The 114964-nt window shown below is 42.4% G+C and overlaps 4 protein-coding genes and 2 pseudogenes across 11 annotated transcripts; 4 read left to right on the top strand and 2 right to left on the bottom strand.

The window, feature by feature from the left end:
- Positions 1 to 15741: 15741 nt before the first annotated feature.
- Positions 15742 to 29106, bottom strand: PYROXD1 (pyridine nucleotide-disulphide oxidoreductase domain 1). Its single transcript, XM_071422069.1, has 12 exons — positions 28921 to 29106; positions 27422 to 27502; positions 25948 to 26067; positions 24695 to 24823; positions 23824 to 23897; positions 23046 to 23206; positions 22324 to 22424; positions 21373 to 21502; positions 20460 to 20572; positions 19247 to 19369; positions 18443 to 18580; positions 15742 to 18044 (listed from the first exon to the last, which is right to left on the bottom strand). The coding sequence occupies exons 1-12, from the start codon at positions 28999 to 29001 to the stop codon at positions 17796 to 17798; spliced, it is 1500 nt and encodes a 499-aa protein (XP_071278170.1). The 5' UTR covers positions 29002 to 29106; the 3' UTR covers positions 15742 to 17795.
- Positions 29107 to 38192: 9086 nt separating this feature from the next.
- On the top strand, positions 38193 to 39164 carry LOC139588642 (E3 ubiquitin-protein ligase RNF113A-like). The gene has a single exon (XM_071424261.1). It carries the CDS (start codon positions 38193 to 38195, stop codon positions 39162 to 39164), a length of 972 nt encoding a protein of 323 aa, XP_071280362.1.
- Positions 39165 to 46200: 7036 nt separating this feature from the next.
- On the top strand, positions 46201 to 47632 carry LOC139588643 (peptidyl-prolyl cis-trans isomerase-like 4 pseudogene; annotated as a pseudogene).
- A 5786-nt stretch (positions 47633 to 53418) lies between these two features.
- On the top strand, positions 53419 to 54649 carry LOC139588644 (DNA/RNA-binding protein KIN17 pseudogene; annotated as a pseudogene).
- Positions 54650 to 70922: 16273 nt separating this feature from the next.
- On the top strand, positions 70923 to 113600 carry LOC139587666 (solute carrier organic anion transporter family member 1A2-like). 7 transcript variants are annotated; one of them, XM_071422062.1, is made up of 19 exons: positions 70924 to 70943; positions 81637 to 81781; positions 83761 to 83824; positions 86510 to 86555; positions 89330 to 89416; positions 98653 to 98751; positions 99880 to 100021; positions 101377 to 101509; positions 102421 to 102527; positions 103415 to 103561; positions 103867 to 103965; positions 104396 to 104629; positions 107022 to 107186; positions 108190 to 108385; positions 109194 to 109359; positions 109977 to 110161; positions 110716 to 110780; positions 111880 to 111997; positions 112864 to 113600. In XM_071422062.1, exons 6-19 carry the CDS (start codon positions 98692 to 98694, stop codon positions 113021 to 113023), a joined length of 1977 nt encoding a protein of 658 aa, XP_071278163.1. In that variant the 5' UTR covers positions 70924 to 70943; positions 81637 to 81781; positions 83761 to 83824; positions 86510 to 86555; positions 89330 to 89416; positions 98653 to 98691; the 3' UTR covers positions 113024 to 113600. The 7 variants fall into 7 exon arrangements, with proteins under 7 accessions (XP_071278159.1, XP_071278163.1, XP_071278160.1 ...); XM_071422058.1 differs by lacking the exon at positions 89330 to 89416 and having other exon boundaries at positions 70923 to 70943; XM_071422059.1 differs by lacking the exons at positions 70924 to 70943; positions 89330 to 89416 and having other exon boundaries at positions 80212 to 81781.
- IAPP (islet amyloid polypeptide) lies at positions 80027 to 85362 on the bottom strand. Of its 2 annotated transcripts, XM_071422065.1 has the most exons (5): positions 84999 to 85362; positions 84823 to 84908; positions 84501 to 84597; positions 84230 to 84364; positions 80027 to 80216 (listed from the first exon to the last, which is right to left on the bottom strand). In XM_071422065.1, the coding sequence occupies exons 2-5, from the start codon at positions 84833 to 84835 to the stop codon at positions 80027 to 80029; spliced, it is 435 nt and encodes a 144-aa protein (XP_071278166.1). In that variant the 5' UTR covers positions 84836 to 84908; positions 84999 to 85362. The 2 variants fall into 2 exon arrangements, with proteins under 2 accessions (XP_071278166.1, XP_071278167.1); XM_071422066.1 differs by lacking the exon at positions 84823 to 84908 and having other exon boundaries at positions 84999 to 85361.
- Positions 113601 to 114964: the final 1364 nt, after the last annotated feature.

The following is a 114964-nucleotide window of genomic DNA, read 5'->3' on the forward strand; positions in this document are numbered from 1 at the left end:
TTCCACTCTTCAGCTGGAAGACGCTGCCGCTCTTGCCTCGTCGTCCCGCGGCTTCTGCCAATGCACGACGACACACTCAGGCCTGAGAAGCTCCAGACCCTGTGCCTGCAGGCAACCGCCACCCACGGGCCCCACAGGGACGTCCCCAACCAGCCACCCACAGATCCTTTCAAAGGCTGCCCAAAAGCCTCGCGCTTCAGCTCCGAGCTGCGGCTCTTACCTTGCTGCTGCACTCTTGAGCCCGAAGAGGCCGCTCCTGCGGCTCGCTCTTGCCTCGCCGTTCCACTCTTGAGCCCGAAGAGGCCGCTCCTGCGGCTCGCTCTCGCTTCGCTGTCCCACGGCTTCTGCAAACGTCGACGAGGACGCAGTCAGGCCTGAGGAGCTCCGGCTGCCAAAGGGAAACGCCACCCAACAGCCCCACAGCCAGATCCTCGTGGCACCAGCCACGCAGCCCCCCAGCTGCCCAAAAGCCTCCAACTTCAGCTTGACTCACCGTCGCGACGTCCGGCGCAGTCCCACGCCGTGCTGGGAGCCGGGCCCTCTGGGCAAATGAAGCTGGGCACGCAAGGCAGCGGCCAAGAGGCTGCAGCCCTGCTTACAGGGGGCTCAAGCCGCTGCCTGGACTAAAAAGTGCCCGGGACTCCAGAGCACCGGCCCCCACTTACAGGGCTGCTCTGGTCCCCAAGGCCTATGGAGGCTCCTTCTCTCCAGTTGCGGGGCGCTCCCCACTAACGGGACGGGCGCCCCACGCAGGCTGCCAGCTGAAGGGAGCACAAAGGCTCCCAGACCCGCAGCCTGCTTACAGGCCGGTCCACACCCAGGGAGCCACAGAGCTCGGCCTTCCCCCAAGGCAACAGGAACCTGACTCTAGAGTCAGGCAGTCCAGCTCACGGCCTAAAGCCGAGGGGCCTGACGGGCCGCCAGCCCAGCCCCGAGGACAGGGAGGGCACGCGCCCGGCCCCATGACGCCTGGCCCCACGCCTCTGAAAGACCGGGGCCAGGGACACCCGCCTGATTACAGGGGGTCCCTCCAACCGCCCGCCGAGGCCAGGGGACGCACAGAACCCCACTTACGGGGCCGCCCCCTGCTGCCCGGCACCCCCCAACTAGCACTGCGGAGCACAGGCTCCGACCTGCGCCCCACTTAGGGACAGGCCGGAGCCCGGCCGCAGCGCGGCAACACGGCCGCCTGCAGAGCCCCGGGTGCCTCCTGTGGGAAGCAGGCCCAAAGGCGGGAGCGTGCCCTGCGGCACAGCACTTCTGCAAGCTGCCCCCTGGCAAGGGCCCGGGAGCGCTCGTTCCTGTTGCCTGGCTAAAGGAGCCTCCCCAGCCCTGCTTACAGGGACCTGGGTGGGGCTGCTCCTGGGGACAAAGGGTGCCGCCAAGGTCCTGACGCGTGCCCCGAGTACAGGGCCCGCACGCTGGCAGCTCGCCAGCGCCACCGGCAGCGTGGGCGCAGGCCCTGGCCCTGGCTACAGGCGGGTCACGCTGCCCACGCTGCCGCTAAGCGGCTTCGCGCCGTCCTCAGTAAGCAGGGGCGAGGCCGGAGGCTTTCTCCCCCCGCGCATTTTGGGCACCCGCCTGTGGCTGCACAGAGCTCCTCTTTCCCTCCTGGGAAGTCTAAGCTACGCTGCTCTGTGTTGAGAGCACAAACACACTTCCTCACGCACACCGACTAAGACAGGGGAGGGGGAGACAGGGGAGGGGGGAGACAGTCCCAGAAGGGGGAGCAAGTTCTGTGCAGCCAACCTACTCCAGGGAGCCATTGCTAACGCTGAGCGGGAGGGGAAAGCGTCAGACCTGCCCGTGCACTGAGAGGAGGCCACAGGGGCCTCGACGTGCTGAAGCGCTTCAGGACTGGCACCGGGGACGCGGGCTGTGACACGCCCCGAGTACAGGGGGTCACGCTGGCCAGGGGCCAGCAGCAGGCAGAAAGCTGCCGGGGCTGGGGAAAAAGCCCTGCCCTGCTTACAGGGTAGCTGGGCTGGGGGCCGGGAGAGCTCCGTTTCCCCCCTGCGGTGCGGAGACAGGGGCTCTCACCCTCCTTTACAGGGTCGCCCCTCTCTCCGGGCAGCCAAAGGAGCACAACGGCAAAAGGCCGAGCACAGCAAAGACCAGCCCTGCACGCAGGGAGGTCGCCCAGCGCAAAGCCGGCCGCGGCAGCCTGAAGGCGCCCTGGCCTGGAATAGCCCTTTGCCCAGAGGGCCCCTCGTGTCCCTCTTCGGCTCCACGCTGGCTCTTGCCTCGCCGTTCCACTCTTCAGCTGGAAGACGCTGCCGCTCTTGCCTCGTCGTCCCGCGGCTTCTGCCAATGCACGACGACACACTCAGGCCTGAGAAGCTCCAGACCCTGTGCCTGCAGGCAACCGCCACCCAACACCCGCCACCCAAGTTCAAGCAAGGCAGCCTGAATCACTAGCAGTTTTTATTTCAATATAGCAATTTTTGCAGGGCTTTGTATAATCATCCATCAGTGATTGTAGACACTCCTCACTTCCCTTTCGTGTATTAGTATTTGATATTTTTCCTCCCTTTTCGGTTTGGTTATGTTAGATTTAGTTTCATTGATTAGGGTTTTTTTGTAGGTTTAATATAATCAGCCTTCTTTGCAGATAGGATAATATACTACACTAGTTTTTATTGTGTCTTTATGGTGTAGTAAATATTTCTGATTAAGATACTTTTGAGTAGGTTTTATCTTAATAAATTGAGTTTTCGTGAATAGATGTTGTTTGCAATACTTTATTCTGAGGAAGAATATTCAGAAAGCTTCACTTACATGTATTCAATCTTTTAGGCATAAACCTGTGATGAAGTCAGATGGTAGGATTGTATTACCATCACCTAGGTCCTCTCTGAGGAGTTTAGAAATTAATAGGGCAATATTTTGTACCTCTGGACTCATCAGGAAGGCTCTTCTAGGAGACTTTGTCTGCAGGTCCCACTATGCCCAGGACAATACCTTCCCTTTCTAAAGACTCCGAGGCTTTCAGCTAAAAATATCACCTCTTTTCCCTTTAAATTATCCCAGATCATCTATCAGAGATGCTGCCTCCTACTCCTGTATTACAACAGACTCTCCCTCAAGTGCGCTCATTTGTTCTCTCTAAATTACTCCAAATTCACCCGTCCGGAAAGCGCTAATTTTTTAGCTAGCTGTTTTATCTAGGTTACCTCAGGTTTTCTGACAAGAAAGTCACTTTAGCACCCCCCCAAAAGAGGGCCTTTGATTTTCCCTCCAAATCATCCCCTAGCTGTGTCCTATACGTCACCTAAGATTTTATCCCAAAAATGTTTGTTCTCTCCCCCATACACTTCTCCAGATTTCCCCTCCAAAATATCTCCTACAGATTAACACAGATTTTGCTCCTCAAAAATGCTGTACCATAGAAATTCCTTTTTTACTTTGATTCATTCCAATGCAGAATTAACCTGAGATTTCAAAACAAAAATGTTCCTTCTGGCCCTTTAAATTACCTCAGGTTTTATCACAAAATTTTCTCTGCCCCACCTCTCCAAAATACTTCAGAGTTTTCCCCAAAAACCATTTTCTTCCCCAGAGAGCCCCTGTAATTTTCTTGCCGAAAAAAATGTCTGCTCTATGACCTCCATAGATTACCGCAGCTTTTGTTCCCACACTACTCAGTTTTACACAAGAACGTTCACTCCTTGCCCCACACACAGGTGAAGCCAGGAAATTCCAGCATTGGTCCCCTCTGCAGTTCTTGCTGCCCCTCCTTCTCTACGCCTGGCAAACTGAAACACTGCGCAGACCGGCCCTGCATCGCTCTTCTGCCCCGCCCGAGGGCGGCTCGAGGGCGCCTCCCGGCCCGCGCATGGAACCAGGCCCGGCCAAACGCCGAGAGCGGCGGACCCAGCGGCTTCGAGTTCCCGCCCTCGGGGATGAGGGGCCCGGCCTGCGAGGCGGCCGCTGCCGGCGGACACACCGGGTTCGAGTTCCCGCCTCTGAGGCAGACAGAACCGGCGGGACAGGGCCACCCCGCATGTGCAGGAATCGCGCCCCGCGGTGCCTTTCAGGAGGCGGCGGCCGCACCACGGAAACACGCTCACCCTCCCGACCCTCGGGGAGGGATGTTCCTTACGGCGCAACCGGATCCCCATCAGGGACTCTCCGTGCCCGCAGCAGCGCCCGGAAAACCCGCATCCCCCGCTCAGAGACCCTCACAGCCCCTCAGGGGCACGCTCGGCATCTGCCACCACCTCAGTTACGTGCTGGCCACATCGCATGCCTCTCTCACGGTGCTCAGCCACACCCGAGGCACCTGCCTCTCCCTCAAATCACCTTTGTGTCCCCTCAGCAACATGCAGGGCAGACACCATTCCTTCGGTAACCCACACGTCCTCTCAGCAACACACAGGGCATTTGCCATCCTTCAGTGACCCTCATGTCCTCTCAGAGGAACACCGGGCACCTGCCTGCCCTCAAACGACGCGCATATTCCCCCTCAGAGGAACACAAGCACCATCTGAATCCTAAACCCTATATAACAAAAGACTACATGTTATATTGAGTCAAGAAATGGTAACAAGTAATATTGTACCAAGATGTGCAGGTGAAACAAGCAAGACAGCAAAGCCAGTGACATAGCAAGCACCATCAAGACCAAACCAGCAAATTGCAATAAATCTTGCAAACTGCAAAATTAGCTAAAAACATAATAGACTGAAAAAACCCAAGACGCACCAGACTTGTCCTGAAGACAGAGCTAAAAACTTTAAACATAAGGAAGACTACAGTAGTCTTCATCAAAGACCACCAGTAGAATGAGGATCACACATAAGAAACTAACGTGGGACTGAAAACAACAAACTCTCATAGATATATGACACAGCTTTACACAAATATGAGTATGCTATTGATACCTTGTAACTGGGAATTGACAATTTAGAATGAAATTGAAGGCAAAACAGCATTGAGTGACGTTTGTTAGGGAGATTCACCTCACTCCCAGCTCTGAATATACAAACACCGGCTCTGTAGCCCTCTGAATAAAGAGCTTTGTTTTCTTACCCAGCTTTGGGCTTTTCATCTACATCCCCTCAGGAACACTCATGGCCCCTCAGTGACCCTCACATCCCCTCAGCATCACCTGGAGAGCCATCTCTCCCTCAGTGCTCACTGTGGTCATCATAGTTTACCTCAAGACTTCTTTCCAAAGTATTCCCTCAGTCCTTTGCAAATTACCTTACATTTTACCCCCACAAAGGGCCCTTCTGGCCATTAAAAATTACCTCAGACGTTACCACAGAATTTTCTCTGCCCAAATTCCCCAAATTACCTCAGACTTTTCCCCAAAACCAATTTTCTCCCCTAGAGAAATGTTTTGCTTCCAAAAAAGGGCCGCTACGGTATTGCCACAGATTACTGCAGCTTTTGTTCCCACACTCGTCAATTTTACCCCAAATTTATTCATTCTGGGCTCTCCAGGTGATGCCAGGGAATTCCAGCACTCCTCCCCATGAAATTCTTTTTCTCCCCTCCGACGTACCTCATCTCTTCCTCCTGCAAACCGAATCACCGAGCAGACGTGTGAGGGACGTCCATTCCTCCTGTGCCCCACACCAGGGGCAGTCTGAGGGCACCGAGCTCCAACCCTCAGCGTGAGGGGAGCTGAGGGGCGAGGGCGCTGAGGGGCGGCCACGGAGGCTTCGAAAAACCGCCCTCAGCTCTGAAGGGAGCTGATGGGCGAGAGTGGCCATGGTAGTTTCGAGTTCCCACGCCCAGCACGAGGGGTGCTGAGGGGGGAAGAGAGCCCCCTGGCGGCCATGACGGCTTTGAAATACCGCCCTCAGCATGAGGGGCGCTGAGGGGTGAGGGCGCTGAGGGGCGACCACGGCGGTTTCGAGCTCCCCCCCCCCTCAGCTCTGAGGGGCGCTGAGGGGCAAAGGCGCCCCCTGGCGCCCACGGCGGTTTCAAGTTTCCCCCCCCCCCCCCCCCCCCCCCCCCAGCTCTGAGGGCAGCTGAGGGGCGCGCGCGCACGGCCCTGGGCGGGAACTGCGCCCTGCGGTGCCCCTCAGCAACACAGCCCTCATGCCCCTCAGAGACCCTCACAGCCCCTCAGGGGCACGCTCGGCATCTGCCACCACCTCAGTTACGTGCTGGCCACACCGCATGCCTCCCTCACGGTGCTCAGCCACACCCGAGGCACCTGCCTAACCCTCAAATCACCTTTGTGTCCCCTCAACAACACGCAGGGCATTTGCCATCCTTCAGTGACCCTCATGTCCCCTCAGAGGAACACAAGCACCTACACATCATATTGAATTAAGTAATGATAACAAGTAATATTGTACCAAGATGTGCAGGTGAAACAAGCAAGACAGCAAAGCCAGTGACATAGCGAGCACCAAGACCAAACCAGCAAATTGCAATAAATCTTGCAAGCTGCAAAATTAGCTAAAAACATAATAGACTGAAAAAACCCAAGACGCACCAGACTTGTCCTGAAGACAGAGCTAAAAACTTTAAACATAAGGAAGACTACAGTAGTCTTCATCAAAGATCACCAGTAGAATGAGGATCACACATAAGAAACTGACACGGGACTGAAAACAACAAACTCTCATAGATATATGACACAGCTTTACACAAATATGAGTATGCTATTGATACCTTGTAACTGGGAATTGACAGTTTTGAATGAAATTGAAGGCAAAGCAACATTGAGTGAGGTATGTTAGAGAGATTCACCTCACTCCCAGCTCTGAATATACAAACACTTGCTCTGTAGCCCTCTGAATATAGAGCTTTGCTTTCTTACCCAGCTTTGGACTTTACCACTACCTCCCCTCAGGAACACTCATATTCCCTCAGTGACCCTCACATCCCGTCAGCATCACCTGGAGAGCCATCTCTTCCTCAGTGCTCACTGTGGTCATCATAGTTTACCTCAAGACTTCTTTCCAAAGTATTCCTTCTGTCCCTTGCAGATTACCTTACATTTTACCCCCACAAATGGTCCTTCTGGCCATTAAAAATTACCTCAGACGTTACCACAGAATTTTCTCTGCCCAACCTCCCTAAATTACCTCAGACTTTTCCCCAAAACCAATTTTCTCCCCTAGAGAAAGGTTTTGCTTCCAAAAAAGGTCCGCTAGGGTATCGCTGCAGATTACTGCAGCTTTTGTTCCCACACTCGTCAATTTTACCCCAAAGTATTCATTCTGGGCTCTCCAGGTGATGCCAGGGAATTCCAGCACTCCTCCCCATGAAATTCTTTTTCTACCCTCTGACTTACCTCATTTCTTCCTCCCGCAAACCGAATCACCGAGTAGACGTGTGAGGGACATCCATTCCTCCTGTGCCCCATGCCAGGGGCAGCCTGAGGGCACCGAGCTCCAACCCTCAGCGTGAGGGGAGCTGAGGGGCGGCCAGGGCGGCTTCGAAAAACCACCCTCAATTCTGAAGGGAGCTGATGGGCGAGAGCGGCCATGGTAGTTTCGAGTTCCCACGCCCAGCACGAGGGGTGCTGAGGGGGGAAGAGAGCCCCCTGGCGGCCATGACGGCTTTGAAAAACCGCCCTCAGCTCTGAGGGGCGCTGAGGGGCAAGGGCGCTGAGGGGCGACCACGGCGGTTTCGAGTTCCCCCCCCCCCCCCGCCCTCAGCTCTGAGGGGAACTGAGGCGCGCGCGCGCACGGCCCTGGGCGGGAACTGCGCCCTGCGGTGCCCCTCAGCAACACAGCCCTCATGCCCCTCAGAGACCCTCACAGCCCCTCAGGGGCACGCTCGGCACCTGCCACCACCTCAGTTACGTGCTGGCCACACCGCGTGCCTCCCTCACGGTGCTTAGCCACACCCGAGGCACCTGCCTAACCCTCAAATCACCTTTGTGTCCCCTCAGCAACATGCAGGGCAGACACCACTCCTTCAGTAACCCGCACACCCTCTCAGCAACACGCAGGGCATTTGCCATCCTTCAGTGACCCTCATGTCCCCTCAGAAGAACACAAGCACCTACACGTTATATTGAATCAAGTAATGGTAACAAGTAATAGTGTACTAAGATGTGCAGGTGAAACAAGCAAGACAGCAAAGCCAGTGACATAGCAAGCACCATCAAGACCAAACCAGCAAATTGCAATAAATCTTGCAAACTGCAAAATTAGCTAAAAACATAATAGACTGAAAAAACCCAAGACGCAACAGACTTGTCGTGAAGACAGAGGTAAAAACATTAAACATAAGGAAGACTACAGAAATCTTCATCAAAGACCACCAGTAGAATGAGGATCACACATAAGAAACTGACACGGGACTGAAAACAACAAACTCCCAAAGATATATGACACAGCTTTACACAAATATGAGTATGCTATTGATACCTTGTAACTGGGAATTGACAATTTAGAATGAAATTGAAGGCAAAACAGCATTGAGTGACGTTTGTTAGGGAGATCCACCTCACTCCCAGCTCTGAATATACAAACACTTGCTCTGTAGCCCTCTGAATAAAGAGCATTGTTTTCTTACCCAGCTTTGGACTTTACCACTACCTCCCCTCAGGAACACTCATATTCCCTCAGTGACCCTCACATCACCTGGAGAGCCATCTCTTCCTCAGTGCTCACTGTGGTCATCATAGTTTACCTCAAGACTTCTTTCCAAAGTATTCCTTCTGTCCCTTGCAGATTACCTTACATTTTACCCCCACAAAAGGCCCTTCTGGCCATTAAAAATTACCTCAGACATTACCACAGAATTTTCTCTGCCCAACCTCCCCAAATTACCTCAGACTTTTCCCCAAAACCAATTTTCTCCCCTAGAGAAAGGTTTTGCTTCCAAAAAAGGTCCGCTAGGGTATCGCTGCAGATTACTGCAGCTTTTGTTCCCACACTCGTCAATTTTACCCCAAAGTATTCATTCTGGGCTCTCCAGGTGATGCCAGGGAATTCCAGCACTCCTCCCCATGAAGTTCTTTTTCTCCCCTCTGACTTACCTTATTTCTTCCTCCGCAAACCGAATCACTGTGCAGACGTGTGAGGGACGTCCATTCCTCCGGTGCCCCACACCAGGGGCAGTCTGAGGGCCCCGAGCTCCAACCCTCAGCGTGAGGGGAGCTGAGGGGCGGCCAGGGCGGCTTCGAAAAACCGCCCTCAGCTCTGAAGGGAGCTGATGGGCGAGAGTGGCCATGGTAGTTTCGAGTTCCCACGCCCAGCACGAGGGGTGCTGAGGGGGGAAGAGAGCCCCCTGGCGGCCATGACGGCTTTGAAATACCGCCCTCAGCATGAGGGGCGCTGAGGGGTGAGGGCGCTGAGGGGCGACCACGGCGGTTTCGAGCTCCCCCCCCCTCAGCTCTGAGGGGCGCAGGCGCCCCCTGGCGACCACGGCGGTTTCAAGTTCCCCCCCCCCCCCCCCCCCCCAGCTCTGAGGGCAGCTGAGGGGCGCGCGCGCACGGCCCTGGGCGGGAACTGCGCCCTGCGGTGCCCCTCAGCAACACAGCCCTCATGCCCCTCAGAGACCCTCACAGCCCCTCAGGGGCACGCTCGGCATCTGCCACCACCTCAGTTACGTGCTGGCCACACCGCATGCCTCCCTCACGGTGCTCAGCCACACCCGAGGCACCTGCCTAACCCTCAAATCACCTTTGTGTCCCCTCAACAACACGCAGGGCATTTGCCATCCTTCAGTGACCCTCATGTCCCCTCAGAGGAACACAAGCACCTACACATCATATTGAATTAAGTAATGATAACAAGTAATATTGTACCAAGATGTGCAGGTGAAACAAGCAAGACAGCAAAGCCAGTGACATAGCAAGCACCAAGACCAAACCAGCAAATTGCAATAAATCTTGCAAACTGCAAAATTAGCTAAAAACATAATAGACTGAAAAAACCCAAGACGCACCAGACTTGTCCTGAAGACAGAGCTAAAAACTTTAAACATAAGGAAGACTACAGTAGTCTTCATCAAAGACCACCAGTAGAATGAGGATCACACATAAGAAACTGACACGGGACTGAAAACAACAAACTCCCAAAGATATATGACACAGCTTTACACAAATATGAGTATGCTATTGATACCTTGTAACTGGGAATTGACAATTTAGAATGAAATTGAAGGCAAAACAGCATTGAGTGAGGTATGTTAGGGAGATCCACCTCACTCCCAGCTCTGAATATACAAACACCTGCTCTGTAGCCCTCTGAATATAGAGCTTTGTTTTCTTACCCAGCTTTGGGGTTTTCATCTACATCCCCTCAGGAACACTCATGGCCCCTCAGCTGATAAAGATGTTTCTGCAAACACTGAACTCTTTGCCAATCCTTTCATCCAGTAAAACCCAGTAGTAGATTGTTACCTTGTTGTTGTGTATGCACATCAGCTACTATAAATTACAATATATACCCAATGTTTTCCTTTACTCTCTCAAACGTGAGTGATGAAAAACCAATGATCACTGCACACACAAGTAGATCAGCTGTCTAATGGAAATTGCAGGAAATTTATGACTTCACTTTTTCCTGTGTTTTTGGTTTTTTTATTCCCATTAGCAAATTCTCTGTTTTCAATAGTTACCACTCACCTCATATTTGCCATTGCAGATGAAACTACAATTCCACCATCATCCATTAACCAAACTGCCTTTCTCCCTTGCAATGATTCTTAACACAATGTTCAAAAAAAATTATTCCCAAAGATCTTCTCTAAAGCACAGTTCAACGTTCACAAAATACCACTTTATAAAATATTAACATTATTATATCATGGCTTAGCAAGGTCTGGTTTCCCAGGCATACTGCAATTTTGCACCACCTCATTTAAATCCACACAGGCCAAGAGATGCCAGTGGGAAAGAGACCAAGCACAAGAGTGGGACTTTATGAATTCTGATCTGTGATTGAAGCTGTTATTTCACTTAAGTTTTCAAAATACTTGATTACAACGCATAAAACAAATCTGGCATTTAAAGTGCAGGGCCTTCCATGTTGGGCAGATCTCCTGAGGCTGATATAAGAATACATTATTTCAAATCCAGCCTCTGTTTCAAACTTCTTTTCCTTTCCTGATTCAATTCATTTTAATGCAGTATTTAATTTTTAATTGTGGAGACTCTACTGGTTACTGCAATATGATTTCCATTGTCAGTGCTGAATTAATTCCATAAAATGTGAGGAAAAACATACTGGGAAAAAAAAAAAAAAAACACTGGTAAAATGGATGAGGCAAGATAAATATCCATAGAAGACAGATCTCACTTTTATCTCCATGGCTGTGATAGCAATACTGACCATAAATCTCACTTATGAGATTATTAATAAAGGGATGTAATTTGTTGATGGCTTGAGCAAATTAATTAGGAGCAAGTAAACTGATGAGGTGAATGAGGCACCTCTAAAACTAAGCTATGGATCAGTGATAGAATAACCATTTGAATTGCTACTCCTCCCTGTGTGATGAAAAGCAGCTGGCCGTGCCAAGGATCACAAAAACAGATTAGTATAATTTTAAATACTGCAAAATGCTGCAACTCAGAGCAAGATAGACAGAAGGTACTCCAATTGTAAAGAAGAATATTGTTGTCTTACATATCCAGAGTTCTCTTATCATTGTAGTGCAAGGATTCCGCAAGGATTCCATATTGCCAGAGCCTAATGTCTCCTACAGGCAGCTCCTCTAAGCACTGACTCTTCTTGGTCCTTGCAGTAGCCATCTGACTCCAGATTCTACCAATCCACTCTTTTATACCACTTGTTCTTATTGGCTACAGGTGTGGCCTGTTAAGATCAAGCCTGCTCCTAATCTTTAGTAATTGGTTCAGCTGTAACTCTTTAGGGGATAAGATGACATTCCATAACACCTTCATTTACCCATAGTGTATCCCCCTACAGGAAGTTACAGAGCATTCTTTGCTCAAGGATACAACACAGAATTCTATGAGAAGAAGATTTCCCATAAAGAATTACAGGAGAATTATATATGGGGAAGAAGAACAGAGCAATTCTGGGCCTCTCTACCAGGAGGATCTGGGTCTGTCACTTAGGCACTAATTCAGACTCTCCAGAGGTTCTGAGAGCTATGGAATCACAGGTGGCAATGGTCAGTGTCCTCTATCCCCCCATCAACTTGCATCATTTGTACACTTTGTATTTTCACCTGTACAGGTCAGTGGTTTCAGGAAACAAGTAATAGTCAGTAGGAACCTGTCTATAAAAACATCACTATTACTCCTTTAGATCAATCTAATATATGATTTCTTTGTAACTGCTCAGGAGAAAATGAAAAAAAGTAAGACTTTGATTTAGATAAAGAGGAGATAATTTAGATATGAAGTACATAGGGATGGCGCCCATCTCCTCAGTTTTGATGTTTGAACAGAAATATTCTTATATACATTGACATCTTTATGATCCTGGGATATGTAAGTCTTAAGGGTGACACTCCCTGAGATAGGAAATCACGTCTCTATTGTATCTTCCAGGCTAAACATTTTTCAAAACTACTGGAGGCAAATTATATAAAACTCTGGAGGCAAATGCTATAAAAATGTTAGGATTAACATTAACAGCCATTGAAATGAAGAAGGAAATTAGTAAAGAGATATTAGAATAAGTAAATAAGTATTTTTAGGGGTATAGGCCTCTGCTATACCAAAGCAGGTGAAGAATGCCCCCCCCCTCCCCCCAGTAATCAAGCTTAAAAAGGGAACAGAACCAATGAGAATTACGCAGTACCCCCCAAAAAGAAAATAAAGAAGAAATCAGCCCAATAATTGATAGTACCAGATTGAGGGCTGTTAATAAGATAACAAAGAATTTATACCCTGTGGTCGCAAATCCATATACTTTACTAACTTATTTAACACCTGAGCTAACCTGGTTTACTGTTTTAAACCTGAAAGATGCCTTCTTTTGCCTCCCTATCCACAAAGCCAGCCAGAAAATTTTTGCATTAAATGAGCTGGCAGATGGAGAGGCAAAGAAAGCAGCAAAAGGTGAGGTAATTATGGACAGATTTCCCTTGAAAGTGAGCCAGAATATAATAATACTAATCAAAAGAGACATGCAACCACAAGGTGTGGGCTACCATTGAAAGGGAGCTGGTAATCCCTTCCCATTTTTGTGGTCACTAGTGAAGGAGGAGCACTAGAAAACACACTAGGGCCTAACTAGTTAAAAGCTTTTATAAAGTGTGGCTCCTTTCCCAGAATGACCAAGGCTGCCAGTGATACAGAGTGCATTGAAATGAAGTGTTGACTTTTAAGTAGTAGTTTCCACAGGCTTTCTAGGACACGTATCTGATTGAAAGAATCGTTGCCAGGAATTTATATGCCACTGTTATTCAGGTAAACCGACAGCGTGATCCTCGCCTCCAGACTAACCCCAAAAATACCCCCAGGCCGAAACTCCCGGGAGAGACCATGGGCCTGGACAGCAGCAGCAAATTGACTTTTCAGAACTCCCAAGGAAAGGGGGTTATCAGTATTTATTGGTATTGACAAATACATTTTCAAGGTGGCCAGAGGCATTCCCCACCAGAACTGTCAAAGCTCAAGAAGTGACCAGAGTATAATTACAAGAAATAATACCATGCTTCAGAGTTCCAGCCACTATATCCTCGATGAGAGGATCACACTTCATTTCCAAAATAGCGCAACAGATTAGTAGCCACCTGGGCATTCATGACCAGGCCTCTAGTGCATGTGACAAAGAATAACTGCCTATCTAGACCTCCACTCAGCATTTTTTTAAATACTTGATTTTCTATCAAATCTGTGGCTTACCAGAATAACATGATACAGATTTGATATACAATTTTAATTTTTTTATTTTGTACAGCACCTGGGATGTGTGATTTGCTCAGATTGTCTCTAGATGATGTTTAATCATTGTATGAATTTCAGAAATACAAGTAGGATTGTCTGGAACAGGAAATTTTAAGGATTGATCAATGCTTAGCAGCATTAAATACCTGTTATGTCCAAACTCCACCCCCAAAAACGTTTTGCAGTGTTTTGGTTTTTTTGTTCTTACTAATCTCATTTACTGCTGCAGCAGTATCTGAAGTATGTAAGATAACTATTTTGTTTTCTTTGTTTTGGTTTTTTAATATTTAGTAGTCATCTTACCTTGCTCTCTTGTTACTTTGGTATAACATTAATGGATACATTCTGTAGTCTTGTTTTCATTTCAGATGCATTTAATGTATTCTTTAAAACCCTTCAAGTATTGCTATATTTCCTTTTCAAAAGTGTGAGGAACAGTTGAAATGCTGCATCTCGTGCAATTTAAAAAACCTGGGGTCTTCTGTATTCAGGTATAATGTTTGAATCTGCAGCAGGATTAATTTTGGAGAAGTCTGCAGCTCATACAGCTCTCATTCACATTCCATGGATAAGGAGAGCAAACAGGGTTGTGCACACGATGTCTAAGTCAGGAAAGACTGGCTAATGTGGAAGGTGGTACTCAGAAATTTTAAGAAAGCATAGTGGAACTAACACCAGTGCTGCCTCTGTGAGCTATCCATGTGCTATTTGTCTTCTCAAATAATTTCTAAATTTAAGAATATCTACAAATATCTAATTCCTTTTTTTGACTTAATTTTTCTTTGCATCTCTCTGTACAGCTTTTTAAATATTATTAAGAGGGTGAGCAGATGACTTATTAAATCTTTTTTTCCTCATTTTCCTCCAAGTGTGCATCTGAGTGTTTTTGCATGTGTCAAGGTCCACAAACTGAATTATGTTAAGTAACTGTTAATTTGTATGGAATAGCTCTAAGTCAACCTGACTGTCTACTTGAATAGATTAAGCAGAATGAAGCTGCTCTCTGGAACATCCATCAGAAGGGTTAATGTGTCTCTGTCCTTATGGAAAGAGCTGTTGAGAAGGGAAGTGGTGGAGTCACCATTCCTGGGTCTGTTCACACAACATGCAGATGTGGCACCTGAGGACATGGTTTGGTGACAGTGCTGGGTTGTTGGTTGGACTTGATGATCTTGGGAGTCTTTTCTAACCTAATGATGCTATGATTTTTTTTTTCTCCCTGCATATTCTGGCCTCCATCTCCAACCTTCCCCTGTAACAGTGATTTCATTCATGCAGGGAGGATTTCAGCTTCACAGCCTTTGCTACAATATCACACCTGAAAGTGGGACCCAAAGCCCGGCTGCTGAAAAACAAGGGACACGTCATCACCATGGAGGGGATAACAAACAGCAAAAGTGTTCCCAAAGTATTTACATCTGTTCTGATTTGCCATATAGGTCTCTTCTCCATTAGAGCTTAATTTAATCATTTGGTATCTGCTCAAAACGTTTTGTAGTAATTCTATCCTCCTCAAACTGCATTTCAGTTACTAGTAGTGCAAACAACACACTTTCCAAACAATGTCAGAAGCAAAAATGCAGAAAAAAACCTAGTCTAGTCTCTATGCTTAACCTAACATACCCTTTTCATTTTGAGAAGTTTCTGGCAATATTTTGACATGAAATAATATTTCATTTTTAAAGACGTTGAAAATATTGATCTTAGCTTTTATGGTCAGTGAAACGTGAGAATATCAACAATATTCTAATTGTAGGCACTTGCCAGTCTCCTACCACAGAATTTCAAGATTCAACATCCTGAAGTGTTTGGAATGTGATAGAGCACATGTATATTTGCATATATATATGTGTGTATGTGTGTATATGTGTATGCATGTACATCATAAATATCATAACCTCATAAATATTTTCTCTCTTGTGTGGGAACATGGAAAAAAGAGAAAAACAATGTTAGACTTTTAATTGAGCTCTTTAATCATTCAGGTCTAAACCATCTCAATCTTCAGTTTCAAAAGGAAGCAGAGAAAATGCCCAGGCTGGATCAAAGACTGTTCAAGATTCAGGGGTGAAGAAATCACAGGAACATAAAGGGCCCAGCTGTGGTCCTAACTTAAAAGCAAAGAAGCCTAAGCTTCAGGCAGGTGCACATGACCAACCAGTAGTCATTGACTGAGTGTCACAGACTACATTTAGGATCTAATCATGGTTGCTGCTCCATGGACAGTGCAGTGTGTAAGTTCAGTTTGTGCTTTAGTAATGGTATTTTTATTTTTATTTAATAAACACTGAACAGGGAACAAGTATCTTTAAAAACTGTCAAATCTAGAAGGCTGATAGAAGAGGAAAACGTATTTCTTATCAAAATAATTGGTGCATATCTTAGGATACAGCAATGATTACAAAACCTCTATGATGACCATGTTGCCTTTTTAACTCTTTTGGAAGTGTAGACACTGTGGCAGGTTCATGGAGTCTGGAAAGGACTGCCAGAGGTGCAGAGGTTTCCAGGCTTCCTTCCTGTGGGACTCTCCACCCACTGCTCCCCTGAGAATCCTCTTGAGGTTTCTCTCCTTTGCAGCACAGGACTTGGTGGTCATTAGCTCAGCATGAAGACCCTGTCAGCTCCTGTTCTTCTGCCTGCTGTGTAGGTGACTCTCCTCTTCCCCAGTGACCCCACTGCAGACAGGGCAGCTGCTGTCACCAGCCCCAGGAGTGACATCAGACAGCTGGAGACTGGGATGCTCCAGCATCCTTCCTCTGGAGCCCTGGCTGGCTCAGAGCTGCTGCTGTGCCAGGGCTGCTTGTTGCAGCCCACATGGGCACTGCCACCTCTGCAGTTCTGAGTAGGGACATGTGTCCCCACTCCCACTGTGGCATGTGGGAGTGAAATACTGTATGTATTTATGAGTGATTATGTGTACTTATCCCTTTGAAATATATCTGTTGTTCTTCAAATCTGACTACTCTAGGTTGTTATTCAAATAGAAATTTATGACTTCTGTGCTTGGCAGAAGTACCTCAATTGAAGTTTACAAACAAGACAACCTGCCAGCCTAGGAAACACTCAACAGCTACTGCAAGCATTCTCAAGCACATATGCTGACTGCTAGATTCAATTCTGTTTTCTTACTTTTAACATCTTAGCAGCCAAAGATCAGAAAGACATGTTCAGTTTCATTAATAAATGCAAGTTCTGGGTGGTTGCATTTTAGTTCTTTTCCCTTACACTTAAAACAAATATAAAAATAATATCATGAAGAACATGCTCTTCATCTTTATTTTTCTGGTAAAATTGTGACAGTGAATAAAGCCTATAGTCTTTCACCCCTCCTTTAGCTGAGACCTTTGCCAAAAATTGAAAATTTAGTTAAAAACAGTAATTCTCCTGAAAAACATTAAGTGACTTGTCTGGGACAAGTCTCAATAAGTACTGCCAGCTTTGTATTGAGCACAACACATTGTTCCGAATTTGATCCAAAATAAATAGGAACTCTCAGGCAGCTACTGTAGAACAAAATCAAAAGCCAGGATGAAACAACTGTTGTCCAGGGCTGGCACTATCCAGTACAGTGCAGCTCCACCCCAACACCTGGACAGCTGAAGGGACAAGGAGTTCAAAAGCTGCTCTCAACTGACATCTCATCCTGGCTTTCATTGTGCAAAGCTTGTATTCTGTACTTAACTGAGCAGAAAATACTTTTATTTCAGAAGTAAACTTATGGGGGGGGAAAAAATGGAGTAAGGCCATGTATTTGCAACCTACATTCCAGGTAGCAAGAGCTCTGAGCACCCTGTGCCCTGAAACTGTTCTCTGTTCATCTGAGCCAGCTCAACAGAGATTGCACCATTAGCTGGTACCTGTGGCAGTAACCAGTCAGTATTTTGGCAAGATCAACCCAAAATCTCAATAGAGGATTGCATTTATCCCCAGTCCTGAGAAAACGGTTTTCTAAGATGTATGACTTGCTCTCAAAGCTTCATAGAAAATGGGAATGGGGTATTGTTCAATCAAAATAATCTTCTATGTCAATATCTGGATTTAGGAGATCTTCACCATAGGCTGAAAGATCCATTTGATTTAAAATTAAGTTTTCAAAGGTTTCTTCCAAGTCCGTTTCACCGATGAGCACAGCTCCCATCATTCGGCCGTTCTGCATCACCACTTTGATGTACTCGTGGCCCTTGGTACACCTCAGCATCAGCTCGTGCTCTGAGCCCAGGCCCTGAGCGTTGTACTTCCCCAAAACCACCACCTAGCAGAAGGAGAAGGGAAAAGCTCTCATAACAACACTGCAGTGGCTTTTAGCATTTCTGCTGCTAACAGTTCTCGGCCTCAAAAGTGATGCAAACAGGGAAGTATTCATCCCTAGGGTCCCTCCCCCCATCACTGGCTTGCAAACACACAATGGACTGAAAAATCTTCCCCTTGAAATATCATACACATTAGCACAAATACACACAATGGACTGAAAAATCTTCCCCATGAAATATCACACACATTAGCACAAACTGAGAAAATCTAAGCTAGGATTAATTACTATATAAAGAAACCAGTTTTCTCAATATTAATGCACCTGCTCACTGTCAGCAAGTGAATACAAGCAAGCAGTATGTGTTACTCAGTGGTTTACAACTATCAGACTGTACTGACCTTGTAATTGAAAAATTTTGTAATGTGAGCAAAGAGTTCAAAGCTGAAATCCATATCAATAGACTCCCCTAAAGCTTCTGCTGCCATGCACTTTGCTGCATACCATCCCATCTGCCGAGCCTGGGTCCACAGCCTCATCTGCAAGAGAAAATTGGGAAGATTGAAGTCAGGAGGCCATCCCTGTGCCATGAGCACACTCTCTGCAGTGAGTACTCAGAGCACACTTTGTGCTGTTAATACTCAGAGGGGCCGGCCAGCTCATTTCCAGCCACCTCCACAGAACTCAGCCACCAAACCCCCAGGATTATCCACTGTCGGGTGTCACTCACTCAGGGTCACCAAATGTGGGGGTGTTTGAGGGTCCCCAGGATGAGGGAAGAGATGAGAATCCTGACTCCACGTTTCAGAAAGCTGATTTATTATTTTATGATATCTATTATATTAAAAGAAAACGATATACTAAAACTATACTAAAGAATAGAAGAAAGGAGACATCAGAAAGTTAGAAAGGAATGAATAATAAAATCTCGTGACAGACTCGGTGTCTGACACAGATGGCTGCCATTGGCCATTAATTAAAAACAATTCACATGCAACCAATCAAAGATGCACCTGTTGGTAAACCATCTCCAGACCACATTCCACAGCCATCAGATAGTTATTGCTTATATTTCTTTTCTGAGGCTTCTCAGGAGAAAAATCCTAGCAAAGGGGTTCTTCAGAAAATCTGTCAGTGACAATCCTCTGTTAAGCTGTCCCTCCTTGGTGTGAGCACTGGTGTGTAACTGCTGTGCCAGGACATACCTGGTGCCACACAGGGCTCGGCTCCCAGGCTGCTGTGCAGATATCTCCAGCTGCAAACACATCTGGCAGTGATGTGTGCATGTGCTTGTCCACCTTCAGTCCTCCATCCTCTCCCACAGCAAACTGAAGGGGTTTACACATCAGCAATGAAACCAGGCATCCAACTCCCTCCCCCTTAACATTCAGCTGTTCCTTCATTATTTACCAATGAGACTGTACTGAGTGGCAAGAGCTCCATGGAAGGTACAAAGCATTACTGTTGCTATTATTATTTCTAGAGCACAGCACAGGTTTTTAAAGGACTATTACTGATACCTAGGCAGAGAAGTCACAGGGCTTGCCAAATTCCAAATCACACTGTGTGTTACAGGGACACCCAGTCTTAAGAGATCACTTTGTATTTTTGCCAAGGCAAGAAAATATCATTGCAAAAACTTAATTCCGGATCTAAGCTTATAGCATAGGCCTGAAAATATCTCATGGCTCAACATCAGATCTATGTTTTCAGCATTTCCTTCTTTAACCAGAGCACAGCCTTTTACCTCATAATCAGATGGCACCACTTAACCCAAATACCACAACATCCTGGTTTTGTCTGGGATCATTTTTTGGTAGTAGCTTGTATGGGACTATTTGTTGGATTTGTGATCAGGGTTAACAACCCAGGGATGTTTTAGTTGTTGCTGAGCAGGCACTGAACACAGAAACAAAATGATCCTGAGGTTGGAAATGCCCATGGCAGTTATGAGCTCCAGAATCACCATCCACATTTGGGTGCTGACTTCCCTCAATGAACACGAGCACTGTGACAGCTCAGTGTCTCAGAGAGAAAGTACTGGAAATAGTTGCTTCCTTTCCAGGAGCAAATGTCAAGATTAATAAGGTAAGATTATGGTACAGAACTAACATGGAAATTATTCTATATTTTTGCCACATTAGCCAATTATACAGATGATTTTTTCTCTTTGGTTAGGCTTAATACTGCATATGTACTGTATATAAACACCTGGGGAACAACATAATAAACCAAGACCACAAATCAAATACACTTGTATCATGTTGGATATCTCAGTATCAACATACCCTGCCTTATTTTGAGATGGTGCACAGTATTTAAATCTTTAGCAATCCATGTCAGAACAGAAGCATAAAACAGCTCAAAAGGTTTCTTTAACCTTACTTGAAAAGCTCCAGAAGAAATTGGTATACTTACATTATTGCCATCAAGAAATGGTTCAACATTTGGCACAACTCCAGTTGCACTGACAATGAAATTGCATCCATAAATTTTTCCATTAGTTAATTCCACATATACAGGCCACAGCACTGAAAAAGGAGAAAATTTTGCCCTGAGAATGTAACCAACAGAAGTTATTTTATTAATTATGTCTTATGATAAGATATGAAAGAAAAAAAAAAAACATAAAACCTTTGAGGTAAGTGAATAGGTAAAGAAAGGTTAAAAATAAAAAGGAAAAAACTATCAGATATTACCTGTAACTTTTCTTACCATTGCTCAGAACTAGAGAAAAAAACTATTTTGGATCTCAGCTCCAACTCCTACTAATAACTTCCTTCAGAATTTTCCTAAATTAAAGCCTCTGTGTCCTGTGGGATGTTCTCTCAACTATGCAACTGCCAAATATTCTTTTATGTAGAAATTTACAGATGCACAGAAGTGCCTCAAAAGCAAAAAGAACAGCACAGATTTGACTTGTGCTGAAAGAAACTGATTACTAAAATAGTATTAAAAATATTCATTTTAATTAGGTGGAAATTATAGGCATAATTATTCATTTTTTAAAAAGGGATATTTTCCTCTACTTGGAAGGTTTACTTCAGTTTTGATACAAAATGTTGGTGGTTTTTTTCCTCCTGTTTCAACTTAACTATTAAAATACTTAATGGATTGTGTTAGGATAGAATATTCTGCACACATGATTTTGGTTACTTTGTGGAAAAAAGTGTCTGACCCATAAGATTTTATAATTTAATTGTAGCCCATCAATTTGATTACTGTAAACTGCCAGACCTCAAATTATAGAAAAAAATAGATTTATTTTTCAAACAGCAAACATGCTCCAGCACAGATTTATCTTCAAGGTCTTACCAGCACTGACACTCACCCTCATCTGCTTCTACATTTTTCTCTCCTTTAGGAAAAGTCAAGGAAGTCTGCTGCAGTTGGATAAATTCTTGCTGTAAGTGTATTTTCTTTACTTCACACAGGATTTCAATATGTACTTTGTGAGAAAACTAAAAAAAATAGACAGAATTATAAACATAATGATTAGTGATCACAAGAATGATAATAGCAAGGATATCTTCACCTACATTGATATTACTGAAGTGGAAAACCCTCCACCATATATCCCAGCCCATTACCTGGATTCCCACACTTTCCTCATTTTGGCACAGCTCTAACCATAGCCAATGGCAATTTAGCTGCTTTTTCAGCAGGTAACTCACGTTTCTTGAAAGTTCATAACAATTAGATTCTTCTGGCATGCCAGAAAACATACTCAGGTTCCCCTAAGCTTACAGAAAGAGAGTTCAAACCTTATCAAAACAGAATAAAGTAAACTCATTTTTTTGTCTTTCAGGATTGCAAATCCTTTGTTTTTCTATCATTAATTAAATTTTGGTAACAATAATAAGTTCATGTTCTAAACACTGTAAAAAGAAAAAATACTCTGTACCATCAACCCACATTTCAACCATATTCTGAGCTCAAGCCAGAACAGGAAAGTTACCTGTTTCTCTAAATTGTTTTGTGAATTTGGGCCTTTTTTTATTCTCCACTACACAAATACAGTTCCACAACCTTCAACAGCCAAACGCCCACTGATTAAGCTGCTGAATATCCTAAACATCCTTTAGCTGGTCTTTGACTGATCACTCTTGACAGGTCATTTTATAAATGCAAAACAGATGCAAACACCTAACAGCTCAGGAATTCATAAATGAAAAAAAAAAATTAAATGTGAGGATTTTTGCTTTATTGCAAACATGGAACTCTTCCCGGTGCTCATGCCCACAACACCCAAATAAACCTTGCAGCAAGGTTTTGCCCATACCTCCTTAGTTCCTTTAAGGTGTAAGCCCTCATGCCAGTCAGGGCCCAAGGCACTGCCCAGCTTGTCAGATGTTCCTGGAGGTCTTACTTTCTCCTCACTTCCTGAAGCAAAGACATGGAGTATATCAGATTTAGTGTGCATCCTTCCTCGTCCTCAGAATTCAGAACAAGGATTCTCAATTAACAGAAAAATGCCATCTGGGGTAATATCCTTATTCTTCCTGCCTGATGTCTAGAACCATGCTCTTCTTTTTGTCCTGACTTTGGTCCTCCATATGTTTGTGTGATGTTTTTTCATGCAGTGCTAGTTAATTGCTGTTTCTGAGACTGCACTTTCACTCCACCTGTAATAATGTTCTGTGTGGTTTCACCTGCCCCTCCAATATCTCATTATGTGACAGCTCCTCCCTATGGAATGGTGAGTTCACATCAAAACATTACAAAAAATAGAACAAGTTCTTCAGCAGAAAGAAAGCAGGGAACGAGCATAGATTTGGCACAAAGGTCAGCACTTTTTTGCAGCTCACAAGAAGCTGTATTACATTCTGTCTACATAAATGTGGGATGGGTTTTTATGTTGCATTTTTACTCTCAGTTTTTGAAGGAGGAAATCTCATTAATGACAGCAGTAAGCCTTATTCCAAGCTGCTAAATTGACTGATTTTAAGACTACCTTTAATATGAAATGCTGCTGCTGCAGTGTCAGCAAGCTGAACCCCATACCTTCCACTGTGTACTTGGTTCTTTTACACTCGATGGGAGTCTCTTGGCTTTGAACAGTGAGCTTGGGAAGGAGGAATTCAGCTGCTCCTGCATCAAAGAAAGTGTTCCCAATGGCTTTGTCTTTGATAGCCCAGATTACTTCACAGCCTTGAATTTCATACCTGTGGGCATTTCAACAAGGGATAAAGCGACAGACTGCCTGAAAAGGATCTGTAAGCAGCACGAGCAGAAGTGTGTCAAGTTTCCTTCCAGAAGCCAGAACCAGGGGATCCAAGACTTTCCAACCTATCAAATCCACTTCTAAATATTTACATAAGGAACCCATTAAAAAAGATCTCTTCAACCTGACAAGTCATAATTTTTCACCAACACAACCCTGACTGAATTGGGGTAGGGGGCAGATCTAATTTATAATACTAATAATTAGTATTTCCTGCTCCCCATAATGAAAAAGAAGTGCATTTCTGCCAGATTCCCACTGTTAAAAACAAGCATTTGGATCTTGCTTGCACTGTGTGGAACATGAACTGAATATTCCTGATATCTATGTGTCAAAGCTTCTTCTGGAACTTTCCTAATTTTATGCGTCAGTAAAAACCACTATGTTGCAAAAAAACCAAAAAACCTGTAATCAGTTTTGCTACTAAGTGCTCTTTAAGAGCATATCTCTTTAAGAGATAAAATTTTATAAGTCAACCTTCTCTCAAACTCATGTACACTGGATTTAGCATTGCATTGTTAAAGATTTTCTTTGATTATGTCTTTTTGGTTCACTTACACTAATTCAAGGGCAATCCCACCATTTCCTACCACCATTATTCTCTCAGCTTGAGCCAAATTCTTCTGAAAAGCCTGCATTAAGAAAGGAAAAATGTCAATTAGAGCATGTTCCCTGCCACTGATCAACTATATCCTTTTCAGTATTTTCTTGCTCTTAGTCTTGATTTTCTCAGACTATTGATACACATCTAGCTAGGCCGAGACCTGTGAGAGAAGCTGTTGTAACAAACAACAATTTCAGTTTCACTTCAGCTTCTTTGAAAATGTAACTCCTTTTTTTATCTTCGAGGTCCAGCTTCATTTGATGAATGGCAGCTCCATGTTAGCAGTGCTCACCCTGCCTCCTGTAATTCTGAAGACCTGTAGCAGTGAAACTTCACCTTTGCCTTCCAAGCTTAATTTTTAGTCTATTGTCATTTCTCAGATGAAAACTTTGACTATTTCTAACTCTTTTCTGTTCAAAGAGGAGAAGCTACAGTAGAACTGCAAGAGAATAAAAAAGTCATTCCTTCAGTAGCTTTCCACTGCATGAAGCAGGCCTTGTACCAGGAACCACACACACCTTCCCAAGGAAATTTCTTTATCTTTTCCAATTGGATTCTGCCTGGAGGGTGAAAAAAGTATCGTTTATTCCACATTATCATGTTAGAAATAATGTGTATGAGCTATCTATAAACTTAACAAATATAATGGCTAATTAATTCAGTGGCCTTATAAGGCTGTTTTTCTGCTAGTGAAAATGTTCTTAATTAAGAATATATAATAGCAAACATTATTTTCTGTTTCTCCATTTCACTCCACAAGAATTCTGGTATTTTGCACCAGATGCAGGAATATATTGCACATTTCGAAGTCCCAAACACATTTACCTGTGCACTGTCAGTGTCCCGGATTCCTAACACATACGGGTTCCCCTCAACAATTAATTTTGGTTTGGCTCCAGCACACAGACAAAGCTTTTCATATATGTATTCTTTCCCATCTTCAGTGTAAATTTTCTGTTAACAATGAAGATAAAAGAAAAATCAATTCATCTTAGAGAATTCATGTAAATGAAGACATCTAAGAGACATCTTTCCTTAATGTCACAGTAATTAGCAGATATGAAAAGCTCTAAGGGGCTTCTGAAGGAACAAGGCTTCATACTGTTCCTGACTGTGTGTCATTTATTGCCACCGCACCCACCACAAATAAGTGACCAATAAAATGGGAAGTGCAGACAGTGCACTCAAAGCAAAATCAACCACTTGGTGGCACTTGGTACTCACTGGCTGTGCCAAAAGAGTTCTGTGTTTTCTATCTGACAAATGTCCCTCAGGCCCCAGGAACAGAACTATGCACTGCTGGACATCAGCGATCAAGAATCTCATTCAAACATTTCAACAGCAGTAGCTCTAAGTTAACCAGGCACAGGATAGGACACAGTTTAGAAATACTGCAAATCTGTTCTTTGCTGGAGAAAAAGTGGAGGCACTCAATAAACTACATCATTTTGAGAAAGAAGACCTTAAATTTTATCATTTTATGACATTATTTGTTGTTCTACAAACTAGAAGCTGCATAGTTTAAAGCGATTTTGGGCAAAAGAGCCTCCAAATCCACATAGGTTAATTATCTGTTTCCACCAAGACCTATATTAAAACACTATTCTAGTAATGATGTAAGAAAACCACTGGATTCAGAATGTTAACAGAATCCACCTGGAATTACATCTCCAAACCTTAAAAGTGAGCAAAACCAGTCTGGGATGTGACTGAGTTCTCATACATGCTGAAGTGAAAATAACATGTTGACACAGAGCTAACAAGGCTGTGTACATGCTGTCCATTGCTTGTATTTGCAACGTATTTCCTGTTAAACAGGAGAAAGAAAAGGTGGAAATGTTGGTTCTTTCAAGATTTATTTTGTCCTCTGTATATATTTCTACTAGAAAAAGTGTTAAGCAGCAAGTGAAAACAGAATTAGGAAATATTTTCTTGTAATTTTGGTAACTTATGAATTCAATAACCAAAATGTTCTTGAACAAAATTTCTCATCCAAAACATTCAGCTACTTGTTAAATTACTTTTTATATACATAATTTGAAAAAAAAAACCAAATAAAAAAGAAAACCTTAGCTTACATGTTCATCACTTTTCAACTGTTTCACTCCAGACTGTATAACTCTAATATTGGGATATCGTTTTTCTAATAGGGAACTTGGTTGCTCTTCAACATCAAATTCCTCAAGTGTTTTGGAGACCTGTAGGAGAAAGAGAGGTTTTTAAAAATACAGATCATTTATCCATCTCTTCTTCTAAAACTTTTGACAGAAGGTGCTGTGTTCATTTATAGTAAAAAAGTCACAACATAAAGCCCATATTATCTGAAAATGGGTTACCACGTAACTGCCAGAAGTTTCTTTTTCCATACAGAATCTTTTCACGCCTGTTCCTGGTTGAAGAGTCAAAGTACTACGTGTTAATCCTAAAGACAGAGATTAAGCAAAAATGGAAAACTCTGGTAGTTGCTCTAACTGCTACAATGTTTTATTCCATAAAGAAATCTATTATCAGAGTTGTTAAAACTGCTTTTTCATTTATGTGATGTAGTGTTAAAATCCTGTTTTTTCTTTTTGTAACTTTGCTAAAATAACTCATCCAGAGCCACTACCTGATATTTCAGAGACCTCGGGGGAAATGGACAACATCAAATAGAAGACATACACAAACAAAATAAAAATCCCAAAGAGGCAAGCCAGAGTTTGAAAAACATTCAAATGATGATGACAATTTGGTGTTTTTTTCCAAAAGAGAGTGGCTGCATGGAAACCTCCGGGCCTGCTACTTTATTGAATATTCAGAGTTTGGAACACAGCTAGGAACCAGAAGCCACACCATGCTTTCAATTCAAAGAGAGAAATTAAGATGCTCATGTCCAAAACTCAGATTCTGCTGCCTTCCAATAGTGCTTAGCTATTCCCTTATTCTTCAGCTATGTAAATTTCCACTGATGTGAATTACAGACTTTACATCTCTGCACTGTGCAGATGTCTTTGCTGGACACTCAGCACTTTCAGAAAGCCTTCTGTAGTTGGGTGTTACTCCAACAATCTCACAGAGAGTTCTCAGACTTGGCTTCATCACCCCACTAGCCACAAATCTGAATTCATGCATGCATTTGATTTTCTTTTTCAAACCAGCAGGAAAGATGTTACTGAATCAGCAGCTGCTGGAGTAGACAAAGCTCAAAGCAATTCCCCAGAAGGTTATCCCTTTTTTTTCTGTTTCTGCCCCAAATTCTAACATGATCAAGACTATGGTACCATTCCAGTGCTTCAAAGAGGTCACTCACTAATAAAGCGGTGAAATAAAGCTTCAGTAACTCTAAACACACTTCAGTCCTGTAAGTACTTGGTTTAACTTTTGCCTGAGTGGTGTGAATATATTCACAATTACTGATCATTTTAAAATAGTCAGTCTTACTAACACCACTGCAATCACACTAATATGAAAACAAGCTCAAAGTCATGAGCATCTTCACCACTGGGTTCTAAATTACCTGCACAAATAAACTTTGAACACGTCTCACTATAAGAAAAATTAAGTCTCTCTTACCTGCTTGAAATTAGTTACAGCTTTGATAACTGGGGAAGCTGTCACTAAGAAAATGTCTTCTGATGGGAATTCTGCAGCCAGCTTGTAGAGAAACAGAAACCATGATGAGAGTTGTCATCAGACTTGAACACAATAAAGCTACTGGTGACAAGCAGTATGTCTTAATACATGACTTTGGTTTTGTAGAAACACTACTTGAGGATAACAGAAGGATAAGGGCTGAAGAGAATTTGGAGACACAACATTTCTTTCAATCCCATATAAATATACCTTCAAGAACTGCAGCCACAGGGTAAAGGACTATTGTCACAATATTCCAAAGGCCATCTGATGGATCAGACTGTGATCATGGGATCTCTGGACACACCCACTTGGTGGATACACATTTTTTTACTGCTCAGCAGTGACTAATTGCTTAGAGGTTTCATTTGCACTGAGGAAATGCTGATTTCTCCTGGATATTTTATACCCTATTTAGTAAACTGATCATTTTCAGGGTGCTATTAAGCAATGCAAGACTTATAAAGCCCCAAGCCAAAGGGAAGAACTCCCATTTTAAATGTGCCTTGCTCAGCAAGGTGACACAGACCAAGACAAGCGGTGCTGTGTGGGGGAAGGGATGCCAAGCAGAGGGACCCTGACATTACCAGAGAACACTGTCTCCAAAACACAGTCTGTATGCTGCTCTGCAGCCCTAAGAGATAAAATATTCCTCATCCAGCTAATACCCACATAATTTCATTCCACAGGTGCAAAATTATCTCCAGTTACTGTTATTTTAAAACCAGTAATCCTTGAGACCAAGTGACAGATTAATTTCTTTTTAGAGCTTGGGCTCACAGAGAGCTGGATGAGGTACACAGCTCTAAAACACGGAGCCTATAAAAACGGAGCAGTGTTAATTAAAAGGAGCACATCACAGCAGCCTCCAGCTGGGTTACAGCACAGTGCCTTAGAATATTTCCTGCAGGGATCCCGAATCCCTGAGCTCTGGACCAGGGCACAGAGAGCCAGCTCTCTGCAGTTACGAGTAACTCACTCTCTTTACCAAGCGTTTCATAAATTGCTTCAAGATAACCTTATCAGCTCTGAACCTCTGGAGCGGTACTTGTACACAGATAAACATCCTTATATTACAGCACTGCTGCCCTGGGGCTGCACTTGGCTCGTGTTTTCTCCAGGGACACACAAAAAAATTATTAAAATTTTTAAGAAACGGGGATTAGGGGGATGTAGGACAGAGCACGGAACTACTGAACACATGCGAACATTTGTGCAGTTACAGCGCAGATCTGTTTCCATGGCCGTGTCCTTCGGGGGTTTATCTAAGTCAGCGCCAGCCGCTCTCACCGGGCAGGCGGCAGCTCCGGGCCGCCGAGGGCCGGGCACACCGGGGCTCCCAGGGCTGGGGCAGCTTCCCGCACCCCTGCGGACAATTCCCGGCTGGCGGGGAGCGGGAAGGGGAGCGGGAAGGGGAGGGAGAGCCCGACCCCCGTTACCTTCTCGGCGCAGGTGACCCCCGCGATGCCGCCGCCCACCACAGCGAAGCGGCCCCGCACCGCGCCGCACGGCCCCGCCATCGCCCCGCCCGGCACGGCCCGGCCCCACTGCACAGCGCCCGGCCTACGGAGCGCGGGAGCGCCACAACTTCCTCTGCTCCGCGGGCTGGAGCGGTCCTGTGTGCAGCCGCCCCGAAGCGGCTTTTCCCCGCCCGTTCGGTATCTCTGTACCGTGTGGATGCTGTCTGTGTACGGGGATCAGAGCCCGTCTTAGGCACGCATTCCGGGATCGAACCGTAATCCAGTCCAGGTTTCCCCCCTCACCCATTCCGTGCTCCGGTGAAATCCGGTCCGGGTTTTATCACATTCCCTGTTCTGGTGAAATCCAGTCCAGGTTTCTCCCCATTCCCTGTTCCAAGCAATCCAGTCCGGATTTTCCCCCACGCCATACCCCAGGTCCGATCCCGGCACTCTCTGTACCGGGAATCCCTACAAATTCTATATAAACCCCTATCAATTCCATATAAACAAATCCCTATCAATTCCACTTTTCCTCATCCCCACATTTTTCCTTATTAGCTTCACATGTAATATGAACAGCAGCAAGGTGTGCTCAGTTTATTAAGAATTAGAGTGGGATTGAGTCAAATTCCTGTGAGAATCAGTGTCCAGGGTGGTCAGTGAGGATGAGAAGGGTCAGTACAATGCCTGTGCCCCAGGAGAGCACAGCACAAGGAGCAGCACACCTGAGCAGGTGGGGCAGCATGTGGGGGTGCAGGGAAGCTCTCCTTTCTCTTTTCAGTTTCATCTTTCCAATCCTATCCAAGTGCCTTCAGTCCCTTTCCAGTCCCTCCCTAGAGCACCCCAGTAACCCCAGAGAAAACAGGTGTTGAGGGAAAAACCTCCTTTCCCATTTTTGTCTGTGTTTAAATCCCCTTCACCATGATTTTAAGAGTACCAGTTGAAGGAAAATCTGTCTTTTCCCTGATTTAGGGGTATCAGCTGATGGGGAATTGTTATTTTCTAGTTTAAAGGAAAGAGGAAAACCTTTATAATGCCATTTTATGGGCTTGAGTTGAGGGCAAACTCCCCATTCTTATCACCAGAACCCAGGATATTCCTCTGACTGCCCTGGAGGACTCCATATCCTGGCAGGGGGCTCAGACACCTTGGCACAGAGTCACAAGCACCTGTGCCTTTGATTTTAACCCATGGAAACAATTACCAACTTCGTGTGAAGATTTACAAGCCACAAGGGTTTGAATAGAATGATAGTGAATTTATCCCTGGGTGAAAAAGTAGAGTTTTGGGGATTTAGAATGGGGGTTCAGGAGGCAAGATGGAGGAATCTGGGCACGTCCTGTCCTTCTTCTTCTTGTCCTCTATCTTCTGCTGTGATGGTGACACTTCTGGATTGGTTTAGAGTAGAGACAGACTGTCTGACATAGGTGATAGGTATTGGAAAATTATTGTAAATAAAGTACAGGTAGTTCTTAGTATAAAAAGCCAACACCACCCCAAGGTCAGGGACTGTGCCTCAACCCGACCTGCTGGACAGATCTCAGCAGGTCAGAGAAAGAACAGAATGGATAGGAGAAAATAAACAACCTTGAAAAGCAGAACCAAGGACTCTCTACTTCTTCTTCTGTCACTGCGCTGGGAGAAAAAAGATTTTTAATACCTCAGGAGCCATTTCAATCACAGAAACCAGAGAGGCAAGAAAAGGTGTGGTACCAGAATAAGAGCAGGAGCAGAGGAGTCAAGAGGAAGACCTGCATGGTGCTTGTGAGAGTATAAAAGCCCACAGACCTTTGTTTGGCGTCCCTCCTCAGAGGCAGGTGTGATCCCCTAATCCAGGCACCCTGACACCTCCTTTGTCCTTTAACAGCTCTGGCTGGGTGTGAGGCTTGCTTCAAAAAGCTTCAGCTGTTTCTGCTTTACTGTGCTGTGAAGAAATGGCTTCATGGAATGAGAGACAGCTGAGACTCTGCTGAGGGAAACCTCAGCTTGAACTGTCACCAGATCCACTCCAAACTAGTTGAGTAAGACTCCTTAAGACCAATTTAGAGCTAAGAAGGACATCATTTATTCAGGTTACAGGGGTGATAACTGCTCACTTTGTGTGCACACACAATTTTACAGCTGTGTTGCTTGCATATTACAATTTGGATGTGTTACATGCATGCTGCAATTTAGCCATTACCATAAAACCTCCCCAGGTTCCCAAACTCAGTCCTTGCTTTGGCTATTGCTGCATTCCTGAGCCAGATGTCTTCTCCTTCTCTTCCAACTGTCCTTGCTGGCAGAGCAGATTTTTCATGCTTTATTTCTCAGCTGAAAGTTCACAGGCACAGGAGAAATTGAGGGAAGCCTCATGGCACAACTTCCTCCCTTTGAACCTTCTCTACTTTGGTAAGATGATTTGGTAAGTTTCGATTCAATTTCTTTCTGCACTCCTAGACGTTCTCACTAGACCACAATTGATTGTTTTGTAAACATGATCAATAACAAGACCAATAATTACTACAATTACAACTAGAATTACAAGGGTTTCCAGTATTTTATCCAGCCTTCCCCCTATTCCTTGGGAAGTTTTATTGAACCAATTAGTTTCAGAGTCCTTGTGGATAGCATTGCTGTCTTAGCAACTTGCCACATTTTGTTTAGTTGTTTTTGGAGATCTTTTTTGTTTGGGATGTGTACACATCAGTGTTCTCTGTCCAGTTTTAAATATCCACAAAGCCCCTTGTTCTTTGGCCAGCAATACATCTAAGACCAATGTTTTTTCAATATTTGCTTATTTATAATTTGAAATCCCCTTTTAGGAGCTTCAGATTGTTAGATAATCTAGCTTGGCAAGTAAAGAAACTAAGTTCTATTTTTCAGATAGAAAAATGGCTCCTGGTAAGAGAAAACTCAGTAGGGCCCATTCAAACATTGTGGAAGCTGAAGGTCCTGTCCATTCATGGGTCCTGCTTTACCCTACCCCAATACTGGGCTTTTATGGGGCTTCTTTTCCAAGCTGGGCATAAGGTCAGTAATCCTAAAGTAACTTGTCAGGTGTGGGGCCAAACAGTGGTCAGGTGGATCAATATCCTCTGGGGTACCCAAACAGTGTACCCTGGGGAAGGAAATGCCAGGGACTTGACAATTTAAGGGTTGATTATTGCAGTTTAGAACTAATTTGGCCATCCAGCCTGTGCTGCTGGACTGACCTTCATTGTCTTGTTTTTCTCCATACCTCTATTGACCCTTACTGGGGTGATTCATAGGTGTGATTTCCCAATTTAGGCACCATCATGCCTCCCCTAAGTGCTCCCATTGTCCTTTTAAGGGCTTTGTCCAGGTGTGAGGATTGCTTCAGAGAGCTTGACACTCTGGCAAGTCTGAGACATTTTGGGATGTTTCGTAATCTAGCATAAATCTATCAGCCTGGCTGCTTGGTCTCCAGAGGCTGCTGCAGCAAATCCTAAAAAATGTTGGGTGAGACTGTAGGACCCTGTTGGACACTCCTTACCCCTTTGTCCTATTTCCCTCCAAGCTACCAGATCTTTAAGAATACCAATTCTTTGTCACCTGCATCTCTGCTTCTCATCCAGCTAGTGGGTGACATTTGCCCTTGCTATCAGCTTAGTCTGATTATTATATTGAATCACCATTGACTGATCTATAAGGACAATTCCCCAAGGAATGTGTTCCCCTGCTGAATGGGGCAGAGGGAGGCAGGCTCTAATGCTGGACAGGTTGCACATCTTACCAAACCCCTGGGTAAATTCAATTTTCTTCAACACCCCCACCTAAAGATAATGTGATTCCCATAAGTTTTAGATTTCACTGTACATTTCACTGCTCATTTACAGATGTCTTCAGGATTTTCAGCTGCAGGGGTCTGGTGTTTTCCACTGGCCGCTCTGAGTCAGGAGCCCTCTTAATTCAGGTATAATATATCCAAGGAGTTAATCCCTTTCACTTTCACAGCTGTTCTTGTAGTCCACAGAACCAGATAAGGTCCTTTCCATGCTCCTGAAGTGGCTCCAATTTCCAGGTCTTGAACTGTATGTGATCCCCAGGCTGGAATGAATGAACTGGGGTGTCCAGGGCAACAGGTTCTGAGGGAATGATAAACTTTTTTAGCCCATTCAAGGATTTCCCTAATGAAATTAATTATTGTTCCATTTTCTGACTTCCAGCCTGTTTCTTGGACCCAGGGAAGGTTGCAACAGAATACAGACCCCCAAATATCAACTCATATGGGCTCACCTTCAGGTTAGTTTGGGGCTGTACTCTAACTTGTTACAAGGCTAGTGATAACACCCGTGGCCATTTCAAGAAAGTTTCCTGACATATTTTGCTAATTTGTCTTTTTAGGGTTTGATTCATGTGCTCAGCCCTTCCACTGGACTGCAATCTCCATGGAGTGTGTAAATCTCAGTTTATACCCAACTCTTACTAAGCTGCTGAAACACTTCAGATACAAAATGAGGTTCCCTATCAGGTGACATCCCTGTAGGCACTCCAAACTGGGTATGACCTCTTTGTGGAGCACCTTGGTGACTTCCCTGGCCTTGTTGGTGCAGCAGGAGAAACTTCTATTGGGTGTCCAGAGGCTATCTACCAACACTAGGAGATATCTGTCTCCTTGTTGGTGTGGTAGCTCAGAAAAATCAATTTTCCAGTAATCCTCTGGATTGTTTCCTCTTTTAGTGATCCCTGGAGGAGGTCCTTTGGAATTCAAACAATTATTTTTAAGACATTAAATAAAAACAAGTGGGCATTTTTCTGTAATAGATCTGACAATTTTTGTCATATGAGCACTCAGTATCTGAGTCTGCAGACTGTCCACCATAGCATGGATTCCTTTGTGGGTCTGCTGGTGTTTGTCCTTTACAACTTGTAACATCAGTTGTGATGGAACTATGACCTTCTTATAGGGAATTACCAGCCACCCACCCTCTTTATTCTGGGCTTTTAGGTAAGCAGCTAATTTTAAATCTGCCTGACTATACCCAGCTACCTTCTGGAGGTGAAATGGCTTTCTCAGGTATTAATTTCTCAGCTATTAATGCTTGGATGCTTTGTTGTGCAACCTCTCAAGCAGCTTTACCTGCAAGTGTATTTCCCACACAAATTTGGGAATCCCCACACTGGTGTGCCCTGCAGTGTAGCATGGCCACTTTGGGCAGTTGGATAGCATCAAGGAGAAACAGTATTTCTTGTTTTTATTTAATTGGAGAGCCTTGTGCTGTTAATAGACCTCTTTCCCTCCATATACCCTCATGGGCATGGCCAGTGCTAAAAGCATATTTTGAATTGGTCCATATGTTTGGTCTTTTTCCTGCTGCCACTTCCAAGGCTCTCTGTATTGCTATGGGTTCTGCCCTTTGTGCTGAGCTGTCCATGGGCAGCAGGTGCAGCTTCTCTTATTTGGTTGATGAATTTTCTGCATAGCTGGCTTTTCACCTTCTTGCACAAGGCTGCTTCTGTCTGTGAAGGATTCTGCTGGATCTCCAGTGGGTGCATTTTGTAGGTCTGGCCAACCAGCGCAAACCTTCTCAATTTTCTGTAAGCAGTCATGGGTCAGTGGCTCTTCTCCTTGCATTGGGCTGTTCAGGAATTGGACTGGGCTTACTGCTGTGGTTACTTTAATTTCCACATTTTCTGCTCCATTAGAACAGTTTGATGCTTCAGCATTTGGCTCAGGGAAAGCCAATGCCTCCCCTTTCGTCCTGATGCAGCGTGCAAACTGTACACTACTGTCTTTTTTGTCCCAAATTCCTGGCCTCTTGCATGAGAATAGACTCAGCTATGGCTAACAGGCATCAGGGCCACCCATGGCTGACTTGTTCTAGTTGTTTCCAAAAGTGCCCCACAGGCCTCTTGGAGTCTCCTACCTTCTGAGCCTGAGCTCCAAGGGTGAGGGGCTGTTCTTCATGCACAGAAAGTTCAAAAGGTTTGTTAAGTCTGGAAATCCTAAGACAGGTGCAGATATCAGGGCCAGCTTTGGGTTACAGAATGCAAGTTCACCCCCAGGAATCCAAATCAAAAGTCCTTCCAAGGCCTCCTTTAAAAGCTCATATGATGGTTTGACCAAAATTCTGCAATTTGAGACCCACAATCTGCATCATGCAGCTACACCTGAGGATGCTGATAAATCTTGGGCAGTCACAGGTTGGAGTACATGGCAGATGGCTTCTTCTCTGTCCATTCCAAACCTCCACTGTTCTGGTACTGATTCAAATCCTAGGCAGGTAACTTGCTGCTTCATGATTTAAGTTTTTTTCCTGAGACACTTGGTAACCTCCTTGGGCTAGGAAATTTAGAGCACTCGCAGTCAATTCCATACATGTTTCATTAGTTTCAGTTGCTAGTAAGATATCATCAGCATACTGCAGGACCAACCCTTCTGGGTTCTCTTTTTTCCAGACCTCTAATTCTTTTGCCAGTTGGTTCCCAAAAATCATTGGACTGTTTTAAATCCTTGCAGTAACATAGTCCAGGTAAACTGAGTCTTCTGACCAGTTTGGGGGTTTTCCCATTTAAAGGCAAAAATGCCCTGGCTTTGCTTATCAAGAGGTATGCAAAAGAAGGCATCCTTCAAATCTATCACTTTAAACCACCAGTGATTTTCCCTGAAATTTTCTATTAGGCTCTTGATTTTCCTAATTTTAAGGGATGTAATTTCTGCCTTACTTGTCTTGATCCAGTTTTTAGGGTAACACTTACAGGCTGAGCTTGTTGGGAATAGCCTGGAGCTCCACTGGCTCAAACCAGGGATGTTACTGCACTTTCTCCTGCTTCTGGGTATTCCTCCAGAACTGTCTGGTTCTGGTGTTCCCTGCAACATAAAAGTCCTTCCCTTGATGGCTTTAGTCACAGGTACCAATAATTGTATTTTCCCATCTTTAAATACAATCTGAGCCTCTAATTTACTTAACAGGTTTCTTCCTAAAAGAGGAACCAGACATTCAGGCATATATAAAAATCAGTGTATTATCCACTGTTTTCTGAATTTAATGGGGTTAAAGAATGTTCAATTTTCCACTTTTCCTGTTGCACCAACAACATTTACAGTCTCTTGGCTTATTTTTCCCTGGTTTGTATTTAACACCAAGTAAGTGGACAGTGTCTATTAAAAAGTCAATTTTACACTTCCCCAGCTCTATTGTAACCAGGGATTCAGCTGTGGATCCTGTCCCTGGTCCCCTTTATCCCTGGAGCAGGGATAGGTCAGTTCCCTCTGCCCCCATTTGCCTCTGGGAACATTCCTGTTACCAGTGCCCAAACCATCTACAATCTGCACATTTATTCACTCCTGGGGACTCAAACCCCTGTATTGACAAATGGAGGGAGTGCCCACGTGGCACAGAAAAAAAGGGTGAGTAAATGCTAGATATTTAACTGTCCCCCCCCCACCAACAGAACAAAACACCCAAAATTCTATAGAATGGAAAAAACCCACAACAGCTGGTAACATGGTAGGAAAAGGTTTTTAGGGGTTTTTTCCTGTCTCAAGGAAAAAAAAACTAAAAAACAAGGGGTTCATGGAGAAGCTTGACCAAAAGCAGATGGGAACCTGGTGAGTCCCTGGTGTTGGTCTCCTCTTCACAGCAGCTGAAGCAGGTGGATTTGGTGTCCTTTATCTTGCTGGCTCAGCTGTTCTGAGGTCAGGGGCTGAGATGGAGCAGCCTTCTCTGGCCAGTTCTTCTCCCACTGGTCGTTCTCTCTGATCTTAGACCAAAACCAAACTGTACAATTCACTTTGAGGAAAGCTACCAAGTGATCACAGCCTCTCCAAGGTCAGGGAAAGGGAAAAAACTTCTTGGCTGAGCTAACAGAAACCAAGCTAGCCAAGCAAAAAAGAAAAAAAGAATGCAGTCTGCTCAGCACCACGGATGCCTGGGGAGTGATGCTTTGGAAAAACCCAAGGAAGAGGGGCTCACCTTTCCACCCCCCACCAGAGCCTTAAAAGTACGGCAACCATTTTGGGCACAAAACAGATGATCAGGGAATAGATTATAATCATCAAATTGCCCAAGACACTGGTTTACTTTCAAACCAGCACAGCACCAAAAAATTAAGTTACTTGAGTGTAACCAAGGAATAACAATATGGGGTTTTTGCAAGTGTTGCTCATATTTGGATGTAAGAGAAATAGGCATTTTAAATATGCATTGGTGGCCTATTCCAGAAAATAGGGGATACCACTGGCTTAGCAGAAATCAAGCTAGAAAAGCTTAACCCTGTAAATGGAAAGGAATATGCACCTGTAGTTGGGGAATATTTGGACTGTAGTTCCAGGAAAGTTCTCAAAAGGATAGCTGGCTACTCCAGCTTGTTGCCTACATGGTGCTGATTACCATTGTTAGTAGTAGTTGGGTACTAGGTAACTTCAGTTTCACTAGTGATTGCTGCATTTTTGATGTCTATAAGTTTCTTTTCACAGACTGCTATAAGTTTGTTGCTGGCAAATTTTACTGAAAGTTGTTCCCCACTGACCTTTGCCTCTTTCCCCGGGTATAGTTTCTGGGGATCTCCCTGAAACCTGGTTAGTGGGAGGGATAAGGGTGGTAATCTGGGATACGTAAGTTTAGTTGGGTTGTGGTGTACCTGGACCTGTAAGGGTATGGCTTTGAAAAGCAAGGCAGCCTTAGTTGAACTCACAAACCTTCTGAGCCAAACAAGTATGAAAAAATAGATTTGTAAAATTGTCTAACATTCAAGAATGCTGAACCTCACCAAAGAAGACTGTTATATTGAGTGCCTCAGGTTACAATATAAGATGTAATCAAAAGTATGTATTATATCACCATCTTCACAAGCTGTTAAAAGTAGGTGGGGCAGTGTTCTTTATCTCTTCCAGGACTCATCCCTGATAACTCCCTCCAGGGCGTTATCTTCTGTTAATGGGCCATTAAGTGTCCCTTATCAGCACAGCTGATAAAATTCCATCATCCCATTGTGAGATGCTCCGCCCAGGGGGAGGAGCCCAGCATTTCAATCTGGATATAATCTGAGCTGTGGCGCACCACAGGCAGCTTTACCTACTGGACTCCCAGAGGACAAGAGCTACATAAGCACCACTGGACCTTCAGAGGAAGACCAGATCCTTCTCCAAGGATCTCTGCTCCCACAGAACCACAGCTGTCACTGCAGGAGGACTGCAGCCACCATTTAATTGGACTGCTGCCACCACCCTGACCCACAGGGTGTCGTGTTGTATCCTGACTCAGTTCAATCCTTTTCTGCCTTTGTTTTCTAACCAGCAGCACCTGATGGCAGAGGAGAGCAGTGTGTGCAGCTTTGTGTTCAAGAAGCGGGTCCGAGCCGCGGGCGGCAGCCGGCGAAAACGTCCCAGCAGTGAGCAGGACAGCAGTGGGGAGGAGGGCAGCACCGTGGTGAGGAAGAAGCTGCCCAGGGACATCCCCAACCCCATGATCCAGAGGACCAGGCGCTGCATGAGGGAGAGGCCAGAGTATGCACAGAGCAGCAGCGAGGATGAGGATCCTGCCCAGCAGATTGGGGTCACCTACAAATCGACCAGGTCAGCAAAACCTGCTGGCCCAGAAGACATGGGGGCCACAGCAGGGTATGAACTGGACACGGAGAAGGAGAAGGATGCCCAGGCCATCTTTGAGCGCAGCCAAAAAATCCAGGAAGAGCTGAGAGGAAAGGAAGACGATAAAATTTACCGTGGCATTAACAACTATGTGAAGTATGTGAAGCCCAAGGACACATCGATGGGAAATGCCTCCTCAGGAATGGTCAGGAAAGGCCCCATCCGTGCTCCAGAGCACCTGCGGGCCACAGTGCGCTGGGACTACCAGCCTGACATCTGCAAGGACTACAAAGAGACCGGGTTCTGTGGCTTTGGGGACAGCTGCAAGTTCCTGCACGACCGCTCGGACTACAAGCACGGCTGGCAGATGGAACAGGAGCTGGACGAGCGCCGCTACGGCACCAGCGACGATGAGAACTACGAGGTGAGCAGTGGTGAAGAGGAAGTGCCCTTCAAATGCTTCATCTGCAGAGGTTCCTTCAAGAACCCCGTGGTCACCAAGTGTGGGCACTATTTCTGTGAGAGCTGTGCCCTGCAGCACTACCACAAATCCCAGCGCTGCTACATCTGTGGGAAGCAAACCAGCGGCATCTTCAACCCTGCAAGAGAGCTCATGGCAAAATTGGAAAAACACAAAGGGGAGGAAGAAGAGGAGCAACAGTCAGATCATGAAGAGGATCCACAGTAGCAGAACATGTTCTGTACATAATTGAATAACGTTTTTGTAGGAGGAAAAAAACCCCAAAAAACAGAGTGCTGGATGGGTGTATACCCCCCATGTAAGTTTTGGGTGTCCTCATGTTTTTCCATTGCATTCAACCTGACCTAGCATGCTGACAGTTTGTCAGATGCAGAATGTTGTCAACAATGGCAGGACAATCTACCCATCACCCTACTTGGACCCCAAGACTCAAACATTTGAGAAACACCAATAGGAGAAGGAAGTGTGTTTTTAATTGAGATGGTTTTGAGTTGAATAGTTTCTTGTTTGTAGTGTTGAGTTGTAATTTGTAGATATATTTGGGATATGAGGGACTTAAAGATTTTATCTATTTAAGGACATGGGTCACAAACTGAAACTAAGACAAACTGTTTATTCTGTTGTTTTTTCTGACAGTTCTAAAGTTGAATTGTTTCTTGTTTGTAGTGTTAAGTTTTAATTTGTAATTCCCAAGTAGTGAGCTGTAGCATGCTATCCTGGAAGATTGTATTGCTGGTGATCTTGTTTGACAGCTCCTGGATGACACATGGGATACATCCCTGCCTAGGCAGGCTGGGCTTGTCCACTTGGGTGGAAAGCCTTATTTGAACTGAGCTTATCATCAGTGACATCATGCTGGCTTTGTCATCTTGTCACATTGCAGCTGGTCTGAAACCCAGCCATCCTAGAAGAAAAGAAGTCCCTGGGTGAACAAGGATAAGGCTGGATTCAAATCTACACAGGGACCCTCAGCCAAAGTCATTCAGCCCTAAATGCTGATGTGTGATTAGCCAGAGAGCTGGATGGTGCTAAGACCTCAATGAATCACATGTGTAAGCTTGGGAAATTTGCAGCTCCTATAAAAGGAGCTGTGAGAATAAACTTGAGGCTGTTTGTCACAAGGACCTTTGAGAGTTGTGTCGTTTGTATGTCTCTGATGAATGACCCCACCATAATACTGTCTGCAAAGGGCCCTGCAGAGGATGGCAAAGAACACTTTGCCCTTTTTAAACAGAGAAAGGGGGAACTGTCACAGCCACAGCTGGCCTGTGGGCTGTACAGATAGATTGGCCATAACAGACCTTAACTTGACCAGCCTAGCTGTTACAAAGTAGAAGTAAATGACTGTCCAGGATAAGACAATCATAGGATGGATTTAACTCAAGCAGGGACCCCAACCAATCTCATTCAAGCCTCAATACAGACTGCTAAGTCTGCAGTGAGGCCAGTGAGCTGGGTGGTGTTAAGACCTTGACCAATCAGATGTGTAAGCACAGAAATTTTGAAACCCCTATAAAATAATTATTGAGAATTTATTGATATTATTTGTAAGTTTAACAAATTGGCATAATTGACAAGAATCCCCAGTTAGAAGTACAGTTACTGAAGAAATTCCCCCTCTTGGTTTGGCCCCCTACTGAAACCTCCCCTTTGCTTCTAGCTCCACATTGTTTACATCTAAATACATGGGAAAGGAAAGTGGAATGGCTTTTGTTCACAGAAGAAGCAAGATTAGAATAGGATTCCAGGAATGTGTTTATCTAACAAAATACTAGAATTAGCTGAAGGAACTATATAACTATACAGTAATAGTCTACAGAGCTACACATATATGAAAAACATGTAAAAAGCAAAAATCTTTTGGCATCAATGGTAAAATTGGATAATGAAAAAATATATTAGTGATGGTATAATTTACTACCCTCTATTAAATATATGTCTGGAGTTACATAAGTGAATATCAAAAGTGGTTTTGAGTCTCGGTGCCAGGTTAAAAGCATAAAGTTGTTGTCATTGAGTAAGAAATGACACAGACTCACCAGAGGGTTGGTTTGCATGAAGGGTGTGTCTTTACTTCAGATCCTGTTTTATACATTGTTCCGATACAGATAGACCTGTCTGGTCAATTAATCACTACATTCCACCTGATTGGCTAATTTATAAGACACCTTTCTAATAAACAATCTTTGAGAAAAACAAGAAAACAGAGTCAGAAAAAAACACCTGCAGGTTGTTTATGATAAGCTATCATCATTTATCTTCAACACTCTAAAGTCTCACAAGCCAATTCTGGGAAAACTTATCTAGTTTTCTTGCTCTCTGACCAGCCTGTGACATCCACAGGTCCCCCTTTTTGTTTAAATCGTCTGTGGGGTTCTTTGCAGAAAGGAGAACAAACAGAGCTGCAGAGGTTCCTGTTGCAGTTGCTAGTTATCAATCAGAACCTCAATTGGACGCCAATTTAAAATGGTCAGAGAGATTGGATCTTGTGATTCCCTCTTACTTCCCTCTTAAGAAATACACTATTAATCCTAAAATCAGTTACTTATTCTAATACAATATCAATACTAAGTCTAATATATTAACAACTTATCATTAATTTGTTGAAAGAGCTGACAGTCTTAGTCTGTCAACAGTCCTTTTCAGAAAGAAAGGATGGAATGTTCACTCCCCACTTGTGGAGGGGCCATCTGATTGATGGTTGACATCTTGATCATCACTCGGAGGTTGCCTGTTGGCCACATTCTGTCTTTGGTGTCACAAATCAGGGTGGACACACCTCACAGGTACCCATCATACTCCAGTACCTGTGGAAACACATGCATACCCACGGCCCCAAGTGTCATACAACAGGGACACTTCTTTGTCAGTTAGTCCCAAGTAAGGACACAACCAGCTGATGACACCCATCAATTTCTGGGCATCATTCAAGCTCTTAATAGAATCTGAGAATTGCACCTCCTGATGCTGAATAGTTTGGTCAAGAATTTTGACTGCCAGATATTTCAAAGGAGGGTGCTGCTGAACCTTCTCTGGGGCCACCTGCAGCCCATAAGAATGCAGAGCAGTGAACAGCTGAGGCTGTACCCTCAGCAACTCATCCTGGGGGTGCTGCCACCAGGATGCTGTCCATGTAATGATAACAAATGCATGAGGAAACTGCTTGTGGACTCCAGACAAGGCCTGAGCCACATACCACTGACAGATAGTCAGGCTATTGTGACAGCAAAACCTGTGGCAAAGCCTTCCATTTGAGACAGAGTAGAAATTCTCCAGAGTAGAAGTCCATTTTGATTTAGGTGAAATGTACATCTTTGAGTTAAGTCTGTAGTTTGAAGCCTGTAGTCTGTAGCCTGACTTCAAGGCCTAGGCTCAGGGATTCAATGAAGGACAGAGATAAGGGGGGGAGATCGAGAGACTGCTGTGAAAGCAGGTCAGCCTGACCTAGGAATTCTTTCTGATAAAGAAGAACTAGTGGCAAATGTCATGGGAAATTTGTAAAAATGAAGATGTATGAACCTATTGTGAAGCTGTATGCATATGTATTTGAGAGGGGGATAAAAAGAGACCTAAGTTCCCAGAGGTATGCATGTCTTTTAAGGAGAGTAATCTCCGCATGCGTCCGGCACTGTAATAATAAACATACTGGCTTTACAACTTTCACAAAGTTGTGGAGTTTTTTGCTATTTCTGCAAAACACATTGATATCTCTGCACAGGTTCAGCATTGTTGACTGAAGGCACTGTGAAGGCAAACTTTGGTTTGTCATCAGGATGCAAAGGAATTGTGAAAAAAAAATTCTTCAAATCAATGATCAAGACTTCCCATCCAGCAGGGAGCATGGTGGGTGAGGGCATACCAGGCTGCAGTGCCCCCCTGCTTTCTATCACTGCATTAATTTTTCAGAGTTCCTGTAACAGCCTCCATTTCCCAGATTTTTTTCTTTATCACAAAGACAGGAGTATTCCAGGGAGTCGTAGAAGGCTCAGTGTATCCTTGTTGCAGTTGCTTCTGAACCAGCTCACGAAGGGTGACTAATTTTTTCTTTTGTCTGGGGCCACTGGTGAACACAAATGGGTTTGTCCACCAGACACCATAAAAGCAGCATAGGATATCTTCTGCCCTTCAGTGCAGGGGCCCCAATTAAAAATCCATCCCACTTCTGGCTGCCAGTACATCCCACTCCCAAAGATTGATTGGAGCTGGAGTGACATAGGGCTGAACTGCAGCTGTCTGCCCCTTTGTGTTGCTGATCAGCACAGACCGTTGGCTCACCAAGGTATGTGCCACATCCCCCAGCCCTTTGATGCCAAACCTATGGGAGCCAAAGGCCATGAAGGAGGCCATCCAGAGAGGGAGACCGCTGTCACATCAGTCCCTGTATTGAGCAAACCTTGGAGCTTGATCTGAGGTGGGCTGGCACCCAGTAGAATAACAGTACATGTCATCTGTGGTAGCTGAGGAGAAACATCTGCAGAGCAGAAGTCCTGTGGATTCAAAGCCATCATTCCCATAAGTCTGCTGGACAGTCCTGGGGATGCATGACTGAAAAGGCACAAGTTGAGCAATCCGAGTCCCTGCTGGAATAGTGATCGGGGGGTATGCATGAAAGCTGTAGCACAAATTTGACCTGAAAAGCCAGAGTCAATGACTCCTGGGTGCACAAAGATTCCTTAGTGGGTGACACTAGATCTTCCCACTAGCAGTGCGCCCAGTCCTTGTCCCAAAGGTCTGAACATCCAAAGAAAAATTGTATTCACTACAGGATTCTAAAATAACTATGTTGGTGGTAAGTGCATCCACACCAGCGGAGCCTGGGTGATGCCTCTGAGCTGACTGGGCAGGCCTGAGCCAGCACCATGCCCTGAGGAATCACTTGTGTCAGGGCACAATTCCCCTGTGCTCATTGTCCCGTTCCCGGGTCTGCCAAAGGCTGGCCATTGGCATGAAATTTAGCCTTGCATTGCTCAGCAAAATGACCTGGCCTTAGGCATCTAGTGCACAAGAGGGAGGCACCCAGCCATGTTGGATTGCATGTTCCTTGCCTTCCCTTGCCCTTATTTTTGCTCTTCTGTTGTCCACCCTCTAAGGGTATCTGGTCTGGCTGTAAGGGAGCCATCAGAGCAGGCACTGTGTGGCCTTCAGAACCTACCCAGGCACATGCATTGACCATGTCTACTAGTGATGGGTCGCCTGGAAGAGCAGCTATGATCCTCTTGCACTGACTGTTCGCATTGCACTGGGCTAACTGCTTGCATAACTTCTGCCTTAAGGCATCATCCTCAATCTGCTTCTCAAGGGCATCAGCAAGCTTCCTGACAAATGGCAGAAAACGTTCATCTTCTCCCTGAGTTATTGCCGCAAATGCTGGCCCAGGGGAGGCCAATTCAATAGTTCTTAACAATGCACGAAATCCTGCCCTTTGACTCTGCTCAAGAACGGCAGAGTCCCAGGTAGCCTCAAAATTAGAACTGTAAGAGGCCTGTTCTCCGAGGAGAACGTCCACCCCCACCTGAAACCTAGGATCTCTCTGAGGCAAAAGCTTGTTGCCTGCTGCAGCCCTTTCAGCAGCCTCCCTCCAGTACTTCAAAAAAATATCAAATAGCACAGGCTCGAACAGTACCTTAGCTATATGTCTAATATCAGATGGAAAAAGCAGGCCTGAGTTTAGCACTCTGAGAGTCTGCAAAACTTGCGCAGAGCCAAGGCCATATTCTTCAACATCATGTAGCAAATCTCGGGCCACCTCCCAGTCAATCCCATTATGCCTGACAGTGTGTACTGAATTTGAGACAGCTTTAGAGGAACAGGAGGGGGAAGCTGGCAGGGAGTGTGACGTTGGCTGGACCAAAGACCTGACGGCAGGTGCTGATGATGGGCGTGGCTGGGACATCTCTGCAGACTCCGTGGCTGATGACAAGGGAGCTGATGGAGCAGCCAGTGTGGTTGTGACAACTGCTGATGGTGGGGATGGCTCCGTCCTCACCGCGATGTTGGTGGCAGATCTTGAGTCAGGAACTGCAGCTCCTGCCACTCGTGAGAGAGTCAGTCCCTGGCATGCAGGGGAGATGAAGGTGAGGCTTGGCAGGGCCAAGTGGCTTTTGGGGCAGTGCCAGGCTGTCCCCCTGCTCCTGACAAAAAAAGACGGGCATCACCAGCAGGAAAACTTATCTAGTTTTCTCACTCTCTGACCAGGCTGTCACATCCACATAAAATGCAATTGTATGGTGAATTCTAAAGTATTTGGTGCACAAAACCATTTGGTTTTAGTTGCAAAAGCTAAATCAAGGGGTTTGGTTTGGGGATTAGGGTTCCTTCTAAATTTAATTTGTTATAAGGGCTATACCAAATCTTATAATTGCCTGGGTGAATTGTGAATTTTGCAGCTATGGTTTTGTGGGGTTGAAGTCCCCCCTTTTTGTGTGGTTTGTATGGACCTGCCAGAATTGGCAGGTCTGAGTCCTGAAGCCAGTTCTGCAGCTCTTGCCTCGTGGGATTTAGTCCCCTCTGTGCTGTTTAAGTAAAAGAGAGGGAAAAAAAAGGAATTGCATTATTGAGTTCTGCAGATTATACTGTGATTTTGTTTCTTATGAGCATATGTGTCTGCATGTGAATAGGAATAGGTTGTGTGTGTTTAGTCTCAGCATTATATAAAAATTGGAAGAGGAACGCCTGTTACATAAAAGAACATTTGTTGAAAAATTGTCTTAGGTTGCAATGCAAGATGTAACCAAATGCATGTATCCTGTTACCATCTGTTAAAACCAGGTGGGGCAGGGTTCTTTATCTCTTCCAGGACTCATCCCTGATAACTCCCTCCAGGGGGTTATCTTCTGTTAATGGGCCATTAAGTGTCCCTTATCAGCACAGCTGATAAAATTCCATCATCCCATTGTGAGATGCTCCACCCAGGGGGAGGAGCCCAGCATTTCAATCTGGATATAATGTGAGCTGTGGAACAGCACAGGCAGCCTTTTCCACTGGATTCCCAGAGGAAGACTGGGCCCATCTACAGCACCACTGGACCTCCTGAGGAAAACTTCCCCCTTCTCCAGGATCCCTGCTCCACCAGAACCACTGCAGGAGAGCTGAGCCACCATTGAATGGGACTGTGCCACCACCCTGACCCACAGGGTGTCAGCTTGTATTCTGACTCTGTCAGTGCTTTTTGTACTGCTGCATTTTATTTTAATCTTCCTAGTAAAGACCTGTTATTCCTATTCTCAAATCTCTTCCTGAGAGCATGGCAGTGCTGCTGGAGACCACAGTGGGTGACCTGGTCATCGACCTGTACACAGAGGAGCGGCCTCGAGCATGTCTGAATTTCCTGAAGCTCTGCAAGATCAAGTACTACAACTATTGTCTTATTTATAATGTCCAACGGGATTTTATTATACAAACTGGTGACCCCACGGGAACTGGCCGTGGAGGGGAATCCATATTTTGTCAACTGTATGGTGATCAAGCCAGATTTTTTGAGGCAGAAAAGGTGCCCAGAATCAGGCACAAGAAGAAGGGAACAGTGTCAATGGTGAGCAATGGAAGTGATCAGCATGGATCACAGTTCCTCATTACCACAGGGGAAAACCTGGATTACCTTGATGGTGTACATACAGTATTTGGAGAAGTGACAGAAGGCATGGATGTATTGAAGACAATTAATGAAACCTTTGTAGATAAGGATTTTATCCCATATCAGGATATCAGGATAAATCATACAGTAATTTTAGAAGATCCCTTTGATGATCCACCTGGCTTGTGTGTTCCTGATCACTCACCAGAACCTACAAAGGAACAGCTCAACAGTGGCAGAATAGGAGCAGATGAAGAAATTGATGACATGAAAGGACGGCCTGCAGATGAAATAGAAGAAGTTCAGGCAGAAAAAGAAGCAAAAACTCATGCTATTCTTCTGGAAATGGTGGGAGACTTACCAGATGCAGACATCAAGCCACCAGAAAATGTGCTGTTTGTTTGTAAACTGAATCCTGTGACCAGAGGTGAAGACCTGGAGATAATATTTTCACGATTTGGTCCCATTAAAAGTTGTGAAGTGATCCGAGACTGGAAGACTGGTGAATCTCTCTGTTATGCTTTCATTGAGTTTGAAAAGGAGGAAGACTGTGAGAAAGCCTACTTCAAAATGGACAATGTGCTGATTGATGACAGACGGATACATGTGGATTTTAGCCAGTCTGTTGCAAAGGTTAAATGGAAAGGAAAAGGTGGGCGATATACCAAGGAAGATTTCAAGGACTATGAGAAGGAATGTGACAAACCTTCGAAATTTGCTCTGAAAGAAAAAGTAAAACCAAAGCGAGATGCCAAGTATGACCTCGTGCTGGATGAGGTTATAGAGGAGTCTCACACAAGTCAGTCACACTTGGCTAAAAAACAGAAGAAGAAGCACCACCACTTTGAAGAAGATGACAAGAGGACCAAAAAATCTAAGGAGTCTGACCAAAAGCATGAAGAATGCTGTAGGGAGAGGACCAAAGTTGAGAAGAGAGACAGGCATTGGAGTCGCAGCCGTTATAAGGAGAGAGATTACACTTACAGTAGACAAAAAAACACGTACAGATGAAGGAAAAAGCAAAGGGGAACTAAAATAATAAATTTACCTTTTTTCTTTAAAAAACCCAAAAAACAAAAACAAACAAACAACAAACCAGAGCTTCAGCAGCCAAGCCTCAGTCTGTAGGCAGAAACATTCTCTTGTAATTTTAAGTTGTTTCCTAAGGTTCTGTCTGTTAAATCACTGTCTCCATTCATAGGAAGGAGACCTGTTGTTACCAGTTACTGTGTGTTTTGATCTGTCCCCTGTTCATGGGGAAGATTACCTCTTGTGAAGTCATGTTCCTCACTGATATTAATAAAGGTTTGCTTGTACGTATTTAGGGAAAGCCTCCCAGTCAAGGCTTAGGCCTGGGCTAAGCCCTGGCCCTGGCTGGTTGAGAATTATGCCATCAGACCCAGAGGATTGTACTAAAAATGTAATCAAGTCACTTTGACTTGCTGATTTCATCTTATAAATGCTGGATCCCCTTTTGAGGTAAACTTGGAAACCTTTCCTGGGAAAGGTTCTCCAGGTCCTCCCTGTGAAATGGGGAGGATCCTCTCCCCTGTGGAGAGGGTCCTGCTGGAAGTTGCCAGACACCTGAACAATGTGTGATCACCCTGTATAGGGGCATTAAGAAAGCATGTAGCTGACGTGGCAACGTGTGATAGGTCCCTTAGAGTAAAACACCATATAAGGAAATACTGTGTCTTGAAGAAGTGTATAAAAATGTCTTGTTTCTCTCAATAAACATCTCAGTATCACTGTGGGTCTGAGTCCATTCCTTGGTCAATACACACACTGGAATAACAGAAGAACTGTTATTCCTTTTCTCATATCTTTGCCTAAAAGCCCCTTATTTTCAAAATTATAACAATTCAGAGGGAAGGGTGTGTAGTGGTTTTGGTTTGCCAATGGGATTTGACAGCCCCTGGGCAAGATGACTTGCAGCTTATGGCAGGAGTTGCTCCCAGGGCCTGGTGGTTGAGCAAGGCCCAGCCCTGTCAGGCTGCTAAGGCAGCTAAGCCTTCATGGTTAGAGCAAGAACACAAGCTCCCAAAAAAGACATTGAGTGATGTCAAGGTCAACATCTCCAGCTAATGAACTTGATCCTACCTAAACAACATGATTCCTGAGTCTCAGCTATTTGGACTTTAGAACAATGGTCAATTATTTCTATTTCTCCAAGAGACATTGGACATTATCTTTTGTCTTCCCATGCTGCGAGATCCTGTATCAGTGACATGATTTGATTTATTAAATTTTATGGATTTTAACTGGTCTTTTTTGTATCTTATCCCATATCTAATAGATAGCCAGTAACAGCCTTAATAAGATACAAGCTGCTTGAAAACCAGAACAAAAGAGAGATAGAGAAATTATAAAAGAGAGACCTCATAAAATCAGGCCTTGCTTTGCTAAATTAGCTGGCCTGTCACTTCTAAGAGGAGCTAAGTAGCTTGCAAGTTCCCATGTGAAAACATTTGAGAATGAGTGTTTGTTAACACAACCATCTATTCCTAGGGTGAAAAACAAGTGGTTGTCAGAGACTGGAAAGATTGATGTCCAGGCTGATGGCCTTATGAAAATTGAAATGTTGTATCTGATTCTCAATATGTAAGCAATTGAGCTTGTAGTTTAGATTGTGCTGTTCTGAAAGAGGTAAATAAAAAGGAATTGTTTTATTTGCTGAGAACATTATCGCATACTTTATGCCAACAAACTGCACCATTTTATATTCTTCATTTTTATAGTCATACCAGCTTGCCTGGGTTCATTGTAGAAGGAAATGACTGTGCAGATAACAGTCCCAGTGTGGGCTGCCTTGGTACCAGATACATTACACCAGGCAATTCAGTCACATCAGTTTTTCCATCAATGGGCTCATGCCCTACGACCTCAATTCCATCTTACATCTGCAGCAGCACATGATACCATTGCCTCGTGCTCTGATTCTCAGCAACATGCCACCATAACCCAGGATGGGTCAAACCCCAGAGGGCTACAAGCTCTTCAGCTGTGGCAATCTGACATTACTCATGTTTCAGAATTTGGTCCCTTAAATATGTTCCTGTTTCTGTGGACGCCTACTCTGAGGCCTGTTGGGCCTCTGTGGTGTGGACATGCAGATTTAGATACAAGGAAGAAATTTTTTTAGACTGAGGGTGGTGAAACCCTGGAACAGATTACCCAGCGAGGCTGTAGATGGTCAATCTGTCCTTCTTCCAGCCAGGATTGGTAATTTTTGCAGTAGCATGATAGCCATGTGGCCAGGACCCAGAGGTTATTCTCTCCCACCTTACATCATTGGCAGGGGGAAGGAGGACAAGGGGTCATTTCTGCTCGAATAAGCATAGCAGAGAGAGTGTGGTGGCTTGGTTCCAAGCCAAGGGGAGCACGTTCAATGTGAATTATTTTCCCCCCCAAAGGCCAGAATGAACAGGGGATGGGCAAGAGGTTGGTAGGAAACACATCCAGGACAGCTGACCCTAACAGACCAAAGGGATATTCCCTTTGGAGTCACAGAATGGCTGAGGTTGGAAGGGACCTCCAGAGATTAAGTGAGGACTTAAAGAGCACAGTTGCCTGTCCTAAACACTGTCAAGATCACAGTGGAAGGAACTTGCCATAAGATGAACCACAGTAGGAACTTGAGATAAGCACAGAAGAGAGAAATTGTGACAGAAAGGTGCTCATGCCAGGCCTGGCAGAGGTGACATCTGGTTAGCACAGGCAAACAACATTGAATATATATTCCAAATTAAATTCATTGCCTCTGATGTTAGCATGCAATAAACATAGCATATTAACAAAGAAATTTTGATTCCTCTCTGTGGCCTTAAAAAGGCCATCATGATGAACAAATAGTTCCCCAAGTGTGGAAATAGATACAGGGTAAAGTACAACATCCATGTGAATACATCAGGCATCATGTGTATTTGTGTACCCCAATACACAAATGCTTTAGAAAAAAATTGCAATTCCAACTTCTCTCTCTCGCCTCACACTGAGTGCCAAAAGATATGCTGGTTTCTAAGTAAACTGGTGGGAGAATAAGCCCCACTCAATGACATTGAGAGAGATTTCAGGCTGGAGTTACCTGTATCAGAGACTGGGAAAGGTGATCTCTTCAGAGACATCTTGGGAGCTTGGAATGTGTGTAGGGGATGGGTCAGACCTTGCTCTGGTGAGGTGCTGCCCTGTCCCCATACACAGCAGCTCCACAGACAGGCTGAGAGAGTTGGGGGTGCTCTGGGGAGACCTTGCAGCTGCCTTCCAGTGCATTAAAGAAACCAACAAGAAGCCTGGAGAGGGATTTTTTGCCAGGGCATGTACTGACAGGACAAGGGTAAATGACCTTAAGCAGAAGTTCTACAACAGCGGGCTGGAACTAGATGATCTTTAAGGTCCATTCCAACCCTAATCATTCCATGATTCTCTTAAAAAATTTGTAAATATAAAGTGTATCTGGGCATAAATAAAATACATGTACAATGTAAAGTTGTGCCCAGGTGCACTGACCAACCACAGAAGGGAACAGAGGCCACACAGGTGCAATGCACAAATATGAGGGGTATAAAAGGTTGGGCTAAAGAACAAGAAGGGCAGATGCTTGAAGCCTTCTGAAGTGATATGATGTTACTGTGTGTGGGTTGAAGCCTTCTGAAGTGGAATGATGTTACTCTGTATGGGTTGAAGCTTTCTGATATTGTATGGTGACACTGTGTGTTGTGGCTGTCTCAACTGCGACATATACACACATATATGCCCACTGTCTTGTTACCCTATAAGCAGTGGTCCAAAATGGGACCTTGTGAGCCCTTCTGGACTGCAGAGGCTGTGACCAGCAACCTCCCTCTGAGTGGGGCCTCTCAGTGAGTGAACTCTCAAGTTTACTGCTCTCAGAGAATCCCTGATGAATCCGTGGCTGCGACTCTCACTCCTCAAGGCTCGAGGAGATAAAAAGATAAGGCATTTGTCACAGACATCCTTTCACTAAAAATCCTTTCTTTAGGATTTTTCCTTCTGAGAAGCTGAGAGGCCTCAGAGACAGAATGTAAACTGGTTATCTGCTGCTGTGGAATGCAACAGGCCCACCTGTGATTTGCCCATCTTGGATGTGTATAATTAATGGCCAATCAAGGATCAAGCTATCTCGGACAGAGTCCAAGAGAGCTGCCTTTGTTATCCTTATTCTATTCTTAGCTTAGCTACCATCTGAGAAAACCCTATCCTTCTTTTTCGTATAGTTATAATGTAATATATATATATAATAAAATAATAAATCAAGCCTTCTGATCATAGAGTCAACATTCTTGTCTCTTCCCTCATCCAAGAACCCCTGTGAACACAGTCACAGGCATCTGAAGTGAATATTTCACTGCCTTTGAGGGGAATTTTTTGCAGTTACCTTGTACAGACTCTTTATGTCTGTGTGCATGCAAGTGTGCCTATGCTATAGTAAATGTGGGAGAAATGCTTTCCACAGCTACAGCTGCTCTGAAGTTGCACAGGTAAATTTGGCCATAACAGAATCCCAATTTGGCTAGCCTGGTTTGTAAACCAGTCCCCAGGTGAGGCAATGATAGGTTCTCCTGCTGGAAAATATATAAGTTTAAAAAATTTTTATGTAACTTCAACCAGGGTTATTCACCTTTGCCCTGGGGGAAGGGAACTGAAGCTTCTTTCCAGGGCACTGTTTATCTGTGTGAGGCCTGATGAACTCAGCATATCAACAGACTGGGAATAGCCCCAAAGAAATAAAGGCCCTCAACAGAACATCAGCAGCCATTTAGGAACATCTACCCCAGACTCTGCCTCTGGCACAGTTGGAGATACCTCCTGAAAAGCCTGATAAGAAAATCAAGGAATGAAAATCTAATTAACATCAGAAAGAAAGAAATCCAGATCCAATAGGCCACCAAATATAAGAACTTTGCAACCTGGGACTAATGAATGCCGTCTGAATTCATTTCTATGAGTTTTGACTGTATAAACATCTGAAAAATCTTGTAAAAGCAGTGTGTGGTGGAATAATTCATTCTCTGTGGACAACTGGGCTATGTGTGTGGATGAGATGCTTTCTGTGGTACATGCTGGCCAGAACAACATCCTGGCCAGATAATAAAATAATGCCTTGACTCTCTAACTTTAAAAATGTTGGAGGGTGCCTTGGGTTGCAATGCAAGATGTAACCAAAAGCATGTATACTATTACCATCTGTTAAAAGTAGGTGGGGCAGTTTTCCTTATCTCTTCCAGGACCCATCCTCCCTCCAGAGGGTTATCTTCTGTTAATGGGCCATTAAGTGTCCCTGCATGGCTGATAAAATTCCATCATCCCATTGTGAGATGCTCCACCCAGGGGGAGGAGCCAGGCATTCCAAACTGGATATAATGTCAAGTTTGAAACACCACAGCAGCCTTTTCCACTGGACTCTCAGAGGAGCAGCTTTCTTCTCCACTGCATTCCCAGAGGAAGGCCCATCTACAGCACCACGGGATCTCCAGAGTAAAACTCCACCCTTCTACAGGATCCCTGTTCCTCCAGAACCACATCTGTCACTGCAGGAGGGCTACAGCCACCATTTAATGGGACTGCTGCCAGCACCCTACCCACAGGAGGTCAGGTCTATTCTGACTCTGGCAGTGGTTTTGTACTACTTCATTTTACTTTAAATTGTAGTTGTGACTTGGGATCTCCCACTGGTTTGCTTTTGAACCAGCACAGAGGGTTTTTGTTTTTTCCAGAGTTGTGGTTCCAAAATTCTTAAGCACTTGAATTTTTCAAGTAAGATAGGGCTGTAGGTAAATTACTATTAAGTAATTGGCCGCTGCCGTTTCCAGAGGGGCAGGATCTGCACAGTCACAGGGTTGGGAGCAGGATCAGGACAGGGTTGGTGTCATGGGGAAGTCAGATTTCCTCAGCCCCAAGGCCATCTCCAACCGTATCAAATCCAAGGGGCTGCAGAAGCTGCGCTGGTACTGCCAGATGTGCCAGAAGCAGTGCCGTGACGAGAATGGCTTCAAGTGTCACTGCATGTCCCAGTCCCACCAGAGACAGCTGCTGCTGGCTGCTGAGAACCCCCAGCAGTTCATGGATTACTTCTCCGAGGAATTCCAAAGGGATTTCCTGGAGTTGCTCAGGAGGCAGTTTGGAGCAAGGAGAGTGCACAACAATGTTGTGTACAACGAGTACATCAGCCATCGGGAGCACATCCACATGAATGCCACACAGTGGGAGACCCTGACTGACTTCACCAAGTGGCTGGGGAGAGAAGGGCTTTGCAGGGTTGATGAGACCCCTAAAGGCTGGTACATCCAGTACATCGACAGGGACCCAGAGACCATTCACAGGCAGCAGGAACAAGAGAGGAAGAAGAAGCAGGACCTTGACGATGAAGAAAAAACTGCTAAATTAATTGAACAACAAGTTAGAAGAGGTTTGGAGGGGAAAGAACTGGAAATGCCAGTCTATACTGAATTGAACAGAGAAAACAAAGAAAAAGTTACATTTAAATTAAACAAAGGATCAAGTACTTCAGTTGCAGCATCTTCTCAAACAAGTGTCCTTGCACTGAAGATGGTGGAGGGTGCAGTTAAAAGAGCAGGAGCAGCTTATTGCTCTGGTCAACCCAAAAAGAAAAAGAAGAAATCTGCACTGGATGAGATCATGGAGCTTGAAGAGGAGAAGAAAAGAACATCTCGAACAGACTACTGGCTACAGACTGACATCATTGTAAGAATTGTGACAAAAAAGCTCGAAGGCAAGTACCACAGGAAGAAGGCAGTTGTTAAGGAAGTGATTGACAAATACACAGCAATCGTGAAGGTGATTGACTCTGGGGACAAACTGAAGCTCGATCAGACACATCTAGAAACTGTAATACCAGCACCAGGCAAGAAAGTACTGGTGTTAAACGGTGGGTACAGGGGAAATGAAGGCATTTTGGAGTCCATCAATGAGAAGAGGTTTTCAGTGACAATAACCATCGACTCAGGACCTTTAAAAGGTCGCAGAGTTGAAGATATTCAGTATGAAGATGTTTCCAAACTTGCCTGAGGTGCTAAATCATGCATCAGAGAAGATTTGAATTCTCAAAGCCTTCTTCCTGACATCTTTCAGGCAGACACAATGCTCTGTAGAATAGTCAATCCTAAATGAGTCCTTTGCTAAATTGTTACATTTAAGTTTTAAGTTAAGCTAAATGCTGTTCAGTTTAAATGTTGTAAAGTGCTGTTGAACCTTTAGTTCATACTCCTTTTTATCCTTACCCCTTTATCCTTTGTCACACCCCCCTCCTACACCCCCTACCTCCATGTAAATAGTTTTCAGTTTATTTTGGTTTGGATTGATTGACTCTGGATTTTTCTTTCTTGCTTTTCCTTGGTGTGCCTTCACCATCTAAAAAATAGTAGGGCGAACCTTGCAAACAATGTTATAAATGTCAATATAAGTATTGGCTTTCACATTTATGTATTTGTTTTTGCAAGTTTTTATTGATCAAAATTATTTTAAGATAGTACTATTTGTAACCCATTTTAACTGCTTTAACATAGTATAAAAAGCAGTTTTTGACAGTTTTTTTCTGTCAGCTTTGCAGCCAATGTTCTGGCCATGGGTAGTTTATAAATAGTACTGTGATAAATATATTATAGCTTAGACCTTTGCATAATATTAAAATGGAAACTGTGTACTGTTAAATATTTTTATTTTCACTAACTCAAAGTTGTGAAATAGCTACGTTGATTCCATTTATTTGTGGATTATCTTATCTGAATGATGAGATGACAGTGACAATAATGAGGACACCAAGAGAAGGATTTACTACTGACTCTCCAGTTTTCAGGAACTGTCAGAACAACAGAATGGAACCTCGAGAAGAAATAGAATACATTGATTTGATCCACAGGATGACCTGCAGACAAGTCAAAGGTAAAACAAAGCAACAGAATTCCCAGAATATGTAAAACCACAGGAATGTTTGAATACCTATAACATCATTCATATGAATTTAACCAATGTAATTAAAAGTATATAAGAAAATTTTTTTAAGCTAACAGTGTGCTTTTGGCAGCACCCAAGCACCCCAGCACTAGATATTGTCCTTTTTATCCATTATTAAACTTCTACAAATTTTAAAGAGTGAGCGTTATTTCTCACAACTAATAGGAATTAATTGCACATGATAAAATGTGCACTGATGAAACAGACATGAAAAAGGACACCTGTTAGAAGGAAGCAGCAGTCACACACAGCTCAGGACACATGCACATTCCTGCATTAGCCATCACAGGGAGGGTTGTACACGTCCCCAACACCAGGTGCTGCTCATCTGCAGCCTGGGCACAGCCTGGCAAGGTGCCAGATTTTTTTTTTTTAACCTTTAGAAAGTTTTACTTCAGCTGCCAGCCCCTGTCCTGCTGCAGGTTCACTCCCAAATTTTACTCTCTTGCATGCCACAGCTCATCCCGTTTCTCACAGGCCTAGCAGGGCTGTGCCATAGAATAGAGATGACATTGTTGAGAGAGAGATTGAGCTAGAAACAAGTTTCAAAAGACAGCCTTGCAAAAAAACCAGATATTTTGGAGAACCAGAACTTATAAAGATGCATTGCAGCAAGACCACATGGGATAAAAAAATAGATGTTTTGGGTTAGAAGTGTTAGCAAAAGCTAATAGGCTGAAAAACATTTCTAAGGTATTCACAGAATTTCTAGGTTGGAAGAGACCTTTAAGATCATCAAGTCCAACCCATGTTCTAACACCTCAGCTAGATCATGGCACCAAGTGCCACATCCAGTCTTTTTTTAAACACACTGAGGGATGGTGACTCCACCACCTCCCTGGGTAGATTATTCCAGTACTTGACCACTCTTTCTGTGAAAAACTTCCTCCTTCATTCTAGCCTGTATCTCCCTTGGTGCAGCTCGAGACTGTGTCCTCTTGTTCTGTCTGTTGTTGTGTGGAGAAAGAGACCAACCCCCTTGTTGTTGCTCTGTTTCTAGAGTCCCATACTGTTGTTATCAGATTTCTAAAGTCCCATACCTCCTCAGTGTGTTCTTGTGGCTGCAGATCTTCACAGCACAGACTCCTTCTGCATGTCATTCTTTCTCAGTTCAGAGCCCCTTCAAGGCTCTCCCTAACTGGCTAACCCACCCCCTTTTATCCCAGTTATCTTCATTAGTCACAGCTGCAGCCCAATTAAGCACATCACAGCTGCAGCCCATCAAGGACAACCGGGACCTCCCGGGGCAAAGCCTATATACAGATATTTAAGTACAATACATTTCCTCTACTATACCCCCTGCTCACCACAGTCACCCTTCAGGAAGTTGAAAAGAGTGATAAGGTCACCTCTGAGTCTCCTTTTCTCCAGGCTGAACAACCCCAGCTCCCTCAGTCGTTCTTCATACGGCTTGTGTTCCAAGCCCCTCACCAGCCTCGTTGCTCTCCTTTGGACACGCTCAAGTATCTTAGCGTCCCTCCTAAACTGAGGGGCCCAGAACTGGACGCAATATTCAAGGTGTGACCTCACCAGTGCTGAGTACAGGGGAAGAATGACCTCCCTGCTGCTGCTGGCCACACTAATCCTGGTACTTGCCAGGATGCCATTGGCCTTCTTGGCCACCTGGGCACACTGCTGGCTCATGTTCAGCTGACTGTCACCAGCACCCCCAGGTCCCTTTCCTCCTGAGCACTGTCCAGCCACACCGTCCCCAGCCTATAACGCTGCAGGGGGTTATTGTGGCCGAAGTGCAGGACTCGGCACTTGGACTTATTGAACTTCATCCCATTAGATTCTGCCCATCCATCCAACCATTCCAAGTCCCTCTGCAAAGCCCTCCGTCCCTCTAACAGATCGACACACGCTCCCAGCTTAGTGTCATCTGCAAATTTGCTAATGAAAGACTCTAAACCCTCATCCATGTCATCAATAAAAGTATTAAACAGAACTGGCCCCAGCACAGACCCCTGAGGGACACCACTGGTGACTGGCCGCCAGCTGGATGCGGCACCATTCACCACCACTCTCTGGGCCCGGCCATCCAGCCAGTTCCTAACCCAGCAAAGAGTGCTCCTGTCCAAGCCACGGGCTGCCAGCTTGTCTAGGAGTGTGCTGTGGGAGACAGTGTCAAAGGCCTTGCTGAAATCCAAATAAACAACATCTACTGCCTTCCCTGCATCGACTAGGCGGGTTACCTGGTCATAAAAGGTGACCAGGTTGGTCAAACATGACCTACCCCTCCTAAACCCATGCTGACTGGGTCTGATACCCTGGCCATCCTGTAAATTCTGTGTGATGGCACTTAATATAAACTGTTCCATTATCTTGCCAGGTACTGAGGTCAGCCTGACTGGTCTATAATTACCAGGATCCTCCTTTGCACCCTTTTTGTGAATGGGTGTCACATTGGGCAGCTTCCAGTCATCCGGAACCTCAGCAGTGAGCCAGGACTGTTGGTAAATGATGGAGAGTGGCTTTGCAAGCTCATTTGCTAGCTGTCTTATTACCCTGGGGTGGATCCCATCTGGTCCCATAGATTTATGAACATCCAAGCATTTCAGTAGTTCTTTGACTGCCTCCTCTTGGATAATGGAGGGACCATTCTGCTCCCTGACACCATCAACCATTCCAGGTGGGCAGGTGTCCTGAGGGCAAGTCATCTTCCCACTAAAAACTGATGCAAAGTAGGCATTAAGCACTTCTGCCTTCTCCTCATCTGCAGATACTAAGTTCCCTCCCTTGTCCAATAAAGAACAAAGGCTGGTCTTACCCTTCATTCTAGCATTGATGTATTAGTAAAAACATTTTTTATTATCCTTTACAGAAGTTGCCATTCTAAGTTCAAAATGAGCTTTGGCCTCCCTAATTTTTTTTCTGCATGTTCCAGCAGTCTTCTTGAATACTTCCTTAGAGACCTGACCCTCCTTCCAACACTGATACATCCTCTTTTTATTCCTAAGTTCCTCCAAAACCTCCTTGCCCAGCCAGGCTGGACATTTACCCCGTTGACTGATCTTTCTGCACACAGGGACAGTCTGTTCCTGTGCCCCCAAGATCTCAGTTTTGAGGCATGCCCACCTTTCCTGAACTCCTTTGTTTTCAAGGGCTCTTTCCCAAGGGACACTCTGAATAAGTCTCCTAAACAGGCCAAAGTCTGCCATCCAGAAGTTCAATGTAAGAGTCTTACTGGTGCCAAATATTCACCAAATATTGAGAACTCTATTATTTCATGATCACTCGCCCCAAGGAAATAGGGTGGCTTCTGATAGAATGGTGATGTGTTATGTCTCACCCTTCTACGAGACTGATAATGGAATAAAGTCTTTTAAAATGCCTCTCAGTCTCTGTAGAGCTGGGATTTTCCAACACAGCACCCTCATGTCTCCCACAGCCAGCACCCGGGTTTGAGAGGGTGATGCCCTTGAGAGGAGAGCTAATGTCTTTACAAACAATTCCACGGGTGAAGCTATGGGTATTAATGGCTTTGAAATGGGTCTGAGTGTCTCTAGTGCAGCAGGTTTGTTGCAGAGCTTGGCTCCTGAAGCAGATAAGGGTGTGCAAAAGCTTGAATTTCCGAACTTCGGGGTGAAATGACAGGTTGAAGGCGGGATATGTGGTAGGTGGTTCGGGTGGGCTGTACCTTCCTTACACCTCAGCCAATGGGGAAAGGAAGAGGGCAACATGCTGCCGGGACTTTAGGATTAAAGGAGGGTGTGCCCTCCAAAACCTTGCCCCAGTGGGCTCTCTCCCTTTATTCAAATAAAGTTGCAGGGATCCTCTGTCTCTTTTTTGGACATAAATCTCTGGATTTTGTGGATTTTCCTGATTTTTCCTGACACCCTGAAGGACTATTTTCCCTAGGCCTAGTTAAATAATATTAAGCAGTAAATCAGGCATTTCTCACCAGTGATGATCATCACCCACGATAAACTGGGCAGCCTTCAGGCTGCAAGAAACTTCTTAATCCAATTTTTCTGCTCCCCCCGCCCCGCCCCCCGCAGGTTAATATTCATCCCTTCATTCTTGGTGCAATGGCCACGTATTTCCATCCCTCAGGGTCTGGATACCCTCGAGAGATGAGCTGCAGGAGAGGCACAGCTCACTGCCGATATTCCAGCAGCAGCCATCCCGGGACGGGGCCGCTCATCCCCTTCCCACTGTGGCGCAGCCGGGAGAGGCTGGGAGGCTAAAGAGGCACCTCCCCACACCCAAACCCACCCTCCTTTTCCATTCCTTTCCCGAATGACCGCCGTGTCCTTCCCGCCGGCGCATCCCCCCTTCTCCCCGCAGCAGCGCTCTGCGAGCGGCCCGGGGCGATGGGCGCGTCCCGCACCGCTCCCCCCGGACAGCCCCCATGGAGGGGGCACCGCCGGGCCGGGAGCTTCCCAAGCCACGGGGAGCGGCTGCCGGCCGGGGAGGATGAAGCCGGCCCGTGCTCGGGTCAGCGCCGCTCGGGCCCGGCCGCCAGGGCCGCCCTGAGCCGGGCTCTATGGGGCTGCGGTGTCACTGTCCCCAACCACGGGGACAGCCGGGGACAGCCCGGGGACATCTACCGCACCAAAGTCCCAGCCCGCCCGGGGCCCCCTGCCCGCCTCGGAGCGTCGATTGCAGGGGGATCCCTGTACTCTGTGCCTGTTCCGGAGCGGTGATTCCAGAGGGGATCCCTCCCTGTGCTCGCTCCGGAGCGGCGATTGAAGGGGATCCCTCCCTGTATCCCTATCCCGTTCCGGAGCGCTGTTTCTAGGGGATCCCTCCCTGTCCCGCTCCGGAGCGCTGTTTCTAGCGGATCCCTCCCTGTCCCGCTACGGAGTGCTCTTTCCAGAGAGATCCCTCCCGGTGCCCGCTCCGGAGCACTCTTTCCAGGGGATCCCTGTGCCCTATCCCGCTCCGGAGCGCTCTTTCCAGAGGGGCCCCTCCCTGTCCCGCTTCGGAACGCTGTTTCCAGGAGATCCCTGTGCCCTGTGCCCGCTCCGGAGCGGCAATTCCAGGTGATCCCTCCCTGCGCCCACCCCTGACCGCTCTTTCCAGGGTATCCCTCCCTGTCCCGCTCAGGAGCGCTTTTTCCAGGGGATCTCTCCCTATCCCGCTCCGGAGCGCTGTTTTCAGTTGATCCCTCCCCGTATCCACTCCGGAACGCTGTTTCCAGACGGATCCTTCCCCATGTCCGCTCCAGAGCGGCGATTCCAGGGGATCCCTCCCTATCCCACTCCGGAGCGCTGTTCCCAGGGGATCGCTGTGTCCTATGTCCGCTCCAGAGCGGCGATTCCAGGGGATCCCTCCCCGTACCCGCCCCGGAGCGGTGATTCCAGGTGATCCCTGTGCCCTATCCCAATCCGGAGCGCTCTTTCCAGAGGGATCCTTCCCTGTGCCCGCTCCGCAGCGGCGATTCCATGGGATCCCTCCCTATCCCGCTCCGGAGCTGTTCCCAAGGGATCCCTGTGCCCTATCCCGTTCCGGAGCGCTGTTCCCAGGGAATCAAGCCTCCAGCGGGCCGGGAGGAATGCCTGGAGCTATGGTCCCCCCAGGAGCTGCAGTGCCGAGCAAACCTCCATGGGCAGAGCTAGGAGGGGAGAAGTGGGGATGATCTTACGGCTCTGCGGGAGCTGGGAGCGCCGGGCGGGAGCTGGGATGTCGGGCGGTGCAGGCTCAGTCCCGGTGCCGTGGAGCCGGGGCGCAGCGTGCTGTGCTGTGCTGCTCGGTGGAAGGGGTACCCGGCGCCGCGGTCTTTGGGGCTCTTATAGGGTTCTCCTGGCTGAAAACATTTCTATTAATAATTTCTGCTGTCAAACAAAGAGATGTTCTCATGAGAACTCGCTGCAGCGTTAGATAAAGGCAAGGCCGTGCAGGTGGTGTAATCGCCTGTGCTGAGTGGGAGCTGACCACAGACTCCTCACTGCATTTTCTACATTTTCGAGCCACAATTAATCCTGAGGCCAAGGGATGTGTGCAGGATGGAGAAGACCAGGCTGTACCCCCACTGAAGCACACACCTGAACCTGCTGAGCCAGGAGAGCTGCTCTGTGCAATGCTGAATCCTAAATGTTCACTAGGCTGCTTGGAAATGCCCCTACAATATGCTCATGTATTCTATTGTCATTTCAGTGCATTCAAAAGCAGAATTTAGCTGCTTTTGGTGTATTCTTCAACAAGATATCCAGAGATTAGTACGTTTTCTTTATTTCTGCAATGATTACCACTAGGATTTTTCCTCTAGAAACATTTGTGTGCCAAGCATTGTAATTTTGACACATTGGACTTGAAAATAAATTAATGCCTAGTTAAATACCAGCTAAATGAATGTTTTGTGCTGTCATAATATTTTTGTTAGTTGAAACTACAGCAGTTAGCAAAAACATTCAGGAGTTTGCCAGTGAAAATATGTTGACTGGGTTCTGCTTTCATTTCTGTGACTGCGAGTAAACATTATTACCATGGATCTGTGAGAAGTTTATTTTGCTTTGGCTCTTAGTGGAACATTAATCTTTAAGTTTGCCTTTGTTAGGGGAAAGCAGAAAAGATGTGAGCTTCTGAAGAGCACCTCATTCATGAACACTTTTCATGAGACTTCACATGTCTGAGATGACCTGTGATTCTGATGGTCTCTTTAGTTAATTCACAGTCAGAAAGTGCTTCAGTTAAAACAAGAGAAATCGGTATTGTCCTGTATACACCTAAGCATGCTATGAAGCCCTTCTAATTGTTTTTTGTAAGGCACCTGTATGTGAGTAACTGGCTGGGAGAAAAATGCAAATTCTGCATTTTTCAATTCTCATACCATTTTGCAGGCCTTTTTTTCTTGGAAGCAGACAATGTACTCATTTTTTAACCTCCTGGTGTGAAGGGACTGCTAATCTGCATGGAGAATATTTTACTTTATGAATACTATGATTTGTTCTGGGATTGGTGTATTTGCCAAATAAAATATTAATGTAACACCCTTTGTGTGGCTTGTGTTAGTGCTAGCTTTTCAAAATGAAATCTGGATAGCTCCCCATTTCTTTAAGATTGTCTGGACAAAAACAAATACCTAAACAAGCCCAGAATTTAGAAAGAGGTTGAAAGACATATGAAAAGTATAATTGGATCAACTGACTGCTGAGGGAAGCCAATATAGTTTCCCCAGAAATGGGGAATTCTGTGAATAACATTTAAGGATTACCTGAGCCTTGTAACCACTCTGTAGCCCACCCATTGTGAGTCAACCATGTGGAGAGCAAAATAATAGCTGGAATGGATGTGTTCTTAGGTATGGAGCAAGGCCTGTTTTCTCAGGGACAAGAGCACATGGATTCTCAGTGTGTGCAGTGAGGTGGTGCATAGCAAGAATGCAAGCAATACAACAGTAACCTATTTTTTTTTATTCTTGGGTGTAATACCTTTTCATTCTCCTTCTTTAATTTGTGTGGTTAAAGCTTGCTTCTCACCTGGAACATCCTGAAACAGAGGTGACATCATTTATCATTGCTCTGGGAAGCACAGTGACACTTCTATTCTGTTACCTCATTTTCAGACCACACAGTTGTGTCACTTCCCATTAATTGCCACTGCCCGTGGCAGCCTGGATTAGTTCTGCCAGGGAAATTTACAGTATTAGGGGTTGTGACACTGCTCCCTTTGCAGGCACCCTCTTCCCCTGTCACCTGCACTGCCCCTGGACAGATGGGCACAGTGAAGAGAAGCCTGGCTCCAGCTAGGTCAAGCACAGAGCCACCTCAGCATCTGGCTGGAAATTCAGCTTTGGGAAGTGATTAGCTTTCAGGATAGGATAGAAAATTTGTTTTTCCCCATATAGCTTTATATTTGTATAAGTGTTTCCCCCTCCCTCCCTCCCTCCCTCCTCTCCCCTCTAGCATCCTTGCCACAGCCAGCGTCACTTCATCTGCTTATTTCCTGCTGTCCTGACCACTCACAGATGCTGTTCCCAGAACAATGCTTCCTCTGCACTATTAATAAAAGAGTCTAGATTTTCTAAGGTGATAGCAACACTTTTTTGGCAGGGCAGGAGCATGTGAGGAGAGCAGTTTTGCTTGAGGGGGCTGTGGAAGCAGAGCTGCGCTCAGGGGGGAACAAACCGGGAGTTGGGGTGACCTCATGCAGTTTGTGCCTCTCCTGTGGGTCCTGGCTAAGGGGCTGGTCAGCAGACCCAGGTATGGCATGTGGTGAGTCAGGTGCATCCAGGGAATCTCACCAAGAGGCTCCAGGGAAGGGCACAGACCCACCAGGGACAGGGACAGGGACAGGCACAGGCACAGGCACAGCCAGAGCTTCCACAGGGCTCCCACAGCTCTAGGGAAGGCCACAGACGGACAGGGACAGGCAGAGCTTCCAGGGCTCCCAGGCTGGCAGCACTGGAGCTCCCAGGTGAGAGAGGGACCACCAGGGAATTCCAGCCTGTGAGTGCCTGCCAGAAATCTCTTTATCTGCAGGTTTTTGTACATCTCCAGTTCTTTGAACCTCTCATCCATCTCCTGGTGCTCTGCTCATGCTCATTGTGTAGAAGATTGCCCCTGGGCTGCCTCCTGGATTTGGGCAACAAGTTCCAGCTGAGATCCATCCCTGGTGCAATGCTGGGTGTATTTTGATTCAGGGGCCGCAGCCAAAAGTTGTTAGGAGCCACCCTTCAAATGGTTTTGCTGCCTCTCCCTGCAAAGTTTCAACACACCGTCAATGCAGGAGGGAGCTGGCAGTTTAGATGTGGTCAGAGATGCCCCTCGTTCCTCTGCTTGTGGGCCAAGATTTGAATCATCTACCTCTGGAAGAAATATGATGTAAGTTAATATTGTGGATAATTCTAAAGCAGGTGCATCACACACCTTATGTCTGCAGAACATATTTGGGTATCCATTGTGGCCAGCTGGGCCAAGCAATGTCTCTGTGTTGATGTGGCCAGGCAGCCAGGGTATCCACACGTTTTATATATAAATATAAATGTATATATATGTTATGTTCACTGGTTGTTTAGTTATGTACACGTAATTCCCCCCAGGGTGATTTTCATCTAAGATAAAGATTTAACCTTTAAATTTTTTGAGGTTTTGTGCTGTCTCCTGACTTATCTTAGCTTTTAGGGAAAAAAGCTGCTATCCATGCAGAGTCTTAGCTGTGATTTAAAAGAACAGCCTAAAACAACCAGCTTTTGTGTCTCTCTTTCCAAGCCTGTATGTTGGCCTCGGTTCTGACACTAATAACTTTTGATAGGTAAAACAAACAACATTTGGGCACATTTAGCTTAATAGTTCCCTTAATGTAGTCTTGTCACAGAGCTCAACTTGTTTGTTGATAAATAAAACTCTCAGAACTGCGACAGAAACTTCCTCTGTGAACTGATTTATTTTTCTGTCATTTCTTCAGGGGCTTATGATGAACAACTGTAGTGTTTTATTGTACATTAGGTTATTTCCTGATTTTCTGCCACAGGTGCCTTGCCATTGAGAATTTCACTCAGTACATGGTTTCTATGTAGTGTTTTAAAACTCTGGCTGTAGTTTTTCCATATGTAAGAAGTTGCATTCTAAACCAGGGGATTTAGTAGCATTGTGACTATAAACTAGATTTACTTTAAACATATTTGCTTAAACAATTTATTTTTCTGTGGAGTTTTTTGTTTGTTTTTGTTTTCTTGGTGGTTTTTTTTGTTGTTGTTTTTTTGTTTGTTTTTTTTGTTTTTTGGTTTTTTTTGTTCTGTGTCATTCATTTTTATGGTGTGCTAAGACCACTTTCATCTCAGGATCTCCAAATGCTTTCCATGTTTCACAGGTAAGCAAGGGATGGCAAAAAGTCATGCTGTGATTTGTAGTTCTGGAAATGGAGCTTGATCATTCCGAGTAAGGAATGGAACCAAGATAATCTACTGTTTTTCTGTGTAACTTTATTTTGACTGTACAGAAGTGATAAGCCTATCTCAGGTTGCTCTAACTGAGGACTTAATGAAAAGAGTAAAAAATCTATCATTTGCAGAGATAAGGATATTCTGCAGTGACTGTACTTTTCTTTCAGGATCTTTGTAGGCCACGTTCTTCTTTCCTTTTGACAAACTCATTTTTGACAAATTTATTCTTTCCTTTGTGGGGTCACCTCTTCCACTCCACAATACAAAATTTTTCCTGGAATGTTACCAAGTTTTGCATGGTTTGATGGCTCTGCATGTTTTCCCACCAAACATATCTGTTTGCCAACATGTGTCTCTGGATAAATACAATGCTTGCACCTGAAAAAGCAGCGCTGGCTGATGTGGAATTCAGACCAAACTCAACAAAGGTTGCTAGCAAGGGGAAAGTGCTGCTCCACTGCTAAGGAGATACATAGAAATATATTTTAAAATCCCAAACTTCAATTATTTGTTCCTTCTACCTGGAAGTTAATCCTTCTCCCCTGACCTTGATTTCTTACAGCAGTGACAGTTTAAATACTGCATAATGGAGAAATATCATGGATATTAGACTTCTGCAAGTGTCATGTGCAACTCAGATCTCATTCTTGCAGAATGGAATAGCCCCAGAAGGAATCCCTTGTGGAAAAAAAATTGAGTAAAAAAGTATAATTATTGATGTTTTTAACACATGCAGACCCAGAGTTTGCTCAGGAGGCATACTGATCAAGAGGGCTTTGCAGCTGGAGATAAATTCAGGTATCACCATGACTTGTCAGAGCAATGGGTTTAGAAAATCTAGTGGTTTAACTATCAGTTATTGGAAACACCTGGTGACTTAGGGCTTTAAATCACTTGTGGCATCTTTGTCTTTAGCATAGACATCCCATTAGAAAAATGGTGTACTCCCACACACAGAATAAAACAAACAGACACAAAAACCCTACAACATTTTAAGGCTCTTATTTAAAAAAAAAAATTGAATATCTGACAAATCATAATTCCAACAGCACAGGGAAGGCTGGAAGGAAAATTGCATTTAGCAACTTCATAAAAATATTTAGAATTATAGAATAACTTGGGTTAGAAGGGACCTTAAAATTAATCTTGTTCCAACCCCCTGCCATGGTCAGGGTCACCTTTTAGCTAGACCACATCTCAGAGCCCCATCCCACCTGGCCTTGGACACTGCCAGGATCCAGGGGCAGCCACAGCTGCTCTGGGCAGCCTGTGCCAGGGCCTCACCCCCTCACAGAGAAGAATTTCCTCCTTTTATCTAATCTAAATGTACTCCTGCAGGAGTGCCTTACCAATTCCCATGTGAATAACAGCAGAGGGACAGGGATTGTGATTCTGGCATGATGATGGCTGAGTATTGCCTGCCTTGAGCCTCTGACCAGCCTGATGTACAGGAAAATGGCAAATGTTTCTCTGGTGTTTATAGAAAATTAATTTACAGAATGTTTGTAGGAAGCACATTTTGAGGTGTGGCATTTTAAGACGAGTTCTGCTTGGGCTAATCTGTAAATAGTACTGAAGTGGAAGAAAGAATGTTGCAAATTAAATTAATTTATCATAAAGCTTTGCAGTAACCAACAAAGTAAACAAATTTTCCTTTTCTGAGCAAGTGTGGCCAGTATACATCTACCCATCAAAATGCTGCACATAAAGAAAAGCACATTTCTTGTTTTCTGCCCTCTTGCTTTCTGACTGCATAACTCCTTTCTCTCTCTCCTTTCTCTCTCTCCTTTCTCTCTCTCCTTTCTCTCTCTCCTTTCTCTCTCTCCTTTCTCTCTCTCCTTTCTCTCTCTCCTTTCTCTCTCTCCTTTCTCTCTCTCCTTTCTCTCTCTCCTTTCTCTCTCTCTCTGTCATTTGCAGAGGGAGAAACTCTTCTGCAATATTTTTTCCATCAGTCCCTTTTGATGATTCATTTTCCTATCATTTAACTCTGCTGGTGCATCAGAGGTTGAACTTGATGAAGTTTTTGGAACATGATTTTTTTTCCAGTAGCACGATGCTATCAGGATCACTTTCTCCTTTGTCATATAATTTCTCTGAAAAGGTCAGCATGACCCTATCTTCTGGGCAGAATTCATGAAATTATAAATATGTTCATCTAGTTTTAAAATCAAAATATTTTTTGACAGAAAAATCCTGACCTTAACAATCACCTTGTTGGGATCTGAACATGGGGGCTTATGTAAGTATGAATAATATGGGCATTAACTTTGCAAAATCCACATTTAGAAAGCTTCTTTCAAAAGACAACTTTTACATTTGTTTTTTATAATTTTTGGAAAAGATTCTCCAGTAAACACAGAATACCTGTGGATTTACTGGTGGCAAAATGAAGGAGTGAGTCAGGAATGTAAGCATCACAGTTCTTCTGGCTGCAAGCCACCTTCGTTTACACAGTCAAGGAACAGATTTCTGCTTTTAAATACTCTGTAATCTTCCTTTCTTTTCAATATGTTATTTTCAAAAAAATACAAGTGTGTTAAATAGCACATCTTTTGCAACCTGATTCTGAGAGTGCTTACCTGATTTAGGTATTGTTCTTTAAAATTACCACCAAAAGTGAGAAACTGGAAAGTGTCCCTTGGTCTTTTCACATCCACAAACAAGCCTTTCTCTCCAAAAGTATTTTGACAAATAAATCTGCTATTTCATATGCTCCAGTATTTACTGTTGGACATTTGCTATGTTGACACAGCAAACACTGTTCTTTTCAGTGCAGAGAATAATAAGAGAATTGTGTGGCTTAAAGCAAAAGCAAAACACTTGTTGACTTTGTTGGGCACCCTAAGGCCCTTGCTTAATAATCACATTTTTCAGAGGAAGAAGTATTCACATTTTATAAAAGTTTCATCACAGTTTAAGTACAGGTCAATTTAGAAATGTGATTTACTATAGCATACATTCACAGGAGTATTTTTTATATAGTTTGTGTTAGAAAATAAGCATATAGCATATTGTATAGCAATAAAGTGTATAGCCAGACAGTACTGCTGATGAATGAAATGTGCTGATACTATTTCTGAAAATTTGAAAAGTATTAACAAAACAATATAAACCAAATAATTGCTTATTGTTGACTGGATGGATTGGAGGCTTACAATTCCAGTTGTATCTCTGGAAAAAGGTTACTCAAAGGTAACTGAAGATCAAACATCATAATAAATGATATTATCATTATAATAATACATTCAGTGATGAAAATTTTCTTACTGTCCTGCAGCCCAGGTACCTGAACCCTGGGTGCCTGAATCCTGCTCCAAATCTCAGGCAGGAAAGAGTTTATTTATTTATTATTTGCAGCAGGTGACTGCAGTATTTGTTGCAGCAAGGGACTACAGACTGTCAGAGTGGTGGGTTGCAGGAGTGCTGATGCATCATGTAGATTTTTCATGGTTTTTGGGATAGAAAGAGGAAGGAGCACCTGCTAAAGCAGGAACAAGTCCAGGGGAGGCACCAAGGGAATCAGAGGATGGAGCACTGCTACTGTGAGGAAAGGCCGAGGAATGTGTATGCTGGGCCATGGTAGAAATATTTCTATTTATTTCCAAACCCACTCCAGTAGAACCGGACTGCTACATACACCATTTTTTTTTGTTTGTTTGTTTATAGAGCTCAGTGTGAATAGATTTTTTTTTTTTTTGCCTTAGTTAATTGCTCATGAGTTTTCTGATTAGCACTTTCTTTATCAATTGAATGTCTTGTCCAGTTTAAATTTCTTGCCCTTACTGTGGGTATTCAGGGTACAAAAACAGCCTCTGGGGTATCTTTCTGTTCTCCAGATTGTGTGCTGAAGAATTAGATTACTGTTCTAAATTTCAGCCTGTTTTCCTTTTTCTTTTTTTTCTCCCCTATATTAATTTCTCCTTTCTCTAGCTCACTTTCTTTTTATATGATTTTCTTCTTTCTATTAAGAGCTATATATAGCTTCTGTTAGCATTTCATTGCCCAGTGCTTTTTCTTCTTCTTTGCCTTCTTTTCCTATGCCTAATGTAAGCTCTGAACCTAAACAATATTAGGAGGTATTTTAATTCTTCACATGTCCCAGAAATGATGCACATCACAATATTGAGAACCCTTCAGCCCTTCTTCCTGTTTGATCTCAATGGCACTTCAGGAGATTCTTGACAGGCTGAGTAGCTGTTGTCTTCTCTTTTCTTTTTTCCTTCTACTTTTTCTTTTTTTTTTTCTTTTTCCCCTTTCTTTCTTTCCCCTTTCTTTCCTTTTTCTCCCCCTATTTTTACATTCACAGAGGCTTTTATTTTTGTTTTGATGGTATTTTGATAATTTCCTACCCCCTCTTCCCCAGCTCAGCCTTTCCACTAATTGTGCTGGTTTGTGCCCCTCTGAAAACTGTAGCCATAAGATACAAAAATCTGTAGAGTTATTGTATTTAGTACACCTTGACCCTTTAAATCAGTTATGTTGACTCTCATTGCTGGTATTTCATTCAGGGAATCAGTCCTTTGACCTGTAGCAAATCTGTTATTGACTGGATTCTTAGTTAAGTAAGAAAACTTAATGATTCAATTTGCTTACACAAAAATGTAAGAGTATCTCAGAGCCCTGCTAGATGAAGCACATGCAAGCTGAGAATTAAAGTGTGCTTCCTTCTCTGCTTTTTTCCTGCTCTCCTTCTCTGGAGGTTTTTCCCCCTCAGCCAGAGGGTTCACAGTGTGGGGCTGTCCCTGCCTTTCACTTCACAGCCTCCAGCACTGCCAGCATCTGAGATTTTCAAGGGAAAGTGCTGGGTAACCAGGCTTCTCTGGCTCTGGTTTTCACACTTTAGGGGTGACCTCAGGAAAAAAAAAAAATTTTGCTGCTCAGCAAGTATTTAGCCCTTGTCTTCTCTGTTTCCCAAAAGTTTCATTCTGTAGAAATACACTCCTGCTGGCTTGCAGGAGTCACCTGTGGGTATTATTGTAAATGTGCACATATATGTATGGTCACAGTTTCTGTCTCTGAAACTTATTTCAAGCCTTCTTTGCTGACCCTGCTGCTTATAGAAGTTGCCATTATATTCTGAGGAGGTTTCTGGCACTAAGTGAAACTCTCAGTTTGACTTTTACACACAGTGAGAGGGAACCCTGGCCCATGGGTGAGGTGTTTCCTCCTGGCAATGTGTGTGCCCTTAGGCTGGGGCTTCCTTTGCATGTTGAAAAAGCACAAAAGAAATGTACCTCAGGATTGTGACCATGGTCTCTTACTGCCCAGCTTGTGCCACTTGTGACTGATGCAGAGGAGATAGCAGTGTGGATTTATTTCCTCAGGAGTTCTCTGTACATTTTGCCTTTCTCTGTGTGTGACCACCTCCTTTCAAGGGCAAACAAACTTGGCCGTTTTCCTGCCTCCCAGCTGCTTTTATTCCTAAGTTTTCTTTGAAAGAGAGATGAGCAGCTGGAGCACTGAGCTGCTCTGCTGGAGAGAGGGGACCTGGGTGTGGAGGGAGGGAGGAACTCGGGGCAGTGAGGGGCTGCAGCTCTTCCTCAGGAGGGGCTGCAGCTCTTCCTCAGCCAGTTCTGAGCCAGCTGGAGCAGGGGTGAGTGTGGGTGACCCATGGCTTGCACTGAGGAACTGCTGCTGTGGAGGTAGAAGGGGGGAAGGGGTCAGTTTTGGTAGTGGGGAGGTGAAAAGGGCACTGGGGTCCCACCAGAAGTGACTTTTCATGTTCCTGTCACAGCACAGCTCAAGGCAATCATTCCCTGGGCAGCTCAGGCTGAGCCTCATTTATGGAAATCGATGCTGATCTGGGTTTCACTAGAAAAATGCTATTTTCCTTTCCTTTGGGTTGTATTTCACTTGTGTGGGGATTCAGCTGTGTGATTTTATTTAGGTGTGCAGCCAGTCTGGCCAGCTCTGTTTTCTGCGATTCCCTGGGCAGCAGCAGCTGCAGGATGCTATTCCAGGTGGCCCTGATTTATGGATTTCAGATGGCAGGGCTGTGCTGAGATGCACCATAGCAGGACAGTGGCCATGGCTCTCTAGAAGGGATTGGGGCAAGAGGCTGCAGGGCTAGTGTAGGAAAGTGCTCTCTGTTAATTTTGAGTAAATAAATTATTCTTTGTCTGCTTAAAAAGGCAAAAAGCCCCAAAATTTCTCTCCCAATTTAGTACAAATATGTCATAAAGGTACAAAAGTACAAAAAGGTCATAGGACCTTTTAGACTTCAGCTCGGACCTGAGGCTGTGCAATTAGACAGAGGCCAAGAAGTCCCACCGAGGTAATTCACTAGAAAAATAGAAGAAGAACAACAACAAAAATTAATTTTGTGGTGTGTTTTAGCAGGAGAAAAAACCTCTTGCCCCTAACTCAGGTTTTCTCTATAAGGTCTTCATTATTTTATCTATTATTAAATCCTTTTCTGTTTCCAACACTATCTCAAAAACCATCCTACTAATTTTATGCCATTCAGAGTACCTGAGCTATCTGGGGTGTGAGAAGTTCTCAGAGCTCATAAGAGAAACCCATCAGGCCAGGAGAGCAGGGAAAATTCCAGCAGGAAAAGCTCTCTTACATCTATTTGTTGCATATTTGGAACAGCATAGATAAGTGCAATGGAAATGCTCTGTGGCTGCAGCAATAGCATTGAAAAGTGCATAATAATAATGCAAAAATAATGCATTGAAAAGTAAAAGCATTATACTTATATTATATATATATATACAATAAAAGAAAGTGGAGGGAAATAACAGAGGTTTAAAGAGTGTATAAGTGACTGACACAAGCAGATGCACTAAAGGGTTAAACAGAATGATAATGGGTGATATTCAGTGAAATATCCTTAGAGAAAACATTCCTGCTTTATCTTTTGCTGGTGCACTCAGGCTTTGTTGGGACTGGCTTTGTATTCAAACATTGCCTGATATGTGGTGTGTGTGACTTTGGTACTCATCTTTGCTTTGAAAAGTCTGAAGATTTATGTGAATTTCACTATCAAACTTGCTGTTTTGAGAGAAGAATTCCACAGTACTCTAAAAATCCAAGGTGCTAGTGATAGCAAAACATTTTACCCAAAGAAAATAGCTTTATAAGCATATTCACAGCACCATTGTAACTTTTATATCTACATTCTTGCCTGCTTACAGCCATAGTGTTTCTTTATTAACAGTGTTTATTAAGCAGTGTTTATTAGGTTTGAGACTGAAACACCATGGAAAACGATGAGGCAGGTACACAATTTCTGTAGGTCTTTAGCTTATCTTTTTCAGTTTGAAACACCAGGGAATTTTCAAACAGGTATTTCAGAGAGAGATTGTGAGGCACAGAGTGGCACTCATCTTGTAAAATACCAAGTTCACAGTCTGTGGCAACTCCTTTGATGGATATTTTGATCCCAGTCATCAGATATTATGCAAACTTTGAGGGGAAAAAAGAGATTTTGTGGGACATGGCAGACACAAGACAAGCTGATGCCACGGAGATTAATGCTAGTTCTGTAATTCTTTAATTCTGTGGAAATACAACCCAACACACTCAGGAGTCTTACTTGGTGAGGGAACACACACTGGATGCAGATATCTGGATTAAAATCCATTGTTCAGCTCAGTTTTGATTAGAGCTGCAGTTCATATTATCAGAATGTGACAGATGTGTTTGTGTGAGGAGGAAGTTCACAGTTATATTTGGTTTTCTCCTCTCAGCAATTTATACCCTAAGCATTAGTCACCCACCCAATCTCCAGTCCCTTCCAGGATATATCAGTAAATATGGTGTAATATACAAGCAGTGACATTTATGGCCATTGGTTGATGTCACTTGTGTCACTTTCTTGCCATGCTGAATTGAGGGTAAAAAACCAATTTCTTTAAACATGCACAGTCTTGATTCTTTCTGTAAATGTTTAGCAGCAGTAGGCTAAATCCTGCAGCCTTTACTTAAACTTGTTACCTAATATGATGATTGAATGAAGAAAATGAGATTTTCACCTCTAGAATTAAGCTAGTTTCTGTGTAGAAAACCTGTCCAAAGCTTATGCTCTTCTTTGAGTCCTGAGAGTCAGACCCAAGAGTTATTTCTTCATCTGGTGAGCCCCTGAGATGCATTTTGGTCTCAAAAATGCCAAAGTTAGCTCTACCACCCATAGACATCCCTTTACCTTAGCTGTTCTCTGTTTTCACTTCATCTCTGGCATATTTTCCAGGCTGCTGATTAGGTGCCTCCTGAGTTGAATCATGTTATCCTTCATTTTTTCCTACTTTACCTGCAAGGCCAGTGATCACGATATTGATAGATTAATAAATTATACTTATCTTGCTCTTCACCATCTCCCAAAGCAGGAAATAACATGCATCCTGCTTTAAAACTCTTCTGATATTCTTATTTTTTTGGCACTGATCATAGAGAATTTTGACAAAAAGAATTTGTCAAAAATATATAAAATAAATTTTAATATTAGTTCTGGCAGAGTTTTAGAAATTTATTATTTATAAACAATAAGTTTTATTTTTATTATTAAACAATAATAAATAAAATAATATTTTAAAATATTTATTATAAAATAATATTTTTATTTATTATTTATAAATAATAAAATGTTGGGTTAGTCAGCTGAGGCCTAGCAGAACCTGGGAACTTCAGTGTGTTTTCCCACAAATGAAATGCAAAGAGGGGATTCCTATTTGCCTGAAGCTGCAGGATTTTGTGCTGTGCTGTGTTTAACCCTGTGCATGCACACAGATATACATAGGGCCAAGGTCCTTTTGCTGCAGAACTCCCACAAATGTCAGGTTTGCTTTTATTAGTGATGCAAGGGAGCTGAAATCACTCTGCTTTGGGATTTTAAATTGACTCAAGTTTTTTCCTCATTTACAAGTGTTTTATTCTAGCCAGGTTTTGTAGAAAGAAGCATTTGGAAAATGCTCTGGGATTCTTGGAGCTGCCCTGTGCAGGTCCAGGAGTTGGACTCAAGTGATCCTTGTGAGTCCCTTCCAACTCAGGATAACCCATGATTCTGATTTGTACTGCATGGCTTGATAGTGATCTTAACATAATTATTACTTTTATAAGAAATCACACCAGAAATATGTGCCCTCCAGTTTGTTAAAGGAATCATGAAATAACTACCTGAACATGTGGTAGAATGCTTTTGTAGGAGTGTACAGATTCATTAAGGCTGAAAACTCTGATACAAGCCTGAAAGTCTCTGTGACTTTTGGCCAAAAATTTTGTTTTTAAGCAACAAAATTGTGTTCACCCTCTTCTTTTGTTTTTGGCCTTAGTGTTGGAAAACTCTTTTGTGCCATGTTGGTCACTAGATGAATCCATGTTGTTTGTGCTTGAGTTGTACATTCAGGTCAGGCTGTTTTTGTGACTGAGAGTCTGTGTTAAGCTGGGTCTGTGTGCAGATTTGGAAAACATTCTGTTATCTCTTCCTGTCTGTGCTCTGCTCTTTTCACAGCAATGTTTAGTTCACTGATTCTCTCCTCCCTTCAAACTTTCCCAAAACAAGAAGGGGAGAGGAAAAAAAGGAAAAAAATCTTTCCTCTGAAGGTTCTCTTGACCATCCCCTCCTGTATGAGGCTGCTTCAGATTTGTATTTTCTCTGAGACAAAAAATACTCTGCCCCACAATGTTGGTTTTTCCTCTCTCCTTCCTGTACCATAGTGCAGCAGGCAATTTAGAAATAAGAAAATTTCTGCCAGTTGCTTACTGATCATGGACAACGAATTTGTGTATTTTGCAACCTTAACATTATTTATCCCCTCCTCCAGTTTCATCACCCTTTTCTTTCTTCCTTCTGTAAAACAAGCAAATAGACAAATTACAAAAAATCCTTTTCTCTGTTACATGGCTAGTTTGACATGTAACACAGAATGATATTTAAAATGAATGATATTTAAAAATGCCCCATATTTTGAGAGTTAACAGCTCAGCTTCCTCAGTGCTGGACTGACCTTCAATCACAGGCTGCTGAAATTTTAGCACAATTCCCCCAGTGAAAGCAAGTCCCACTTTGGCTCCTTCCAAAGGGGCTGCTCAATGAATAAGGACTGGTTCTGTTTGAAAAAACCTGATCTGCCTCTGTTGGGAGTGTAAATAATAATAAGCACATTCTGGGTTTAATGCTATTGTAATCCTATCGAGGAGCACTTCATTTAAAATTAATTTCAGCTATTTAAATTCACTTGGGTAATGACTTATTTATTATAACTCCAATTATTTTGATGCATCCCAGGATATTAATCCCTTTTGAAAAGCAAAATAATAAATGCCACTAGTTGTTCTACAGCAGATCTCAGATTACTTGTGCTATAATTATTTACATTAAGGATATTGTAACTGAGCCTACAAGAAACAATTTCATTGTCTCCAATGCAGGATCAAAGAGAGTCTTTTAAGGTGGAGAGGAAAAAAGTTATTATAGTATGGAAAGATCAAAGATTCTTAATTTTAATGATTAAACCCATTGTATTTTTAAAAGCATTTCTAGGAAAAAGTGACTTTATGGCATGATTGTTACTCAAGTGAGCCCTATTGTTAGGATTAAAATGCATTTGAGTTTTTCTTTTTATTCAGATGTTTTAGCATTCAAGGAGATAATTTTTTGCACAATGATCAGCAATTTTAACTATTGTTTTATCATCACTGCCTTGTTCTTTAGTGAGCTCTTGAAGACATGACTTTTAGTATTCATGGCATGTATGATTCCTAGTTTGAGACTTTTTTGTTAACATTTTAAGATTTTTTTTTTTTGGTTAAGATTTTAAGACGAGTTTTAGTTAGAGAAAGAATTCTTAACTGAATCTACTAAAGGATAAATAGTTTTCATTGCAATTGCAGCTGGAAACCAATTTGTCTAAAGTTTTAAGGAAAACTAGAGCATCTAGATTTGTGTTCCTAAACAGAAGCTGAGTTTAAATGGTGAATTCAGCTCTGAGTTTGAGTCTGGCTCTGGAGCCTTACACAGCTCCACAAAAATATTTTGTTTTTCAGTGTGGGATTTTTTTCTGACTGTGGGAAACCAGAGATAACAGAAAAACAGAGCAGGATGATTTGGACAGAGGTTGTCACATCCCATGGAGAGATTCAGTTTTGTGTAACTTCAGCCATTATTCTGTGTAGGGCAGGGAGATGTGCCATTCCTAAACCCTGCTTTTTGCTCATTGCATTGCAGGAGGATGCAGAGCTGTCCCTGTTCTGTGGGATAACCAGCTCAGACAACGAAATTGTAAAATTTTAAAATTGTAAAATTGTAAAAATTGTAAAATTGTAAAAAAACCTTGTAACTGGGATCAAAGAGTCCACCACACCTGCCAAGCTGTATTTGTAAATGAGCTCCTTGGCTCAAACCCAGCATAAATCTGGAGGCTGAAGATGGCAGCTGCTGAAGATATCCAGTACAGGAAAAGGATTTTATTCAGGGTATCAATATATTACCTTTCAAATAGTGAAAGCCATTCAGTAAAATTCAGACTTTCTAATAACTAATTCTGTTAAATTAAAGCCTCAGAGACTTATTTATTTGAAAAATTTCTTGAATAGAAATTGAAACTATTAATTCCAAATTTACATTCAGTAAAATACATTTTATGCTTCATGAATATTGTGTGCTTTCTTAGTTTTAGCCTAAGGTTTTACAAGTGAAATAAATTCCTTTCCTCAACTCTGTTCATCATGAGAAAATATAAATCCTGTCTTTTATGAAGCTGTCATAGTTCCTAAGAAATATTAGACCCTAGGGCCCACTACTCCATTTAAAACATTCTTCATGTTCCTACAATCTTTTTTTTTAACAATCCTTTTGCTTGTTTGATGACTTTTACTCTTCCCCTTCTCATTTAATGAAATTCAATGTTATGTCCTTATTCTGGTTTGTTTTCAAACACAACTTCATAGAACATACTAAAAAGCAGAGGTTTAGTATTTTTAGTTTTTTAAAGGGAATATAGCCATGTTTATCACATTGTCTGTATTCTTAATTTTCTTCTTTTGCATTTTTTGTTTGCTTGAATGTTCTCTGAAAGATGAGTTGAAAAAGAACCCAAGCTATGTAAGGCTGGATTCTCAAGTAATATTTATATCCCTGAGGAAGCTGAGAAATACATACTGGGATTTAAAAAAATGCACAGAGGCACTTATTTTTTTTCTTAAATAGTCTCAAAATTCTGGTTATGCTGTTTGCAGAGCTGATGAAGCGATGCTTAAATGCTTAGTATTAATGAATTAATAATTCCTTTCTTAATAATTTAATAAATGATTATTAACATTATTTTTATTTTATAAATTAATTATTAATTTGTATTTTTTCAATCCCTTCTTTTCCTGGCTCATTTGCTCAGGACTGTGCTTGTATCCAGGCTTGTTATGGCTAGATCCTTCTTCTCAGAGGAAGGGGAGCAGAGCTGTGTTCTCCAGGGAATCTGGGGGAGTTTCTCAAGCTGCTCTGACTGATGAATTAACTAACATAGCTCAGAGTAAAAGGTGGTTTGGAGTCTGGGGTGTTGGTGGTGTGGGGTTTTTTATACCTAATTTTTTCCCTTTGATTTTAGTTTGAGCAGTTGATACCAAATGCAGATGAGATTCCTGTCGCCCAACTCCAGCTATCTGAAAGTTAAGTGCTCGTTTTCAGCTAATTGTCTAGACACTATCAGTGAGGAAGAAATAGAGGCACTTCAGGAGTGATTAATCCCATCCTAAAATAGATGTCTAAGCTGGGATGAATTGGAAGAAGCTTCTTCCTCCACCAAATAGCAGGAGAGCACTGACAGCTGGTTAGACACAGGCGCTGGGGACAGGTGAGATGGTCCCCTCTTCTCTCTCTCTCTGTGCTTTCACTGAATTTGGGATAGAGTTCCATCCTTCAGTGTTTCTGGAAGAGTTTGGCCATGTGAAACAGACTCTGGTATCCAATCCAGCAGATTCAGGTGTGCAGAAGGCAGAAAGTGATGTCCCCAGTTGCACTGGCCCTGTGCATGGGCAGCCTGAGCTTTGCTAATGGTGTTTGTCTAATGGTGGCTGAAAATACAAAAGCTTTGCCCAAATTCCAGGCTGGAATCAGCCAGGAATCAGCATCCACCCCCAGGGAAGGCTCCACTTGGTGGTTCCTCTGCACCAACAGCGTCACAGTGACACTTCAGAACCCTTTTCTCACTTTCTTTGTGTTCTGGAACATGGATATTCTAACTGAAACACAAATTAGGCACACAGTGTGTGTGCAACATAACTCAAAAGTAACTGGGATGGAAAGCATCTCAAGCTGGCAGAAACATTAGACAACTTTAATACCATATAAATGGTTTTCTCAACAAAATTCAGGATTGATATCATTGATTAGAACACTAATGAAGGTTGAAACTTTCCTCAATAAAAGAGAGTAATTAGTAACACTTTTACAGTAGGAATCCTGTGCAGTAATTTTTATTTCCATGGTTTTTTTGTGAAATGAATATGCCATTTAACATTAAATTCAGCAAAAATGTTTCTGTTTGGAGGTATACTTTAAAACAGACACAAGCCAGTTGAAGGAAGTAAGTAGACTTTAATTTGCCTCTCCAGAACTAAGGTTCTGCTGAATGTTTTTCATAATTCGACAACAATATTTTTCAGATGACAATGAGGAAGTGTGGGCAAACCAGGCATTTCTGGGATATAGGATGTCACCTCTATGAAAATTTGCTTAACAATTCAAATGATTTTAATGTTTTTTAAGCCTGCACTGATCCTGGGCTGAGATAGGAGAAAATAACACTGTCAGATTCTCATTGAGGTCTGCCCATCTGTGAAATATTTTCCCTGGATTTTGGTAGCAATGTAAGCATGCCAGTGGAAAAAATTACTGAGTTTCTATGAAGCATTTTGGTTCTTGAACTACTCATTGCTTTTTTTCTTTTCCCTTTGTTACTCTGGTTCAAGGAAAGGAATAGCCAGGGACTGGAGTTTCTGCTAGATTGTTATCAGAGCTTTATCATCTTAGTCATATTTAAAAGCACTCATACTCATTATGCTTACATTTTACTGATACCATCTTTACATAAGAACTGCAAATCCTTTAAAGCAGGTACAGAAGTCTGTGCTGCAAGACCAGTTTCTTTGCTTATTGCATAAGTTACAGTGAACACAGAGCAGTCAGGAAACTGCATTAATTGCATGATCATGGTCCACAATGCAGCATCTTTCCTCATCTAGCTGTTCCTGCAGCTGTACAAAACAAGATGCTGTAGATCTTTCAGAACCAGAAGATTCCTCTGTTTTACTTTCATTAGGACATCACTTTTGCTACTATTCTGATACTTGTTGTTCTTTATTAAGAACATATTTGTTGTTGATGATTTTGTTCTTGTTTAATTAGGAGCATTGGTTGTTCATTAATTAGGAACTTTATAAAGACATACACATCATTCTTTATTTTTTCATCCTTTTAATAATAATAATGATTAAAAAAACCTTGTTGCAATTACTTTTCCATTTATTTTCATGGTGAATTTTTACAAAGGGATTTCCCAAGCAGATTTCTGGAGCTCTAATGGAGTTGAAAGAGCAGCCTATGCATGTCATGGCACCTGCACAGCAGAATGGTGAACATAAACCAACCACACAGAGAAAACAAGGCACTGCTAAGACTGTACAAGTAACAAACCACCAAGAGGTTGTTGACACATTAAAAAGTGAACTTCTCAGCAGCCCCTAGAGCAGTGCATGGCTGTGGGGCTGTGTGCCTGGCAGCCCTGGCGTGTCCCTCTTGCCGTAGGTGTTGGAGCCCACGTTGGTGGGGGGGTACAGGGCGCCCGCGCTGCCGCTGGAGCGCACCAGGAAATCGGCCAGGCGCTGGGTCACGCACGTGGCTGTGTTGCACTTCCTCTTCTCCAGCTGGTGGCTGCCAGGGTGGGCACAGAGAGCCAGGGTTAAGCCAAGGGATGAGCAATGGAGTGGTGGATTTGTGTTCCCCCCAGATGAAGGGAGAAATGATGAATCTGACTCTATTGCCAGCCAGGGCCTGTGCACAAATCACAAACGGGGATGGGACTGCTGAGGAATGTGCCTTGAGCTGTTTTATTTTCCAGCATCAGTCTCATTACATGGTTATGACAATAGGAAGATGCCAGCAGCTCACATCCCAGGCAGCAGACAAAGAACTTAATGTTACAACTCACTTTAAAAGTTTTTTGACCAGTCACACAAAGCAAAAGCACATTGACAGTAGTTCCATCCAACCACTATAAGCACACGTACCTTTGGTTAAACAATGCTTGCTTATTTCAAATAAAATACCTGCTTGTAAGCCTTAAAACACAATGCACAGAGCTCCATTATTAAGCTTAAAGCTTCCTAATATCTTGCTAGATAAACTTTTCTGTAGCTTAGGGAGTTATTCCAGACAAGCATTAATACACAGACTATTGTTCTATTTGTCCTTACTTTTCTACATTTCACATAATTTTTCTGCTCACCTATCTCATGGCTACTGCTTAGCTCCAATCACAGTTCTGCTGTCTCTGAGGCCTGCCTTTTTCAGATTTCCCAAAACCCTTTGATTTTATGAATTCCCACATGGCTCCATGTTCTCAGAAGGTTAATTTATTGTTTATGATACTATATTATATTAAAGAATGCTATACTTAAGAATACAGAAAGGATACTTACTGAAGGCTAAAAAGATAATAATGAAAACTCGTGATTCTTTCCAGAACCCTTACACAGCTTGGCCCTGATTGGCCACTGAGTCAAAACAATTCACATGAAACCAATGAAAAAATGACCAGTTGGATAAACAATCTCCAAACACATTCCAAAGCAGCAAAAGACAGGAGAAGCAAATCAGATAATTATTGTTTTCTTTTTTTCTCTGAGGCTTCTCAGCTTCCCAGGAGGAAAATCCTGGGTGAAGGGATTTTTAAGAAAATATGAATGTGATAATCGTGTGCGCTGCTTCTCACAGCCACTTCAGCTCTGCTAATGTGGGAGTTCTTTTAATGTGTGCACAAATACAGGAACATTAGAATCTTCCCACCACCTACTTTGTGCCTGAAAAAAATCCTTGTGCTGGGTGCTATTATCAGTTTTAATGATGGGGGTTATTCAAATGCAGAGACCTGAACAGTCATATGCCGTTTTTATTGATATCCTGCACAGCAGTTTATGACAGCCAGAAAACCTGTAATGATAGTATAGGTAAGACACTAAGTGAAAGCAATGACTAAATGTTTAACTTGCAGCTGAACTTCTAAATCTATTTAGAGCTCTTGCTGATATCATGAGGATTACTAACATAATGATGATCACTAACATTCATTTAGTTCTCGTGTTTCCACAGAATCATACCCTGAAGGGACTGGTAATATTCCAGTCCAGACCAAGTGGGCTAACCCCCAAGGCTTTCTCCCATCTGCACCACATCTCGTGAGAGGTAGCTGTGGTGTTTGTGAGGGTCCCCAGGACGAGGTGAGAGATGAGAATCTGACTCCAAGTTCTCAGGAGGCTGATTTATTATTTTATGATATGATATGATATGATATTATATTAAAGAATGCTACACTAAAACTATACTAAAGAAAGAGAAAGAATACATCAGAAGGCTTCACAAGAATGAATAATAAAAACCTGTGACTCCTCAAGCCTCGATACAGCTGGACCATGATTGGTCATTAAATTAAAACAATTTACATGTTGGATAAACAATCTCCAAATCACATTCCAAAGCAGCAAAACAGGGAGAAGCTAAAGCTTCCCAGCTTCCCAGGAAAAGAAATCCTGGTGAAGGGATTTTTCTGAAAATATAATGGTGACAGGCAGCAAAACCACTTAGGATGGTTTTTAGCTCTGTCTCTAGCACTTAGCTCTGACTAAACTGCCACATCTTTTTTGGAACAAAGAAGCAACTTGAAATATCTGTTGTGGTGAGAGAGAATCCTTTGTTGAATGATACTTTAAAAGAGTGTCCAAGGAGGACTCTGTATCTGAAAATAACATTTTGTGATCTGAACCAACAGACCATTTACAGAACTCCATGTGAAATTTATGTAGCCTGAGGGTTTTTTTTTTTTTTAAATTGTAATGAAATGGTTAGCTTCAGAGAGCTTGAGTTATCAAATTTGTTCCTTAGACTGCTGTGTTGTTCCTTCAGACAGAAATACTTGCTAGCTGAGATTGCCTACTGAGTTACTGCTTATTTTATTGGACTTCTTCATGCTGATATGGCATGAGTTGGACACCAGTTTGTGGCTAAAATTTACTGTGAAGAGCAACAATATCCCAGTTTCAAGCTCTGAGCAGTTACCAATATGCTTCTTTGCTTACTGATTATTAAATCTATCATCTAAAATGTCATATAACCTTTGAAGTTATTTGTGTTGATCTGAGAAACCAAGTGGAATTGAGCTGTGAATGGAATGTCTGTATTATACTGGTTCTTCATTAGTAGATATGCAGCAATTTTTTAGCAATTAATATTTTAAATGTGTAATTGCATTAAAAGAAAATTGTTGGACAGGGCTTTATATAACCTCTAATTGACTTTCTACTGGTTTTGTCAAGCCTTTAACATACAAGGTTCCAACCGCAGCTGGTTTTCCCAGAGATCCTGCTTTGTTTGTGGAGACAGAATTCTCTTTTCCATTAAAGCTACAAAATCAACTTGAAAACTCCAGCTCTTCCTGGAGCTGCTGGGTTTCTATCTCAGGTCCAGCCTGGCTGAACCCACCAGCCCTTTAGCTTTAAATGAATATTTGCTGCCAGGAGACAATTCCCCCAGTGAGAGATGGTTCCAGGCCCCAGAAAAGCAGATAAGGCACACCATGCTCCTCAAGGTGATGCCTTGTGTTTGAATATTACAGTTGTTTTGGGGAGCTTTGTATTTATTTTTTAAGTGATAGCTGTAAAAATGCGAGAACTTCATCTCTGTTATAAAAATACTTTTGACAGTATAAAATTTTTCATATAATAGTATTTTTAAAATATATATTCAAAGAGAGAGGAACAGGTAACATATATATATATATATGTATTTACTGAATTAATCTATAACAGAATTGACATTGAAAGAAATTCACTCAAAAGCCTGACAAAACTAGATGAACTTGAAGCTTTCTTCCCACCTTGATGATTCTGTGAAAAGTGGAATAGTTCAGTGCTGCTTATCTTTTAGTACAAATTGCTAATAAATCTTGAAATGGTTTTTATTCATTAAAAAGTTGCCTGAAATTGAATTTATTAATTTATAAATGAGAATGTGTTTCAGACAAGTAAAATTCTATCAGAACCAATTTCTTCTTTTCCTTCTTCCCGTGATTAAATTAATGTTTCATTCTGTGATTTAAAATTTGCTTAATTACTGAAAGCATTTATGCTCTAAAATAATTCCATTCTAGCAGAGCAGTAGTATTATTAAGAAGGGTATTTTTTCTTTTTCTTTCCCTCTTCAGGCTTGGAAATCTGACAAATTTTTTAAAAAGGAAGGCACTTTCAAAATACACCTTTCTTCTCAAGGTAATGTAGTATTTTCAGCCTTTGTAATTTATGAAAGTGTTATAATTGCAAAGTAATGAAATGATTTGTAACTTTGTCCCTGGATTTCACTTTCTACCCTGAATGCTTTGATCTTTATGTTACAGAAAAGCTAATCTTTATGCTTACAGGCAACCTCTATTTAGCAGAAGTATTTTAGTATTAGTAAACTCTATCTAGTTAGAAATATTTAGTATTTTAATAATGAAATAATTAATAATATAAATAAAAGTAATAATTAAAATATATAATAATAATATAATTAATAATAAAATATTTTTTTGAGAAAAACAGCTGAAGTCTCTCAAGTAGCAGAATATCACTGGGACAAAGTTTGGTCCGTGGTTCAATCTGATATGGCTGGAAGAAACAAGGGAAAATCAATACCTTTTTGTCTTTGCTGCTGGTTGTTCTGGCATCTCCTCACTAAGTCCTGGGAGTGTATTCTGTGACATTACAGGCAACATCCATCCTTGTCTCTTGGAAGTACCATCAGATAGATCATCAGCCACAGACAGTAATCTTTGAGCAACAATAAAACAGTGAGCTTGAATAACTCTATTTTTATAATATTTGAGACATGAAAGCAAAAGCAACTCACGCAAATAATCATGTTTATTTCCCTAAAGGGAAATAAACATGATTATTTGTTACTCACCTCTCAATAGGTGTAGCTTCCAAACAGCTCAGAGTGACAGAAAGTGCAATGAAGAAAACTGTCAGCTTTAGGTTGCACATCTTTCCTGCCAAACTTTCTGCAAAGAACAATGATTCAAAACTGAAAGCTGACCCAAATACTCCTCAGCATGTCCTGTTATTGATGCCCATTCTGTTCTAAATCAAGATCAGCTAGTCTTTTTCACGGGCTGGAGTGAGAAAAATGATCCCCTCAAGTTTAGTGACACAACTCAGTCTCAGAAATACAGCTCTCAGGAATAAATGCTCATTTTCTACCCAGTAGTTTCAATCCTATCCCTTACCTCTGGTTTGCATTTCCTGACACTTCCCAGTCTCAAATTCTGGTCCCCAGTGCAGTTTACTTTAAAGTTGTCTTAGTTGCCTTTACCTGAAAAATGCTCTTGATTAATAATATTGTGCTTTTTAAAGCACATCTGTTGCACTGCAGGTAAAGTAAGAGAAAAGGGAAATTATTTACCTTTTTGTGGCCACAGATCCAACTGGAGAAGCTAGCGAGCCCTCTGGGTTAGCAAGAAGTGTGCATGCAACAATTCCACGCTTGCACCTAGCTCTGGAGGATCCTTTTCCCTCTTCCTTTCTGCCTCTTATATATCCTTGACACCTTTCTTAGCTCTGACATCAGGCAGCACAGAGAGACTGTCGTTAGTTCCAGTGCCTGTAGACAGAAAGTGCCCCAGAGAGGAGCAGAGGCAGGTGGGTCATTATTGCACTACAGCATCAGGAAATATTCACCTGGGCTGTGCAGAATGCCCTGCTGAAGGTGCTGCAGTAGCATCCTGCACATCACAAATGTAGCCTCAGTTTTACAGCTCTGATGAGCTGCTGAGGTAATATTCCCTGTGGGTGTTTTCGAGGGCTAAATAAGGTAACAAAAGTTACAGAGCAAATGAAACTCCAGGCCACTGGTAATTGAAATGCAGGAAAACATATTTCAGGAAAGATGGAAGAGTTAAAATTGTGGAGGTTTGCTGCAGAATACAGATCAGGAGGAAAAGGTGTCTGAAGGGAGAGAAGCTGTATGACGAATAAGAAAAGAGTGAAAGTTGTTTAAATTGACAGCTAGAGTTCTCATTCAGGGTAACATGGTAGAAATCATGTACATTTTACAGTCAGGTCTAAATGTGAATGAAAATTCTGTCACTATGAATGTAAAATCTCATGTTTTACTAACACAGGTGGATTCTTTGTCGTGTGTGAAAATTGAGTCAATCAATACTTTTCAGGAGGCAAAGACTAGAATTGAAAAGCCAGGAAATGTCAGAATAAAACTACCTGTGGAAATTAATTTCTCTAGTATGCATTGAGTATGGTTCAGGGAAAAATGTACAGCTTTTAATAGACTAAATTCAATGTCAATGGATTACCTAATTGCAGCTTTTCAAGGATACAGATTAGAACCATTTATCTCTGATTTCAGTGGAAATTAGGCAAATCAATTTTTTCACCCTCTATTTCCTTAGGTTTTGCTAGGTACTCCAATGCCTTTGGAAAACGGGTATTTAATTTTAATAAAGGATAAGGTTCTGGCACAAAAGCTGAGCAAAAGTTCTGTGTGATAAGAAGTTCCCATGTGCATCTTTTCTACCCCCAAGAACACAGATTCAGAGTTCAGAGCTGCTACAGTGCCAAGAGCATTGCCTGAGCTGGAAACCCCCTTTTTTGTTGGTTTAGTCTGTAGTAACAGCTTTTCCTTGCAATGGCTCCAGTTCCAGTGCTGGCTCACTTCAGGCTACTCGAGGTGAACGCAGAAGGAATATTTAGCTGGGATAGTAACTTCTCAACTTGATTACAACAGTCTGCAAATGAGGCTCTAGAAAGTGACAAAATATTTTGTTGATTGTTGTAGATGTTGCTTTGGGGTTTTTTGGTGAGTTGTGGTTGTTTTTTTGTTTTTGTTTTTTTTTAAAGGGTGCCACTGCTGGATATTTTTTCTCTGTTTTTATATGATCATATACTTCTTTTCACCAGGTTCCTGTTCTTCCCTCTCTGGATGGACAGTCCCAGTGTAAGAGAAGTAAGTGCAGTATTTTATCTTCACCAAGACAGTAAGTTCTGTGCCACATCTGAAACAAGTTTATCTCTCCAAAGACTCACTGTGGAATTTGACTATGATGAAATAACATTCTGGTGTTAATTTCACTGTGGCAGTTTCCCTCCTCTGAAATGAAGGCATGATTAAACCCCTTTTACAGAGGGTGTATTGTGCTGAAAAACAATTATACAGGTACTCTGCCTGGGGATTGACATCAGCCAATCTTCCCTGTTTGGATGTTGAACTTGAAAATGCCTTATTATGCTTTTTCCTGGGTGGAAAGAGATCTGTGTGCCACTGACACTCAGCAGAGGTCTTTATGCTCAGCCTGTGTGAGAGATGTTGTTTCAAATCCTGAAAAACAATGGATAGATAAGTTTGTGTTTAAGATTTTAAAAGACTTCACTCAATACTCAAAATCTCTTCTGTTTTAAGACATTTAAGTGAGTGGTTTCTTTATCAAACTTGAATCAAGCTATAGCTCGAGAGAAATAAAATACCAATTTTCGAATAAATATTGATCTCAAATTCCAATTGTAGTTGTCCTGCAAAGCAGACTGGGGGGGGGGGGGGGGGGGGGAGCCACTTATGCTTTGAGAGAAGAACAGAAAGGCTGCTTCTTGAGTGCATTGTGGAAATGAAAGTGGGCTCATGATGTCCCAGGAGCATTGCCAGCCTCCTGGGCTGCACAGCATCTTGGCAGGGTGAGCAAGAAGTCTCTCCAGCAATTAGTCACATGTAAAGTTAACAAAAGTAAGGTTTTGCAGCTCCTGCTACAAGTTCACTTAAGCAGGAGTAGTGTTTTTCTACACAAACAGGATTGGAATTTTAAATTGTGGTATCTCTTTGACAGCAGAACAGCTCATAACTAGAATTTCAAGATGCAGGCAAGAAATACTTTACAGTCAGTGCCATTCAATGAGTGGTTGGAAAACTATTTTTACCACTGACAAAGTTCCTTAACCTTGATCTTAGAAAAAACCCTTTATTCCTCTGCATGACAACATATAGCTGTTGACAACATAGAGTTCTCTGACATGTGTTGTATCAGCCTGAGCAAAAAGAGAATCAAAGAAAATCAAGTGTTCTTATTAAAGAAATCTGTGATCACTTCTATTCTGAGTAGTAATGGTAATTTTAGATATTTATACTGCTGTTTAAGTCTTTATGCAAAGATTTGTCTGAAGAATTGTGCCTATAAGAGGGTGACACCAGAGCTGAGGTTCAGAAACAACCCAGCAGACATGCTTTCCCAGCTCCCTGATTCCTTCTGGAAGCTGCCTACACAGTGTCTGGAACTGCAAAATGCTGCCCATGCCCTGCACTGCCAGCAGAGGAACAGGGAGCAGCCTTGTCTCAAGGGTCTCCTGTTCTCCTGTCCCCCTCAGGACATGTGGGACCTGTGTCACTCAATGCCAGGTGAGCAGAGACCATCCTAGAACCTGTTTTCTATGCAGAAGTCTAAACCAGCCTAGATGTCTGTGCCTGTTTATCCTTCCTGCCTACAAAAGCAGCCTTGGGTGACTCCTCAGGTGCAGATATTTACATTGTGGGTGCCTAAATGCAAATTAAATTAATTTCACCAGGAGTGCTTCAACTCTCTTACTGAGAGAGATTGAAGGCTGTCTCCCTCTTTCTCACATCTTTTTCTTAGGCTGCTTTTGGCACCTGCTGGGCAGATGGTTCCCACTTTTAATGGCTGAGTTCTACATTTGCTTAATAACATTAATAAGACACATTAAGACTCTTGCTAATGGATGTGTCTCCCCCATTTGGGAGTGTCAGAGACACATTCCCTGGTGCAGGCACTTCCCCAGCTGCTGCACAGCTGTGTGAGGCAGAGGTCTCCAGTAAATTACCCTGTTGCTCAGTTACCAGGAGCTGGAAGTGTGGGAATAACTCATGGATTAGTTGGCCTGTTGTACCAAAATGGAGAAAGGAAAGGTTTAGTCATTAACTTGCAATTTAAATTTCAACTATTTCAATACTTATTTCAGGTTTTGGAATAAACCAGCAATTAGAACAGCAGCAGCATTACCAGTGTAAACATTCCCAGTAATGACACAGAGCTGTGCCTCTGTCACAGCTTGTAGCTGCTACGTGAGCTGAGCACAATGTTTAATGCAATTGTTTATGGCCATTTTAGTAGCCTTTCAATCTTTTTTAATTAAGCTGCAAAAGTAAAGCAAAAAAAAATTCATAAAAACAAAAAGTTAAGCATAAAAAAGAGGTTTCATTGATAGTGCCAGCACCTCTGAAAAAGTCCAAGTACCCTATATGGCCAAATCTGAAATTGTAAGAGTAAATCAGGTTTCTGCTGTCATTTTATAAGTCCTAAAATATCCAGGATTGTCCTGGCTATCAGGACACTATTGCAGCACTATTGTAACTAGTTGGTCTCTTCCAACCTAGTCATTCTGAGAATTATGTGAACTAAAAACTATGTGGAACATCAGAGGTAGTGTAAAATCACTCTAGACAAGTGATAAGGATAGGAACCTTGGTTGCTCCCTAAATTTTTACATTTGGATGGCAAAGCCTGAAAATTTTGGCTATAATGCTCTCTTCCCAGTATTTCTTGCTTGGTGCTGTGTTGTTGAATACCACAACGTTTGTATTTTCTGGTATGTGTGGAATTGGGATTTTCTACTGTTAGGACTTAAGCTGTAACTGCTTTGTTCAAATAGTGTTTTATCAAATATGCTTTTGCTAGCACAACTTTCTTTGTTACCCCTGTTGCATGTGGGCCATTCCAGTGCTGATAAAAATACAAAGAGCTGTTCCTGTTGATCCCAAAAGTGATGTTAAACCTGAGGAAGAAATATGTAAGAAGCAGCTGAGAGGTAAGAGGTGGAAAGTTACTCATTTCTCCCCCAGAGCAAAAAAAGATGATTCAGAAATAAACAGTGTCCATCCATGGGATTGATGAGCAAATGAAAAGGAGTAATTTAGGTATTCAGGAGTATTTTAAACCAACTTTTATGATGTATTTTGTTACTCAGCTCACGCCATTGACAGGGCAATGACGTAGCCTGCAAGGACTAATGATTGCTGTGAGAATGAGCTCAGCAGCCTGTGCTGAATCAGTGCCTGTAGCTGGGAATCCCTCAAACAGGGGAAATAAACTCCATGTTTAGATCAGAAAAGGCAGAACTGATAGCCCAGTGGTTATGCCATTCTTATAGTTTATAGAGTTTTAGTTGCATCCAACAATTTACCTCTGAATACAACAAAAGGTTTACCTTTTGATTTTCTTTTCCCCTGTCTCTCCTGCAACCTGTTTCCAGAAGTTAAAAGCAAAAGCAGGACTCCCTTTTGGTTACCAATGTCACTCACAAGGGTTCTAAACAGTGCTGATGGTACATGTGAATATGCAATAGAATTACTGTTCTTCCTTTCTGGTAAACCAAGTCATCCATTGCTTCCTGCTGTGCTAATTATCCTCAGTCACTTTCTATAGCAATTAATGTAGAAAAAGGTGTTCAGGTTTCCAAGATCTTGCTGGAATGTACACCTGCCACTTCTGCCATAGCGCAAGGAGTTCTCTAACGTGTTGGATTCATGTGTATTTCAAAGCAGAGCAAAAAGCCTTGCTGAAAGGAAGGGCAGGGTGAATATATTGAATTATAGAACCATAGAATGGCCTGGGCTGAAAGAGACATTAAAATTCATCCAATTCCAACCCCCTGCCATGGGCAGGAACATCTTCCACTATCTCAGGGTGCTCAGAACCCCATCCAGCCAGGTCTTGGACACTTCCAGGGATGGAGCATCCATAACTTCTCTGGGCACCCTGTGCCAGGGCATCACCACCCTCACAGGGAAGAATTTCTCCCCAGTATCCCACCTAAACCCACTCTCTGTCAGTGTGAAGCCATTCCCCCATGTTCTGTCATTCCATACTTTTGTCAATAGTCTCTCTCCATCTTTCTTGTGGGCTCCCTCCAGGTCCTGGAAGGCCTCAATTTGGCCACCCTATAGCTATTAAATGACAGAATGAAGTCTCCCAAATGCTCCTGTTAGGGGAAAAAAGAGAGGAATTAGGCATGTGTGGAAGTGCTGCTTCTGATTTAGTAACTGTGAGAACTCTCCACCCCTTCCTCCCCACCCCAGCATCTGTGATAAAGAACAATGACATCTGCAGAAGGTGCAGTGATACCAGGAGCCACCCTCTGTGCTCCCCAGACTTATTCCACTGCAGGTGAATCACTGGGAAATGCAAAGCAAAGGAAATCAGTCACCTCTTAGAGAAACTGCTGGTTTCCAAAAGAATTCCACACAGATTCATGCCAGCCCTCCATACCTGAGGCAGTGCCTAACTTTTAACTAAGTTTTCTTTTAAACTATCCCACTTTTAAAAAATCAGATTTTTTTTTTCTTCTCTGCAAACTGCCACAAGAGAATGACAATCTGGCTTTGTCTTGAAACACTCTGAGTCTTTTAGATGATGCTTGAGTCTTGACAGCTCTGCTATTAATAGTGGCATTTTCCCTGCTGCTTAAAAAGGAGGCTTGTGCTGAACTGAGGATCAGTCATGTTCATAATAATTTTTCACCAAGGGTAGGTGCAGTCTGTGAGCTGACGTAGGAGAATTTACGTTGCCAATACCATGAAACATTAATTAATTTATTTATGGCACGTCAGCACACCTAGCTGCAAAATAACATAGCCCTGCTTCAAGGTGAAGTGCAGTAGGGCTGGATTTACAGCATGCCTGAATCATTGTGTGTGTGAGTTCAAGACCTGACCTTTTCTTTCTGCTTGGAGACGAGAAAAGCCTTTGATAAGCACAAGGAACATGAAGAGGTACCTGGAACTGTCTGTAAGAAGTCACTAAAAATTCATTAGAAGTTTAGCATATGCATCTGAAAACATGTAGTGGATTTTTGGTCTGTTTTGGGGAATTTCTTTTACACCAAATATTGCTGTTTCCTTCCATTTAGCAGCAAATCCACTTTTGGCTGAGCTCATCCTTGATAATAGAATTCAGGAATGGTGTGAATAAGTCAGTACTTAAATGTGAGCTCTCACAAATAATTTAGGAGCTACAAGTGACGTGGCTAGGCCAAAAGGTGGTGGTTTTTTGCAATAGATGGTTATTGAGCCAAACACTCGGTGGAAAATTGAAAGCATGGCATTATTGTGGCGGGGGGGGAAAATGAGGCTCTGGAAACTTTCAGTCATTAACATACTGAAATAATTTCATATTGACACATTGTACCAATGAATGATAACATTTCAATGGGAAAAAGCTGAAAAGTCACCTTAGGAAAGCATTTGATTGAGAAAAGAGCCTTGTGCAGAGCAGCAGAGAGGCACAGACCTCAGGAGAAGTGTCTTTAAAATCCACTTAAAGACACTGTTCATTTAGAGTGGGTATCTTGAATTCTGCTTTTGATTTCAGAGTACTTTCTGTTACATAAACTACTGTCTGCACAGGTAGTCTTTTTTATTATTATTGTTTTTCTTGATTTGCAGGATTCCTACACATTTCCACTCTGGCTAGTGACCATGATTCTAGTGACTGTAGGCTTGATTTTGTTAGTTTTCACTAACAAAAGTGAAAGTTTTTGGGAGTTTTTCTAACTAGTTTTTGTTAGTTTTAACTAACTTTCATTTTTTAGAGTTCCCATGGGCTGCAAATGGCTCTTTTCATTTTAGCAAGCTCCCACATCCCCACATGCTTATTGGAATTGTGTTCATGCTTAGGATATTGTGTTTAAAAATGAGCAATGTTGACAATGTCATATATAATTTCATGTCAGCAGTACATTTCATACTTCATGTAAATGAGGGGTTAACACATTCTTAAACCATTTTTAGCATGTTGTCATAAGCAGGCATAATCTTCATGGTGCTGTGGATCACTACAGCCCACTGCTTTAAGTCATACATTATCCTGCTGCCTTTTATCATACTCATAACAATTTGTAGAAGTTAAAAAAGCCACTGTTGAAAGAGCTGTAGAAATTATCACCATAGAGGTGAGGTATTTTTTATCAGAAACTCTTAAAGCTACACTGTTATTTGAAGCACTTTAATTTTTGTTGCCAAAAGAGGATGTATACTTCATGCAACTTTAACTTTTCTGAGAAAGAGTATCTATTTCAGGGGATCCTAGGAAAATGTCCCATGTTTAAAAATGAGATGTTTGTAGAAAAGCCATGCTCACAGGCTTTTCTAGGCCAAAAGATCCTGGATCTTCCCCTTGGATGTTTCACACCCTTTAGGACTGAGCTGAGTCCAGAGTGCTCAGAAAGGCCAGGAGTGTCACCTTTAACCTCAGCCTGGTGTCATCTCTGCACACAAAGCACGTTGTCACACACCAAATCCTCCTGGAGTGATGGATAGTCAAGTGAAGTGAAATGCTATCAGGTTACATAAACCACTGATGGATGAATCACAGGTAATGTCATTTTTTCCAGAGGAAAAGGCTCCAGGGAGACTTTGAAGCTTTGAGCTGCCAGTCAACCTGCAGTTTGTTCCTTCAGCTTTTCTCAGAGTATGTTCCTGAGACAATTTGCCTCTAAGCTGATCACACAACAAATCCCTTTATACTTCAGCAAGGAAGCACTGCCCAAAAGTATATAATTAGGTTTTCAACGTTCTGAAAAGCTGTTTTGACAATTGAAACATTTATGTTTCCTAACATTTTAAACCAGAGGTTTGTACAACAGAAGATCTTCCAGACTTGCAGCAAACTTTATGAAGAATGAGGAATTTTATGTCCTCATAAATTTTGCTGCAAGGCTAGAAGACATGAATATGATTTGCCAAAACAAAAGCAAAGCCTCCAAATCCATACAAGTGCAAATCAATGGGCTAAGCTGCTTTCTCAAGGCAGAAATTGTTATGGTAGTGTCACTGGTTTAAATAAATAACTAGTAATGAAGCCAGACAGCAATAATGCTTTGAACCTATGCAGTATTGTCTCCAAGGAATGGGTCTGAATGCTTTTTAGAAAAGTCTGCTTATTGTTTTTATTTTTATTTTGTTTTTTATTATTTTTATTTTTTATTGTGTTACATGGTAAAAAAATGAGGCAATCATGACTTGAAAGGGATGAGTAGAGTGGATGTCAGAGCTGAGGACAGAAGACAGATCTGAATTTTTACATAGCCTGTAGCTGACATGAGTTCCACTGAGGTGAAGGGGAAGAAAATCTTACTGGATGGTCAAAGTAAATCTGAATTCAGGCTCAAACTGGGCAGAAAGTGTGCCTGTCTGTGTTTCTGCATATAGAAGGGAAAACATCACCCTCCTTTTTTTACTAAATGCAGATGGATGCTTTTCTACCTGGTTTGAGTAGATCAAGGTCTTATCTCTGAGTCTCTTCTCTAGTCACTACAATAAGACCTTGTGGCTCCTCTTGATTAGTTTGGCATAAACACTGCCTATATAAATTCATTTTTGATTAATGGAGAATCAGTTAAATTATTATATCTTTCCTTATTTTGCACCCTTCTTCTATTTCTTTTGAGGAAGTAGGCTCCCAAAATATCTTGAGCAGGGTTTTTTTTTTCATTTATGCAGATGCTGGGACCCCTATGAGCAGGTAAAAGGAGTGAAAGAATCTTTGTTGTGAGGTTCCTATGGATCAGTTCTGCTGATCTGTTGAAAGGCTGAAGTTTGCAGTGAAGTCTTGGAGTGTGGACCCAGATCGGGACACAACCCTGAGAAGCAAATTCTGTGTTGTCTTTGTAAGAAGCTCTCCCTGTTAACCTCCATTTGACTGGGAGGTGCACGGACTGCCAGAGAAGCAGCTCCCAGCAAACACTTCTGAGAAATAAAATGGTTTTAAACATTGCCCTGGATCTGAACTGATGGGGGAAGTGATGGTGAACCTCCTCTGTGTCATGACATCCTCACCTGGTTTGCCATGCCATGTCCTGTGGGATGCAGCCCCTGGTGCTGTGGCTCTGTGCAGATGCAGCTCACATTCCCAGCTTTTCATGGATTAGAAGTGGCTGCTTACAGCTGCAGTGCTGGGAAAGAACTATTGGACCTTAGTGGTTTTAAAATAAGGTGTTGTGTTTAAAGTGAGAGCAGAAATGTCCTTTTGGTAGGTAAATCATCATGACATATAACATTGAGACTAGGACCAATAATGGATTGTACTCTGCATTTTTCACTGAGGATTTGAAGGTGTATCTGCTGATTGTTAGATGAGATGTCTGATGGACTTAATTGAAGTCAAATGATCTCTTCTTCTGTTAACCAGAACTATTTGTGCTTGGTCAAATTTTGCAATGTCCAGTAATCAGTAAGCTAATCTCATTCCCCTCTTCCCTTCTGACCCTGTGCCACCCTTTCCTAAAGTCCACCCAGCCTGTAAATTTACACACTTAGGTGCACTCCCAAAGTTCCTCTCTTGCTTGTGGGTGCTCTCTGGATATCTCTCAGGAGTGTCAGCACCTCACACTCAGAGATCTGACACAGATGTAGCCCTTTGGCCTATTTTTTTTTGCAGGGAAGAGAAAGAGATGGGCTTAATTTTCCTTCTGAGAATTCAGACCATGTCTGTCACATCTGAGCACTCCAAAATGCACAACTGAAATTTGGCAAAAAAACAAGTTGCCCCATACTTGGTTAATTTTCAACAATGTAGATTTAAACTCAAAGTCCAAGTGTGCCATATCAGTAATTTCTTGCAGAAACCTTTTCAGAACTGTAAGTACCTCATTGTTTTGCCATAAGGAGATTTTCCGTTGTCTCAGTCTAACATTCATGTAATTGCATTTGAGTAACAGTTTGAACTGTACCTGGTAAAACAAGATTTCAAAAAGCTTTTTGCAACCAGAAAAATAAGTTAGTTAAAAATCTTGCCACCATAATTGCTTTCTGAATCGTTATGTTTTGTGATTTTTAGCCCTGTAAACAAAATAAAGATGTGGCAGTTTATCTCTATGACTAAGCTTAGCTAAATGGAAGATTAATTGTACTTTGAAAGTAGCAAATCCTCCTGGGACTTAGGCAAGGCAACTTGCAAAACATTGCATCATCAACTTTAAATCCAGATATTTGGGTGCTTTCTTCCTTTTTATTAGTTAGCTAGATTGATGATGCCTTGAGAAGGCTGCCCTAGAACAAAGGCTGGGCAGAGTTCCAGAATAAAGCAGGGATTTATTCAAAGGATCTCCTCCATGGATCCACCTTGGGCAGCACAAGAGCCCAGCCAGGGCTGCCCCCAAGATGAACCAAAATGGTCCCAAAATGCACGAGCGCTCCCGGGGTCTCTCCCTGGGATCAGTTCTGCTCCATTTGCATCTTGCAGTTCATTGTCCCGTCCCAGCTTTAGCCCCTGCAGTCCCATCCTGCTTGTTTTTCTCTCTCCAGCCCACGTTGTTTGTGCTCTTGGGCCTGAGATTTGGGTCATTTGTCCTTGGTGCCCAGCTGGAGCAGGAATTGTTTTGTTTCCCTGCTCTGTGCAGAGAGCTCACCATCCCCTCATGTGAAGCTCAGAACTACACACTATAGTAGCACAGAATTTGAAAAAATAAAACCTGAGGCGTCAGTGAAATGTGATTTAATGTGATGGTTTGTGTGGGACAAGTGGGTCCTAAGTGATGTCTCAGTGCTTGCCTGCCTGCTGCTGGCAGCTGCACCAAACCAGCCTCTTTTGGTCCTCGCTGGAAGGCTCAGCTTTGGTTTTAAGCCAGCCTTGTTCAGCCCAGGTCACCCTGGGTGCTCTGCGTCCTCCAGCTGCTTTGAGCTGCCCCCACAGTGAGAAATCATTGTGCATGTGCAGGGTGGGTGTCTTCTGATCACCTGTCTGTCCTTCTGGCTGCCCCTGCAGATTCACTCAGACAGTGGAGAAGACTGGAAGAGGCAGTTCTGGAGCATTGCCAACTTCCTAGACTGTCATAAATGTGTCACCAGCTCAATGCAGAAGTGGAGGGAGGAATTTTCCTGCCCTGTTCCCTGAAATTTCAGTGAGCATTGCAGGCTTATGAGTGGGATTCAGGTGCAGGTGCTCACATGAGTGGATTCAGGTGCTTGTAGGTCACTAAGAACCTGAGGGCAATCTTTTGCATACCCATTTTAATATAAATGTATTTTAATAGAGCTATATTTTTGCCTGTTTAATGAGCTTAAGGGTTTGCAGGTGAGTCTGAAGAGCCAAAGAATGTAAACAAGGTATGCTAGAGGAATGTGCAGTGGAGAGCAGTAGATGGAGAAGGGAGTGTGAGCACACTTGGTTCATGGGACCAAGAAATGTGTGTTCATAGGCACAGAAATGGTAATTTAAATTCTAACCTGGACTTAAAGTGTGGTGTGAGTGCACCTGAGCTGAGTGAGTTATGCACCTGTGTCTTTCTGATAATTCAGGCTGTTAGTCTGTGTTGGCATCAGTAACATTTGATGAAGTGTGACCACAAAATATTATAAAGTTGGGGAAAGCAATTTCAGAAACAGAGCTGGAAATAATGATTCTGTCTACTTGGTTATTCAATTAATAATCTTAATAATCTTCCCAGTAAAAAAATGGTTGAAATGCTTTTTCTTCTGGATCATAATTTATGCTCTGAGGGAAGGTATGAATAATTAAAGGCAAATAATGCTGTTTTGTCTGCTGTAATTGCATGAGAAGCAGTGTGATGTGTCTGATTCCCCAAGTTGGGTAACGGTGCTGTCTGGTGTCTTGTAGCACCAGGAGAGAAAACCTGCAATTAGCCAGATGATGTTCCCTGTGTGTGACAGTGAAATGCAGGGAAATACAGTGAAACTTGTACAGAAAGGGAAAGAATCCCTTTGCTAGCTCCTAGAGGAGGACAAATATAGGGTATTGCTGTCATGTTTTGGTATTGCTTTTGGTATTGCTGGTGGGCTTCAGAGAAAAGCAGTATTTAGATAAAGTATAAATGATTCCCTAGGATATAAATTTTATTTCAAATTGAAAAAAAAAAAAAAAAAAAAAACAACCAAAAAAAAACCAACCAAAAAAAACTGTACTAGCACAGTTTAGTCCTGTGATTGAAGACAATTTGTAGAAGTATCTGTGAGCAAAGCAGAGATAAAATCTCTGTATCTATCACAGATAATTGTCTGAGTGCTGAGCACCTACAGCTAATTGTAAGGTATTTCCAGGAATGCTGTAATAATGCATTGTGCTTTTAAAAGCTGCAAGTGACAAGGCAGCTACAGAAGGAGTTAATGCCTGTGGACTTGCTAGGAATCAAGTTAGTTAGGAAACACATTTGAGAGGATTAACATTGTTGTAGAAATGAATGTTTGGAGAGATTGGCCAGGAGGGTGCTGAGGTGAAGAATTTGAAAGGCAGCTGAGTCCTGTTGGTGGGCTGGTCAAGCTTCTCCCCATCACTGGACCCATGAGGGGGAAAGCACAGAGCAGAGCAGGTGCTGCAGGATCCCTTGAGAAGTGTACCCCAGACCAAAAAGAGGAAATTCACCTGTGTCCATCCTGCCTATCAGGTAGGGCTCTGCCTTGCCCTGGTTTTTTCACCTTCCTCCATCAGGCCCCAGGGAACTGTATTGCATAACTTTATTTAATGGAGTCTCTGTAGGAGCCCGTGGAATGAATAGAATAAAATTTTGATTCATTGTGCAAACCCTCAGATGTCTCGGGGCCTTTACAGGTCAGTATATCCAATCCCTGGAATAATTTGCTCCTTCTTTGAACACACTTTTGGAATACATGTAAAATGTTAAGAGAGCAGGCAGCTTAGCATTGTGAGACACTCTAATCATCAAGTTGAAATGGAGATAAGCAAAAGTAGGCAGATAAATAAAGAGGAATATTTTTGACAATCTTGGGAGGGGAAGGAGAATGGAGTCTGTTTTGTGTCCATTTAGAGCTTGAGTTGGTCTGGTGGTTTTGGTTTGATTTTGTTTTCATCTAATTGTAATGCCAAGAGATTAATGTCTCTAACCAAGTTACTTAATTTAGAATAAAATCCATCAGCTGCTAGGCTTTGTTGCAATACAGTTTGCAATTATTGAAGGAAAATGCTGAAATATCAAATCTCTTAGAAGGAATATCATATTTTTGCAAACATAGGACAAAACCTTTTGTTCTTGTCTCTCATCTTTTTTCAACACTGTAATGGGATGGCTGACAGACTCAGAAACAGACACCAGTGTCAATTAAAAAAGGCAACATGAAGGAGCCCGAGAAGCCACGTGCAGAGGACAAATTCTGCTGCATTTCCAAGCTGAAGGTACAGCAAAATCGTAGCAATTTTGTAGGAAAACACAATTGTAATTACTTGCATTTACAGTATTTTGGTAGGAGTTACAGCCGAGATTAAATTAATAGATTAGCTGTTCTTTTTTACTCTTAATGCCCTTATAAAAGTTTGTAAACAGCTGTGCTGGTTTTTGCTCTCCCTGAACTTTCCACTCTGTGATATGTTGGAGGTATTGATTGATTACTGCTTTGAAGCTTCACCACTGACTTTGTATAACCCTCCAGTCTAACACATTTACCCTTCTTTCTTAAAGTTGTGAAATGAGCTTTATTGACTGGGATGTGGCAGAAAAACTGCCTGTTGATCTTGAATGGTATTCAAGTTGTCAAGAAATGCTAGAAGATCTTGTAAAATAAATTTTTAAAAAATAGTAATTAAAAACCCAAATGTATTTCTTTTGCTTTTTAGCTTTTGCAGCAGATGTGTTTAAAAATAATATTGATTTCATTTCATAAATGCTGATTATAAAGAAGCTTGAAGTGAAAAAGGATTTGAATACTGCTGCACTCATTAATTTTAACCTTTTAGCTGTCAGTTGCTACTAATTTTCTTGTAAAAAGGACATATTATTTACTCCTTTTGGTTGAAATTACTTGTTCTGGCCTTGTGATCTCTGCTGAGATGGGAGAGCAGATCCTGGATGGAGTCATTCTGCCAAAGGAAAGGATCTCAGTTCTGCAAGCAATTTGTCATTTGGGTGAACAGGGGGTGGGAAGGTCCTGCAGGTGGCAACCTTGCAGCAGGCACTGCTGCCTTGGCTGGCTAAATGGGACCTGGGGTTTCTGAAGGCAGTCTTGGTCAATTAGAGAAGATGAAGAACAAAGTTTGTTTGGTTTGGGTTTTTTTTTTTTTTTTTTGGGTTTGTTTTTTTTTGTGTGTGTTTTGTTTTGGGTTTGGTTTTTTTTTTTGTTTGTTTGTTTGGCAAAGCCATAACTCTAGAAAGGAATAGATGATGGGATTTACACATACATCAGTGGAACAGAACTGCTCACTTTTTTAACTGGAAGCACACCTTCACTGGAGGAAATAACCAAGAAATATTCATAAATATGTAATTTTGAATGGTTTATGCATTCTTCCCTTCCCTTCCCTTCCTAGGTATTTCTGCTGGCACTGTCACTTGCCTTCCTTGGGAAAACCATGTCTGGTGCTTACATGAACAGCATGTACACACAGATAGAGAAACAATTTAATATCCCAGCTTCTTTAGTGGGCATCATTAATGGAAGCTTTGAAATTGGTAATCTCTCATTTTGATATTCCTGATTCTTTGAAAATGTAATATGTGGTCTGAGCATGTCTTAGTGATCCTCATCTGCTCTCAATTACTCTGTGTGACAATAGTGGCCAACTCTGTCATTGTTTTGAGCTGATATGTAACCATGTCATGTCTTGGAAATGAGTAGGACCACTAGAATAGGCAAATTTAGGTTTAAAAACTGGTTCAGCTAATGTCTGCGCTATCATAAGATATGACAGAGCAACTGACAAAACAGAACTAGTTTATGAGATGTTTTCCTCAGAAATATTCAATACACAAAACAAACCAACTATGTAAACTTTGTTTGAATTTAAGGTCATATTTAGAATTTTGTAGTTCCTTTAATTAAACTTGGTTGGAGTGGGCTGTGAATCCTTATCTAAACTCAATAATATTTTAAGTTTTTTTACCTGTACAACTGTCCTTGCAAAGAAAATTTCCAGTTCTACTTTTAGTGCTCCTTACCTTGCCTGTCAGTAAATTTTATTGTCCAGTGATAAACTTAAATGTTTATCTTTGTGTCATTGAAGCCACTGATTCAGCACAGCCTGTTTAGAAATGATACATAAAAAAGGCATTATTTTCTTTCAGAGCATGACGCTCGTCACTCAGAGACATGATTTTGTTCTTCTGACAAAAAGATCATAAAATTAGTAGGTGTAAAATTATTAAATTGCTATTTTTATAGGGCCTGATTCATAACATGAAGCTTGATTCTTTTCTTAGTTGCATAGCAATAAATGGAGAAAATCAACTGCTTCTGAGTGAAAGTGGAGGTGAGAAAAATGAAGATTTTTAGTGCATTTTTGTTTTTAAATGGTACTAGGTATAAAAACCTGTGTTTTTTTATTATTAAGCAATTAATAAAATTAATATTATATTATTATTCCTTTTTTTTGTATGATGGTCCTCTTGTGTTTATTATTTTCACTACAAAAACATTATGATATAGACTTCTGTATTTTCCTACACATCACCAAACAAAGTATCCTAGGGGAATATTCCTAATAATATTCCTATATTATTCTGCAGTCCCTGGGCCTGATCTCTATGCCAAGTAGTGGGAAATTTCTCCTCTATAAAGGTGCACTCAAAAATCTCTCTCACTGTCATCTCTTTTCCATCCTGCCTTTTATTCTCATGTTCTTTTCATGTGATGTAACTCTTCCAAAAAAAGATCATAGCAGGGAATTACTGCACCATGTAGGCAGTTCCCTGTCTAGTGACACTTTTTAAAGACAAAAAAAGAAACAGAAGCTCACAAGACATGCTCAGGTTTGTAACTATTATGGGATGCCTTGGTTTGCAGATGGTGACCCAGGTTCTCTTTGCAGGTAACTTGCTGCTGATAGCATTTGTGAGTTATTTTGGAGCAAAGCTTCACAGACCCAGAATAATTGCTTTGGGCTGCACAGTTCTGTCCTTTGGATGTCTTTTGATATCACTTCCTCATTTTCTGTTTGGGAGGTGAGTGTTGTGCTTAACTCACAGCAGCTTCTGTGGTCCTTGCTGGCATTAACCCTTTCATCCTTCCACTGAGGGTGCTGCTTGTGAGGAGAGACATTGCTAAGCATGGATTCAGTCTGATCATTGCAGATTCTTAGGGTTTGCTCCTGAGTGGCTCTAAAAGTCAGTCACCACCTCCTGAGGAGAGTCACCTTTCTGCTGGGCACCTGCCTTTGCCTTCATCCTTTTGCTCCCCCTTGCATGGGCTCTCCCAGGTAACAGCTGTGATGCTGTCCCTTTACACTACTAGCTCTTATCTGCTTGGATGGGCAATAGAAATTGTGATTTTTCAAGATCTCTTGGTCTGGAACCTGGATGACAGATCATACCTGGTCACTGTGTTGGCAAGAATGAAATTGGGTATTATCAATCATCACAACCTGACACAACAAAATGACCCTGTTATGTAAATCTTTTTTAACCTGAACAATGCAGAGTGAAAATTGGGACTCTGTCTTCTCCACACTTCTAGGAATTTATTCAGAGAAAGACACCTACCATAGGATAAGAAATAGATGTTTCTCAAGCTATTTTCACTGCCAAATTGATTTCTTATGTCCACAGTGCAGAGATGCTCTCTACCTGTTCTGACTAAAAGAATAGCTAAAAGCAAATTTAGTATTGACCATAATGATCGTTCAACTCCTTTGAAATGATTTTTTGCTTGGCTTTAAAAAAAATAAAAAAATGTAAGCTTGTGTAGGCTTTTATCTGCAAGGTGTTTCTTGATCCTTCAATCTTGTGTCCAGTGTGGAATGGCTCTGGCTCCCTACTCTTATAGGTAGCTCCATGACTCCAGCACAGACAAATGAGATGGTTCTCATGAATATCTTCTTGACCTGTACTTGCTTTCTTTCCTTTCTTCCCAACAGGTATCACATTGAAAGCAGCATTTCACAAAGGGAAAATGTTTCAGTGATGCCTCTGTGCCTTGTTAATCACAACTTGTCCTCTTTGCCTACAGAGGAACCATCAACAGGTAGGACTTTTCCTATGTCTGTTAATGGTTTTTTCTATGTCTATAGTGTCTAAATAAATGGATTTTTGTTTTTATTAGCAATCACTTGTTTATTAAATAATGGTGATTGTTTATTAAATAATTTTCAATTAAATGATGTACAGCCACTCAATATGCACATAGAACCCAAAAATCCTCATGTCTGTGACTATATTTGGGTAAGGTGATTGTTTATTAAATAATTTTCATCTAAGTGATGTACAGGCACATAGATCCCAAAGATCCTCATGCTTGTGAATATGCTTGGGTAAGATTATTGTTTCTTTATTAAATAATTTTCAATTAAATGATGTACAGCCACTCAATATGTACATAGAACCCAAAAATCCTCATGTCTTTGGATATACTTGGGTAAGATGATTGTTTCTTTATTGGTTTATGGACAAGCAAGGCTGTGATATTCATATATCTGAGTCCATTTCCTGTGTGAAGGGAAAACTGGACTGAATGTGACCCCATATGCATGTGGATTGCTTCACCTGTGTTTGGTGGCAGCAATTTATAATTAAACCAGGAGATCTGGGTTTCATCGATGGTCAGACACCCAGAAAGGCAGCAGCTGCTGTAACAAAGCTGGTTTTTATCGGTTAATGAATTTGCACTGAGAAATCTCAGCATGAAAAAGGGGAAGAGAGCAGAGGAATCTGAAGCCGACTATGGGATGAAGAAATCCCAGTTCAAGGAGAAAAAGGAAGTAAAAAAGTATTGTGACCAGTTATTCATCTTTTCTTTTTATAGGACAGGCTTACCCACCAAAGCCTAAGCTATTGGTGAATTCTTTGTCTCTAGATTTTCATTAATAGTTGGGACTAAAACATTCATTCTTATTTTTTTTGTTTTATCCACAGAATGTGAACAGGAGCCTGGGTCCCTGCTGTGGATTTTTGTGATGGTTGGAAACATTGTGAGAGGAATGGGTGAAACTCCCATCATGCCTTTGGGAATTTCCTATTTGGAGGATTTTGCCAAAACAGAGAATTCACCTTTCTACCTGGGTAAATCCACCCTGTTGTGGTAATTCCCCTTCTCCAAACACACAGACAAACAAAAGCAAAATAAAGGATTATTGTGATGCCCTTCAGCCCAATAAAGGAATGCAGAAAATTAATTATTGCCTTATCAAAACAATAGTATTTTAGAACTTGTAATTTAACGAGAGAGAAACTTCTTGGAATTTTTCAGGCCATTTTTAGGTGCAAATGCTTTTCCAGTAGAGCTGTCCTAGCCATATGTAACAATTCCAAGAAAATAATTGTGACTGGGTTCTAATTTAGAATGTTTTCTCTTTTTCCCACTCTAGCATGTCTACATACAGCGACTGTAATTGGCCCCTTCCTTGGTTTGCTGTTGGCTTCATTCTGTGCTGAGCTGTTTGTTGACATTGGATCAGTAGGTGCAGGTAATGGGTGAACATATAAACCTTATGTTTAAGTCTTTAGTTGGTGAATTTTTCAGAGCTAAAAGATGTTTTCTTGCTAATATGGGTTAATCCCACCTGAGTTCATTGGTGTTTATTTTAGAATGGAAGATCTGTGTATAATATTCAGTTCATAGATACACAAATCAATCTGCTTACAAATTATTTGATGAAAAATTGTGTCATCTGGCTTAACAGAGGAAAGGACTAGAATTAACTTAATACAAGCCACTGAAATTTGCAAGAAAATTAGCAACATTAGAAAAGAAAACTGGAGCATATGCTCCCTCATGAGCCTCATTTTAAGAATCATTAAAATGCTTTTATGTCAGAGGTGACTGGGAAAGCCCAAAATGACAGCAAAGAATGTTTCTGAAGTGATCAAGAGGTCTGTTTTTGTGCTTTATTCCAGATGAGATAACTATAGCAGCCACTGATGCCCGCTGGGTTGGAGCCTGGTGGCTGGGCATTTTGATCTGTGCACTGCTCAATCTCCTGGTGGCAATTCCATTCTGGTTCTTGCCCAAGTCCCTTGTGAAGGAAGGTGAAACCAATGAACCTGAGGAGACAAGTGAAAAAACTGCAACACCATTGCAAGAAAATGATAAGAATGAAACCAAACAGACCATGTATGAAATTGCTAAAGGCAAGTTGTATTGCATTTTATTCCCTTCTAACTTTAGTCCTAAGGTGTGAACTCTGTGTACTTAGTAATTAAAGGTGGGTCCAAGATATGCAGTGCCTGCTCTGTTTTGATGTCTCTGTAGTTCAAGGGATTTGTGCAGGATTTTAGAATGGCTCCTTGCAGAGGAAGAAAGCTGATTTCCTAGATCTGGGATCTGGATCCTTCCTTTTCCCCTCCTGCAATTCTGGTGTATGTAGATCTCTTCTTCCCAAGAGAGGGCTGAAGCTCTGAAATCTGGGTAGGAATATTACAGCTCAGTGAGCTGGGCATGAGGTGCAGATATTGACTCTTTGTACCCCACATTCACTGGGCAGAAAAGCAGAAGCCCAACAAAAATCTTGTGCATTTCTTGAGTCCAGCTGAAATCCCTAAAAGGGAATTGACAGGTGCTTAAGTGTCTCATAAACATTTAATTACTGCTCAACAAAGATGTATTCCACTCACAATAATTCACCTGGCAACTTTCACACCTGGGGTCTTTCAAATCTATGTTCTTGTAGGAGCATATTTTTTTCCTTCCTTATTTAAAGGAAAAATCCTTCCTACATTTCCTGATTGGAAATGTAAGTGAATAAACTATGTCAAAGTCTATGATCTATGATCAAAGGCAGCCTGTCCTGCTCAGGGCCCTCTGACAGGACCTCAGAAATTTTCAGCAAGTAAATTCCAAGTGGCAGCTCCCTCTCTGTGCTATTTCCAGCTGGGTCCTGCAGATTCACCACACCCAGAGTGAATTCTTAGGTCCTGGCTGATATTGCAGCTTCATCTTGACAAACAGAGCATCTCTTTCTGCTGTCACCTAGCCTAAAATGAATTAATGAATAAAATACTGTTCTCCCAGCTCAGGTGTGGCTCCTTAGTGCTCCAGGGTTATAGGAATGTGCTCTTTGTTGACAAAGTGACAAAACTATCTTTTGTCTCCTTAAAAAAGAAATAAGTCTAGAAGTTTATCTTCTCAATTAAGTAAAAAAGGCATGTCATAGGACTTAGAAGACTTCACTTCAAACTTAAAGATAGCTAATTGGATAAAAGCTAAAAAGTCTTGCTAAGGCAATTTAGCAAGGGCAGAAGGGCCTCTTGCACCTAGATCAGTTTTCTCTCTAAAGAGTTTGTTATTTTCCCTTTTATTAAAACCTTTTTGTTTCCAACACTGGCACAGAAGCCATCCTGCTGATTTTATGCCTTCTAAGGTAGCTGAGCTATCTTGGGTGTGAAATAGATCTCCAAGAGCTTATGAGACCTGGCTCAAGGAAACTTCTATTTCACAGGGTCCCTTCAGAGCTGATGTTTTCATGGTCATTCCCTGCCTGTGTTGGTGGCAATGTTCACTGTCCCTGAATATTCTGAATGTAGAAGTTTTTCATTCCACAGGATAGTTGTGGTTGCAAGGGACTTGTGGAAGTCACCTGGTTCAACCCCTGTTCAACCAGGACATATTCAGACAACTTTTTAAGGGATTTCAAGTCAAAACCTGACATTTTTATATTTAAAAACAACCTAAAATAAAATTAAGAACAATAAAATTTCCTTAAGAAGCTTTGATTAAAAATGTCACTGCATCTGTAAATAATGCAGCTTGACTAATTTTTGAAAGATTTGCATACAGATCTACTTCTAGTAAGGTACTTGCTTAGCTCTGGAAGATATACACCCATCCTAAGTGGTGCCCACTTTCAGTCAGGCCCAGCCATTGTTTTGTAGATGCTTAAATTTATCTGCAGAGTTTCTTGACAATAGCTCAGCACATTGATTAACAGAGAACATTAGACAAAGGGGAATTGTGGGGCTTTTTTAACGGTTCAAATCCTGACTTAATGGGCATTACTCAGAGGAAAGACCTGTGTAAATCAGTTTCTCAGATGCTTACTTGGCTGAAAACTGGCTAATGCAGATTTTGGGAGGATGGTGGGAATAACTGTGCTCACAGCTCTCTTCAGGCCTCTTCTGCCTCAGCAGCAAACCCCAAAACCAGAGTTCAGCTCTCTGGGGCAGCTTGTCACAGCTCTTTTTTTGCACCCCTGTGGATGCCAGCTGCAGGACAGAGGTTTTGCTGAGTGCTCTGCGGCATGAGATGAGAGAAAAGTGAGGGAATATGGGACAGTAGCTGCTGCTGCTACTGTGATTTATTATTTTTAAATAAGGAACAGCTGCACTGGTGTGCATGTGCGTGTGTGAGGGTATCTTTGGGTAGAGGAGACCCTGGGCTAAGCGAGGAATCTTTGGCCTGTGGTGTCTCGCAAAGCACAAGGTTTATCCCGATGCAGCTCAGGATCATTTTTGTTCCCCTCTTTCCCCCACAGACATGCTGTTTTCATAAAGCATCACACTAACTCATGGCATTATTTCCTTGCAGATTTCATCCCATTCCTCAAGGCTCTGTTCCACAACCCTGTGTATATGTTATTTATATGCATAACTGTGCTACAGTTCAGTGCCTTTGATGGCATGATATCCTTCATGCCCAAGTATCTGGAACAGCAGTTTGGGAAATCTGCATCAGATGCCATCTTTTTGATTGGTATGTTTGCATTTTGCTTTGTTCTATCAATTAGTGATGTCTCTATTCAAATTATCTATATTTTCACATATATACATATGTTCATGTGTATTTATATATACATACTAAGGTTAAATGCTTCTACAGGTGAGGGATATCACATTACAAAGCATATCTAAATGACAATACATTTTCTGCTAAATATCTAATTTTTTGTGCACAATTTTCTATTCTAATTCCCATCTTTTGAATTGGCTCAGAAAATTCAGCTGATATGAAACTAAGCCATGTGATGCTTGTGTAAAACCACTTCCAACGTGTCTTTCAGTCAAAATTTGCTTCTTTTAAGCATCAATCACGAAAGAATGATGTGAGAGCACATTCAGTAATCTCATCTCCAAACTGAAAGCCTGTTCCTCCTTTCTGTCATGCTTAGAGTGCATTAAGATGTATCTTAACTAAGATGTGCACAGACATTTCTGTTGAGTTTCTCAGCTGGAGAGACTGGATTGAAACCATATAATTTTTTTCTTTTTTTTTCTTCCTTTTTTTTTTCGGGTTTTTTTTTTGTGGTTTTGTTGTGGTTTTTTGTTGTTGTTGTTGGGTTTTTTTTGTTGTTGTTGGTTTTGTTGTTGTTGTTGTTTGGTTGTTTTTGGTTTTTGGGGGGTTTTGTTTGTTTGTTTTGGTTTGGGTTTTTTGTTGTTGTTTTTGTTTTTGAGTTGGACCTAGAGTACAACTCTAGATTGCCATTTTCCTATTGGTAATTTTAGCCCTACCATGTAGCTCACTTCCCAAGCAGTTCTCACCTGCTGTTGACTTTGGCAGAGGTTTTGGCTGTGAAAGGAAATTAGCAGAGACCCATTTCTGATTGTAGTTAAATTATTCAGGCCCAGGCACTCTTTGAGTTTCCCAAACACAACCTTCCCTCACAGCAGCTATATAGCTCCCTCTCTAGCTGCCCTGTAGTAGAGTAGCTTTGATGGTCTCCTTTATTTTAACATGGAAGTTTCACTTGTTTAACTAGGTGTTTACAACTTGCCAGTTCTATGCGTTGGGTATTTTTCTGGAGGCTTGTTCATGAAGAAATTCAAGATAAATATCTATCAGGCTGCGAGCATAGCATTTTGGGTATCTTTACTGGAATACCTTCTCTACTTTGCTGCCTATTGGACTGTCTGTGATACCTCACCAGTTGCTGGTCTAACAGTTTCCTATCAAGGGTATGTTCTTTGGGACTCAGAAGGACTTCAGTCTTAAGACACCAGGATGATTTTTCTTGTCAAGAATCAGCCAGGAGCTCCACTGCAGTTCCCTGTTTTAAATTCTCAAGGCTTTTTGCTTGCATTAGACATTAGGTCTGTCATGCCTGTTTCAAACAACAAAAGTGTATTAAAAAAGATATCCATGTCAAGACTCATGCAATTGCATGTCCATATTAATTCTTTCACTAATACAATTAGTGAAATAATTTAACTGCGGGTGAAAATAAAAATTGTTGCTCAAATCAGGCTTATGTGAGTGCAATTTCAGAATAAGAGAGGAAAAAATTCCCTTCTTGATCTTACAGTGGTTTACTAGAATTTGATTACTATCAAGTTATCAGAGGAAGTTTTATCTGCAGTTTCTTGATTTGAAACCTGCCATTGATCATTGGGAATCACAGAATGGTTTGGGTTGGAAGGGATCTTAAAGAGCCTCTATCTCCAACCTCCCTGCCCCATGGCAGGGACACTTTCCACTAGGCCAGGTTGTGCTTTGTGTCTGTAAAATGGACATGGACAACTAAGAACATACAGGCCATAGATGAGAAAAAAGCTGTGGGGTATTCATACCTAATTTACAATATTAATGTAATACAATACAATTTAGGGTCCTATAGAAAGATAAAAAGGCATGATTCAGGGCAGGAGCATGTAGGATTGGATCCTGATTCAACACTTGAGCTAGAATAGAATCTTAAGCATTTCACAGGGTTACTGTGGGTACCTCATTACTGAAATATTTATTAATCTCCTAAATGTGTTTCAGAATAGAGCAAGTCTCATATGCAGAAAATACTCTCCTGGCTGGCTGCAACATGGATTGTGATTGCCCACTTAAAATCTGGGACCCAGTTTGTGGGAGCAATGGAATCACTTATGTGTCACCTTGTCTTGCTGGGTGTAAATCCTCAAGAGGAACTGGAAGGAGTTTGGTAAAGCATACATTTTATTGTACTGTAACTATGAAATAAAATAGGTGGCAAATATTTATACCAATATAGGGTGGGGAATCATGTACATCATTCATGTACATTTAATATATATTAATATATTTTTACCTTATACCTTATAGATTCATGTACATTGAATATATAAGGTAAAAGATTTGAACAAATTCATTGAGTAGCACCAGAAATTTCAAACTGCATAGGAAAATTGGTTTAAGTTTAAATTAAAAAATATAATGAAGGAGAATTCTTCTCTATTAAGAACTAAAGTAATATTAAATGCTTAACAAGGAGTGAGAAATTATTCTGAAAGTGCTGCCAAGTGGAAACCTGAGCGCCCAAGAACATTTTAGCCAAAATGAAAGTCTATAGCATGGACTTAATAATCTCTTCTACCCTGTAGATTTAAACAGGTAACCAGGCATTATAGAATTTTATCCCCAAAGACAGGGGATGGCTGGACCTGTGCCTGGCAGCCTGGGAGGGAGGCTCAGTGCAGTGCTGCTCATGAGTAACAGGTTTGAGAGCAGGAGACAGTGATATGGGTTTGCTTCAGAGTGTGAGTTTGGACAATCTGTGTGATCAAAATATTCTTTTGATAGGTATTTGAAAACTGCACCTGTGTTGCAGCCTCAGGGTTTTCATCTCAAAATATCTCTGCAACTCTGGGCCACTGTGATGGACATGAAAGCTGTGACAAGATGCTCCATTATTTTTTAATCCTGACATTAGTCTGCAGCTTCATTTTTTCCTTAGCAGCCATGCCTGGATACATGGTCTTAATAAGGTACAGTAAAATTTCCTTGTCTTATGAAATGTACCAGACTTTTTATTGTGAGGTTTTAATTCTCCAGGAAATTAAAAGGTGTTTAGTTTGCATATGGAAGGAGAAAGAGCAGAGAAATATGATATCATTTCTCTTAAGGTTCAGTGTCATGTCACCTTTATAATCTGATGTAGCTTCTCCACATAAAGCTTCAGCTTTATCCTGAATGAATGCAGGAGCCCTGAGTCAGGGCACTGGGATATTGAGTGGTGTGTGATACCTGTGAGTTTATAAATCATTTTAATCAAATCATAATTTATGATGTTGATTTAGGCACAACTACCCTGCACTTTGTGTTGGCCCTGGTACCATACCCTGACAGTAGCTTTTCCTTTGGTGATTTGGCAGTCCTGGATAAGGAACTTTTCAGCAAACATCATCTAATGAGCATAATGAGCTCATTATTAGAATGGTTTGGGCCTAATGTGATGAAGAACTTGATTTTAAAAAAAAGTTTAAACATCTCTTATTAATGTCACCTCTATGATTAAGTGTAAAATGCAATTAATATACAGGTCTCTAAAGCCTGAAGAGAAGTCATTTGGAGTGGGTATCCATGGGCTGGCTTCAAGAGTATTTGGTAAGAAAATATCTCACACACTTCAGAAGAGCAGTTAGGGCTGACCTAGAGAAGGATCCCATCAGGGCTATGGGCGTGACACAGGAGTCATTGCTTCTGTGGAGTCCCTTTGATCAGGAAGCATTTAGGATTTTTTTTTTTTTTTTACAGCTATCAGAGCATGGCAAAGTAGAACTGCTTGCAGTTTGCAATTTTTTTAATGGATAATAGGCTGGTATCTTGGTTTAACCCCAGTCAGGATCTAAGTACCGTGCATCCACTTATTCTCCTCCCACATGGAATAGGGGGGAGAGCTGGAAAAAAGGTACAGCATGCAGGTTAAGTAAAGAATAGTTTAGAATGAAAGAAAGTAAAATATAATAGTAATAATAGGAAAAATAGAGAGAGGAATAAAACAAAAGAAAGAAAAGTGATACAGAATAAAATAGTTTGTGATCTGTTGACCAATACCCATCGCACTCCCAAGCAGCAGTCAGTCCCTCCCTGCCACTTCTCTCCGCTCTGTGTACTAAACATGACACTGCAGGTTGTAGAATTTCCCTTTGGCCCGTTTGGGCCATGCTCCCCCCTGATTTCCCTTGCAGCTCCTCACAAACAGAGCATGAGACACAGAGAACTCCTTGATGTCAGCCCTCCTTAGCAGCAACCAAAACATTGGTGTGTTCTCAACATTATTCTGATGTTAAATCCAAACCCCAGCACTGTACCAGCTGCTAAGAAGAAAATTAACTGTATTAACTGTATATTGCACAAAGCAGGATACAGGACTACATCTGTTGCTCACTGGAAAGCCATTTGGCATTCCTTCACTCTTATAGTTTATGTTTATTGAAGGCAGCATTGCCTCACAGATGAGAGAAAATCTTGAGCTCTGAACAGGAAGCACTGTCCATGCTGCTGCATGTGGATGTTTTTTAACAGGCAGCAGGGAAGAAAATCTTTGGTTGAGGGTAGGAAGAAGAGGGAGCACAAGATAGAGAATGAGGCTATGAGCTTCAAGAGGACAGGACAGATGGAGTGGGTGACAAACAGCTTAGGCTCTGTGGTGGATCTGATAACTAGAAGAAAATCACAGAAATTTTGCTCATATTCTTTTTAGCTGGAATTCCATCTCCCATTTATTTTGGAGCTTTGATAGACACCACTTGCTTGAAGTGGGGTAGCATGACTTGTGGTGGAGAAGGAGCATGTAGGATGTATGATGTTGTCACATACAGGTATGTTTTCTACTTTATTTTAATTTCTCCTTCTTACTCTATTATTGTATGCATAGAGAGGTAATTTTATGTACTTTAAGTCTCCCTAGCAGACAAACTGCTCCTGTGTTAGAGATATGACACAATTTTCTTTGGCATTGGCTTTATTTGCAAAGTACAACCTTTTACACAGGCATTGGAAAAACCTTTGAACAGAAATGTTCTGGTGCCAGAATATTCACTAATAACCTCTCATGAGAACAAGCTTGGAAAACTCTGAATAATGAGAAAAATACTGAAAAGCACTTAGCTTATGTGGGAAAAAGGTTCAATGGGTGACGGCAATATCTTTGAACAGGAAATGGTTGAAACAGTACTTGAATTTCAAAAAGAAGAATTTTATGGAGAAGATACAGCTACTTAAGTTGGAAATTGGCCCAGAATACTGCACTTCATGTTTTTGTAGTCCTTCAAGGACTGATGTGCAATTTTTAAAGAAAAATCTTGTTGAACTTATGGCCTCATACTAATTCCTTGTAATACTGTGTTGAGGTTGGTTTGGAAGGATATTCTTATGAATAATTAGAAATTTTAACAAGGCAGTCTGAGCCCTTTCAGCACTCTCTCTTCTCCCTATGGATAAAACCATAGGAGTACCAGGTGCCTGACTTCACTGGCTAAATCATTTGCCTGAAATTGGGAGAGGTAAAAGGCCGTTTTACCTTTTCATATTCTCTATTCTCACATTCTCATCTTCTGTGAGACCCAAAAGCATCGGGGCACAAGCTTTAGAGTGCTTTGTAACCTTCACAAAGCAATGTTTGCTGAATAGTTTTGGCCTTTTTTTACAAATGCATATATTTAATGAAACTTATAATTTATTTCAGGTGGCTCTATCTTGGCCTGCCAGCAGTGTTACGTGGAGTGTCCTACATCCCAAGCACGCTTGTTCTCCTCATTTTAAAGAAGAAACTGAAATCTGAAAAGCCAGTCTTATTAAATGAACCAATAGAAATGCAGGATAAAGGACAAGAAGCAGTGAAATAGCATTTCACAGAAGGACATGTTGGGAAAAAACCATTGCAGTGTAAATATTGGATATATCCTTGTGAAAAATTTTTTACTTTAAGTAAGGAACACTTGGACAGAGATGAATAGAATTACACATAGTTGTATTCTACTTACATTATAAAAGTATCAGTTTATAAACACAAGGTATGGGAAAAATATGTTTGGTGCAAAAGAATAAGGACTAGAAATAAGAAAATGTATGAAATGCTGGGTTTGAGTTGTCTGAGCAAAGGGCCCTGGAGCAGGAACATATGTGTTCAGCCCTGTTTCACTGAAAATAGAGAGAATTTTGCGTTTGACTCCAAGGGATGCCAGATTTCATCTAGGAATTCTCACATGGTTTCTGTCAGAGTGTCACTGACTGTGGACAGCATTTGTGGCTTCTTTGGGGCCCCAGTTTTCCATAAATTTATTTAATGATATTATTAGTCCTTTCAGGCAGGGATTATTTGTTATTCTGCATAGTATAGGTGGTCAATATATTGGTTTATGATATGGTCTGGGTGTTGTGGTAATAACAATAAATTTTAAAAAATACATTTTTAAAAAGTGCCGTGTTATGGTGATGTTTTAAGATTTGCACAGATCATTGACAAGGAAAAGTCATCAGGAATGATTACTCCATTTACCTGCTGCCCTGGGATGTCTGAAATAGCTAAGGAAATAAAACCCTAAATGTCTCAGGTAACAAAAATGAAAGAAAACCGTGCTGATATGAGTCATACAAGCTGTCTCTGTGGTTTGATGCATCCATGTTTAGCATCTAATTTGGCACTGCCTCATGTTTGGCCCCAGTGCAGAGCACCCTTAGGTCTGTCTTAAAGTGCCCATGCAATAACTTCTTGAGGCTTTTTATTACAGGTCCTGGTTATTTTATTTTATTTATCTTATTACAGGTCCTGGTTATCCTACTGCATAAGGCATGGAGGGAGTTTGTGGAACTACCACAGACCTGCAAATATTTCCTACTAATTTATTCTATATGGCACAAACCTGCTCCCATTTAAAACACCTGGGACCTTCTGCAGTCACCAAGAAGTGGGAAGGATATTTTGCCACAGTAGTTCATTAGTTCAGTTACAATCTGATTACTTCAGATTGTAAGTAATACTTTAAGGTTGTCTTATTGACATCATAAGTGTGTGTGCCTGAAATTGCTTCCTGTCCTTGTGGGGCCAGTGAGAAAAGATCCATTTCCTCCCCCAGAGCAGGAAATCAGCACAGAAATTTAAAGTTTCTTCAAATACAAGTGATTCTTTAAGGTGATTCTTTTGAAAATATCTGTCCTTTCCCCTGTCTCCCTTTGTATTGGATGATGGAGCTGAACATGAGGAAGGGGAATGGAAGAAATACAAATATGATGCAGTCAGAAACAGAGCAGAGAATTCAGCTCCCAGATTGTCACTCTAGGACATGAAACAGAAAGATGTGGACACTGGATTTTTTAAGGTAAAAATTAATTAATTCTGACTCTAACATTGATAGATTTCCAAAAGTGACAGTGGATTGGAGGGTGACAGGGCCACCTCTCCAATGACACTGGACAAACTAACAGTCTATTAAATTTCTCTTCCTCCATAGGAAATGCAAAACAATAAGTTACTTATATAAAGTGTGTGAGAAAGTTTGTTACAAAAATGTAATCAAAAAACTTAAAAAAAAAAAACTTTAAAAAATCAAAGCAGCACACAGATATCCCAGAGGCTTTGTGGACATTTGAAGCTGATTTTGAGCATTGTTCTTGCTAGCATGGGGCACTTACTGGGAGCCCTCGTTCTTCCCTGTGGTCATATTCCTCCAAAGCTGGAGTTAAAAACCCTTTGCAGACATTTAGTCACAGCTTGGTGCCAGGGTAACCTGGGAAACAGGAAAAGTTACAGAGCAGCAGAATTTCACAGCTGTGAGAAACAAAAGGGC

Source organism: Agelaius tricolor, unplaced genomic scaffold, assembly GCF_023055355.1.
Source record: "Agelaius tricolor isolate 1412-34295 unplaced genomic scaffold, bAgeTri1.0.p SCAF_3, whole genome shotgun sequence".
Classification (NCBI taxonomy): domain Eukaryota; kingdom Metazoa; phylum Chordata; class Aves; order Passeriformes; family Icteridae; genus Agelaius; species Agelaius tricolor.

What these genes read in the sequence shown, in the direction of transcription:
- PYROXD1 (XM_071422069.1), bottom strand. Translation starts at nt 29,001, where the DNA reads ATGGCGGGGCCGTGCGGCGCGGTGCGGGGCCGCTTCGCTGTGGTGGGC. An exon ending in ACCTTAAAGGAACTAAGGAG is followed by an intron (nt 21,503 to 22,323) that starts GTATGGGCAAAA and finishes TATTTTTTTTAG; the next exon opens with TTTTCTCACAAAGTACATAT. An exon ending in CGAGCCCTGTGTGGCACCAG is followed by an intron (nt 18,581 to 19,246) that starts GTATGTCCTGGC and finishes TTTCTCTTGCAG; the next exon opens with ATGAGGCTGTGGACCCAGGC.
- LOC139588642 (XM_071424261.1), top strand. Translation starts at nt 38,193, where the DNA reads ATGGCAGAGGAGAGCAGTGTGTGCAGCTTTGTGTTCAAGAAGCGGGTC.
- IAPP (XM_071422065.1), bottom strand. An exon ending in GAAGCTACACCTATTGAGAG is followed by an intron (nt 84,365 to 84,500) that starts GTGAGTAACAAA and finishes TGTTGCTCAAAG; the next exon opens with ATTACTGTCTGTGGCTGATG. An exon ending in CCAGCAGCAAAGACAAAAAG is followed by an intron (nt 80,217 to 84,229) that starts GTATTGATTTTC and finishes CCACCCTGGCAG; the next exon opens with CCACCAGCTGGAGAAGAGGA.
- LOC139587666 (XM_071422058.1), top strand. Translation starts at nt 86,532, where the DNA reads ATGGACAGTCCCAGTGTAAGAGAA. An exon ending in CATGTATGAAATTGCTAAAG is followed by an intron (nt 104,630 to 107,021) that starts GCAAGTTGTATT and finishes ATTTCCTTGCAG; the next exon opens with ATTTCATCCCATTCCTCAAG. An exon ending in CTAACAGTTTCCTATCAAGG is followed by an intron (nt 108,386 to 109,193) that starts GTATGTTCTTTG and finishes AATGTGTTTCAG; the next exon opens with AATAGAGCAAGTCTCATATG.